Below are 121,896 nucleotides of genomic sequence, written 5' to 3'. Positions count from 1 at the left end.
AGAAATACGTTCATGCTCTGAAATGGTGTAACATCCTGAAGAGTGATGTGTTATCTGCGGCGAAACTTGTCCACAGCCATTTCTTGATTCTTCTTCAGTTTTTCTACCACTGAACTCAACACAAAGGCTAAACCATAAACGAAAGAAGAAATAAGTGAGCCACCAGTCCTTACTAAATGACATCTTATTCACCCACAAGATGTTACACTGTGGCAAAACTTCACAAAAAAGTCCTATGTCAAATTTCTCAAACAGCTGAGCTTTTTCATTTCTAGGTGAAAATGTATGTTTTTCTCCAAAATAACTCTGTCCTTCCCTGAATAAGGAGCCAAGTCCTCGAGAGTTGGAGGTGGAAACATCCCTTCAGTCCAATGTCTGACAACAGAACACAATAAATTACTAACAGTAAGCTTGTATTTAACAGAGGACTGTTAAATACAAGCTTACTGTTAGTCTCTCTCTATGTATATGTACGTACACACACACACGCAGTTTCTTTACTTTCAGCTGTTCAGAATCCAGAATCAAGTGTGCAGTGATTTTGTTTAACTGAAGTCAGGATCGGAAACTAAATCGATATTACAGCAGAGGGTTTACACGAGAAGAATCAGAGTTGGCTCCCCCTACATGCAGAGGAAATATTTTTCTTTATGTGGAGGAAAAACTGACATCAGATTAAACGTCTGATTTTTGACCCAATTTTTTGTAGGACCCCTGCAGTAATGTGTGTCACCAGGGTGACCAGCTGAGAATGGGTAAAATTCAGGACGAGGGGGGGGGGTTGCAAAACAGCAAAACAGTGACCACACTCCATACACCTAGCATATATCAATTTAATGCAATCTTTCTGTCATTGCACCCTCTTCAAGCATACAACAATGTAAAAAAGGCCTTCATATGTAGAGTAAAAACCGATCAATCTGGCAACTCATACCTGCTGCACAAACAAATAAACCTACGTCATCAAAAAGAAAAACAAAAATGAAAAACGCACATTTGACATAATTGCAGCAACCAAACGTATTGAGCGTGAACATGGAATGTTGAATTATAAACTATGATCTGAACTGATTTTAAAATTGGTAAGCCTAACTATTAGCTAGTTCATGTAGAAAGTGAACTTTTCCAACACTGGCTAACTGCACTGCAACGTCCCATCACTCCTCCTCATGGCTATCTGCGCTGTCCCTTACCTTGCAGCTGCAACTTGCGCTCTCTTCATCATCGGAGGGTGCTGGCTGCAGGATGACTCAACCACCATGATCACTTTTTAATGTTTTATCAGGAAATAATTCCAGATTCTACTCGTGTGATTTTCGTGACAATTAGGGCAGGATTCAGGACAACTGCTTTGATTCCGGGACTCTCCCAAAGCTTTTGGGATGTCCGGACCCCCTACCTGCAGCCCACTGACTCTACCTGGTGATGTTAGTTGTAAATTGCACTGGCTGCTCTTCAAAGACCCTTCAGATGAAATGTTATCTAGTTCATCATCCTCAGTCTCAGATTACAGATATTTCAATGCAAATTCCATCATCCAACATTTGTTTTAAATTACCCTCTGCAACTCTTCCACTCTCCAGTGTTTACGTGTTTTTGTAATAATTACAGGAGTGAACAGAATTGGGCTGGTTCTGTCAATGGTTACTCTCTGACCAACCTCACCTCAGAAAATGCAATGCTGAAAGAAAACTGAAACAAAAACGGCCAGGTGGCAGACTAAGAGAGGAGTCAAACTCAGTTTGTACCTGCAATAGAGATGAGCCAGGGACCATATTTTTTTCATATGAAATAAAAAAGTACAATTCCTTCACTTTAGTTCCTAATTCTCAAACTTATGACTATAAAAGCTCTTTTTTTCTATATATTTTCAGTACAATTGCATTTTTCAAACTTTCTATTGGAGTCACAGGTGGTTGTAGTGGGTGGTCATGGGAAGGTCATGATAAATAATGTAAAAAAATTTAACTCAGGATAACTTTTAAGCAGCTGTGTCACTGTTAGTAGGAGATGGCCTACACATAATTAAACATTGGATAAATGCATTGGTTTCAGTCTTTGTGGGCGGAAGCAGACAGAGGTACGGACAGATATTGCATTCCTAGACTTATTGTGAGCTACTTCAAGTGTCAAGGCTGTGGTCATCTTGATGATGATGTCAATATCTCTTGGTCTCCACTGGTCTTCGTACACAGTGGTCAGACGCTGTTCAGTCAAGTTACTTGTGAGTACTCAAACAGACATACGCAGGGGCTGTCACTCCATCAGTTCAACCTGCTTCTCAGTCAGATGTTGATGTCACAGACATCTGTGGGTGTAGCTAAGAGGTCCTGCCCTTCACAAACTGTCTTAGTTTCCATGGTAACTGAGTGTTGCTGTTCGCCCTGTCTGAGACTGGTTTCCAGCAGAGACTCAATATGTTCCTGTAACACCCTGAGACAGTCCTACGGAACAACAGAGACAATTTTGAATGGTGCAACAGAGTCAAATGACTGAGTGGCAGAGCAATGGGCAATGTACCTACCAGGTCACTTTTGATGGTCTGTGCCAACTGCTCTGTGAGCTTATGCGACATCATGGCATTACCTGCCATTTTAATTTGTAGCCCCTCCACTGCTGCCACCAGGCTGCCAGCTGCCACCATTGAGGGGGGCTAGCTATGAATTTAACATCTGTGGAGCATCACAAAAGAATCAAAACCTCAGTTAATGACAGTTAATGGGAGCCACGCGCTAACACTATATTGAGCCATGGGAGCGAGATGCGGTGAGGCAATGAAGTTATTGTGTAAATGTAGGTCTCGGGGCGATATGGAACATAATCTTATCACAATATTTCAGAAGCTATGTCAGAAGCTTCAAATGATACAGGAGAACACAAAAAAAGAAAAATCGACAACTTAATTCTTTGGTCAATTACAAAAAAATAAAATAGGTAAGACAAAATAGAAATGTCTCAATTCTGACCAATCAGAAGCTTGACAAAATTTGCAGTGCATGCTACTCTGCTTCTTGTTGGACTTTAAATAGCCAAAATGTCTCCACACTACCAAATTCCTCTGACCTTTCTTTTCAACAATGTCCTTGTCTTTTGAGCCTTGAGCTGTGTCTGTGTCTTCTTCAGGGACGCCGTAACTTGTGTGAACATTTTCTGCCATTTTCATGTATTTCACTCCCGCTCCTAACATACTGGTGGCCAAAACACAAGCATGTGTGCTTACATTAGTGATGGGTCTGACAACACCGATGCGTCGGCGCATGCATTGAGCTCATACAGCAAAACCAGCAAAAACAAAAGTGTTGTTGGGCGTATTGCTTTAAGAAAGACATGTGACCGATACAGGAACTGTTTTGAACTGACTCTGACGTACCCAACTGTGTTTATAAGGAAGCGTATCTATCAACGGGATGCATCTGCCAAAAGAATCTCTGATCTTTTGCGGTTCATCGTCAACTTCATCAAGAATTATGGAGCAGCCTCAAGCCAAAAGAAAGGTTTCCGCCGTGTGTGACCATTTTGATCTCATATCGGAAAGTGACTCTTAGTTTACTATTCATATTATTTTCTGCAGGTTAAATGCTGCATTTGTTCGACAGAACTTTCCTATTTAAACAACACCATCTCCTGAATTCTGGGGCATTATAGGGCCAGGCATGAGAATGGAGTCCAAGATACACACAGGATAAACTCAGGTATACAGCCATTCTACAACTTACTCACAGATGCTTTATTGATAATTAATTCCTATTAATTTATTCTCTACCTCATTTTTAACCATCCAGATTCCAGGAAGCAGATGCTGGATGAGGCAATGCTGAATTTTATCCTGAAGGCCTGCCAGCCCCTCAGCATTGTGGAGAGTGAAGGGTTCAGGGAACTGGTTCAGGTCCTTCAGCCCTCATATGTTTTGCCAACCAGAAAGGTTTGTGTGGAAATTATCTAAAGTAGTAGTTGATATATCCAATTTATTTCATCTTTAATTTAAATATATTGATTTACTTTTGGTTTGACGTGGTGTAATTTTCAGACCATCAAACAAATGATAGCCAAAAAGTACGAGAAGGAACGGGAACGAGTGAAAATGGAAGTACAGGCGGCTTTGGCAGTGAGTATAGCTGGCATATGGACATCTGTGAACATGGAGGCATACCTGGCTCTTACCTGTCACTACATTAATGAGAATTTGCAGTTGTGTACATCTGTGTTAGGAGCGTAATACTTTCCACAAAGTCACACTGCTGACAATTTGGCCCAAGTCAAAAGGGGCATGATGGAGGACTGGGACATAACCAATAAAGTAAAGTGTCTTGTGACCGACGCAGCACCAAACATGATTGCATCCACGAAACAGCTCCAAATTCGGCACTCAATTTGCATTGCCTGAAGGCTCAATTTATTAGTTAGAAAATCATGTGATCAGATCCCCACACTTATATCCATCAGACACAAAGCTAGGCACATTGTCACATACTTCAGATCAAGCACTACAGCCAAGGAGAAGCTTGCTCAAGTGCAGCAACAGATGGGACAACCAACCCTGAAACTTATCAATGAGGTGCCAATGCGCTGGAACAGCACATATGAAATACTGTCAAGGCTACATGATGAGAGGGAACCAGTGTGAGTACCTCTGGCCTCTCTAAAAACAGATTTGACTCACTTACAGCTGATGAGTATACCATCACAGGAGAAACACTTCTTGTGCTTGCTCCTTTCCATCAAGCTACAGTGGGGTTGTCCGAAGAGAGGCGAGTGTCAGGGTTAAAGGTCATCCCAATGATGGGATGGCTCTATCTTGCACCAGAGTGTAATGCTTCAACCTTGCACACACAGGCAGCCATAAACCTACATGAACACCTGAAGCGTCGAGCCACAGTGTGTGTTGACCCTAGCAACACTTCTAGACCCCAGATTTAAATCACTCAGGTTCCGCTGTTCCTCCAAATGCAATGAGGCCATCAGTAGACTGCGGTCAGAATGTGCGTCTGTAATCGAATGCACCAATGATCCCAGCCGGGACTTTTTTCACAACAGCTGTCTGCACCCACTTCAGGCATGTTATTCAGCATTATTTGTTTGTTGCTGTTTGGAAATCATGTACTAAATTGTCAATTTGTTGTTTTTGGATAACCTGCAACATCTCAACATCAAAGAGGGCAGGCAGACCAAAAGTGCCACAGCTGATGCCATCCAGGAGGTGCAGATACATCTGGCAGAGGGCAATATTGCCAGGTCCCAGGATTCCATAAGATACTGAGAAAACCAAAAGACAATCTTTCCTAACGTCTTCTGGCTTTCCTTACAATTTCTCTTAACTCCAGCCTCATCTGTGCTGTGTGAATGGGTGTTTTCTACAGTTGGGGAAGTTGTATCAAAAAAGCGTAACAGGCTCATCTTCAAAACATTGGAAAAACTTTTTTTTTTTAATAAAAATTTGTAAAAAAAAAAAAAAAAAAAAAAAAAATCCCAGTCCACATGCATCCTCATTCATAACACATTCACTTAAGATTGTCATGTTCTGATCCATGTTCACATTATTTATTGACTGTATCTAACAATATCAAAGATATTTAAAAATGAAATGAAGATATGAAATAATACAATGACTTTAATTATAATATTGTATATACTAGGTCATCAAATCAGTGTTATCTGTCAACTAGGTTGCCTGCAGGGATTTTTAAGGTCCAGCAGGTGTCAGTATTCAGTGACACAGTATTGACCCAGTATCAATAGTTTTGCAATGTGTCGAAACGTCTCGAGACATCATGACGCCTCATCTACCTATCACTAGCTTACGTTTAAGCCGGCTGCATCACCTACTTTCTCTATGTATGTGTCAACCTTGCCTGACATGGCTGTAACTCCATTCTAACTGTGTGATTGGCTCAGCACGGTGCTATTCTCATTGTCATTGGCTGTTCGTGTTGTTTGTCAAAACATGGATTGGATGAGTTCTATCGACCATGTTTTCTATTTCTAACAAGGAAAAGTTATTTCATAATGTTTTGCTATGTAAATGTTACAAAGTGATCTATCACAAACATGCACATTAAAGTTTCTGACTCGTCAACGCAAGAGTTGAGCCTGATTCAACTCTTCTGTATAACTAGACAGCAGTGTTGTCTAATGAAGTCTAACACAGTCTCTGTGCCACATACCTGTGGCACAGAGAGCCACAAAGGTCTGTGCATGCTTCCTGAGTATGGGCCTGCTCTCCCTTCTGATGGGCAGCTGAGACAGGAAGTTGTCGATGAATTCCAGGGGCGTAACTGAAGCCAAGTCCCACTTCAGCTTATTCAAGACCAGCAGCTCCATTTGCTGTGAGTGGACAAGGACCAGGAGACAGACAGAGAGCACTGAGTCAATGTAAGTAGACAGATGCACAGATTAACAGTAAATGCTTTTTTTTTATCTCCTTTGGAATTTAGGAATTTGAAGTGCCACAGTAAAAGTCATAGGACATCAAAACCATTAGGAATACGCCACTGGAGACAAAAAAATAAAATAAAAAAAACTCTGACTAAATTTCAAGAAAAAATTGTTTTGTAACAGAGTCTAAAAAGTGAAGAACAAGGTCAGCAGGTTACATAAACTCACAAGAGTCATCCTATAGGGATAGGGTGACTAGACGTTTGGAAACACCCCCCCCCCCCCAAAAAAAAAAAAAAGATAAAAGATAAAAAAATATATATATATCACACGAGTTATTTCCTGATAAAAAATGATTAAACTGATCATGGTGGTTAAGTCATCCTGCAGCCAGCACCCTCCGATGATGAAGAGAGCAAGAGAGCCGCAAGGGAAGGGACAGCGCAGTTAGCCATGAGAAGGAGTGATGGGACGTTCCAGTGCAGTCAGCCAATGTTGGAAAAGTTCACTTACTACATGAACCAGCTAATAGTTTAATTTACAATTTTTAAAATGGACTATTGAATTATAAGCTATGATCTGAACTAGTTCATGTTCAAGTTTTGATGATGTAGGCCTATTTGTTAGTGCAGCAGGTATGAGTTGCCAGATTGAGTGGTTTTTCCTCTACATGTTAAGGCCTGTTTACATTGTTGTATTGTTGTATGTTGTATTCATGTATGTATGTTGTATTGTTGTAAGAAGGTCCAATGACAGAAAGTTTGTATTAAATTGATATATGCACAGTCACTGTTTTGCTCTTTTTCTGACATGTCATGACAGTCAACCTGCAAACCCCCCCAGTCCCGAATTTTACCCATTCTCACCCTATCTAGGGACTATAAACCCAGACCAGCCAGACAAATGCTTAGGAGCTAAGATCAGTGTCCCCACAAAAAAAAACATCAACTGAGCTGATGTGATGGAATTGTCTGTACAAATGCAGAGTTTCTCTGCAGATAGTGGGATCATCTCCTTCAGTTTGGAGGCCAGGAACATGCAGGCAGCACCCAGTAACTGCAGGTGAGTCTTCTTTGTGGGTTCCACAGACAGGAAACGGTCCATGTAGTTCATAGCCAGAGGGAAAACCTCCTTGTGACACCTCTGTTCTTCACACACCTGGACAAAGTAACCAGACATCACACTGAAATTAGATATACCGTAATTTCTGGTCTATAGAGCGCACCTGAATATAAGACGTGCCTGCTAAATTTTAAGAGAAAAACAGTTTAGTTCATATATAGGCTGCACTTGTTTATAAGCTATAAATGGCATATGGCAGGAATTATGTTACACAGAAAGATTTCGCCTTTTCACCAGATCAATCGATTTTAACTTGAAATCTGCGTCATATGCATTGCTGTGTTTTCCATGATAAGGGTGTGTGCATGAAGTGCAACTTAAATGACTGATCTGAAGAATTTAGTGTGGTTACATTTAATTTAATTCCAACAAATTCATTGGTTCACTCTGACCTGTTTGGTAATTTCACTGTTCTGATGTGAAGCTAAATGTATTGGCGGCATGACACTTGTTACCCGTAAACATCCATAAATTAGCCACATAGTTGTTTAAACTGCAGGGTTCAAAGCTTGTGAAAAAAGTAGTGGTTTATAATCTGGAAATCACTGTACCACTTCATCAGGCTGGGCACAACTCAACCCACTGCCATGATAAATCCAGTTGACATGGAAGATTATCCTACAGAATGTAGTCGTAATAAGATGAACAGTGGCTATGAAGGGATGTATATGGCCAGTAACCAGGACTAGCTGGAATATGTCAGGAGTGCAGAGCATTGCTTTAGTTATGGGGTAGTTCCTGTGAGGGAAAAATGTATGATGTGAAAAAGAAAGGGCTCTCATGGTGTTGTTTTCCTTTATTTATACCGGATGACCTTATGATTTGTGACCTCATTTAAGATTGTCTTCCACATTGTCATACTATCAAACTTTTTACTTTTCCCCCATAGTGTGAAGTTTGTATCTTTAATACTGTGGCTCATAACGATATAATCCGGCGAACACTAACTAACCTAAAAGAACACATGATGAATACAGGGAAAATGAGAACCACGAGGAAGAGGAAAAGCTCTAGCTGGGCCTGTATAAGTGATAAACGGGCGAGAAGACGAGCCCTTTATTACAGTAGACTGAATGACGTGACGCTCAAGTGATGTTGAACTCCTTACTGTTGTCAGCTTGTGGCCAAAAGATGGTAAAGCCACACGAGCCTCCAACACAAAGGTAGCGCAGGCCTACCTTCAGCTTGCGACATTTTAAACGTTTTTTTTTCATGTTTCTGCGTCATGTAAGCATTAAGTCATATAAGTCTTTCGACTTAAACAGTAATAACATCAGTTATAGACAAAGGTGGCGACAGTCGGCCTTAATTGCGACGTTTAACGTCACTACGCATTAATAATGTTTTAAATTGTTGATTTACTTCACAAGGACCTTTAAAAGCCGACTAGCATCATGGTTATGTTTATCATGCCAAATAATCGCAATTCCAGTGCGCTGCTCCACGAAGGAAGGAATTCCTAGTTAAGAAGAAAGCTGATATATTCGAGGAAGTCGAAAAGACAGGGTTTTTTATGTGGTTCTCTTGAAGCACCGGCTTCACCTCACCTCCAACACCCAGGTTGCCACGATCCTTCGCATGTACGGAACCATTTCTCTCTGGACGCATTTGAAGTAGTTGGGAGCTGGGAGATACTTGTGATGGGATGACATGAGCGCGTGCAGGATCCGGTCAGTCAACAGGCTGGAGTCCCAGTAGGCCCCGGGAGGCCTGTCCCCCTCACAGCATAGCAATTGGGTAGAGTAGGGAGAGAATGATTGGGTAGAGTAGGGAGAGAATGAGAGCAGGAAGAGGGGATATTCAAAACAGTAGGCAGGAACATATGGTGCTGCATGAAGTTCATAGAAATGATGCTGTATGGAATTCATGAAGATATGGGAGCAGCAGGTGTTGCAGGAACATGGGGTAGTGATGATTCACCACCTGCAGGATGAGGGCAGGGAGAGAGGGGAGAGGAACTGGGAGAGACAGAGACTTTGGGAAAACATGGATAGTAAATACAGTACACATGCTTAGAACTGGGAGAAACAGGAATTTAGGAGAAGCATGGTTATTGGTATGTTGGTGCATGCATGGCAGAGAGAGAGAAAGAGAGAGAGAGGGAGAGGTAGAGAGAAAGAGAGAGAGGTGCTCAGTCCTTTCCTCAGCAGTCTAGGCCTATAGCAGCATAGCTAAAGAGTAGATGAACTTTAACATTTTAACTATAAGCTCTATCATACAGAAAGGTTTTAAGCCTGGTCTTGAAAATTGCTAAGGAGTTCGCCCCCTGGACTGATACTAGAAGTTGGTTCCATAGAAGAGGAGCCTGATAACTGAAAAATCTGCCTCCAGATTTACTCTTGGAGACTCTAGGAACCACAAGTAAATCTCCATCTAGAGAGTGGAGTGGCCTACTAGGACAGTAAGGAACTATGAGCTCTCTGAGATATGATGGAGCTTGGCCATTAAGAGCTTTATATGTAAACAGAAGGAGTTTAAATTCTATTCTGAATATTGCATATTCCGGAAGACTTGACACATGAGGCCAATAAACAATCTGGATACACTCTCTGTCTACACCTGTTTACCCTGTCAAACAATGGAGGCCTTTCTCACTCTCACCATCGCAGGGCCAACACACAAAGACAAACAGAGACGAACAACCACTCATGCTCGCATTCACACCTACGGTCAATTCAGAATTACCAGTTAACCCAGACATGTATGTCTTTGGACGGTGGAAGGAAGTACCCGAAGGAAACCCACACAGACACGGGGAGAACATGCAAACTCCGCACAGAAAGGCCCCAGGCCGGGAACCGGACCCGCAACCTTCTTATTGTGGGGCGACAGTACTAACCACTACGCCGCCGTGCTGGAAGCCTTTCTAAGAACAACTATTGTTTTAACCAGTGCATTCTGGAGTAGGCAGCAACTCATCACATGATAAAATTATTGCATGAATTGAAATTTGCAGAACTTTTTTAAGACTTGATGTGGTGATCACTGCACTGCATTCACAACGAGATGGCATCTCTTGCTGCCCAAAGAGACCAAAGCAGCTAAAAGAAGCTACTCTGCTAAACTGAAAAACCCGTTTTCAGTCAATGACTCCAAAGCACTCTGGAGAGGCTTTACTAAGAAATTACTAACTAAAAGAGGCCATCCCCCTCTGCTGAGGTTAGTAATGGCCTTGTTGACGAGCTTAACTCCTTCTTCTGTCCCTCGGTTCAGAGGGAACCACTCTCACCACTGCCCCACCCCAGACCAACTGCTGACCCCTCCCATCCCCCTCCTGTCCCTCAACCCCCACTCATCCTAAGTGAGCATGATGTCTGCTGCCTCTTTCAAAGGCAAAATGTCTGGAAAGCTCCAGGCCCTGACGGTGTAACACCTTCCTGTCTGAGGGCCTGTGGTACCTAACTGGCTGGAATGTTTACACAAATATTCAACAGGTCACTTAAGCTGTGCGAAGTCCCCTCATGCTTCAAAAGCCCCACCATCATCCCAGCCACAAGAAACCCTCTACCACTGGACTGAATGATTACAGACCAGTAGCCTTGACTTCAGTCGCAATGAAGTCATTTGAACAACTTGTGTTGACCCACCTCAAAAGCATCACTGGTCATCAGCTGGATCCACTGCAGTTTGCGTACAGGGCAAACAGGTCAATGGATGATGCAGTGAGCATTGGCCTGCACTTCATTCTGCAACACCTTGACCAGCCAGGAACCTATGCAAGGATCCTGTTTGTCGACTTCAGCTCAGCATTCAACACTATCATACCTGAAATCCTCACAGCCAAACTCTCTCAGCTCACTGTCTCTCCTGCCATCTGTCAGTGGATCTCCAGCTTTCTGACCGGAGTGAGCATGTGCGGCTGGGTAAGGCCACGTCTGGCATACGCACAACCAGCACTGGGGCACCACAGGGATGTGTCCTCTCTCCTCTACTCTTCTCCCTCTACACAAATGACTGTACCTCCAAAGGCCCAGCTGTCAAGCTTCTAAAATTTGCAGATGACACCACTGTCATTGGGCTCATCCAGCATGGTGATGAGTCTGCATATTGACAGGAGGTTGACAGGTTGGTGCAGTCAGCACAACCTAGAGCTCAACACTCTGAAGACTGTGGAGATAATTGTGGATTTTCGGAAATGCCCCACTGTGCTGCCCCCCCCCCACAATATCCAAAAGCCCTGTGTCACATGTGGACTCCTTCAAGTTCCTGGGTACCATCATCTGAAGTGGGAGTCCAACATCAACACCATCCTTAAAAAGGCACAGCAGAGGCTGTACTTTCTACGACAACTGCGGAAACATGGCCTCCCATGGGAGTTTTTGATCATCTTCTATACTGCCATCATTGAATCCATCCTCTGCTCATCCATCACAGTTTGATTTGGAGCAGCCACAAATCAAAACAAGCAGAGATTACAACACACAATGCGGTCAGCATTGGTGCCCCTCTGCCCTCTCTCCAAGGTCTCTACTCTGAGCCGACCAGGAAAAGAGCAGAGAACATCATCAAAGACCCACCCACATCCAGCACACACAACACAACCTCCTTCCATCTGGCAAGCACGACAGATCTCTGCCCACCAAGACATCCAGGCACAAAAACAGCTTCTTTCCCACTGTCATCACCCTCCTGAACTGTGATGTTACATAAGCTATGGGATGTCTGATCAGACTGTTTACCCATCATTCCTGCATACATCATGTTCCCTTTACTATGTCACTACACTGCACTATTAATAAATGAACTGATGTCAAGGTGTAGCTGTTTCTGAGAGACCCCAGGCAGAGAACCATGTAGCCATTTTTCTCTCTTTCTGTCTGTATGACCTTTAACCTCACTTTCTTAGGTCGGCCCGGTATACTCTGGATGCTGCATACAATAGCATTGTTTACAATCTATTGATTCATAAATTGATCTATTGATCCCCTTACACAGAAAGTGATCTGTGGTGATCAGTTCAGTTTACCTTTTGCAATGCTGCCTGTTAATGTTGCTGCTCAGACTTTGCCCTGCATAGCTGCAGACCAAGACTCAGAAAAGAATGCAATGGTTCCTATGATTTTCTTTGATGTTGACCGTGTTTCATCTAGTTACCACACAAGAATAAAGACCCCATTCTCTTCAGTCAAGAGTCAAGTCAAGCTGCTTCAAGCTACATGAAAATGAAGAGAAGACACACAAAGTCAGGGTGTGGACACCACGGTGGACAATGGAGACCAGAGGAGAAAACTCCTCATCAGACTTTCTGTAACCATGGAATGATTCCACACTCAACTTGCTCTTTATTGAGAGCACATGTACAATCAAATACAATCCAACACAATGTAAAACTGAGCAATAAATTTGACCTTTACAAAGTGATGCTTTCAGAAAGAAATTCCCCAAGTATATTGTTTCAGGTCAGAGCTGGATGCTCTTACTCTGGGAGCTTTCACAAACTTGACATCAAAACATTGTTCATTATAAAGCAGTTCATTTTAACACCACTGACGACAACTTGAGGTCAAAATTTGCAGACCACAGTCTTAGCCACTGAATGATCAGATGGCAATACAATCAAGCTGTAGGTGTCTCCATGGGAGTGTTTGCCATGTCTTCACTTTCACTTTCACATCACCAGTTCTGTTGAAACACATGGATTTTATCAGTCCCACTCAACCTGTTCAGTTGTCCCCTGCGCTTAAGACAGTCTGCTCACCAGTTACAGGGCTGCCATCTTGATTTTGGTTCTTATTGAGTTGGAGCAGTGGATTTTACGCAGGCCAGAAACAGCAAAAACAGCAGAAACAGCTTTCTGTATTGCATGGCAGTGTAGCAGTCATCAACTATCTACCTCAGCTCAGTCAAGATTTTGTTTCATCTGTCACCTAGTATTTTCACACATAGCTACACACATTGCAGCAGGTCAGCCTGGGTGAATGCATTCATCTCACATTGTGCCCAGATTTGGTTTCACAGATGACAGGTAGTCTGTCATCTGTGCCTGTCCACTGTCACCAAGTGCCTGCTCATTGAGGAATTTGTTGGGTCTCTTTAATAATGCTATTAGGGGTTTTGACTGAACCTGCTGATCCATTGTCTGAGGCCATTAGAATGTCATTGGAGACTTTAACCAGCGCTGTTTCTGTGCTATGATGGGCTCTAAATCCTGACTGAAACTCTTCAAACAAACTGTTCCCATCCAGATGGTTGTGTAGTTGTTTTGCTACAGCTTTCTCAATGATTTTAGAAATAAATTGAAGGTTCGATATGGGTCTATAGTTTGCCAAAACATCTGTATCAAGATTAGGCTTTTTAAGCTGGGGTTTGATGCCGCGGTCTTAAGTGCCTGAGGTACATAACCCAGAAATAAAGTCAGATTAATCAAATCTAGAATGAACGGCTCAATTAAATAAAAGATCTCTTTAAAGAGGCTAGTTGGTACTGGGTCTAATAGACAGGTTGACGGTCTGGATGATGAAACTATAGAAGCTAGCTCTGAGAGATTCAGAGGTGAGAATGATTCCAGATGTAAAAGAGGCGTCGCAGCTGATTCAGGAGTTGCTGTATTCAGTAGGAGATTTTTATCTAACGTAGGCAAGAGCTGATAAATTCTTTCTCTGATCGTGAGAATTTTATCTGTAAAAAAGTTAATAAAATCATCACTGCTTAGAGCTAAGGGGAAGACTGGTTCAACTGAGCTATGGCTCAGCAGCATAAACAAAGCAGCAAAGATCTGAGGTGCCACTTGAGAGCCGAAAGAGCTGCTTCTATTTAGTGAGCCGTGCCAAAAGAATTGGCTCACTAAAAAGAGCCGTAATTCCCATCGCTACTTTAGCAGGGTACATTTAAACTGACTGACTAACTTCAAATGAATAATACAAGTAATGCAAATGTAAATGCAAAACTGTAAGTATCATATATGAACTGGCTGAATGTCAAATGTTTATTGTGCATTCTACATAATTTTGTAAGATGTATACTACCTGAATGTCAAGGCTATGGATTGACTTGCAGTTAACATAGTCCGCCTTATTGTCACCCAGACTTGTGGAGAGAGGGATGTAGGTAAAATCAATGGCCTTGATAACTCTGGGGAACCCTGTGAAGGAAGCATTTAGTATACAACAATAAGCTCATACTGGTAGCCTATTTCATTCCTATTATATAAATTAGCCTACTCGCATTCTCATAAAATCCCTCCTTTATTAACTGTGTGGGCAGGTGGCCAGGAAACGCCACAAATACTGCTGTTCGGCCGAAAGCCAGCTTTCTGATGCAGGACCCTGCACAATATATGTACTGATGTGATTTTTATGTGGCTAGTTTTATTTTATAAATCAAATCTTTTAAACCCCCTGTCATGTTCACCCCCCGCCCCTTACTGCAATGTTCCTGGTCAAATTTGACCAGTCTGTTTTAACTGTTCTTAAATTAACATAAAAATACAAATAGGCACTGGGAATGTATTCCAAAATGAACCTGTAAAGAAGAAATGGAAAACCAGAGACAAAAGTCCTCAACATGAAGTTGTGTGTGTGTTTGTGCGTGTGCATGTGTGCATATGAATTCATGCACAAGTGGCATTTGGCACTCAGGTCAGAGCAGGCCTTGCAAACACAGGCATCACATTTGCAGCATCACTGGCTTGCTTTGTTGTTCTAGGGGCACAGAGCTCACAGCGCTTCCTTTCAGACCCATGCAGGCTTGGAGGTCCAATTCTCTCCAGTTGACTCAAAACACACTCTTTCCCTCCAGGTTTGTCTCAACATAAAAGGACTGCAAGGCAAACATCAAGCTATATTTTGGGCGTCTGTGTGAAGATATGATACATTGATTAGCCTGGAAGTTGGTGCACGTGGGAGGATCGACACGTAAGTGCAGGAAAGAGATGTGTACCCGCAAAAGACATTGTTCAGTCTGAAATGTGTGGTGTGTGTGTCAATGTTGGCGTGGTGTGTATGGGGATGTTTTCTCATCTGATGGATGAATATAATCTGGATACCCATTCATCTCCTAGGCCGGTCACTTTTGACCTGGAACACAGCAGGTGTACCACAGGTTGACTAAAACACTCAAAGTTCTGTCAGAGTGATGAGCATCACTTTTATATGCAAGTTCACACTGTGGAGGATATCATAAGGCCTTGAGGCAATCACTTGTAAAACACTATGAGTGTTTTAAGTTGTAAATCAGTCAACGCAGGAAGGTTATGGCTTAAGGATGTGGCTTAAACAAAATCTTTAAAATTTTTTTTCATCAGCAAGTTCACACATACACACACACTACTCAGGATGTTTGTTTAGGCAAAGGTGATGTCATTCAGCATCACTGGTGTCTTAGCAACACATTGAGTGCAATGACTGTATTCCACCAACAGGTGTCAGTACAGCACCATTGAACACCTCCCTAAAGTACATGTGTCAGTTTGAATACAGGACCACCGCATGATAGGCAAAGTGGCTTGTTGTTTCTAGGGGTATGATTTTCAAGAGGTCCCGTGTTCAAATCCCAGACAAGCCTAGTGAATTTCTTTTTTTGTCCTATTTGTGATGATGTGGAGATAACACCATGCAAAACCTGAGAGGATTGTGTCCTGCTGTCCTCAACTCAAGAAACAACTTTCCTTAAAATAGAACCTTTATTATATAAAAATGCTTTTGATACAAAAATTGTCACAAGTGTATATTACACAAAGCATTTTTAGCTTAGACAAAACAAACAAGGTTTTAAGGAGTTTTACTGACACAGTGGTTTAGGGGTAGGTCCTATAGGCCTTAATAAAAATGAACTGTTCACTTTTTAGATTGAGTTTATTACCTGTGAAAGAAGTAAATTTTGTTTTCTTTCTCTTAATTGCATATCTTCCACCTTTCAGCTGTTGGGTCCTGTTTTGATATTGGCAAAGTCAGCGCCCTTTGCATGCTCCAGTGTTCAGTGCACCACACATCTCAGGCTTTGGACAGAGGAAGCAAAATGCTGGTTATGATCTTCTTAGAGCCTACACTTAATGATCTTTTTTCCCTTCCCATCGCTGCCTGGCCTTCTGTAGATAAAGTTGAATGGGAGCTGGTGAAGACAGATTTGTTCTTTCGGTTGTTCATAATCCCATCACTAGAGGACCGATGACAGCTCTCAGTTCAATGTCTCCACAGTGGAAGTTGCCTAATGTCCATCAATAAGACAGCTGATCAGATGTCAGGTAGAAAGTGTTCTTGCTGACCTCTGACCTATAGCTGCTTCAAAATTACTGTCTGACATAGCCCCTCCCATTTCACACAGACTTAGGCAAAGCATGACGAAGACATTTGTCTTGTGCTTTCAACTTGAGGAATTGCAAAAGGAAAGAAGTTTAGAGTTACTGGGTCAGAGTCAGCTGATGGTCCTGCAGAAGAGATGCTCAGCTGCCACTCTTCAGAAAAAGACTCCTTCAAACCAAACATGGCAACCGACACACAAACATACATATGATCTACACACAAACACAGATAACAGAAGTTGCTATAAGAATAATTCATTTTTAAGTGTAAAATAGCTTCAAGATGTATTGTCAGTATGAGAATGGTCTTTTTGGGAGTCTATGGTCTGTATACAATAGCAGCAAATACTTTTGGTAAACAGGACAAGAAGGGTCAAATTCACAATGAGGAGCATCCACACAGTCGATGACTTCATTACACTTCTATATAAAAAAAAAAGCTTTACATGTTGGTATTCATTTGGTATATTTTTCTCATATGGTGATTTAACAAGGCCCCAATTTGGACTACAAATAATTCCCAGACTGAAATGTGAGTGACACCAATTCAAAATAAAGTACACAGGATTTCTCTGTTGACCCTGTTTCATCCATCCACTCACCCATCCCACCCCATCACATTTATCCAGGAATCCTTGATGGGTCAGTCTAACCTCCTGTACTAATGGGAAACATTCACACACAGCTGTCCAATCATCCATCCATCGCACACACATCCTCTCATCTCTCTGTCTTGTTTCCTGTGGAGCAGGGGATCAGCCAGCGAGAATAAAATAGTAAAATAATTCCTCTCATCTATTTTTGTGCATATTATTTTAACACTATATACAGTCCTGCCACAGGTCTGCCAAAAAAGACCCCATGAGGAACAAGGATAAAATGTTAGGAAGTGAGAAGGTGTTCGGGGCAGGGACAGGCATACCTTTCATGCCTTGGATTGAATGAATAAATTGAGGCATTAGACTGATGACAGACTCTCAGACAATGTGTTCAGGCTCATACTTTGGACAGATGAAGCAGAGGAAGTTTTATTTTCTCAGTCCCCCTTCAACCTGTGAGGGAACGTTGGAGTAGGACATGGATGACACAGACATCTGATGGGATGCTGGCCACCCTGAAAGCTCAAGGATGACTGGAATGATGAAATGACCAATGTGGGACGCAGGCTCTTGAGCAGAACCTGCTGACAGGAAGCAGCAAGTGTGAGCCTATCTGGGCTGGAGCTAGACTGGACCAGGCTGATTCTGGTTAAAGCAAAAGCACTTTGTCTATCCCTTCATAACAACTCTCTCAAACTAGAGGGTCATGAAGAGTCGGTGCAGGGGGAGGGGGGAGGGGGACACAGGTGGAAATAGGAGCGCTCTGTGGAGGGGGAAGGGGGGCAGCTCTCCTCAGCTGACAGGTACTGGGAGCGGGGTGTTGGAGGTGGAGGGTAGGGATCTGAGTCTGAGTTGAGGTCCATATAATACTTGTTGTGCTTGCCATGACTGCCATGGCTTGTGGCCTTCCAGCGGCCCGCTGCTGACGCCAGACCAGCCGGCAGGTGGTGGGGGGTGTAGTCACTGTCACAGACGTCGGTGCTGCAGGGTGTAGTAGGTGGGACAACACCACGGATGGAGTGGTAAGGTCTGAGGGGAGAGGACACAGGCTATTAACACACTGAGGGGAGAACAAGAAGCATGTAGAATCTTAACATAAACAAAACTTCCTGCTATTGACTGTGTTTTTGAATTAATGTTTTTAATATTTGGAGATGTTATTTTCTCTTTGTTAGCTCTTTTTCTTGTCTTTCTTGTTGTCTTTTTCTTTGACCATATTTCTCTGATTTTCAGCTGAAATAACAGTTAACACTTATGTTTTTGAGAAAGTATTGCTGGAATATGTAAAGATGACCACAAAGTTGTTTTTTTAAATTTATTTTCTTTGATTTTTTTTTTTTTGGACCAGTGGCACTGCCATTTGCCTGTAGCTAGAAACAAGATTTGCATTTCTCAAGGTAAATTCAGGTTAAATCCTGTGATTTCTGGTTTTTGGTCCTACAAAGGTGGCTAATTTGTTATCAGGATAAATTACGGCTCTAACTTACACTGAATGGCTAACCTACCCCAGAGTAGGTTATGTTGGAGATTGAAAACACTGAGTATAAAAGTCCCACCCTCTGAACAACCAAGTATCTCAGAAAATGACATCACTGTCTGAAAGCCAACCCCATGGGACTTCGAGTGGATTGGCAGGATCCTCAGAAGAGCAAAAGTTTTCAGAAATAAAATCCATTTGGTCCAACAGGGAAGTTGGTATATGAGAGATATAGATTGATCAGAATGACTGAGATCCATCTGTCAGCTTTTAGAGCTGTATGAGTATGGCTCTGATCATGGGTGGTTCATTTAAAACAGATTGGACGATGCACAATGGGATTATGAGGACTTCTTCTTTTATGATGTTCCATTGAAATTGGAGTAAGAGAAAGGACACAAAAAGGATTTTGATAGTTTACATCTTTATGGTCTTGAGAGGATACTGAGTCATATGAAGCATGAAGTATGATGAAAACTGCAGGAGGAATTTGTTAAAGTATGAGGCGTCTAAATCAACAGATCGGACAATCCTGGAGTTATAAGGACTTCCTCTTTTATGGCGACATATCAAAATTGGCGCCATTGCCACTGTTACATCTGTCCCTGTGGCTGTCGATCCGGACACACCCCCAACCCCCAATTAACCAGTGCTACTCTTCGAGGGTTTGTGCGTGTGTAGAGGAGGGAGCAAGACTGATTGCCTGAGTGGAGACTGGTGCACAGGAGCAGAGCAGAGCCATCATCCACTGCAACTCGTGCCATATTATCACCACTAAAAAGCCTAGTGCTTCCACTTCCACGCTGCCAGATTGTAGCCTCTACTCAGTCAGTTACTACGTTCAGCTCTATCATTACCAGATTGTGTCTTTGCCTAGACTTGATCGCTGTTCACTTACCGGCTCTCTTCCTCTGCCTTCCTCCTGTCCCAGTCTCCTTTTAAGCCTCCTGCTCTGGATTCTGTTCAACCTGGTCCCTGTCTTCCCCTCGGCCCCTGCGTTTCCCAGCCATTCCCTCCCTGCTCATCTCCCTGCTCCACTGTAGGAATAAAACCTTTAACCGTGACCTATGTTTGCGCCTGAGTCTTTCTGTGAGCCCATAACAGTCACAGGCAAAGTCAAAATCTCTAAATGCTACTAAGTGCATTTGAAGTCATTTGGATACAAGATAAAGGAGTTGTTCTTTTATCTATGCAGCATGCCAACTTCCTCTTTCCATTAAGAGATGTTTGACTCAGTCACAACAGATAGATGTATTCAGGGTGGGATCCTGATCACATGTGGCAAATTTGGAACAGCTTGTACCATGTATTCTCTTTTGAGGACTTCCTCTCTTATGGCGACACACTGAATTTGGTGCTGCGATGGGAAAATTCTGACATTGATTGTTCAAGGTACTTATGACTCAGGAAGACAGATTTTTGTCAAGAACACCATATAAACTGTATGCTTTGAGGGCTCGAGGCTCTCTCACTGACTGGCTTTTCATACGGTTGTATCTGTGTGAGTCCATTCACTGAATGCGATTAAACTCAAGAAAAGACAGCTGACGTGTGCAGACTCTTTTTCCAAGATCTTTGTCAGCTTTTTGCCACCACAATTTTGGCGACCACGAAGGGACCACATCTGTGAGCGGGTCCTGGGATTCTGGACGGAAGGTGTTAAAACTGTGCGCAACAAGAGCCGAGACTCTTGCGACCTCAAACTCCCAAACTATCGAAGGTTGAGAAGAGGGCCTGACATCTGGAGGACCGGAAATCCCTTCACAGTTGGGGTCCAATGAAGTCAGTGGCTTTAAACATCTTTCCTCGTGAGTTAACTGCGCAGGGGAAATTCTTCTCCACCTACTGAGATAGGTTGGCAGACGTGCCAGACACCGTTTTCAGGAAAAACTGTGTGCTGGAGAAGTGATGAATAGCTCAGGGAACTGGTCTTTCTAGGTCCCTGAACTAGAAAGCTTGACAAAAAGAGAGAGAATCAGCAAAACAAGCAGAGAAGAACTGCATCACTAATAAGATGCACCTGGCCCAACTCAAAGAACTGGAGAAGGGGCAAAGGAGGAAGCAACAGGGCAGACGCAGAGATGATGACCGCTGGGGAAAAAAAAAAACAAACAACAACAAAAGGAAAAAAAAAAGCCGTAGCAGCAGAAACATTAAGAAAAGAGATGGGGCAGAGGACTTAGTATTGATTGACTACATGGTGGTTGCACGGGGACGGATGGATCTGGTGATGACACTGGCCTGGCTAAACAAACAAACGCTTCAGACACATAAGAGCACAAACACCGACACAAACCTAAAAACACACAAAACACACACCATAACTGAAACAGACAATAGATGATATTCCTGACTAATTCCAACATCCTGAAAAACAAATCATATTCAAGTGGAAAGTAAACCTCCCTCCCTCTGTTGTGCTGCCGCTTCCTGACACACACACACACACACACACACACAATGACGTCACATGTAATTTCATATAATTTAATTTTCTATATAGTGCCAGATCACAACAGATGTCATTTAAGGTTAATTTTCCTGTAGAACATGTCTATAGCTACCTTGTGTCAGGGATTGAGTTTTGTTTGTGTTCATGTCCTGTTTTATATTTAAAATCTTGTTGTTATTACATTTCCCTCATGTTGATTACCTTTCCTGTCCTAATTTGGTTCACCTGTGTCTTGTCTAGTCACTGTTTATTTAAGTCCTGTTTTCTGTTTAGTCTGTGTCAGATCCTTGTCCCTGATCACATGTTGTCTCTCTGCCCGTGTCTCTGCCTACCCTCTTTCCACCCTCTTTCCTGACTCTAACTAACTAACTAACGTCTTGCCGGAGCGGGCAGGACTCATGGGTTATAAGGTAGTAAGATCTTGTGGAATTTTCCATTAAGCATGGTTTAGCATTAAAATGCTAAAAAGGGGGGAATGTGATGGGGAAAATTGACTGTTCAAGGTAATTACGTCTCAGCAAGACAGATTTTATGAGAATGATGCTAGCACCATATGGTTTGTCTACTGACCCTCTTTGTCAAGAGCAGTATATAAACTGCTGTTTTGAGAGCTCGGCATTCTCTCATTGACTCATTGTTCATACGGTCATATGTGTGTGTGAGTCCATTCACTGAATGCTGACGTATGCAGACTCTTTTTCCAAGATCTTTGTAATGCCATGCCAAATGGCTATAATGGTATTGAGTCTGACTTCTTGTGTCCAGTGGTTAGAGCTTTTGCTTCACAGCAAAAAGTTTGCTGGTTTGAGCCTTTCTGTTTGCATGTTCTCCCTGTGTCTGCGTGGGTTTCCTCTGACAACTTTGGTTTCCTCCCACTCTCCAAAGACATACATGTTTAGGTTAAATGCAACTCTAAATTGCTCATACGGCTGAGTGTGAGTGGTTGTTCGTTCTATCTGACTCTGTATTGGCCCTGTGATAGAATGGCAATCTGTCATGGGTGTACCCCGCGCTAGCAGTGGAAAATGAATGAATGAATGAATGGTCTGGAGTTGATACTAAGCAAAGATTAAGTAATTTGGATGAAAATTGGAGGAAGAGTTAGGAAAAGTACTAGGCATGCAAATTGGCAAAACTTGCCAAAAATCTAAATTTCAAGTCAAATGGTTCCTGTTTGACTTCCTGTTGGAGTGAGGGAAAGATATTATGGATATCAACTTAAATGAAAGCCATCCTAAAATCACCAGCGTGGAAATATTTAACTTTCTCCCTGGTTTATGTTAACAACTTTTGCGTCAAAAAAAAAAAAAAAAACAAACAAAAAACTACAAACTACAATTTGTAATTTTTGTGACACACATCTAGCAAACTCCTTAGGCAACACGACAAATATGGCAGGACAATTTCCATAGGTATTATAAAGAATTAGACTCATGAATACAATAATGTTAAGACAGTCAACTCTTCTATCTTCATTTAGAGCCACAAAATTAATTTCATGCTAAAGCAATAACATGCTATGGGGAGATTTGTAGCATCGTACAAACAACCTTATTCAGTGTTGGAAGGTTTTAAGCATTTAATTAGTGCCAATTAGTCACATCTTATCACAACTGTGCTTCCCTCCATGTACACGAGTGAAACCAGTTATCGTTAGATTACACTGTTAATACAGTATTTAAACTAGACAAAAAGGCCTATCACTCACAACATAATGCAGACCATCTTATGAAATAACAATTAGAAAATTACAGAAAATGACACTAGATTAAACTAGACTAGTCTAAAATCAGTTATCTGTGCTTCAAGAACCAAAAAAAGATCACTGGATCAATTAGATCGAATCATGACTTCAAGATGAATCTGAAGTGAGGATTTGGATACTACTAACACCAGAGACACGCGCATTATCACTAACATCAGAGCAGCTGGGACAAAGCCTGATCCAGATCAGGTTGTGCCTCTAGGCACTAACGGTTATACTGACTAAATCACAATGAACAGATGGAGCTTTGATTTTGCTTTGATGGTCTTTCACATGAGAGCGTGCCAGTGAACCAGCATTTTCTAATAAAAAAAAACTCAACAGATTTCTGCAGATTTAGGCACATTTTCACGAAATTCAGGCTGACATTTTGGGTTCTTTGTAAAGGTAGAACAATATAATAGATTTGGATTGAACAGCATGATCTGGCAGTAAGCCAGAGGTGAGTAAGTAAGAGGTGTGTGATGGTTACCTGTATGACCTGGTGGTGGATGGGCTGTTGGAGGAGTAGAAAATCTCAGTGTTGTAGAGAGAACGGTCGGTAGCTGGGGATGGAGGAGGGTTCAGCATCTACAACACAGCATCCAGCTGTTATTTTACTGGGTACAGAGACAACATCACAGAGGTGTGTGTGTGTGTGTGTGTGTGTGTGTACCTGAGGGTAGAAGGCTCCTTTAGTGGATGAGGAGCTGCTGGATGAGGCTCCAGTCACATGGTTTCTGTCGTACAGAGGGGCTCCACTGCTGCTGCTGCCCATCAGGCTGACTGAGCTCATGATGGATTTCCCGCATGTGATACCTGCACATATTAATTCACCTTTCAATGATCCAGAGAACAGCTGCATGGCAGAATGCACTTCTGTGGCATTGGGTCTGCTCTTACCTTGGAAAGTGCCGTGCTGTGAACTGCTTGGGGCGATGAAGTTGAGGGGCACATGGGGAGCACCGCTGATGTACTCGTGAGGGAAAGCCCCGGTGGGGCCTTTGTAACATCGACACACCACACGCTGACACACAAAATAGGCTCCTCCTATCACAAAGACGAGCAGGATGATGGCGATGACCGGACCTATGGTGTTGGACCCAGTGTCAGGGACCCCGCTGGACGGGGGAGACATATACTCTACATATGGAACAAAGACGAACATAGGGTCCAGTGTAGGAAAGGTAAAAGAAGGAAACATTCTGTACTTGTGGTTTTGTCAACATTTTTACCACAGGCAAGCTCGTCTGAGCCATCAGGACAGTCAGAGTAGTTGTCACACTGTTGTTTTTTAGTGATGCACTGGTTATCACCACATCGGAACTGGTTCGGAGGACAGATTGCTGTGGGAGAGGATGAAACAGATCCAGTTGTACTCAACAACATGTAGAAGCAGGTCAGATTTCAAATCAACTGAGCAGTAAAGCCTCTTAGTCTTATATTATTATGCTACTGGTGGTTAAACATGCTGCATTTTATATGATAAATCAAGAGGAGAGGACACAATGTGATTTGAACCTGTGCTGTAATGTTTTGACATGATGGCATGTCTAAGCTGAAGGCTACTGTGGTCATTTTAACATGTTAAGCCCTGACCATATTTTCAGGAAGAAATTCCTAAAAAGACATACCCAAAGGAAATTAAGTATTGCTCCACAATAAGGTTCATATGCATGCTCTTGGTGTCTAAAGACATCTAGGGACCTCAGAGAATGTATTCACAGTCTCAAAAATATTGTGCCTTTTACTGTACCTGAGAAAATTGGAATAAACCAAAGGGTAATGTGAAAATTTTATGTTTGCTTGCCCCCCCCCCCCCCCCCCCCCCCCCCCCATTTGACAGAGGAGAAAACTACAAAAATTCCAATGCATTGTTCCCATTCAATCACTCATTCACTGCACATTCACCAAATATGATAAAATTTGATCCTCCCCTACCCAAAGGTTTTAGTAAGCACCCACCACCAGGTGGGCACAGTTTTTTTTTTTTTTGGTGCAGTTTTCAATGTGTGCCAGATAGGGTATTTTCTACTTCCAACGGAAACAACTACTTTAATACTTTAACACTGTCACTATAGCTATAACTACATCTGCAACTATAACAACTCCCTTAAACTGCCGAACTCACATACCATATGGACACCCTATGCATGCACCATGCACATGGTACGTGCACTGTCACCTTACTTCCACTGCATGTAATAGCCTCTGGCAGTAAGGGTCTTTATGTAGGGAAATGACTGCAACTGGGTGTTGTAATTTTTAGATTGTTTGGTATCATTCGATTCTGTAGCCTTTCCCTGTTAATAAGGCTGCAACCATGGCTGTACTGGAGCTGGACTTGGATCATACAAAGCATTTCTTTTTTCTCCACTCTGCATTTTCAATATTATGTTTCATCTATAAACAACTTAAATGCACTTTTGGTCTTGTTTTGTGGACACTAGGATCTAAACCTTGAGCAAAACTTGAAAATAGACACAATTTTCCTGTTTTTCTACATTTTATAGTGGATGATTGTTTCGTTCATTTTTTTGGCCCACTTAACAGGTTTGACCATGCTCAACCTGTGGCCAGGCATAGACTTACTCTCACAGTCTTGCTCATCGGAGTTATCAGCACAGTCGGGTTCTCCATTGCAGCGCCTCTGAGCATCAATGCAGCCTCCTTTATCACACTGGAACTGGAAGGCTGAGCAGACAGGACAGTTTTCCTCGTCACTGCCATCCTCACACTCAGAGAAGCCATCACAGCGCCACGCCATGGGAATACAATCGATCTCCCCTGTGGAGCAGGTGAACTGTTCTGTGGAGCAGGTGGGAGGCTCTGAAAGACAAGAAAGACGCAACAAGTTCACAGTAAGACTAGTAGCTGGACTAAAGAGGATTGGAGTACTTGCAGTGAGACCCAAATCCACATGAACCCAAGTGAAGGAGGCGGGTTAGTTTGACACATTTCTTCCCCATCTGCAGAGATATAATCCTGATCATAAAGGAGTTGATGGTTCACCTCCACAGCGCAAAAGGTCCTGCAGTAACACCAGATGCATGGGACAGGAGCAGCGCGGTGTACCGTCACCCTTAGCAATGCAGATATGTGAACACCCTCCGTTGTCATGGGAACAAGGGTGGGATGCTAAAGAGAGGAAACAGTCATTACTAAAGAGACAGAAACTTCCCTGAAGATCATCTAGAGATGGCTTTTGAATGCAGGTGTTGTTCAGTTTCTTCAGGCTATAAATGACCAATAGGCACAAACATCTGTGTATTCAGTTAGAGAAAGAGGAAGATTAGTTTACCGTGCAGCCAGGACTTATGTGCTAAACTGGTCATACTCAGTACTTGAAGGCCTCTCTTAGAGACTGGTGCACAGAGCCTCTCATTGCATGAGTTTGATAGACTGAGGCCCATACCAAACTCCTGGGGGTCCATCTCTTCCACAGCGTGGACAGAGGTCAGGTACGATATTCGTCCCTGGATGCGTGTGCGTCCATCTCCAGTCAGTTTGTCCACCTTCTCTATCATCTGCAGCTGCCGGTCGATCCAGTACAGGTGGTCTCCCAGGACTGTCAGCCCCATTGGCTGGAGGATGTTGGAATCCTGGAGAACGATGCGATTGGCTCCTGGAGTAATGATGTAATTATAAGAATGATGTCAGTACATTGTGAGTAACTCTGGATTTTTAAGTGCACTTTAATGTTTGCAAGTATCCAAAAGTCCAGAAATCCAGTAAATTTTTTAAGAATAGTTGAACGTTGTGAATATACAATCATCAATGATTTAACATCTACCTTTAGACAAAGGACCTCAAACTCAAATGAGCTGGGGGTCACTACTGCCACCCTCATTGGAGGGAGTGTTTAAGTAATACAAAATAAACTCCCAGATGTTTCCAAAAATTTTGTGATTTATTTTTTTTATTCAAATACATTGCTTACTATCTGTGCACAATATACACTTTCCTAAAATTTGAAAGTAACATACTTCCTACTGTTCTTCTGCTACGACAGCAACTTTTTCTTGTTCTTCATCTCCCTTATTCTTTGTGTTGTCTGTTCTGGAGTGCTACACTGTATGGCTCCAGACCTGCACTCTTCCTGTTCACTTTAAAAATTTTACTTCTGTTGAAATTATTTTGCATTTACAAAATAAATGTGTTTTTCATTATTTAAATTTCACAAGTGGTTTTATCAATTACTGTGGGGGCAAAACAAGATACAAAAAATAACCTCAAAGGCAGATTTACAGTACTATTTTATTGGGCGGTCAAACAATGTTATTAATCGCAGGCTAGCTGTGATTGGGGGGCCAGAAGTGGGGGATGGGGTTGCAAGTGACATTCAGGCTGGGTGTTTGAGACCCCTGCTTTCGACTATATGGCTGTATTGACCTTTGAGAATTAACCTGGACACTCTGAGCTGATTCCACCCCTCTGAACAAAAATATCAAGATTGTGAGGAGTGGCCCTAGTAAAGGTCTATGTTTGGTCATGTGCTCAGTGTGGCCATAAATAATGACACTGCCCTATAAAATCACAAACTGTCTAACATTAATTTTCAGTCATTCCTCATGGAGCAACCCCCATATATTGACCTCAACAAAATCAACATGACATCACACATCTTTTTTTTTTTTTTTTTAAGCCCAATCACTCACACTCATACCTACATGCAATTTAGAGTCACCAACTAACCGAAACATGCATGTCTTTGGACAGCGGGAGGAAACCGGAGTACCTCGGGAAAGCCCATGCGAGTACAGCAAGAACATGCAAACACAGCAGAGAAAGGTCCCAGGCACTGAACCAACAACCTTCTTGTTGTGAGGCAACAGTGCTAACCCCTATGTCGCTGTGCTCCTCAAGCTCAAACATGTTACTCAAAATAATCAGCCAATCAGCATCTTCATTAGATCTCGATCAAATGATGTTGCATTCTGATTGGCCCACTTTAACAATATATTCTGCACACTCACCTGTTAAGTCGCTGCTTTCAATGCGTTTGAGGTCGGCATCAACCCAAAACAGTTTCCCCAGTTTATTATCCAGAGCCAGAGCAACAGGTCGGATCAAACCAGTGGTGAACAGAGATTCCCTCTCTGTCCCGTCCAGACTGGCTCCCTCAATCTTCGCTGAGCGCTCTTGAACCGTGGTGAAATACATATACCTGATGAGGAACACACACTCACATTGTGTCACTGTGTCACCATGGACATGTCTATCAGGAGCAACATTACTTAACCCAACAGCTTTTATTTTGGGAGCAAAATAATGGTGAGCTCACCCTTTCTCTGCATTGACCACAATGACTCTGGGCTTATCGATGTCGTCCTTCAGCACCACGCCTACTGTTTGCCCATCCATCCTCTGTATATTGATGGTGCTGGTGGTCTCGCAAGTCCAGTAAATGTGGCGGCTGTAGGGGTCAAGGCTCAAGTCGTGAAGTTGGTTGTCGACTGGCTGAGCAGTGCTGCTCACGATCATGGACTGAAACACACAGGTACAACATAAACTTCTCTGATACTAGACCCATCTGATCTATAAGATCCTTCTTGCCAATCAAAAGCACCAGATCCTTCTAACCTATCGGAGCCATTACTTTGAATCTTGCTACAATCTTAACCTTTGGATCAATCTGTGACTTATTGCAACTGAGAAGGCTTAATTTCTAAAACAACAGGAGCTTTTGAAAAAGAAGAGGTAACTGACTGAATGAACCACTAGGCACTTCTTATCTGTACTCCTGTCTTTTTCTTCTATTCATCAATGCTAACCTATTTTAACTGCCTTGTTGTTAACAGTTTAGAGTAAGGAGTGTGGCTTTTTAGCTATGAGAAACCCAGAAACCTCATGGAGGTGTAGATTATGGTTGCTGTACACTCGGCTTATTGTTTTATTGATGCTGCTGACAAATGTGGTCACAAAGCCAGATGAGGGTGGCAAACATGAAATTAGAAAGACCAATCTTACCATTGAGCCATCATCTCTGGCTCGGCGTATGTTCTGCCGCCCATCCAGCCAGTAGACCAGCCGGTCCAACGGGTCATAGCTGACAGCTCGGACATTCCTCAGAACATGGATGGGCAGGATGATGTCAGGACTCTGCTCCCCTAAGACCATCCTGCTGATACTGGCCTTTTGACTGAAGAGCAGGAAGCTGGAGGGAGCTGTAGAGGGGGATAGGGATGGAAGAAGGTCGTGAACGGGTGGGGGGAGAGAGAGTATACGACAGGAGGGTGAGGAGTGAGGGCGAGGGAGTACAGTGACAGCTGACAGAAAGTTTTGAGTTTTTCTCAGTATATTTTGAAATATAAAGATAAACAGAAAACCAACACCACTGAACACACACACAATCCTGTGAGAACACCTGAAGCATACATTTCAACCAGCTGGGCCTTCAGAGAACTTATTTGACCTCATTAACATGAACCAGTTCAGTGTTTTTAAGGTTCTTTCTAGAACTTTGGCTGAAGCTGTTGTTCCTTCCACCAACCAGTCAAACCAAAGCAAACTTTGTCACACTCTACTTCCTAAGTCATGGATAGATAGATTTTGGGTAGTTAGAGGAGTTCATTTGAGCTTCAAGGACGCCATATGTCAGGGGCTGGGTTTTAGTCTGTGTTTTGGGCTTTTTTTTCTTTTCCATTCCCTCTCCCACTTGTGTTGTCATCAGCTTTGGTGCAGGAGGCGTGGCTGAACTACTCTCCACCTTCCCTGGTCTGCAGTGGAGGCACAGCTGGTTCTTGTTTGCCACTAATCAATCACTCCATAAAGCCCTGGCCACCTCTACATCGCCTTGCCAGATAATTCCGACTTGCTTGGTAGTGCTATATCCGAAACCCTTGTGGTTCTTGCCCTCGAGCCTTTTTGTTGCGGTTGCCTGTTTGCTAACTTGTCTCCTGTCCTTTTCCAGTGTGTGCCTCCCTGTGTTTTCCGTGTTCCCTGTCACCGGCAGTTATATTCAACAGGACAAATAAAGCACTCAACCCTGCAACTCCACCTCAAACCTCTGAATGTGAAACACCTGCATTGTGCTGTTTAAAACACAGCAGCAGCTTTATGCTGCGGTAGTTGGTTCAGTTTAAAAATGTTTAATCATCTGTACAATAAATCAACTCTGATCCTGATCCACTTTTTAGTTATTTGTAAGTCTCTTATTTTTTTAGCAGACAGTTTAGTTATTTAGAGAAACACAAAAGATATCTACTGAAAAATGTCAAAATCTAACAGGGTTTTATATGTTCCTCAATTATCTAGACAACCTTGTGAATCACTTGTGCTTTCTTTGTTACAGAGCTAAAATATGGACATTAGGGGGGTTGTTGTTTTTTTATGGATTGGAGCATTTGTTAACTGGTACAATAAAAATTGCCAGCCTGAATTATTGTCCTATTGTCCTATTGTCCTATTGTCCTATTGTCCTGTGAGCCTATATCACAACCAGACTGGATATTGCTTAAAATATGAATATAATAATATCTGATATGAATAATTAGCCTGAAGCCTATAAAGTAAGGTTGTGATTTTCCTTGCTCGCAGCAGCCACGGCTAAGTGGAGACAATTATGCACAGTCTACAGAAGTTTCAAAGTCTATACAAGCATATTTGTTGGCAAGAAATTATTCTAATCAGTATGTATAATGTATAAAGATTAGTTTTCACAACTTTATAAACCAATTCTGTGAACTGAAAAGGAATGATAAAGCTGCTTGCATGCACGTGTGTATGTGAGAGAGAGTGCCTCATTTGGAACTGGTTTTCCTGTTCCCACTGACAGAGAACTGAATCCAAGCTGAACTGCTTTGAAAGAAGGAAGCAGGGCTTGCCTTTTGTCTGTATGTACGGAAGGCTACTGCACTTAAGTATCTAAATACATATGCACAAGCACACCTGTTTGGTCAGATATAAATGGAGGTGCTAATGTGTCTATTAAGCTCATTACTTTCAATACAGCGGAGGACAGAGTAAACAACCATTAGCCTAGAGGCTGATTATTTCATGGTGGTTGCAAATAAACTCTGCAGCTTAAATATGGACATTAGGGTTTTTTGTTTGTTTGTTTGTTTGTTTTTTATGGTTTTTTTTAACATTTGTGAACTGGTAAAATTAAAATTCCCGACCTAAATTACACCCTGGACATGTCACCAGTCCATCACAGGGCCAACACACAAAGACAAACAGAGACGAACAACCACTCATGCTCGCATTCAACCTACGGACAATTTAGAATCGACATGCATGTCTTTGGATGGAGGGAGGAAACGCACGCAGACACGGGGAGAACATACAAACTCACACGGCCGGGAACTGAACCTGTCACCTTATTATTGTGGAGTGACAGCGCTAACCACTATGCTGCCGTGCTGCCGTAGTTTTTGTTTGTAAAATGAAAATTAAGAAAACAGTACAATCGCCTACTATATAATAAAGTACATATCTTTTTCTACATTGTGTTCCTTCAAATTACTAAACTGTCTTTGCTTATCAATAAAAGACTTGACTTCATGATAACTTAGGAGTGGATCAAGATCAGAGTTGATTTATTGAACAGATGGAAACATTGCTCATACCTTTGTTTTTTAAACTGAACTGACCAAACTAGCATAATGTTGCTGCAGTGCGCTGTTAACCCTGTAAAAGCACAACAAAGTTGAGTGGAAGTGTGTGGGCAAGTCTATTTGTGCTGTTGAACAAAACCGCTTTGAAACAATCAGAAAATAAGGTTTTTATTGATCTGATTCACTGCTTCCTCTCTCTATTCACTCTCTAGCTCACATCACAGCGTCAGTCGATCTGGTGTTTCAGTTTAACCGGTGACTGTGCTAAGTAGTGACTATCTCACATTACAATATACGTTACGAGAGGTGAATGAGTCTCCTGAACACCTGGGCCTGGGCCTGGACGGCTACTGCCCTGCATGTTTTTGATGTTACCCTGCTCGAACACACCTGATTCAAATGATCAGCTCATCATCAAGCTCTGCTGAGGTCTGATAAGGAGCCACTCATTTGAACTGTAGCTCTTCAGGACCGGAGTTGGTGAGTCCTGAGTTAGATAGTAATCACAGATGAGAATGTATCTAAAAAGGATAAAACAGGCCTAATAAAGACTTTCAAGAGAGTTTGTGTGAAAGTCACCTTTTAACACGGTCACCAATGAAACTGAAACACTGGCTTTGTAACTCCTTTGCTGCTTACTTCCGGAGCAACTCTGGCCCACCCGTTCATGTTCATTGCTCCCTGCTGCTGTCTTATGATGGCGTTCCCCCTGCTCACAGATGTCGGGTGGATGTTTGGGTACATTGCGGCTTCAGATGAAAAATACAATTACTCCTCCACTAAAAAGATGCGTAACTCACATGAGAATCATGTGTGAATCCGACCAAATTAAACTAGTACCCACAGTAGATGAGGTCATGGGTAGTTAATGGGGGTCATGGGTAATTAGAGGAGAGCATGCATACTTAATCAGAAAGATGGTTTAACAGACATGATCACGTCAACTTAAGTTTTCACAGTAAGTCACAATAAGTCCTGACCTCAAACCTGTGGCCTTTCACTCCCCATCTTATGTGTGCCCCCTCTCTGTACTCACAGCTACAGTTTCGTCCATCAGGGTTAAGGGTGTAGTGAGAGGCGCAGCGGCACTCGGCTCCAGCAGGTGTGGCTAAGCAGAGGTGGGCGCAGTTTCCGTTGTTGTAGGAGCACTCGTTGGTGCCATCCTGACGGGATGAGTGGAAGACTAGGATGTCCAGCATCAACTCCAGCTGGCCCTGACAACCCAATAATGATACAGCAATAACTCCATATTTTCATAGAAGAAGAAACAATGGTACAAACCAAAGACTGAGAAACAAATCAAACTGGTTCCACACCTGCAGCACCACTGTGCGGTTGAGTCCGCTGCGCTTGTCAGCTCGTTCAATGCTGCGCAGGTTAAAGTCTGTCCAATAGATAAAGTCCCTGTATTGGGTCAGACCAAAGGGGTGGGGAAGGTCATCCACAATGATCTCACGCTGAAGACCTGAGGAAGACAAGATACCATATATTAGCCTGCTCCAAGCATGATGTCTGCACCAGTGTGATTGATCAGTTGGAGTAAACTTGTTCTTAAAATAATCATATTTCCCCCCATCCATTTTTTGGTGCAGTTAAATACTCTGGATTTGGGTTTCAACTGAAGAACATTGACATGCTTGGATTTCTCAAATAAATTATTACACAGTTTAAGTTTAAGAATCCATTCAGGCATGTCTGAAGCGGGGAAGTGTGGTGCATCACCCATCACCCAGGTCTTGAGTGGCACAGGACGCGGGCTAGAGAGAGAGAGTCAGGAAGCAAGAAGCCCCCCCTTTCCAACCCCTTTGGCTTTACAAAATAACTGGTTTGGGACAGGTGCAGTGGTCGCTTTGAGAACTCAAATGAGTAAGTGAATAGCTTCCTCAAAGACACCTTCAGTGATCCAGTGAGGGGGCAAGACTTTGGTGCCAATCCTTGGATTCCCCGGCGGTTTGGAACACAACGGTGCACTAACGCAGCTCATTACACAAGATCATGAGAACAGAGGTGATCTGTGTTGTGGTTGGACCTGGCCAACGCTTATGGATATCACACAAGCTGGTTGAACTTGAACTGCACCGCCGCCATGTTCCGAGTAAGATAAAGGATCTGATCCTGGATTATTACAATAATTTAAAGTTGAAGATCACTTCTGTCAGGCTCTGGACTTGTTGGGCCTAACTTTTAAGGCCCGATTACAGCTCGACGACAGACACCAATAAGAGCCAAGTCACCATCACTACAACTTCAGTCCAAGGGTGCAGATGGATCTTACAATGTCTTGAGAAACTCATCACCTGGGCCAGGATGAGTTTTAAACCCACCCTAAAAGTCGCTGAGGCTTATTAGAACATCTCCCCAGCAGCAGCCCAAAGGCTCTGGCAAATGACCATTATTGGTGGCGACATGACCAGGTGCTAAAGGCATTTGCTGAGAGTTTAGCATAAGCCAATAACACCGACAAACAACACCATGCATCAAAGCAGTCACCTAAATCAATGCTAGAGAAAAACCCCAGACTCAGGCAAAACCAATGAAAACCCTACTCCACACAGCCTGGGAGCTGCAGGCTGTCCTAGGAAAACAGCTGACATTCCTACAGCACATTGTGACAACTTCACTCCATCCAGATATGATCATCACCTCAGAGGCCCAAACACATCTGATCATACTGGAAATGACAGTGCCTTGGGAAGAGCACTTTGAGGAAGCTAGTGGAGGAGTACAGGGGCAGAGGCTGGAAAACATTCTACAAACCCATAGAAGTTGGCTGTAGAGGATTTGTAGGACATTCTTTCTGCAAGGTCCTCACTCAGTGGGAGTCACAGGAGCAGCCAAGAAGAGGGCCGTTCAATCTGCCAGTGAAGCTGCAGAAAAAGCCACTAAGTGGCTTTGGTTGAAGAGGGTTGTTATGTGGGTAGCTGCTGGGATGCAAGTTGGGGCCTGACTGACCCTAGCTGGGTTGCCTGGGGTAGGGTGTATGTTCTGAGACCTGAAACACCTTATGGTCTTCAGTCACAAAATCAATGATACTTTCCCAGTGCACCCTGGACACGTTTTCTTGAACACAAGTAAGTAGTCATCTAATCAATACTCAAGTTAATATGAAAAGTATATCAATGACACAGTGAAATAATAACACCAGATTCTGATCCTCTGTCACGTACAGACAGGTCAGAATAAGATACTGTGGAGGACATGAGCCCACACAGACTATAGGCAGCTGTTGGCAAATCAAATCAAATCAGATTTATTTATATAGTGCCAAATCATAACAAATTTACATCAGGGCACTTTACATATAGAGCAGGTCTAGACCGAACTCTTTATAAAATTATTTAAAGAGACACAACAGATCCCCTGATGAGCAAGCACTTGGCGACAGTGGCAAGGAAAAACTTCCTTTAAGAGGCAGAAAGGCACGGGGGGCAGCCATCTGCCTCGACCGATTGGGTAGAGAGAGAGAGAGAAAGAGACACAGGGGGCAGGGGCGGGGGGGGTAGAGTAGGGAGAGAATGAGAGCAGAAGTAGGGGATATAGTTGTTAAAGATAGTCATTTGGGTGCAAAGAGAGGAGATTAGCATTGATGCACAGAGAGTATAATGATGGTGGGACAATGCTTTGTGACAAGATATTGGTGGGTGTTTCCAAACCTTGCATGTTGGTGCTTTCAATCATGCACGTGTCCAAGTCAGTCCAGTAAAGGCGATGGTCTAAGTAGTCAATGGTCAATCCGTTGGCTCGACCCACTTTATCCACTAGGGTCACGATGGTACTGCCATCCATGTATGCTCTGGCTATACGAGGTCGACCTCCCCACTCTGTCCAGTACATGTAGCTGCAGGGACAAGACACTGTTTTAAACAGGACTCGTCTTAATGTGCAGCCTTGGTTTTCCTTGATCTGTTTGACTGGATGATCTCAAGATAGAACCTGTTTCCACTTAAATTTGTTTTGTTAAGAAAACAACCTTGTTTTTCTGTGTGAGCGTCAGTGTGTGATTGTGACATGACATCAGACCCCCCAGGCAGCTGTACTGAGAGCTCGGGGCCATGACATCACCATCTGTGTTTACCACATTGGCACAGGTACACAACATTCATAAAACAGGCAGACACACACAGGCAGTTCAGGTGGTTTAATTGATGATGAAAAGTGATGATGCTAGCCATGTTTAACAGTATCATCACTCTCAGCTGGAGGTCATGGTGAAGAGAAGCAGGCCGTTGCATACCAATACAGTGACATGATAAACAAGCACCGAACTGCATGTGTCTGATTGTGAATCACTCGTCAGACTGCTGCTTTTTGCTGATGCACCTGTTACACATTTGTCCATGTGTCCTGACAACAGAACTCTCAATCTTACCCATTGGCTGGGTCCAGTGCCAGTGAGCGTGGATTGTCCAGAGAACGTGGGTTGTCAAGGTCCTTGCAGACCAGAACCTGCCGGTACTGGCCGTCCAGCCGAGCCACCTCAATGCGGTTTGTACCTGTGTCGGCCCAGTAGATGTTTCGACCCATCCAGTCAACTGCCATACCTTCTGGGTAGTCCAGTCCGAACTCTATGACATGTTCTAAGGAGCTGCCATTCATATATGCTCTGCTGATCGTCTGGGAAGCAGGAAGACAGAAATTGAGCAAAAAGCAGGCAGCAACACTAGCATTCAAATTGCATGCACTGACTCAGCCATGTAACCCAGCTCCTCCCATATATAGTGTCATGTTTCTGTTTTTCACTTTTCTGGCCCCGCCCACCTTGGCCTGGATGTCTGTCCAATAAATTCTCCTTTCAGAGATGTCAAAATCCAGAGCAGAGGCCTCCTTTACCCCCGTCAGAGGGATGGCTACATCGATGCTGTTGGTGCCCAAAGAGATACTCCTGATGTTATCCCTGAGGAGATGACATAGCTGCTGTTAATCTGTTCATCATCAAAGCCAGGACTATGGTTAATGTCCTGGCAGCAGATGACAGCAGTGGAGTCTACCTGTTGGTGAAGAGCAGAAAAGCCTCAGGGACCACACAGGTCTGCAGGTCTGACAGAAGCTCCATCCCAATGGGACAGGCACAGCTGACAGCCTGCCGCCGCCAGAAACACAGATGGCTACATCCACCATTCTCCACTGCACAACCATTCGTACCTGGACACATGTTCAAGACGAGAAAGTTCCAGCAATCAATCAACAGTGACCTCTTGCAGCATTTCACACCTTTGCCCATATCGACCCTGCTTACCGTATGTCTCTGTCACTTTGGTGGCTTTCAGTCCCATTAGGTCTGGCAGCTGGTCGATGATTATCTCCCGCACAGCTGTAGCTTTGTGGACCCTCTCGATACTGCGTCTCTGCCAGTCAGTCCAGTAGATATAATCACCCAGCAGAGTGAAGCCAAAGATATGGGGCAGCTTGTCCTCCAGCAGAGTCTGCCTGTTGCTGCCGTCCACATTGATCACCTAATCGAGAAACAGAAAATACATGGTTAGTGCCCTTGTGGTCAGAGTGGCAGTTGTGGAATATAACCATTCAGCTGGCACGCCCAGAGGTCAAAAACGTCCTGTAATGTAAACAAGTGACAAGATTAAATCTGTCCAAAAAATAACAAATCATCAAATGTTCTTCTATAGACCACTAGAGTCCAGCAGTGAGTCAGCCTCACAGACTTCCATGTTAAGCTATGCAACAGCAGAAATTAACGTTTTCAGTCTGGAACAAAAACTGTTCTGGCCTCTGGAGCTAATTTCCTCCTACGTGATGACTGAGGGGAGAATTTATAAAACATCAATTTTCTGTTTATTAAGGTTAAAGTGATGGAGAATGGAGGGTGTGGTCTCTTTGAGTGACAGATAGGTGAGTGCATAACTGACTCAAAATTTTTTTACCTGCCATTTCTGGACAAGATGGGAGTTGGCAGGGTATCAGGAACCAGCCAAGATGGCGATGACTGAGCAACTCACTCTGAGATTCCCAAAGCTGTAGTAATTTCTGGTGCTTTATTTCTAGAGATACTGGTTGCTCAAAAAGGTTATCTTTTAAAGTGTTGAACACGTCACCATTTTTCTCAGTAAATATGTTTCTAAAGATGCTACTGACATGAAATTTTTATCAGATGTCAGTAACAACCCATGCAACCCACACATGCAAAGAAATCAAACCTTAGATGTCCAGAAATTAAGTTATGTGTAATAAAATTGAATGACACAGGGAAAAAGTATTGAATACACTTAAATTTATTCAATACTTCGTACAAAAGCCTTTGCTTAACAGCTTCAAGATGCCGCCTGTATGTAGAAAGTAGTTTGCATGCATTGCTCTGGTGTGATTTCGGCCCATTCTTCCACACAAACAATCTTCAAATCTTAAAGGTTCCATGGGCCTCATCTATGAACTCTAATCTTTAGTTCTTTCCATAGATTTTCTATTTCTTTATTTTATTATTTTCTTTCTCTGTAACCAAGTGAAAGTTCCCTTGGCTGTGTGTTTGGGATCATTGTCTTGCTGAAATGTCCACCCTCGTTTCATCTTCATCATCTTGGTAGATGGCATTCGATTTTTATCAAGAATGTCTTGATACATTTTTCCATTCATCCTTCTTTCAAATACATGACATTTGCCAGTGCTGTATGCTGAAAAACAGCCCTACACCATGATGTCCATCTCCAGACTTCACTGTTGGGGTTATGTGTTGTGCCATTTGACCTCCAAACATGGTGTGTATTATGGCATCCAAAGAGTTCAATTTTTGTCTCATCTGACCAGAGTATATTCTCCCAGTATTTCACAGGCTTGTCTAAATGTTGCGCAGCAAATTTTAAACGAGCTTCAATGTGATTTTTCTTCATCAATAGAGTCTTGCATGGTAACCGTGCATACAGGCCTTGTTCAGGCCTTGACATGTTCAATACTTATTTTACCCACTGTGTACTATGTCAAACTACATTTACACAACTCGGTCTGATAATTACAGTTTAATGTGTTAAACCCAAAGAATCTGAACAGAGCTGACTACCAAGACACTGACATCAAGATTTTAACATCTTCAGAACCATGCAGCAGGCTGACATTTCCAGACTCAATGAGCTTATTAAGAAAACTGTCTTTGGACAGTGAGAAGAAATTCATGTACGTACACCACATAACATCACAATATACATTACACATCACAATACACACCTGCCTAGTTCAAGCCCAGCTACATATCAACATCTTGTATGACTTGGTACTGGTTGAAAAACGATTGTTATGGTATCAAATGCCCCTAGAAAGGGACAGAAATACACACACACACACACACACACACACACACATAAGGTCAGTGCTCTAATACAAAACTTACTTTACTGTTTGAATGCAATAAACCACACTGACTGTGGATTTCAAACTATTACAGTGATAGGAAAAAACTGCTCCAAGTCAGTGTGTTCCCTGTGATAAGTGAGCATTCATTTGAATATCCATTTGGGGGAGTCACCCATTTATTTTGAAGGGCCTCTGATCCCAGGGAGGTTTCTAACCCCACCACAAAAAACCCTTTTATTTATCACTGACACAATTAGATATGGCTGTCCCAGTGAAAGGTTGCCCTTTGCTCCTTGCTCGCTCCATCTCCCTCTCTTTTCAGGAACAACTGTGCACTGGGAGCATGGTTTTCTTACCCATTTTTTCATTTTGGGTGTGAGAAATCTCATTTCTGGATGGACACAGGAGGAAAGGGTACAAAAAGGCAAGAAAGGGAGCAAAGAAAAAAGTAACAAAGGTCTGATCAGACACGCAGGGAGAAGTCAGGCTGTCACAGGACAGTTCACATATGCAAACAAACACACACACACACACACACACAAAGTGAGAGAGGCATACAGGTATAAAACAGGAAAAGATCACCTTCATCACCACCTTCAGGCCTTAAAACCAACCAGGAACCTACCGAATCCCCTGACTGGAGTCCATCTGCTTCCACTCAGTCCCTGTCAACTCCAGACATCACCCAACCTCCAGCACCCATACTGTGACTGCAGGCTCCGAGAGGCTTTATTTATTCCATTTTACATGAGCTCAGTAATTAAGTCTTCAATTTATAAAGCCCTTGTTTCTGGCCCAGGAACCAAACCCACAACCTTCTTATTGTGGGGCTAAAGCGCCATCCACTATGCCGCTGTGCTGACCTTAACAACAGTAGTAAAATTCTGTAAACACTTAAATCATTATCAATTAAAACAATTACCTGCAGCACATGCACCACAGCAAAAGGCTTTAAATGAACATCAAGAAAAGAAGATGACCCAAGTACAAGTACTTGTAATTGAGTACTCACCGATTCATACTGAGTGCTTACGCTATTATACATAAAGTTACTTAGATTTTTTTTTATTTCTATTGTGCTAGTATTGGCTAAAAACCAATCAAGCCTTGCATATGTTTCAGCTACAAATGAAAAGAAGCTGCTCAATCCTTGCTGCCACATGAAAACTCCACACTGACACCTCTCTGTCTGCAAATCTTCCATCAAATTCATCATTATTATCATTATTTAATACAACCCAATTTAATCGTGTTCAGTATTAGGTAGGAAAAATATGATAGCATTGGTAAAACAGATTCAGCTTTAGAAAAGCCTTAGAAATAATAATGTTGGAACCAGGTCTGAGTTGGCTATCTAAATAATAATAATAATAATAATAATGATGATAATAATCTGAAGGCCAAATATTCTTCCTACCTTTATATTTTAGTTACATTTATTATGTTATCATATTGTTTTTCTAATATCATAATATTATTGCTTGTTGTTTCATTCACCATTTATCCGTTTCTGGGGCGTTCGGGGTGCTGGAGCCAATCCCAGCTCATGTTGGGTAAGGGCAGGGCACACCCTGGACAGTTTGCCATTCCATTGCAGGGTCATCATACAGAGACAGAAATGAACAAACACTCACGCTCACACCTACGGGAAATTTAGAGTCACCAATCAACCTCAACATGCATGTCTTGGATCAGTGGGAGGAAACTGGAGTACCCAGAGGAAGCCCACGCAAACAAGGGGAGAACATGCAAACTCGGCACAGAAAGGCCCCTGGTCCAGAAATCGAACCCCCAGCCTCCTTCATGTTGTTTCAATCCAATACAAAGTATTATACAGCAATGCTGTATTACAAAAAACACTGCCTGTGTGAAAATGCATGCTGATGTTTGATATTAGTGAATATCAGAACAAACATTTTTCAGGTTCAAGAAGGAGTTCAACCTCAAAATGAATATTGGTATGGTCTGTGTCTAAAAGCTGCTGTCCAATAAATAAATTCTGTGTTCTATATCATTTCAACTGGTAGCAGCATTATAAATTCAAACATCTCTACTCAGTGAGCCCATTGAACAGACAACTTACTTTGCTTTCTGCCTGTCAATGAAAGCTTCTATGTGGGCATTGGCCTGTCTTTGGCTGTGTGCTCTATTACTACCACTGCCCTTGTTAAAAGAGAGGCTCCACCATTTCAAAAAGCTGCCTCAAATTGTCTTTCATGGCCCTCACAGGGGATAAAATATCAGCGCAGCGTGCAGCCACTCACAGGCAAACATCCACACACAACCTCATTTCAGTCTGTTAGGTGACTGATCCATTCATCTACACAGCATCTGCCAGGTCACTCAGAGGCAGAGCAGACCTGTGCCTCAACACTGACTATCAGGGTTGTTTCAGGGAAAGCTTTTACAGAACTTACAGAAGTTTTTACATGTTGCAGATACAAAACTCAAACGATTCATTAACTGTGATTCAACCAACATTCTGGTCACTGATCAAACTGGTGTCTGTTTTATTTTAACTATATACGATTAATCAGTGTCTGTATCATGCTAACTCATGAGACACAACTATGAAGACAACCTTCTTTTACAGCTCTCATTCCATTTACCAACATTTCTATAATAATTCCAGCCTTTATTTTCAACTTCATTTATTGTGTTTGAATGTTTTAATCCTTGAATAAATCTGAACTGATTATGTTTGTGGTATGTGAGGTTGAACCTGCATATGCTTCTTCTGATGCTGCATTGCTAACCGCAGTTACATGCTATCAACAAGCTCATGTCTGCTGCTACTGATGATTCTGTCCTGGGGGATGGGGCACAGACAGAACGAGTGGACCGAAGGATTTGCACCCCCCCCACCACCACTAACACCACCACCACCACACTAAGCGCTGTTGCCAACAATATCTACAAAATTCTGCAACCATTTTATAAACATGTTTACACGTGAGACCTGTTGCCTTTAGCAAGAACAGAAATACAAAAGTGAAGCTCAGGTGCCTCAGATCTTTTCACCACAGGATCTTATTAAATGTCCTTTATCTGTGTCAGCTGGTATCAAGAACCAGGCAGCTACTAATACAGGGCCCAGAGCAGGGGGAATTCCACCATATACACTTCCCTCCTCCACACATATGCACGCAAGCGCACGCACCCACAAACAGACACACCAGTCACCATATGGCTCCAAAGTGTGATCGAATAGTACAACATACAGTCAATCTGCATAATCACAACAAAGCAGCCTCTTTGTGTACAAGTGTGTATGTGTGTATATGCATGTGCGCACACATGCGGAAACCCATATACACTCCTTTTCATAAGGAAAGGGCCTGTGGTAACTTCAGTGGGATTTTTCTCCACAGATGAGGGGATTGGGTGGGTGGTTACAGAGGGGGAGTCAGATTTCTTTCAAAAGACGTGAAAACAAAAAGGAGAAGAGAAGGAGAGAGAAAAAGTCTTCAGTCTACACCTGTTTGACAGGCATTCTACACACAAATACTCAGGTTGTATAACATTTAACATTAATGCACTGAGTAGAATGAGGAATTATAACTTACTGACACCCATGATAAAAATTATAGCAGACTGCACTGACAACATCATCATCTGAATCGATGATTTCAGACCAGTGGAAGATGAGGCATCAATGATGAGGATAATCTCCTGTCTAAATTTTCTCAATCTGGCCATGAGGCCTTCTTTGACCTTTAAAGGTCCTCTTCTTTTCTCTTTCTTTATTGTCATTGCACACAGATACAGATACAGTGATATTAGTTCAACTTCCATATAATGTGACCTCATCCAACAAGACATAAAAAAGAGCACAGTTACGAATGCTATTGCAGATGGTACAGTCTTACAAAGAGTACAAATAAATACGCACAGTAAAAAAATTAATAAATAAACAATAATAATTAGATATGCACAGTCGGGGGATAGCAAGGCGCTGGCCAGGGAAGATGGATATATTGTGTCGGGGAGATTAGTGCATGTTTGAGTTCAGAGTGGGTCCGCTTTTGTTTTGTGTTACAGTTTCTGTTACCATTTATCGCTTGGTGAACCTGACATATTGACTGATATTGAGTAGTTCTGCAGAGTCTGGTCTTTTTTCTGCTCCTTTACAAAAGATGATGAATTAGAAACTACAGTTGTTGGTGAATATGTGATTTATGACTACAGAGGACAAATCATGAAAAGTTGAAAAAAATTAAATAAATTGGTTTCATTAGATCTTCTATTAACTACCAAAATGTTTTACATCTCAGCTTCATCAGTTATCAGAACAATAAATAACTAATCAAATAAATTATTTTCCTTCAACCTACCTTAATAAATAACCACTAAATCATTACAGTGTAAATTCAAAGTAAACATTTCATTAATCAATCATTATGCCGAGCTCTGTTTTGTCCATGATCTCCGATCCAGACTGTTTACTTAATAGGGCCATACAATTAGTTAGAGGTAGATGTTAAAGGTCCATACAGTCTTAAGGTAGACTTCGATATGCAATTTGATTCCAATTCAGATCTAGGTTCTATATTAATACAGCCATATACAGCATAATACAGCATAATACAGCATAAAAGGTCTGCAGAAATGTTAACAGTCTGTAGTCAGAAACTGAGCTTTAAAGCCATCCACCAGGACAAGATTTTTGTAATGTCACAACAAAGTAGACACTGCCCTCAGCCACACCCTAAGATCAGACAAGAGACATAAATCTACTCTGGCAGAGCTGCTGCGGTAAGCGTGTTACATAATTTCCTGCCGCAGGTGGTTGTATGTTACCTTGTGTTGACTCTGCTATTCTTTTGCTATTCAACTGATTAATCAACAGTAAACTGTTATCAAACTAATGCTAGCCAAGAACTCCATCTCTTCCCCCTTCCTAAGCTTTAAAGACAATTCTGTAGCTCAGCTAATCGAACTAAGCAGTTAGAAATGGTCTGTAGTGCTCTCTCTCCACTCTCTCTTCCTCCTTCAACCCCTCCTCTCCTCTCCTGTACTGTCTGCCTCATGTCTAGCTATTCTTCTGCCTCCTTTTATGATAGCACCTGTTGTCGTGGATGCAGGAAGATGGTAGAAATGAAGGTGAAAATTAGCACGTTAGGGTTGCAGGTCGCAAGGTCGCACCTTAGCTAGCCCAGCCTATGCCAGTGTAGCTAGCTGCCCCCCTGTAGCCAGTGCAGGCTGACCTAGACCAGCTCCTACATCAGCCCCCCCGGCTCCTCTGTACCTCAGTCAGAGAGGTCACTTGCCGAGAATAGAAAAGAGTCTCTGTCTATGTTTAGGTCGATAGAATATGTGTCTGTCCCCCGACCAACTACATTTAGAAAAGTTACTAAACCCAAATTAAACAGAAGAGGAGCCAAAAACAAAAACTTAACTGAAATCAAAACAGCCACAAATTTGATTTCAAATAACACTGCAATTGAATGTGGACTGTTGAATAATCAATCACTATCAACAAAATCCCTCCTAGTCAATGATCTCATAAATGATCATTGGATTGATTTATTTTGTAGAACTGAAACTTGGCTGCAGCAGGATGAGTATGTTTGTCTTAATGAAGCTACACCCCCACTTATGCTAATTTTCATATCCCTTGTACCACAGGTCGAGGAGGGGGGGTGCCTGCAATATTTCAATCAAGCCTATTAATCAACCCAAGACCAAAATCTGGCTGTAGGTCTTTTGAAAGCCTCGCTCTTAGTCTTTCTCACTCAAATTGGAAAGGTGAAAGGTGAAATTAGTTACAAAATACCATCCACCTGGTCCATACTCAAAATTAGTACTCAGTAGTAGTACTTAATCGACAAGTTAACAATCTTCCCTCAAAACTCTCTTTTGACCAACCATTACCCCATTATATTTCAGTTTACTTTAATCGGCTGCACAGCATCGAGGAATAAATTCAGCGATAGATCTTAAGATACTGTGGGTGAATTTGAAGAGAACATTCGGTCATGGTTTCCAACAATGCCATATCTAAATTCAAATAAGGACTTCTCCCATACACAGGTTGATGACCTTGTGCACTATGGCCACACTGTGTTCAAATGATGATTGTGTTTGATGATGCCGCCCCTCTCAAAAAGAAAGTAATGAAACAGAGGAGGCTGGCTCCCTGGAATAATTCCCTAATTTGTGCCTTAAAACAGACATCAAGAACATTAGAAAGATGCTGGTGTTCCAGTAACCCAGAAGAGTCTCACAGAGCCTGGAAAGATAGCTTAAAAACGTATAAAAGAGCTCTCCATAGTGCTAGAAGTTCATATTACTCAGCACTAACAGAAGAAAATAAGAACAACCCCAGGTTTCTCTTCAGCACTGTAGCCAGGCTGACAGAGAGTCATAGCTCAGTTGAATCCCCTTAGCTCTCAGCAGTGATGATTTTATGGACTTTTTTAAAGATAAAATTCTCCCAATCAGAGAAAGAATTCATCAGCTCTTACCTACATTAGACAATAATCTTCTCCTGAATGCAGCAACTCTTGAATCAACTGCAACGCCTATTGTACATCTGGAATCAGTCTCTCCTCTGAATCAGTCAGAGCTAGCTCCTATAGTCTCATCATCCAGATCATCAGCCTGTCTATTACACCCAGAACCAATTAGCCTCTTTAAAGAGATTTTATACTTAATTCAGCCATTCATTCTAGATCTGATTAATTTGACCTTATTTTTGGGTTATGTACCTCAGACTCTTAAGATTGCATTCATTAAACCAAACCCCACCTTAAAAAGCTGAATCTTGATCGAGATGTTTTGGACAACTGTAGGGCCATATCAAACCTTCGATTCATTTCTAAAATCATTGAGAAAGCAGTAGCAAACCAATTACATGACCATCTGGATGGGAACGGTTTGCTTAAAGAGTTTCAGTCAGGATTTAGAGTGGGGATTTAGAGGTGGTTCCAATCCTATTTATCAGCTAGACATCAGTTTGTTCATGTTAACAATAGCATCTAGGCAACATTATGAGGAAACACTGCATCAACTTTTACTGTTATGCAGATGACACTCAGCTGTACTTATCAATTAAGCCAAATGAAGTCAGTCAGATAGTCAAACTACAGACTTGTCTTGAAGACACGAAAGTGTGGATAACCCATAATTTTTTACTCCTTAACTCTGACAAAACTGAAGCTATTGTAATTGGCCCTAAGCACCTCAGAGAAATGCTATCTATAATCAGTCTGGACAGCATTAGTTTGACTTCCAGCTCCACTGTAAGAAACCTTGGAGTAACTTTTGACCAGGACATTACCTTTGTCCCTCACATAAAGGTAGTCAGTAGGGCAGCTTTCTTCCACCTGAGAAACGTTAGGAAAATCAGAAACATTCTCTCTCAAGGTGGAGAAAAACTAGTCCATGCATTTGTAACTTCTAGGCTGGACCACTGTAACTCATTACTGTCTGGATGTCCAAACAAATCTCTGAAAGGTCTTCTGTTGATTCAGAACGCTGCTGCACGAATATTAACAGAAGCCAGGAAAAGAGATCACATTTCTCCATTGATAGCTGCTCTTCATTGGCTGCAGATAAAACACAGAGTAGAATTTAAAATCCTTCTGTTACTATGTAAAGCTCTTAATGGCCAAGCTCCATCATATCTCAGAGAGCTCATGGTTCCTTACTGTCCTAGTAGGCCACTCCGCTCTCTAGATGGAGGTTTACTTGTGGTTCCTAGAGTCTCCAAGAGTAAATCTGGAGGCAGATTTTTCAGTTATCAGGCTCCTCTTCTATGGAACCAACTTCTAGTATCGGTCTAGGGGGCGAACTCCTTAGCAATTTTCAAGACCAGGCTTTAATCTTTTATGTACGACAGAGCTTCTAGTTAAAAATTTAAAGTCCATCTACTCTTTAGTTATGCTGTTATAGGCCTAGGCTGTTGGTGGAAGGACTGACTTTCTCACACTCTCCCTCCTCCCCCATTGCATGCGCTGACAATAACCATGCTTCTTAGAAATCCCCATTTCTCCCAGTTCGAAGCATGTGTACTGCATTTACTAACCATGTTTTCCAGAAGTCTCTGTCTCTCCCAGTTCCTCTCCTCTCTCTCTCCTTGTCCTCATCCTGCAGGTGGTGACTCAGTGCCACCCCAAGTTCCTGCAATGGCTTCTACTCCCTTACCCTCATGAATTCTATACTACAGCATAATCTCCATTAACTCCATGCAGCATCATGTTGCTGCTTACAACTGTTTTGAATATCTCCCTCTCTTGCTCTCGCTCTCTCTCTCTCTCTCCCACTCTTCCCCATTCTCAAACCAACCGGTTGAGGCAGATGACTGCCCCCCTGAGCGGCAAAGGAAATAACAACCAACCCTGTTCTTGCCACCCTGTTCTCATAGACTGAGCTGAGGAGACCTCCAGCTCCTTTGCCGCCATTCTTAAATTAGACTGGGCTACAGCTCTGGACCAGACTTGTCTGCTGTGTGAAACCAGATCTTGCTGATTCATGAAAACCTCTTGGACCCATTACAACATTTTCTGAAGTACTTCTTCTGCAAACAAGTATGTGAGTGTTTTGCACTATGTTCTATCCTTAAACCAAACAAAAGTGTGTGGTTGTACCTCTATCTTGTCTGTTTTAGCATCTCCCCAGTAGAGTTTACCAGCTGTATAATCTATTGCCAGTCCATTGGGCCAGCCCAGAGAGTTGTTGAGCAGAACCATCCGTTCCGTCCCATCCAGATTAGCCCGTTCAATTTTCGGCAGCTGCCCCCAGTCAGTCCAGTACATGTAGCTAAGAGACAGGCAGAGACAAAGCTTACTCCCAGCTTCAGTGACAAAAAGCATCAATCATATGTAGTGCCTGATTGTTTGAGCTTCGCAAGCTGCATGGTTGGAAACAGTGTTCAAACAGCCCGTAGGCATCCCATTGCTCTATTTCAGGGTTTAAACCCCTCATACCATAGCGCTTACCCGTTAACAGGGTCCAAGACAATAGCTCTGGGTTCATCCAGGTTCTCAGAGATCAGAATTTTGCGAGAGGTTCCATTTAGCCTGGTGACCTGAAAAGCAAAGTACAGGATTCAGCATCAAAACAGCACAGCAGTTTCACTCACAGTTTCCTGTCACAAACAAATCCCTGGGGCCATTAATCAAACAATACAATGTCAGACAGGAATGGAGGCTCTTGGTCAAGCCGATACTGTTAATATTAGGTAAACTACCTCAATCCGATCAGTGCCAGTGTCAGTCCAGTATAGGTTTCTGGCCACCCAATCCACTGCAATACCATCTGGGTGGTTAATTTCTGTGGTAGCAATTATCATGGCATTGCTGCCATCAATGTGGGACCGCCGGATGGCTCGGACCTCATCATCTGTCCAATAAACATAACCCTCAACAGGATCATAGTCTATAGCAATGGCATGGCGAATATCATCCACCTGCACAAGCCAAGGAACATTGGTGAGAACACTAGGGAGGAACAACATGGTAGGGCCGACGAGGCTTGGTATTTGCATCTTTACCTGCAGGACAATGTCTGTGAAGTCTGGCAGGTCGAGGGAGATTCTTCGAAGGTCAGTCCGTCGAGCCAGCAGCAGAACCTGCTCTGCTCCTAATGCAACAGAAAAGTTTGGATAGAGAATGTTGATTCTGAAGTTCAGTTGGTCTCACTTTAACTTGTTTCATATTCTACTGTTTTAGCTTTAAATTTGTCTCTCTGTCTACTGTTTTAGTCTGAAACCCATCTATTCTATAGTTCTGGTTTCAAACTCATCGCTTCTTCTATTGTTTTAGGTTTAATCTCATCTCTGCTGCTATTTAAGTTTAAACTTGCAGGTTCTTTTAATCTTTTAGTTTTAAACTAATCACTTCTACTGTTTTAGTTTGAACGTGTCTTCTACTGTTTTAGTTTTAAATTGAGGACAAATGCAGACAAAAAAAGAGAGAGACAGGTTTAACATCTCAAGGTGTGTCAACTTCTTATGAGATTGATGCCTTTTTAGTCTCGCAGCTCAACATTTTATTATTTCAGTGCATATATGTGATCACCAGCCCTGCCTCCTAGTATGTTGATCTTTATTGAGTGAAATTACCTTTTGTGAGGCAGGGACGGCAATTCTAAACTGCACTGACTCTAGTGGAAAACAAAGGATAAACAAGATGTAGCATGATGGACAGGATAAGGGAAGCAGGTAGTGTTGGTAAGATAGATCATGTAGGTGTGACAGTGTGGCAGTAGTGCCACACTGTCAAAATACATGTTTTGATACATGTTTTGAAGAAGATCTGAAGTGGGAGCCCAGCTTCATTCTCTTATCCCTCTCACCCTTGCCTCCTTGCTCCTAACAGTCTGCAAACAAAGGGCTCTGCTGTCTTCAGGGAACCGCCACTGTGCTTGATTGGTGATTCAGATTTAACTGGAGCCAAATGTATCTCATGGGAGACAGTTAACAGTTTTTGTTCTTTTTTATACATATTTGAGAAAAAGAGATTACTCTGCCGTTTCTTATCCTGACTCAATAAGAATCTCCTTCCTCACTAACATTCAGGAGACAATACAGAACAAGCAACCATTACTCTTACTCTCCACTTGAAATGAAATGAATATCTTATTGCTTCCTCTGAGTCTGCCAGATAAAGATCCATTCATATTTTTCAGTCCTATAACAGAGTTGGTTTACCTCTCTGCTCTGCATTCATAGTTATGCCTGCTTAACTGAACCTCCTGCTTGCCTTTGTCTGCTCAACAAAAGTCAGTGAAATGTATTACTTCTGAGCAGAAGGACAGACATCTATAGATCTGTAGTCTCTCTCTTTTTCAATATCCCACAGATATTTGAACATTGATCCAGCCTGCAGGGGTCATCTCCCACCCACTTAAAATCGGATCACTTGCACCGATGTTAATGTTAATTTCAGGTGCTGAAAAGTCCACAATGTCTCTGATTTAGGCCAAGGGTGGCAGACTCAAATACACCGTGGGGCAAAATCAAAAACTGGGTCCAAGTCAAGGGCTGAACTGGTTCAGTATTTAGTAATTTAATGTGTATTTATTCATATGGCAACACAGGTAAAAAATTGGTTAAAAACAGTGTCATTAGCTTGTGTTTTAGCTGCAGGCCAGCAGCTAATGGTAAGATAGTTGAGTGACTTTTTTTTTTTTTTTTATGCTAGCGGAGTGAGTGAGTGGGCGTCCAAGAGTGAGGGAGTTCAGTCAGGGCTTGGTCAGGACAGACTGCGCTGCTCACTCAGAGCTGAGTCAGCATTTGAAAAGGAATATAGCATTGTGTGTAAGTATAGAGCCACATTTTGTGATAAAATATACGATGCAGTGCCTCTGAGGAAAGCAGAGTTTGAGAAATACGTCAGATGTGGCTGTATGTTGTGATAGAAAAATTAATTTTGGACCGTTTTTTACCCCTAGCCTGAACAATAGCAAAATACAAAGGACATTTTAAACTAGCATGGTTAGTTTTCCACCACTACGTAACTGTTGCTGCGTGCTTCAGAATTAGGGCAGACACCATAAAGGTCTACTGATTACCATTCTGCTTCTTCAGCCTTATGTTCTCACTACAGCTGTTTTGGTACTACTGAACTACATAACTGTTAAATGATTGGCTGTCTGTCTGTCTCTTATAGCGTACAGGGATATGGTAGGCTGTTTGAATGAGCCAGGCAGGGATCCCTGCACACGTGGGACTGTCAGATGATTGTACTGCAGGAGTTTTGAAAACATTACTTAATATATTATTATATTATATATTATTATTTCTGCATATATATGTTTATGAATACAAAAGGTTATTCTGTATCATTAATAATACATAACTAAATGTGGATGATGGTGCAAAATGCATGAAAATAATAATATTACTAATGAATAACCAATTTTATATAAAACAAATAATGCTTTCTTTACCACACCCAGAGTTGGTTATGTGTTGAATGATGATCACTTTCAGGTTTCAGTGCTATTCCAACTGTAAAACTGAACATGTGCTTGCTCTCAATATGTTATAATAGTTTGCTTATCACAAGTGTAACTGATATTTAATAGACTGTACTTGTATTTTACAGGTCTTCATTTCTGAGCTTGAGGACTGGACAGTCTGGATTTGTTTGTGGCTCTTCAGTAGTGGTAAGTACAGTTACGAAGTAATACATCCAAACTTACCCTTTAAGTATCCACAGATGTTCAAATCGAATACTCTATATGGGATGGTAATTTTTTTTTTTTGGTTGTGTTTCATTTCCAGTATTATGAATGTGGAAGTGTAAAGAGTGTGCTGCAGAGGAAACGACAAGGTATCAGTTATTGAAGCACTCTAGGTTAAAACATGGCCACTTTGGCCGCAAACACCCTTATCCATGCACATATTCAAATTACCCGTGCACATTTAAAACGTGGAACGCACTGCGAAGTCACCTGTGTAGATCACATTTTGATCAGACCTCTCAAAAATCAGTAGATTGCACAACATTCAACTGCCACCATTGTTCAAATAGCCACATTGCTTCGTTGAAAGAATTTTTAACTCATGTTAATAGCCATCTAAAATAACACGAAACTATATGTTGCATTTTTGAGAATTGTTCCTTTCAAACAAATATTTACGGAACATATCAAACTCACAAGAACAGAAAACATAGGACATATACACTGAATGATTTAAAAGCTGGAATTGTGAAAAATGCCACAGCAGATTCATTAAATTGTTCTTTTGGAGGAGCATGTCTGACAGATAGTAATGAGTCACTTGACAATGCTGAACTTGAAGATGATGCACTGATCCCAGAACCTGAGGATGTGCCCAAAGTTATAGAACAGAAATTGGCATCTTTCTTATTAAAGTTGGAGAATTGTTTCCATGTACCAGCCTCGGCTGTTGATGAGCTGTTAAATGAGTTGCATTATTTAGTTAATTCTGCCCTGGTGCCTGTAGCTAACAACATTCTTGCTGACTTCTTTAGGAACCGTAATTTGCAGGTTGACCAATTACTCATCAAAGAGTTAAAGTGCACACTTTCTTCATCTAACCCTTTGTCAAAAGCTTTGGGAAAGGAGGGGCCATTAGCCACTGCATTTAAGCGGAAGCAATATTATAGAAATCATTTTAATATTGTTGATCCAGTTGAGTTTATACTTGATGCAAAAGCTAATAGAGGTTTTCAGTATGTCCCTTTGCTAAAGGTTTTACAGCAGCTACTTAATCAAAAGGATGTACTTAGCAAAGTTATTGAAAAGAGAAGACTCCAACAGAGAGTGAGTGACCAGCAGCATTACAGATTCTTTGAAGATGGCCAGCACTTTAAGAATAATGTATTTCTGTCAGGAGAGGAACTAAGAATCTCTCTCTGTTTATACATAGATGATTTCGAAGTTTGTAACCCCCTCGGTACATCACGGAAAACACACAAACTGTGTGCTGTCTATTGGGTTTTGGGAAATTTGCCCCCTGGCAGCCATTCCTCTTTGGCCTCAATATACCTGGCTCTCCTATGTAAATCTGATGATGTAAAGATCTTTGGCTATCACTGAATATTTGAGCCACTACTCCAAGATCTTGTTACCCTAGAGCAACAGGGTGTTTTTGTCTCACAGTTGGGTACATTTGTGAAGGGGACACTTCAGAGTGTGGTAGCAGACAACCTTGCAGCACATGGAATAGCTGGGTTTGTGGAAAGTTTCTCTGGCCAGTATTTTTGTAGATTTTGCACGGCTCAGCAGGAAGAAACTCAAGTCAAATAAGTAAAATCAGGTGCATTTACCCTCAGAAACAAAGAACTTCAACACTTACATGTTAATACTGCACAGGCAAAAGGAGGTACTTTTTTTGGTGTGAAGAAAGCTTGTATTTTCACAGAGAGACTTGCCCACTTCTGTGTCACATCAGGGTATCCCCCTGATGTTGTCCATGATCTTTTTGAGGGCATAGTCCCTGTTGAGCTTGCACAGTGCTTGGGACTTCTCATTTCCAAGAAGTTGTTTTCACTTGTTGACCTTAATAATCACATTAAAAATTTTCAATACAGGTGGGGTGACAAAAAAAATCGCCCTCACTTGGTGCCACATACTTTTGCATGTCGCAAAACAATTGGTGGTAACGCACACGAGAATTGGTGTTTGTTAAGATTGTTACCATTTATGATTGGTCATTTGATCCCTGAAGATGTGCCAGCCTGGAAAGTGATTCTAGACTTAAAAGATATTGTTGAGCTGGTGGTTGCTCCTGTCAACTGTGATGAGTCTGTGGCATATTTAGAGTATAAAATCTCAGAGCACAGACAGCGATACCAGGAGGTATTTCCAGGTCACAGACTCCTACCAAAACATCACTTTCTGGAGCATTGCCCAGAAATGATAAAGCTGTTTGGCCCCATAGTAATGTTTTGGACAATGTGTTTTGAGGCCAAACACAGTTTTTTCAAACAGGTTGTCAGACACACAGAGTGTTTCAAGAACATCACACTGTCTTTGGCAAATAAGCACCAGCTGATGATTGGCCATCACATCTATACAGGGAGTTATGCAAGATCAGCCTTTGATGTGACACATGTCTCGTCAATTCCTGTAGATGTCATGAAAGAGGATGTGGCGCTTCATCTATGTCAAAAATACCCTGATCTCACAACAGTTACTCTAGCACAGAGTGTCTCTACCAATGGCATACAATATAGAAATGGAATGATTATTGTGCATGGATCAGTTGGTGGATTGCCTGAATTTGTGGAGATACTTCAAATGTGTATATTGGAAAACACATTGATCTTCATATGCAGAAAATTGGCATCATGGTACAGAGAGCACTACAGGGCTTTTGAGATACAAGCATCCTCAGCAACAGAGATTGTGTTGGCTGAATTAAGTGAACTAATTGACGACTATCCCCTGGTTGACTACAAGTGTGGAACCCGCCGAATGGTAACCCTTAAAAGATACATACACGTGTCTGGTAATTATTCTTGATTATTTTTGATGTTGACCGTGTTTATGGGAATACAGTTAAAATGATACACAAGATAACTCTTCAAAGACAGCTATTTTTACACAGGAACATGAGTGCCTTTTAATGTGTCAGAAGTAGAACAAGTATTTTTGTGGCTTCAGGAGGAGGTTATTTGAGCCAGAATAAACACTACAATGACACTACACTGCATCATAAAATAATGTTGATGACGACTTTGTAAATTTATATAAAATCAAGATTCATAATAAACAGTAAGCTAATTTAGAAGCAAGTGTCTGACTTTTGTGCGTCATTCTGAGGGATGCTTTCTTTACACTATCCCTATGCTTTTAATCTCCATGATAGTCATACTGATGATGAATGAATGCTGTCTGCTCAAACTTCTGTTACATATGGTTTTAATAATTTTTTTCTGCTTTTCTTCAGAATAACCTGTCAAGCAATATGGCTACATCGGCAGTGCTTCGCATCATCCTTGGACAAAATTACTCTTCCAAAATAAGCCTGCCTTCAGGAATACCTGATTCTGTTGAGGAAATAAAAAGTGAGATAAAGAGACAATGTGAGGTGTCAGGAGACTTCAAACTGCAATACAAGGACAGTGACTTTGATGAGTTCATAAACCTTAAGTCCACCTCAGACATTCAAAACAAAGCTACTCTCAAAGTGATTTACCTCCCAAGTGCTTCGTCTCTTACTAGCCCTTGCCTGTCTTCAGTGGAACCCAGTTGGGATGACACTGCTTCCACTTCATCTGTGGACACTGACATTCTCTCATCTTCTAGCTCATCATCATCGTCCCTCAGATGTGAGCCATGGCCAGACGTCTTCCCTGTGCCTGAGTTCGGCTCTGATGTCGAGCTCCAACTCCAGCGTGCTAATACTGACTTTCAAAATAATGGTATCCTCTTCAGTCCAAGTCCAAGAATGAAGTCAGACATTCTTGAAAGTTTGGCATCCCAGATAATCAAATATAAAGCTTATCCGTACAATGCTGAATTTGATGCAGTAGCTGAAGCACTCGTGAAGAAACACCCATGTTTAAAGGAGCAAGGTTCTGTTTCTGGCTTTTATGGGTGGAAAATAAGCTTGGAATATAAAATGGCAAACTACCGCACAAAACTGCGCAATATTGGATGTTCTGAGCTGAATGTGAATTCCTTCAAGCGTAAACAAGGTGATCCACGCACATCTCCAAATCAAGTGAAGAAAGCTAGAAGAGCAGAGGTGAACTATTGTCCAGATTATCCAACAGGACAATCCCAAGAGAGCTTTGAGGAAGAGAGACTGGCATTATTGTCCGAAGTGAGAAAGAGCAACAACCAACAGGTGGTTAAGGAGAAAATGGAAAAAACATTTGCTTATAGGCGGCATGAAGTGATTGAAGAAAAGCCTTTCATTGCTGAATTCAAAAGAAGGTGGCCAGCTCTTTTCTCTGAACATGAGGTCAGTCATAACTAAGTTTTTTACATTATAGGGGGTGAAGGGATGACATTAAAAGGAATCTTCACTAGGGCTGCAACAACAGATTATTTTCATCAATTTGATTATAAAAAATTATGTCTTCAAATGTCTGTGTATTCGCAACACAGACACTCAGAGTAAGAGGGAAACTGGACAATTTTGGCATTTTTTTGTCTGCAAAAAAATCTCAAGATTATTTGCTGCTCTAATCTTCACCCAAAGATGAAAATTAGAATTATGAATTTAAAAGAAAATCATTGTGTCAAATTTGTTGTACTGCAAGCATGTGGTGGTCATTGGAACTGGGCAACAGAATCATATCTGTGAAAATTATAACTTTTGAGATATTTTGAGAAATAACTAAGGGATATCCTTGTTGTAGTTCTATATTGCATTATTAAAATGATTCACACAGTACCTGATCATGTGACAACATTTTAATCTTAGGAAGTCACAACAACATTTTGTTGGTCCGGTAATTTGATTGTTTTCTTTGACCTGTATTGTGTTGATGTTTTTATACTTTCTTAAATGTCTGTAGGTAGAAGCAGAGTTTACTCGCATCACCACTGTACCACTGAGATCGAAATTCATGCAACAGCTGGATCATCATTCTACACGGCTGATGACAATCTTCAAAAGTAAAGTGTAAAGAGTAAAGTAAAGAGTAGCAGGGTGGAAAGTAAGGACTATCATGACAGACTTGGATAAGGTACTTTTTATTTTATATATTTTTTATGATGAAGATTAACCAGCTGGCTACTGTAGGGCTGAAAATTAGTAGTCTGACCAGTTTGGCTGAACAGTGATGATCTGTAGTGGTAATTGCTGCACAATGCAATGCCAATATAACCTCTCTTACACACTTCCCTTGTTCTCTGCTGCAGAATGATGCTGTTGAAACAAGAAGAGCCTGTGTACTGAAAGCACTAATGGTTTACCTCAATGAAGACCCTGACAATCTCATAAGAGAGTACATGGTGAGTATTTTGGCCTTTGATTTCTACTGTACTTTCTCTCTAGAAACTGAAAATGTGATTGTTATTTTAGTAGTTTTTGACAAGGCTATCACACAGAAGAATAAGATACCATGCAGGCTTAGGGTACACATACAAAACTTCTTAGTTGGCAGTTCCTTAGTGCCTTGGATCCAAACATGATATATATGGACAACAAGAAAAAGCATCAGATTGCCTGAAGGCTGGATAGATAATAAATGGTGTGTATGTTGTAACTGAAGGTGTATTTGTTTTGTGTTTGAGGATGTTGAAGACAACCAGGAGGCTATGGACCAGACAGTCCTGGGAATCTTTGCCATAAAGATGGAAGATGCAGAGTCTACAGATGGCCTGGCAGATGTTAGGATGATCATTGAAGGTGTGGAAGTGCTCCATGACCTTGATAACATTGCAAATGCAGTCGCCATTTTGTTTGGCCTCATGTACTCACTGGACCTGAGCTATCCAAAAAACCTGAAGTACACATTTGAGGTTCTGCAAAAACTTGTGATGGAACTAGATGGCAAGAAACTCTCAACAAAGGCCCAAGTGCTAAAAAACAAACTACTTGAAGGAACATTTTAGACAAGTGTAGTGCTCCTAAGCAGCACAGATGAAGCTTGGAGGACAAACTCCATCTCAGACCATCTGACATAAAACTGATTTTTGGATCTGCATGTTGAACTGTGACCAGTGAAGAGTGGATCAGATGCACTGAATGTTAAGTTGTTAAGTTAAGAAAATGTTTACAAATAGAAGAGACAGTAACAAAATTGAAAAACACAAACAAGAAGTTTGAATTCATGTCAGTTGCAGAAGTGGACATCAACAATGTGAAATGGAGAGTGATAGGTGAATATTGTAGCAAGGAGGATGAGAGAAACAAATGGAAATCGTGTTTATGGTGCTGTGATCAAATGTTGACCAAGTTCGCGTTCATAGGATTTGGTACTGTCTGTTGAAAATGTATGTTGGACTACTTTTTTTTTCCTTTTTTTCCCTTTGTGGTTTAATTTTAGAAAACACTGCACTGATTTGTTTTTTTTAACCCCTACAATGCTGAAGTGGCAGGGAGGAAAAAAATATTTTTGAAGTATTTTTACTTGACATTTGTTCACCCTATTCATGTAGATGGTTCATCTTTAAAAAATCAGTATCTAATGTTTCATCGTACAGTGTTCAGTAATTGTGAGGGGAAAAAAGCCATGTTTATTCACCCTGCTTCTTAAAGAATATAGCTTTAAGGTTTGGTTTGGTTTTGTAGGTCCTGGAAGAGATTTTTGTTTTCATTGGGCATTTTATACAAATTTAACTGTAAACAAAACAGAGTACTTTATAGCATAAAAAACATTTTAATATAAACATTTTTATTTAGAAATGGGGAAATAAAAATAAGCTATACATGTTGAAAAATGGTTTGTTTGATATGCAGGAGCATTTTTAAGGTATAACTCTCGCAAATTCAAAGTTTGTGGTTTTAAATTTGTTTGTTTGTGCTTGTTGGCAATAAATACAATTTTTCTACAGAACTAATGTATTGTAATTTGAATTTACTTAACTACATTGTGTGGAAATTGTTGACATAACTAGGTTTAGTAAGTCCAACGCTATTCACTAACTTGATAACAATGAAAACTGTTTAAGTACGGATTATTCAAGTTAGTTAAATTGGAACTACCAGGGGTTGTTCAATTAGTGTTACTCAATGCAGCTGAGTTACATTTACATTAGTGAGTTAGGTCAGTGTTATGAATACCTGTTTAGTTAGCTGAACATTGCCTGATCAATTAAGGCTAACTTGACCAGAGAATATTGAAATTACTTAATAGAGTCTTGTTTGTTTCACATAAGGTTATTATTTTCTCTGTAATAGTAGTATTAAATTAGTTTGAACACAACGCAGTTTTGTGGAAATTGTTGACATAACTATATTAAGTACATTGAACAAATACTTTTTTTGAGTGTAGCTGCAGGCCTAGACCAGACTCTCTACATTGGCATACATCATCCACCTGTACTGAGTACAGTAACTGGATTAAATTGACGGCATCCTGCAGATTACAATTCTTTTTTACTGGAGAGACCTCATAATCTGAGGATGCATTTAAATTTGCTTTTACTGATAATAACCATGCCCAAATGGCACAGTGCAATATAACCAGGAAAATCATATTGCGAGGGAATGCAAAGATCAATCCAAAAAAATGTTCTCCACTTGACCCCTAAGGGTATCTGCACCTTTTGCTTGGCCATTTTTGCTGAGAGGGTGAAACTTTTGCCTCAGGTGTGACAGCAGACAGCTCGTTGAGCAGGATGAGAGCTCACACTTGAGGGCCTCGATTGTCGTTGCAGCGCATTTGCATTGCATAATGGGATATGGGATTTGCAGTTTCAGTTGTGAGATGCATGCACACACACACAGCGACCAGCACAATAACAAATGCCTTTAATTTAACAAGCCAGACAAAACAAATTAGAAGCATGGGCACAAAGACATACATGCACACACAAACACATAAACTAAGCACACACACACATAGCAGGCTGACACAACAGAGCATTGTTTTTTTGTCAATAGTGAGAGGCTAATTGATTGGTTGGCATGTTTCATTCAAATTTAAAACATTCACATACACAGACAGACAGATACTAAGACCTTGTGTTTTAGAAGAATAAGGTTCTGTTGTTTAAGGGTTGTGGGAATCAGCATGGCAGCTGGTCAGTATGTATCCTACTCTCCCAGCACCTGGCAAGGTTACTTTGTCATCAGGAAAACACTCTGAACTACATCACCAATCACACCCAAAGACAATATGATGGAGCTCAGTGACAGGAACACTTTGTCCACTACTTTGTTCTGTGCTAGTTCCGATGAAATGTGTTAGTGTGAGTGGACAGTGCAACAGCCAACAATTACTCTGCGCTCAATCTGACTGAGTGTAGATTGGACTATGCCTGTAGTCAGTCGGATTGTAGTCCATGTGACTGTGGTCCCTAGAGCACTAAAGAGAAGCCTCAGGGCAGTGATGTAAAAGTACACGGTTTTTGGTTCTTAAAACCACAAATGTCTTCTTATAGATATAAATCCTTCAGGCACTGGAAAAGTAAAAAATATGGACCTTTAATATAAATTCTGATGTAATTAAATCCCTCTTAGCGCTGACTGTTTGCCTCACTTATTAAAAGCTGCCATTTTCTTTGTGTTCACCCAGTGGTAAATTGTATCCATACCTGGCTTGCATGTCTTTCCATCTGATTTAAGCTGGACACCAGTGGGGCAGGCACAGCTGAAGAAAGGCTGCACTGGAGAGAGGAGGCACAGATGACTGCAGCCACCATTATCTTCACTGCATGGAGTTTGGACTGCAGGCCCATAAATGCACACGCCAAGGACAAAGACAGAAGAATCGAATATGTGATTAGCTTCAAATAGATATTCTCTATTTGCTCCTGAGAATGTGAAAATTGTAAGTTTGTAATGCATTAAATATACTAATGAATGAAACACTGAGCTTACTATAAGGCTGTCGATAGGGCTCCAGGACCTGGATGTCCATGGGAGAGTAAATCCCACCGAGGATCTCTCTGGTTTTGTCACCGCTGTGTTTGTTGCAGGCGTGGATGGAGCGGGTCTGCCAGTCAGTCCAGTACAATGTTTCCTCAGATAGCGTCAGGGCAAAAGGATGAGTGAGGGTGCCCTCCACCACTGTCTCACTGCAGGGAAAAATAAAAGCTTCTTTAGAAAGAGGAGGGTCTGTATTTTGTCTGTCGGCCATGAAAGTGAACCTGAAAACAGTTCTAAAAAGGATTTGAACATAATTATTTTTCTAATGGATCCAAACAGACAAACGTACATGAAAGTGAGACACAGTTCACTGTCATGTTACATTTGAGGTCATGGCAGGTAGGAAAAAAAAAAAAAAAAACACATGTTATACTATCATGTTATAATATTCATTGCCATCTTGCTAGTGCCGACTCCAAGTATTGCATTTGCATTTGAAAGCTGTTGCTGTGAACCCACAACATGCAGTCAAAGGAGCTCTCAATGGAACTGAAACAGACCATCCTTGGGCTGAAAAAAAAAAGAAGAAATCCATCAGAGAGAATGTGGCCAAATTAAGAGTTTGGTACATTCTGAGAAAAAAAGAGCGCACTAGTGAGCTTGGGAACTCAAAAAGGCCTGGACGTCCACGGAAGACAACAGTCGTGGATGATCACAGGGTCCTTTCCATGGTGAAGACAAACCCCTTCACAACATCCACACAACTTAAGAACACTTTCCAGGAAATAGGTGTATCAGTATCTAAGTCTAACCATAAAGAAAACACTTGATGAGAGCAAATGAAGAGAGTTCACCACAAGGTGCAAACCATTTATCAGCATCAAAAATAGAAAGGCCAGATTAGACTTCGCCAAAAACATCTAAAGAAGACAGCCCAGTTCTGGAACAATCATCTTTGGAAAGATTAAACTAAGAACAACCTGTACCAGGGAGTCTCAACATGGCGGCTAGCTGAACACACATATCGACAGCTGCTCCGTGAAGCTAACGGCTCATCCTGCAATCTCTTTCCTGAATTCTTATAAAAATCCTTAAAGTGTCCTGCTGAATCTTTGTTTGGAGCCTATGTGCCTCTGATGGAGACCAGATCCCAGAAAAAGGAGTCAAACCAGCTTGTATACCCGACCAAAGTGGATCCTCGTTCCTTTGCCCACTCATCTATGCCAACACCGAGTGCAGCTAACATGGAAACTGATGGGGAAAAGGCGATCATGAGAGCTATAACCGGCATGAAAGAAGAGTTTAAGACAAACTTTACAGGTATTCTAACTGCCATACAAGACCTCAAAAGTAACTTCAACGAGTTCACCAGCAGACTAACAGAGGCTGAAAAACGTATTGGAGACACGGAGGACAACGTTTTCACTTTACAAAAACAAGTTGCTGAACTCCAGAAGCATGACCAGGAGAAGTGCAGCGTAACAACCTGCGCCTTGTCAACCTGCCGGAGGGAAGAGAGGGACGAGACGCGATGACTTTTTTGGAGAGATGGCTTCCTGAGACATTTGGATCTGGCTGCTTCCCTCGCCCACTCTTCATTGAGCGTGCTCATCGCCAAGGTCAACAACTCAACAGGGGCGCCAAGGTCGCAACACCCCCAGAGCACTAATAATGCTTGTCAACTAAAAATAAGGAGAGAGTGATCCGCGCAGCCAGGGCTAAAGGAAAAGTGATGTATAAAGATCAGGAGGTGAAATTCTTCCAAGATGTTGCCAGGAAGACACATATCAAAAGAAAACGCTTCGATGCAGTGAAGCAGCAACTTAAGGCTCGGAACATCCAGTACGGAATCCTGCACCCTGCCCGGCTCCGAGTGACACACACAGGTCAGTCCCAGATTTTCGACTCTCCTGAGGAAGCTGTGGCGTTTCTCCGAAGCCTCTCCAATGACTGACATGCTGTGTAACTTTGACCGATACAGTCCCCGAGTGACACCTACACCTAATGGAGACAATTTTTTCAACTAAAGGAAGAATATTGGCTACTTTTTATGTCTTTTTTTCCCTCTTCTTCTCCCTTATTTGAGACTGTATTTCCTGCATTTTTTTTTTTTTTCATGCCGTTAGCGGAATGGGTAAAGATGATACAGTGTTTAAGTATCGTTATTCTGCTCCTCTTTGTAGGATCAGTCCAGCGTTATGTTGTTTTCGTATTGTTCGGGTATTGGGGAATGCTGTCATGTTCTGAAAGGAAGCAGGGGAGGGATTTCTCATCTTTCAGTGGAATTCAATTTAATACTATCGAGCTACTAAAACTTTTATTGTCCTTACTTAAAATGCTCGTGGTTAGTTGACACTCAGCGCAAAACTGAATATCTCACAGATGAATTATGAATGGTGACTCAAATATAAAGATAACTATGTGGAACGTAAGAGGCTTAGAGAAATTATCTAAATTAAAACAAATCATGACGAGGCTTAAACATCTTAAATCAGCATTGATATTTTTACAAGAGTCTCGTTTAATGAATGCCTGGTGATTTGTTAAAGGTAAAGCGGCGCTGGCCCAAGTCTACTTTGCTTCATTTTCCACTAATCCAAGGGGAGTTATCACATTAATTCAGAAGTCTCTCCCTTTTCAAGTTACAAAAACACTATCAGACCCTGCTGGAAGATATCTGATCCTGCAGGGCTCACTTTTCAATGAAAATATTACACTGGTAAACCTATATGGACCTAATGATGATTGCCCTACATTTTTTGAACATTTTTTCCTATTAATAGGGGAATTACTTGTTGGTGGTGACTTTACCTGCACAATATCACCACACCTTGATCGCTCTTCTGGCACTGACTCAGCTCATATACAAACCAGGAAAACGCTGCAGTGTCTCATGAAGGAGTTAAATGTTTGTGACCCCCCCTGGAGGAGATTATTTCCTGATAAAAGAGAATACTCATGTTGTGCAAATGTATCCAAAGGCCACTCACGGATTGACTACTTCTTGGTGTCCAACAAACTTTCCAAGAATAACAGACTGTTCTTATGACTCCATTGTTATTTCAGACCACGGTCCAGCATCTCTTATTTATAGTGACCCAAAACTTGTACGGGGGGCTCAACTATGGCGACTCCATTCTAAATGGCGAAATGGGAACACAAATAGACTTCTATTTTTATAATAATAGAGGCTAGACCTCACCGTCCACGAGATGGGAGGCATTTAAAGCTTATATTCATAGTCAAATAATTAGCTACACTAGCTCAATCACCAATAAAACAAATTTAGAAATGCTTAATTTAGAGAAGTCAATCAAACAATTGGAAAGGGAGATAGACAAGACAGACCTTCACACACAAGAATTAGTTACTCTCAGGGCCAGATATAATGCACTTTCTGCCTCTAAAGCAGAAAATAGCTTAATTAGGGCTAAAATTTTACAAACAAGGGGAGAAAAGTGGAAGACTTTTAGCTTGGCAACTAAAAAAGCTGGATACAGAAAGCGCCATTAATACTATCCAATCACCAAAGGGTGATATAATTGTTGATCTTGTGATGATAAATTATACTTCTGCTGCATATTATAAGACCTTATGCCAATCAGAGCGAAAGGAAACTCTCAAGCAACAACTGCAGAAAGCTGCAGTAATGGCCTGGCAAAGCACAAATGAGGAAACCCAGCGTTTAGTGATATCCATGGGTTCCAGACTCCAGGTAGTCATTGCCTGCCAAGGATTCTCAACAAAGTATTAAAAATGAACATTTTATTTATGGTAGACTAATGTTAATTTATCCACTTACTTTTGAGCCCCTGAAATGAGGAGGATATTTTAGCCCTTGAATTAAACCTGAAAGTCTGCACTTCATTTGCATCTGAGTTGTGAAAACTTGTGGCTATACAAGTTGGGCCTTCAAAAAAACAAGAACATGCTCCAAAAAAGAATATCAACACAGAGGGTGTTGAGGAAGGAAACAACTAACGCAAAAACATAGTGATTCCGTATGTGTCTGAGAAACTCAAACATCAAATCCATGTATGTTTCAAACCAGGCAATACTCTTCGACAAAAACTGGTACACTCCAACGACAGGGTACCACACACTCACAAAAGCAACCTGGTATATGCAGTCCAGTGCAGTGAGGAATGCAAGAACCTATACATTTGTGAAAATTAACAACCCTGAAACAAACACATGGCTCAACACAGAAGGCCTACCTCCTCAGGTCCAGTTTCAGCTGTCTACTTAAACTTAAAGGGAAAGGCACACGCCTTATAGGACAGCAATGTTAAAATCCCGGACAGGGAGGACAGATGGTTTGAAAGAGGTTTGAAAGAATGTCTAAACAGGGGAGGGGGTCTACAACACCTGTCAACCATACCCAGGAGAATTAACAACTCAGCCTCAAAGAATGGCTGCCCAAAACTGACCTCATGTGACTCCAACGACCATAACGACTGTTGTCCACCAGTGGGCTCATATGACTCCTAACGACAGCCATTCACTGGAGGCCTCACATGACTAACAATGGTCAGTGAAACTCCACTAACGGGCTATTGTCACAAGGAGCTGTGTGAATACTCCCACAGAGGTTAAATACCTGGGTCCAGCTCCACTGTTATTCAGACTACCGAGGACTAGTCAGACTGATGCGTTCCAATCTGATGAAGCCTTGGGATAAGGAGGTTAAACATCTTTGACAAACCTAAGTCCAGTTGCGTTAGCAGAATGAATATGTCAGTATAAATAAATCTACAACCCCTACACATCTCAGCTTTCATCTTCCTCGTAGCATAGATAGGGTGGCTGTGATATTTCATTCCAGAAAAGAACCATAAACCATCTAAACCATCAACTTGTCTTTTAGACCTGATACCTACCAAACTATTTAAAGATGGTTTCACAAATTAACATGTAGTGTTAATAATCATGAGTTTATTTCTTGGCTATGTACCATAGCCTTTCAAAAATGCTGTTATTAAAATGGCCATGAAAAGACTTTACCTTGATCCAGATGTTTTGGCTAAGTACAGACCGATATGTAACCTGCCTTTCATTTCCAAAATTATTTAAAAAGCAGTTGCAAGACAATTATGTGAATATCTGCATAGGAATGAGTTGCTTGAAGAAGCAGAGAAACTGCATTGTTAGAAGTTACTAACAGCATTCTAATGTCTTCAGACAACTTCAACTTCCATAAGATAAAAAGACAAGCTAAGAATACTTTGTCACCATTAAAATATTGTGAAACAACTTTAAACAGTGAAAGGCAGTTAAACAGCTCTTTCCTATGGCAGGATAAAAATTGTCACAATACAATAAGGCATAGGGTTATTATGGCTTGCACCTTAGTCTTTGTGGGATGGGGGGTGTTGTGTCAGTCCTGTGTGGAATGGGGTGGGAGAGGGGTAATGCTTTATTTGAGTCAGTTTGTTCTTGTTTTGATTGTCCAATGTCTTTCTTTTTTTTCCAAAGGGAGGGGGCAGAACAGGAGATATCCAGGGTGAGTGGGGTCTTTGGTGATGTTTCTGGCTCTCTTTTGGAGTTGGCCAGATTAGATATCTCTGAAGGGGAGAAAGTGTGGTACCAATGACCTTTTCCGCCACCCTCAGCACCAACTGCAGGTCCTCCCTGTCCTCCATTGTACAGCTGGTGTACCGCACTGTGCAGCAGGTCAGGAAGCTCTCGATGGCTTCCATGTAGAAGTTGGTAAGCAGGCCAGAGGATTCTCCTGTGCGTATGGCTCAGTGAACGTCAGACCTGTGTGTGATTCAACATGGCAGCACACACCTGGATGCAACCAATCAAGCTCACCTTTAAACACCAATCTACATAGTCAAAATCCTCAAATCCTTAGTACTAAGGGGGAAAACATTTACTTCCTTCTTCCACCAACAATCCTCCACTGGCCGCTGAAAACCAAGCCCTTAAAACCTCCATTACATTGCTTACCGAGGGGATGACGAAAATCACAGTAGAGAATAAACAAATGAAAGAGGCTATCCTTGACATCCAGGCTTGGATCATGCGGGACAACCTGGTACTTTCCGGCATACGAGACCAGTCAGCGGAAGACCCTGAGATGTCCATCAAAGACATACTCAAGAAACAGCTGAATCTTCCGACTGAGAACGTGAAGAACATTGCCTTCCACCGGGTGCATCGCCTTGGAGGGCAGAGGCCGGACATGAATGACATTTCTTGATTCCTTGAAAGCTTAGTAAAATCTGGGATCAAAATGGTTCCCCTCACTCCAGACATGGCAAGTTCAAGGATTTGACCCTCAAAAAAAGAATCTGCTCCTCTCCCTCCTCAACTTTCTCAATCAGTCATGGCCCTCCCAGCTCAGCCCACACCACAGATGCCCATAGCTGTTATCTCTGACAGCGTCATTGCTGTTGTCTAGGACGCCAAGGGCCTCTGCGTTGCTAAGCCCCATATCAAGCAGGGGTCCAGGGATGGAGAGTTCTCCTCTAAAACAATAATTACTGTCAAACCACAGAGATTAGTTAAGTGGGGACTATTTAGACTGTCCAATCAGAAAAAAATCGAATCCATATTCCCTGCAAGAACGCACCATTCAGTTCTACTCCAGCTAATCTTAAACACGCAGTACTCAATGTCAGATCTTTAAATAACAAATCCTTCTTAATTAATAGTTTTATTTCTTCTTCCAATCTTGATTTTATGTTTTTAACCAAGACATGGCTCGACAAAAACACAGCTAATACAGTCCTAATTGAGTCTCGTCCACCTCACTTCAATTTTGTGTCTGAAACATGACAAAACAGAGGGGTGGGGGTGTTTGTGCCATATTCAACAGAGACAACATACTTAGCCACAAATTATCAGTTGGGCTTTTTCATCATTTGATTATTTGTCATGGAGCTAAAACAATCATCCATACTTTATATCACCCTCTACAAACCACCACAGAATTGTTTTATTGACGATTTTCCTGAACTACTCTCAGTCGTGTGCACAGATTTTGACTTTTTGGTCATTATGGGCGACTTGAATATGAATGTTGATGTAATGACTAAAGAACGGTCCTTGAAATGTTTAACTCAGCATGTGAATGAGCCCACCCACAGCAGAGGGCACACTGGATTTGCTCATTACCAAGGGTGTTTCTATCTCACATGTGAACGTCACCGATATTGCTTTATCTGATCATTTTTGTGTTTTCTTCGACTTATCTGTTACACCTAAACAGGGAGCTGGGTCTGCAGTTGTTCAAGACTCATAAATGACAGCACAGGGACACAGTTTATGGAAATGTTTAGGTCTGAAAATACCCCGCATTCTCATGTCGATGACCTGTTGAACTCTTTTACAAGTGTTTTAAATGTGTTTGATATCATTACTCCTGTCAAGTTTAAAATCGTTAAAAGTAGGCAAAAGGCACAATGGCGTAAAGAGGACTCTGTCAAGGCACAGAAAAAGGAATGCGGAGAGCTGAACGGAAATGGCGTAAGTCAAAGCACAATTTATAACTGTCACTGACAAAACAGTCATAGAGATCATCTGTAGTCTGAGTCCATCAACGTGCTGTCTTGATGAGTTACCCACTAGATTTCTATAGTCGGTGCTGACTTACCACAAATTGCTCAACTAGTCAACATCTCACTTAAGACTGGAACATTTCCAAAGACCTTAAAAACTGCTGTCATTAAGCCTCTTCTAAAGAAGAGCAGCCTTGGCGCCAAAGTACTGAACAACTATCATCCCATATTAAACCTACAATTCTTAGGCAAAGTCCTGGAAAAAGTTGTACATCAACAACTTACTGACTTTCTCCTGTTTAATAGTGTTTTTGATACTGTCCAATCAGGCTTTAGGCCCCACCACAGCACTGAGACAGCACTGATCAAGGTGTGATATCTGCCTGAACACAGACACAGGCAAAGTCTCAGTCTTAGTTCTGCTGGACCTGAGTGTTGCCTTTGACACAGTTTGACACAGAGGTTAGAAAATTCGGTGGGAATCTCTGGTACTGCTCTAAACTGGTTTAAGTCCCATCTCGAGGACAGGACGTACTTTGTTGAAATTGGCAACTGTCTCAGACGAAATGGCTATAACCTGTGGGGCTCCTCAGGGGTCAATTCTTTGACCCCTATTGTTTAATCTGTGCATTCTTCCATTAGGCCAGCTAATATGAAGTTATAATGTGTATTACCACAACTATGCAGATGAAACTCAGCTCTACATGTCACTGACAGCAGGTGAACATGGGCCTATAGATCCACTCTGCCATTGAATTGAACAGATCACTGTGTGGATGCAAAATAAATTTTCTCCAGTCAAACTCAGACAAAACGGAAGTCATTATTATCTGTAGCCCACAGAAACAAAGAAAAAGAGTTATCAGTCACCTCAAGACTCTCTCTCTAAAACCGAGCAATCAGGTTTGAAATCTAGGGGTAATTTTAGTCTCAGACCTGAATAACAGCCACATTAAATCAATTACACCAGCAGCTTTTACCATCTAAAAACATTGCCAGAATAATAGGAATAGTGTCTAAACCAGACTTGCAGATACTAGTCCATGTGTTTGTCCCCAGCAGGTTAGACCACATTATTCCAGTGCTCAGGTCTCTGAACTGGCTTCCTGTCGCTCAGAGAACAGACTTTAAAACAGCTCTGCTTGTCTACAAGTCTCTTCGTGGTCTTGCACCAAAGTACATCTCCGACATGCTAGAGCCATATGAACCATCTCAGGTTCTGAGAACCTCTGGGAGTGGTCTCTTGGTGGTACCCAGAGTCAGAACTAAACATGATGAGGCTGCATTCTAGTTTTATCCTGCTAAAGTATGGAACAGTCTTTCAAAAGATGTGAGACAGGCCTCAACTGACAATGTTAAAATCCAGGCTGAAAACTGTTTCTTTTGGTGTGCATATGACAGCTGAAAGTATCATTATTTTATCAATGATTATTTTATGTTTAATGTCATGATTTTGTCTGGCTTCTTGTATTATTTTTATTTTTTCTTTTTGTATATGTAAAGCACTTTGAATTACACATTGAATTGGGTACAAATTGTGCTCTATAAATAAACTTGCCTTGAACACTTCAAGCAAAAGGAGCTAAGAGGAACGGACTTCAGTGTGAACGATCAATTTCCTCAATTCCTGTCAGGAGAAAATTCATCGATGGAGGATTCCGCGCTGTCATCACTGTGGACAAACTATATGTCACCGGCCAGCTGTTCCAGGATTCGGAGATCACCCCTTGGCTCTATTAAAGCGCGTCTCTTCTCTCCATGTTTATATGTTTATATGATTCACAGCGCAACCAGTTACATTGGCCACGCACATGCACTCTCTCTCTTTATGCATTCACCCACTTATGACAATTCACACAGTAACAAATTACGGTTTGTCACTTGGAATGCGCACAGAATCGGCTCACGTGACAAATGGCAAAAGATTTTAACACACCTACACAGCTAGTTATAACACGAAACAAAGAGGTGTAATCATTCTAATAAACAAAAACATTAGGTTTACTTGTAAGAACACCAGAAGGTAGGTTTATAATAGTTAGCATATCCACACACAACACTGAGGTATGTATTGCCAAAATATATGGCCCCATTGTTGATGACCCCTCCTTCTTCCACTGGTTCTTCAAAGCACTTTCGGCCCACTCAGACACAGCCCTTATTGGAGGGGACTTCAACCTGGTATTAAACCCACAAGTGGACAGGATCAGTAGGGCAGTTTGTCACAGCAATTGCCAATCATCTGATATAATACAGCAGTATATGAATGATTATGGTCTTTGCAACGCTTGGCGGTCACGTCACCCCACGCTGAAGGAATCCACCTACTACTCACCAGTCCACCACTCTTACTCCCATTTAGACCATTTAAATTGTGAAGGATGCCTTTGACACCAAGATCCACCACATTGCGATCAGCGACCACGCACCAGTCACTCTGACACTCACACAAAAAAAAAAAAAAAAAACTAAAACACCACCTTCTAAAAAAATTGAGATTTAATACATCATTGCTTAAGGACTCCAACTTTATTAAATTCTTTAAGGAGGAATGGACAATATTTTGATAAATAAATGAGCAGCCTGATGTCTTAGCCAGTGTGCTATGGCAGACAGCCAAAGCAGTTATGCAAGGAAAAATTATATCCTTCATATCAGAAAAATCAGGAGAAAGTTCTTGAAACAGAATTAAACAAAAAAAATGAAAGCTTTGGAGATGGCTCACGCCACCTCCCAAGAGGAATATCTCTTAAAGGACAGTCATGAAAATTGGTGGAGACTCCTGCAAGCGTTTGCTTTGCAGAGAAGAAATCACACACTTTGCATTCTTGCTCCACCTGAACAGTAAGATGTATCCAAAGGAAAGTTAGTTTTCTCAACCATGTGTTCTGTGTTTGTGCATCTGCCTGCTTCAGTGTAGTGTCACAAAATCATCTACCTCTTGCACTCTTGATATCTGTCAAAACACAAGCAGCAACAGAAAAAGAACTTCAAACTGATGTAAAACCCTGTGTTAGAGGTTTACAAAACACACAGTGCAAACAAATTAATTTTTGTGTTTGTGCTGCAACCAATAAGAGCAAAGAGTTGCTGTTATGCAGCCACAGATGTCATCACAGACTATGAATGTCTGGACTACATTCCACTCGAATGTGATCAGTTTCATCCCAACAGCAGATTCAAGTTTTCTTCAGACTTTTTATTAAAAGAACACATTTAAGGGCCCATTCTTCACTGAATGTTTGCTCTGTCCTCATGGCCAAGCAATTAGTGTGTATATGTGTGTGTGTGAGAGAGAGAGACAGTGAGAGATCAGGAGAGCGTAGTTCTTTTCTGAAACACACTTTAGAATCACTTACAGGAATTTGTAGTTACATGAATGCATATTGACACAAGATCAAAATAGGTTCATATTTAGAAAATCAACACACTAGAAAATGTCTTTCATCAATCACCATTTTAGTCTTGCGTGTGTGTGTATGCTGTAAGAACAGGACTTCCTGCCAGGAGTGGTTAAGAAGAAAAACCAAACAGCAAATTTAACCAACTCCAGATTTCAAAGTTTGATTCAACTTTAATGTGTGTGTGTGTGCGCGCGCGCGTCAGGTACAATCAGTCTCTCATGTGATTTTACGTCCATCAGTGTCATGTCTGCATGTGTGCAGAGAATTTCCACTAAATGTTGACAAGTACTCAGTCCAACCATCTACCATCCTGACAAAGTGCTACAGGTAAGTTCATCCTGATTGTGACAGCTAATTGACGGTAGCTTGCAGTAGGTGTACTGACAAGGGGCAGTCTTACTCCTTCACTCAAGATTCATTTATTTCTGTGTTTATCAGTTGATTCTCATCCTCCATTTTAGATAGTGACACTTAGAATCACGTCTCTACACTCCTATACAAGTGTCTCATTCAGCGGCCTAGATGTCAGCTATTTGAATAGCCAAAGAAGCTGGGATTGATCCTGTATTTTTCAGATCTCAGAGTGAGCAGAAGTTGGTCAGAGGTGATTATAGTGACAAAATAAAGACATAGGGACATGGAAAATAATATATTTAGAACCTTTAATGCTTTGGTGAGCAAAACTCCTGATCAGATAAACTTTAAATCAGTTCTGGAATAAGACAAACACAATCATTCATCTTCACATTCATCTTCTCCCCTAACCAATGAGTAAAAAATTTTGTGTTGAGCTTTTCTTTTGTCGTGTTTAAAGTGTTTGGTGTTTGGGTTTTGTTTTATTTTATTGCATGTTCTCCCCATGTCTGTGTGGGTTTCCTTCAGATACTCCGATTTCCTCCCACTGTCCAAAGACATGCATGTCTAGGTTAATTGGTGACTCTAAATTGGCCATAGGTGTGAATGCGAGCAAGAGTGATTGTTTGTCTCTCTTTGTCTTTGTGTGATGGACTGATGACCTCTCCAAGGTGTACCCCGCCCCTTGCACAATGTTAGCTGGGATTGGCTCTAGCAGCCCTGCGACCCAGAAATGGAAAAAGTGGTAGAAGATGGATGGATGGATGATCTGGACTGAAGCTGATCAAAAAAGTAAAAAAAAAAAAAAAATGTAAAATAAATAAATCTGTAATATCCGCTTAACAGTTTTTATAAGGACACTTTGTCCATTAATGACTGGTAATAAATCTGTATAGTGTAATTTTGACCAACTGAAAATATTGAAAATAATTTATTCATTTATGTTTTACCGCACACCCATTTCTGGATTGGGGGGGGGGGGGGGGGGGGGGGGTGTGGTTAAATATGGCAACTTGTTGTCAGAAAATAATAGTTATGTCAGAGTTTTGAGAGCTGGGGGCAGTACGAGATCCTGGATATATGTAATGAGCTGAGATTGTGCTGAATCTTAATATATGGAGACATTGTGACAAACTGAAAACGACTAAAATTAACAATAGAGTAAGAAATGCCCTATCGTGGGTCTGAGAAAACATCTTTGAATCAACTCTGGCCACTGAGATTTGGACAAAGCTTTCATGCTATGTTGCAGTTGAACCAAGTGGGAAAAATCACCACAGAGACCTGAAGAGACAGGCTCCATGTCCTAAATATTAAATAATGTGCTGTGTGCAGATTTTTTCTTTTACGATGATCCACAGGGCAGATGCGATCTACTTCCTCATCTTTGTTTTCCAGGTTCATCTTTAGTGGAATTTCCACTATGCAGAGATGGCCTGCAAGCTATTGTGATATTATTTGGGTAATGATGGCAGTCTACTGCGACCCGTTTACTTCTCATCAGGTTACTGCTGTAGAAATGAAGCTTTGTGTGTTCTTCCTTAGCAGAAATGGAGAAGAAAACATAGAGGGAAGCTGGTTAGATGCAGAGAGAAAGATAAGATGGAAGAAAGAACAGAAGGAGCTGTAAGAGAGATGAACCAGGAATGTGTGTGTGAAGCTGTGTGTGTTTTGACTGGGGCCTCCATACCACAGTTGTGTTTGTGTTGGACAATGCTCCCTTGCTTCCCCTAACCCTCCTATTCTTACTTTCTGTCTCTGCAGACATTTCCGTCCTCCTCTCCTCCTTCTCTCTGTTCAAAAAAAGCGGATGGAAAACTAAGAGACTTCGCCTGTGATTTGGTTTTGTGTTGCAACAGAATGTAACTTCACCCATGAAAACAACTGATATGACACCCTGCTGATATTGAAATACTTGAGAAGTACTAACTAAAGGTGAGACACGCAGGTTATTTTGTGAAATGCGACTGTGTGAACTGCAGGTGAGTGGTGTATACCTAACAGGCATACAAAGGGAGGATTCTCTCTTTCCCATTTCCTGTCTGATAAACCGAAGCTTCACTGATGTAACTTTTAAATAAAACCACCTGCCATATGTGTGAAAAAAATTCACTGTGATGAACTGAAATTTGTGTCAGAAAGGCAAAGTGTCTCAACAAATGAAATGCATTTACCGTAATTTCTGGATTATACAGCGCACCTGAATATAAGCCGCACCCGCTAAATTTAAAGAGAAACAGCAAATTGAACAACAATAGTTGTTAAGAGTACATATATAGGCCGCAGGTGTTGGAAATATGGAAGGAAAGGGCATATGACAGGAAATATGTTACACAAAAAGATTTTGCCTTTTTGCCAGATCGATCGACTTTAACTTGAAAGCTGCATCATATGCATTGCTTCATGTGCTTTCCATGATAAGGGTGTGTGCATGAAGCACATAATAAATGATAAGCACAAAATAAATAAATGATTGATCTGAAGAATTCAGTGCGGGTGCGTTTAACTTAATTCGAACAGTTCCATTGGTCCACTGTTACCTGTTCAGTAATTTCATTGGTCTGATGTGACACTAAATGTACAGGCAGCATGAAGCCCGTTACCCATAAAAATCTATAAATTAGCCGCATCGTTGTTTAAGCCGCAGGGTTCAAAGCGTGTGAAAAAAGTAGTGGCTTATAGTCCAGATATTACAGTCTGACTGAGGCCTTCTGTGTGGACATGCATGTTGCATGTCCCCCCCGGGCTTGTGTGGGTTTTCTATGGGTGCTTCAGTTTCCTCCCACAGTCCAAAAACATGCATGTCTAAGTTGATTGGTGACTCTAAATTGCCTGTTGGTCTAAATGTGAGTGTTTGTGTCTGCCTGCTTCTATGTGTGGGCCCTGCGATGGACTGGTAACCTGTCCAGGGTGTGAGCTGGAATTGGCTGCAGCACCCCCCATGACCAGGAAATGGATAAGCGATAGAAGACGAATGAATGAATGCTTTGACAAACGAAAACAACATTAAAGGAAATAGCCTGGAGGACAACTCAAAAAAATTTAAGGTTCATACACTGGCTGACTTCTAACCTGTCAGTCAAGGCTCAATATGAGAGGAGGAGAAGGAGCCAGTATCACCACTTGCTTAAGATCTACTTGATTCATTTACACTAAAACACTTTTTTCTTAGCCTCTGCATCAGTCAGAGGAATAAAAAAAAAAACATCTGAAACTTAAAACCTTTGACTTTCATCAATTATAAACACACCCGAATTTGCTTGTTTTTAGTTTATTTTTTTATGCATGCAGGACTTACAGTGCTCCAGGAGCTCACCTGGTGGTTCAGATACCAAGAAAGTTTTGTCCTAGCTGCAGGGGTTTTGAATTTGACCAGTGACCCTTTGCTGCAGGTCATCTCCTTGCCTTTCCTGTCTCCCCTCTCACTGTAGCTGTCCAAATGAAATGAAAAAAAAAATCTGTTCCAATAGGGTGTGAGTTCCTGCCTCAATTGGGAGAGGTGGACAAAATCTATGTAAAGAGGATAAAGTTGAATTTGAGCCCAACTGGATTATTAGTGCAGTGTCAGCAATAAGGCAGTGGATAAACGTGACTGTTCTGGTGTCAGATCAGGTGTCAGAGCTCAGACATGAGTGCAAAGTTCAGAGTACTAGACTCACGATTGGCTTTTCTCAGCATGTGGATAAGTCCACTCACCGCTACAATCATATCCTTGACCTTGTTCTAACATATGGCGTTGAAATCGACAAGTTAACAATCTTGCCTCAACACTCTCTTTTGACCATTACCTCATTATATTTGAGTTTACTTTAATTGGCTGCACAGCATCGAGGAATAAATTCAGCTATAGAAGATGTTTATCTTAAGATGCTGTGGCTAAATTTAAGGAGAAAATTTGGCCATAATTTCAAAAATGCCATATCTAAATTCAAATGAGGATTTCTCCCATGCACAGGTTGATGTGTGTTCAAATCTTGATGATGCCGCCCCTCTCAAAAAGAAAGTAATCAAACAGAGGATGCTGGCTCCCTGGTATAATTCCCAAATTCGTGCCTTAAAGCAAATTAGAAAGATGCTGGTGTTCCAGTAACTCAGAAGAGTCTCACGGAGCCTGGAATGATAGCTTAAAGACATTTAAAAGAGCGCTCCGCAGTGCTGGAAGTTCATATTACTCAGCACTAATAGAAGAAAACAAGAACAACCCCAGGTTTCTCTTCTCTTCAGCACTGTAACCAGGCTGACAGAAATTCCAGTGATCCCCTTAACTCTCAGCTGTGCTGATTTCATGGACTTTTTTGAAGATAAAATTCTCACAATCAGAGAAAGAATTCATCAGCTCTTACATAAGACAATAATCTTCTACTGAATACCGCAACTCTTCAATTGACTGCAACGCCTATTGTACATCTGGAATCATTCTCTCCTCTGAATCTCTCAGAGCTAGCTTCTATCAAAATTCCAATTTCCAGTAGTCCACCATACAGGTTCATGAAATGAAACTGGTAGCAATGTATACCTCCATGTTAATGAGACTTAAATTTTGTATGGGACCTTAAATTGACTATAATCACCCACTACAATGGCTCTCGCGCACACACACACACACACACACAAACAAACATGCACGCACTCTCTCACTCTCTCTCACACACACACACACACACACAAGGTAATACCGTGCTGAGCCATCGAGGTTAGCTCTGTGAATGAAGCTGAGTTTAGCATCAGCCCAGTATAGCTTCTGTTCCACCAGGTCTATGGTCAGGCCATTAGGCCAGTAGATGTCTGCATTTACTATCACCTTCCTGTTGGAGATACACAGAGCAAAAAATGGTTGGAATTTTAATTCAATTTAATCCTATAACAACAGCTTTTAAAAATTTTACTGTAAACCTAGATACCAAGTTAAAAACCGTTGACAAAATACCTGTTGCTGCCATCCATGCCAGCTCGCTCTATTCTGGGCTCCTCTCCCCAGTCAGTCCAGTACATGTATCTGGATGGAAAAAATAAATAAATAAATAAATAAATTAGGCTGATCCATATGATCATTGACCTTTAATCAAAGATAATTTAAACAGATATGCAGATTTTCACTGGCGGTGAGTTTCACTGATTAATGTTAAACTTTGTGTTTGCATTTTGCATTTGCCTTGAATAAATACTAAATTGTTAAATTTAACTTTAAGTTTTTGGCAACTGCTAAAACAAAATAAATAATGCAACATGATGTAGCACTACATACATACTGTGTTGAGGGGTTGGACTGTGCAAAATATACTTCAAACCCCTTCCCCAAGTCACTACAACTTCCCACCCTCTTTGAAGAAAAGCACAAAGTATTTTGTTTATGATATTATGCAATTTATATGCACACTCATTTGTTGACAGAAGAGTGCAAGGATCTTTTATGTGTAATTCTGTATGTCTACTCTGCTCTCCTGCTCTTGTTGCATGCATGGCTTACACGTTTCAAGTCAAGTGCCAGCCCACAATAAACCTTCAAAGTCTGAATATCACCAAAAACATAATTGACAAACGCTAAATTAAGTCTCATCTTGGCAGCTTAGAAACTGATGTAACTTGTTAAGAATATAGTCATCTACTACAGGATTTCTCCATCCCTGGTCACAGACCGGTTCCAGGTGGCAAAAACATGTAGGAAACATTTAGGAAAATTCTCCTATACATTGCACTGCATTGTGTGTTCTAAATTACTTTCCTGGAAATGCTAAACTACAGTGAATCAAAATCAAATCTACTTATAATTATATCGCAATAAAATTATAAGAGAGTTATATTAAGGCACTTTACATGTTGAGCAAACTCTTTACATATCACAAGAAAAATTGTATAATTTAGAAGCATGTCTTACAGACATAAAGACCTGGATGACTTGCAATTTTTTACCTCTGAACTCACAAAAAACTGAAGTGATTGTACTTGGCCCCACACACTTTAGGAAATTATTATTTGATCACCTAACCACTCTGGGTGGCCTTACTCTGGCCTCCAGGAATTTTGGAGTCACTTTTGATTAGGACATTCTTCGTTCTTTGTCCTTCATATAAAACAAGTCTCTTGACCAGCCTGCTTTCACTGACACAATATTGCAAAGATCAGAAACGTGCTGTCTCAAGAGGATATATGAAAACTAGTATATGCACTACTTACCTCTACATTAGACTATTGTAATTCATTACTATCAGGTTGTCTCAACAATTCTATGCAAAGTCTTCAGCTGATTCAGAACGCTGCTGCACAAACATTAACTAGAAAAAGAAATTACATTTCTCCTTTGCTGGCTTCTCTTCATTGGCTCCCAGTAAAATTCTGAATAGAATTCAAAATCCTACTCCTAACATACACAGCTCTTAATTACCAACCTCCATCTTATGTATTATCTTATGTATTATGTATGAAAAAAATGTTTCCCTGATGGAGGGAGAAAAGACCAAGGGGAAGGGCGATTTCTTCCCCTTCTGAGTCTTTTATGATGTTAGTGGCTTTGTGGGCGCAGTGTTGGTTGTATATTTCCAGGAAGGATTGAATAGGGGCGCCTAGAATCATGCAGGCTACTTTCAGAATCCTGTTCAGCTGGCATTTTTCATATACTTCACAGCTGCCGAAGCAGGAAGTGATGCCGCACTTTAAGATGGATTCAGCTGTACCTCTGTTGAATATAATGAGATGATAGGTAGGAAGGCCAGTCTTTTTCAAATGCCGCAGGGGGTGAAGTCGCTTGTGGGCCTTCTTGACAGTGGCCATGGTGTTGGTGTTAAAGGTGGAACTCCAGAAATACAGCTGTGCCACCACTGGTAAGCAAGCTGTGATTTTCCTTGCCGGCTTTGTGAAATAAATCACCAACTCTTTTGTTTTGGTCACAAATTTGGTTAGCTACACCTTGATGTTATTTCCTCCTCATTCCTGTAAGCAAACTTATCATTATTGCTGATTAACCCCATCACTTCAGCAAACTTAATGACATGATTGTTTGTAAATCTGGCTGTGCAGTTGATAGTGAGCAGGCTGAACACCAGGGGGTTCAAGACACACCATTGAGGAGACCCTGTACTCACAGAGATGTCATCTGAGGTGAGCTTCTCCACTTTGACAAGAAGTTGCGGATCCAGCTGCAGGTGCAAGAATCCACCCCTAGGAGCTCTAGATTTTCCACCAGATGCTGTGAGATGATCATATTAAATGCTGAGGAAAAGTCAATGAATCGGAGCCTGGCCGAGGTGTTTTTCTCCTCTCAGTGGGACAAAGTTAGGCGGAGTCTTCTGTTGAACGGTTGGGTGTACATGCAAACTGCAGAAGATCCAAGTCTGTTGGGAGGCAGTCCTTGATGTGCTGTTGGATCAGCTTCTCAAAACATTTCATTATTATGGGTGTGAGAACCACAGGGTGGTGTGGGTTTAGTTTTTTGGGCACAGATATGATAACAGCACTCTTCAGGCAGGCGGATACAAGCCTTTGAGAAAGCAAGATGCTAAAGATGTCTGCAAATGATTGATGCTATCTGGAAGTGTGGGGTCACTTGTCTTTGGGGGACAGGTTAAAGTCCTGCCACAGATGCCGAAGTCTTTATTGTTTGTGAAGTGGCTATTGAGCTTTTGTCTATACAGTCTTTTGGCCTCCTTGATTTCCAAAGACACATTTTTTTTTCCCCACCAGGCTATATACTGCCTCATCACCAAACTTAAAAGTAGCATTGTGGTCCCTCAGCAGTGAATGGACCTCTCCAGTCATTTAGGGTTTCTGGTTAGCATGCTTTCTGATGACTTTTACAGCAGTCATGTCATGAATACATTTATACATGTAGCCAGTGACAGACTGCGTATTCCTGAAGATCAATGTAGCCCTCCTTGGTCGCTGCCTCTCTGAAAATGTCCCACTGTGTGTCCTCAAAACAATCTTGCAGTGCACGAATAGCCTCCTGTGGCCACATTCTTATTTCACAGGGTGCTGGTTTGTTTTGTTTCACATGAACAGCAACAATTACGACCGCTGACAGCTCACCCAGCAGGGAGAATGGCCAACAGTTCACTGTGGAACTAGATCACAAATTCCACACAAAAACAGCTAGCTCCGCTCCTCTCCACTTACCAGATGATGCAGCTCTGTCCGCTCTATGGAGAGCTGAACCCTCCAGCTGAGCTGCAGTGTCCGGGACACTTTGGCTTAACCAGGTTTTGGTAAAAACTATGGCACAGCAATCTCTCACGCTATGCTGGTAAACTGTCTAGAGTGTATGGTCCAGCTTCTTGTCAAGGGATCGGACATTTGCTGAGATGATTGTAGGAACTGCCATTTTGTGTGGGTTGGTGGTTAGCCTAGCATGCAGTCCTCCAAGCTTGCCTCACTTCCATGTCTTCCAGCCCTGCTTCAGTGGTCTCCTGGCCGATTCAGCCCTGAGCAGAGTCCTGGGCTGTTGCCCTCCGCCGCATAACAGCCCTAGTTGGCTCGGCACATTCAGCCCCTGTTCGTCCCAGGAAATCTCTTGGAATATTGTGTTTTCCAAAGAAACTGACGGTCGTACACCTATCTCTCCAACACAGGCATAGACTCAGACATACACAAGACACAAACACACTGTATAGTCACTTGGAGAGGCCACTACTGGCACCAGCTACACCATCATATTCCTAGCCAAAGCGAGTCATGACAAGCCCACTTCAAATGGAGACAGCAACATTAACACTGTAACAACTATAACTATAGTTATAACTGTAACAACTCACCCCAAAATCACTCAATATGCCCACACTACGCTCACCGTCACTTTACTTCCACCACTCGTAATAGCCTCTGGCAGTAAAGATCTTTACACAGACATTTGACCACATCTGTGTATTGTAGTTTTTCGATTATTTGTTATCTTTCAATTTATTAGCTCTTCCCCTTTCAAAGCTACAAACATAGCCATGCCACTGCTGGATTTCTATTAATTTTAAGGGTTTTTTTTTCTCCTCGGCTGCCCATTTTCAATGTTTATATCATTTTTAAACATAGATGTTCACACTAAAATACACTTCTAGTCTTGTTTTGTGGACATTAAGACCTAAACTTAACTAAACACCATTGTCGTGTTTAAATGCATTTTATTGTGGATGATTGTTTCGTAGATTTTTTTTTTTTTTTTGACCCATCCGCAGGCTCAACAGCCTAACATATTAGCACCAAAATAGATATGAAAGTTGTTGGAGTTTGGTCTTTCAGGTTTAATTCAAGCAATAACCATTCAGGAATAGCTACTACTTCTGTATAGCAGGTTTATCACCAGGGTTGTCCTGGTCCAACTTTACAATTTCTGACAAATGTTGAATTTGGTGATAGGTTCATTGAATTCCCAGCATGTAGTCTAAAAAAAATAATTAGGGAAATTCAAAGTGTCTTGAGCTGTGTAATTGTAATTTCAGTTCCTTACATTTGATCTCTTTGAGATGCCCCACTTCCCTTTTCCTCACAAGGATGTCAGATCATTTTGGGGTATTTTTAATTGTGATGTCTCTAACGTTTAACACCAACATACGAAACCCTGCAGGATACCTCCAGTGTGGACCACATCCCAGGGAGTCGGCATCGACACCTATAGCAGACGAAAGGGTGTGAACACACCTTTGGGTTGGGGGTCATTCCTCAAGTATACATGTTTGGCTTTCCCAATGCTTGGGGTCGTTCTTCATTTTTAACACTCATGTGATGATCAACCTTTTCTTTGCCAAGAAAATAAAAACTTGTTGGCTGGCAGAAATCTCTATTTCATTCTTCACCAGCATTTCCACAACAGCTGTTATCTCCTTCTTCAACTAGAGAATCAGCTCATGTCACCCACTTCAATGGATAAACAGAACAATGTTAGTTCTGATTTGGTGTATATCATGTGACTATCCCACTTCTCTAGACTCTCTGCTCTAACAGGTGTGAGGCACCTTATGACCCCAGGTCACAACACTAATGATGCATCCCACTGCATCTGGTAGAAGTCTCTTGAATATCCACGTTCCCCGGCTCCACCACCACACATGCTGCACTTATGCCACTCATGTAGTTTCCAGCTTTCATCACTGACTTACTGACAGGCACTCTAACTGTTTTGCCTTGCTCATTTAATACATAAGTTGTTCTTTTATCTTTTGTCATGGCTTTGAAGCAGTTGTGATGAGGTGGGGGCCTCTTCTAATTTTTATTTGTGGGTGTTTTATTGGTTTTGCACTTTTTTTTTTATTTTGCAGGTATTCCCAGTCCCATTCTTGGGTCCCAGCCCCATGGTTACTATCCTGTCCTCCTCCATTAGGTCTTACCAGTATCAATGGCCCACTGCTATGTAATGTTTTTAATCAAGTGATCCTTTTCAAAAGAAAAAAGGAAGCAAGAAAATGCTCCATATATGTGTGGTTGTGTCCACGTTTATACATTCCATGCATGTGAAAAGTCTCCTGACTCCAACTGACTTTTCCCACCTACACCAGCTACCTATATCTTGCCTACCCTGTGGCCACCAAGGTTAAGTTACAATGAGACCAATGGTCCTGCCAGCAAGTCCAAACACAGATACACCCTGTGGGTAATGCAATCTATATAAATGTTAGTTTAGTTCCTGGAGCTGTGTTCAATGTCAATACAGGAAATAGGTCACATTTGACTCAGTGAACCTGTTATAAGAAATGTGTCTCAATACTCAGAGGTCATGACGGGAGAGAGGTGTGCCCTAAACAAACACGGAAACAGATTCCGGCACAACCAGAGTTCATTGAGTGAACAGCATTTAAGGTAATTTAAGGTAGCTGGTAAACTCTGTATTCTGAATCTACCCAACTAATCTAATCTGTTCTCATCTTATTGTCAATGCACCCTGAACCCTGAAGGTTTTTATCTGAGGTCTACATATCCAGGATACAGGTCTTTGATTCTAAATCAGGTGTAAGTCTATATTAATTCAGTGCAAGTTTCAGAGGTTTCAGGTGAGCAATGCCCACCTGGACCCTCCCCTATCCTTAGAGGATTTAGTTTACCTGAAATCTGCCACATATGTATCCTCTCTGTTTCCTGGATAATGTTACCTCTCACAAGGGGGTTTACCTTGAGAGCATATGGACCGTTAAACCCTTAGGTCGTATAGACCATTAGCATCCACCTTTGGACCACATGGATTTTTAACCTTTTAGATTGTATGGACATTTAATATCTACCATTAAATTCTTACTGAACAATATAAAGACCCCTTTAGGCATCTCTCACATACAGTTTTGGTTTTAAAATATTTTTGCATCAGTTATACAATGTCCACCAGAAAAATATCTGATTGTTTTCTAAACACACATTCAAAACTACTGCAACTGGTGCAGCTGATAGTTAAACTTAAAAAAAAAAAAAAGTATCTGCTCTCACAGCGTGTCTGCATATTTGGTTACCGTTGAGCAGGGTTGAGAGCCACAGCTCTTGGCTGGTCAAGGTCCATCCAAAACAGGACCTTCCTGGAGGTTCCATCTAGGTTAGCCACCTCAATCCGATTGGTCTCAGAGTCTGTCCAGTATAGCTTCCTACCTAGCCAGTCGCAAGCCAGCCCATCAGGACTGTCCAGTCCTGATACCACCACTATCTGTCCAGTTCCCAGTGCCTCCTTGAGGGCTGCAATGACAGTACATGCACGGTGTGAAATGACAAGAAGAGGGTGATGGTATTCATACAGCTTCCAAAGCAACTTCACTCAGCAGGGGTGTAAACATATCTTACAGTTGGAGGACTGATTCCAGTGCGTCTGTTTGATGGCCTCTTCACTGACATCTGTCCAAAATATAAGGCCCTCCGCATAGAGAAAGTCCACTGCTGCTGCATCCTCTAGGTCACTGACAACGATGGCTGACTCACCCCGCAAGCCCTCTGCATCTACCAATCGTACATCACGCCGGTTGGCGAAAAGGAGGAGAGGCGAGCCTGAGAAAGAGGGGAAAGAAAGAAAGAAAGAAAACATGGGCAATGCAGCATTCTCACTGATCACTTCGTCAGTGTGATAAGTGTCAACAGTATGACGACTTAAGACTCCAGTCAGTTCAACGCCTGTGCATCCAGCAAGGTCTGATTTTGTATTTTTACCATTATTATTACCACAGCGTGACATCAATCTGTATTTGACATGTGAACACTGAAATAAAAAAAAAGACTTTCAACCACCACGCAAACAATGAATTACACTCAAATTCAGCATGAGGACATCCAGCTGAGACATGGACCTGGCACATGAACCATAGCATTAATGTGATAGTGACTGAGAGGTCAGCTGGCACTTTGGTCAGTATTTGGTGACATGAATCAAATTATATCAATAGAGTTCAAAGTTTGAAACAGTCAGTTGATTCCAACCTCAGTCTAAGAGCAGTTTCATGAGGATTAATTCGGCCCAATCAGTATCTCTATGCCCCTGCAGAGCCAGGCTCTTAGTACCACAAAAATTCTAGCAAAAGGAAAACCTGTTTCCACCAGACAGGAATGGAACCGGATATCCAACCACAAGTGGACTAAATTTAAAACTTAAAATATTATTGTCATCCCTGCAATAATCTACACAGAAGGGCTAAACGACTTTGCAGAATGTCTAAAAAGTGCATACTATTAAACAGTACCTTTTTTTCTTTCCAATACATAGAGGCAAAGCCAAAGATTTGTTGCTCTTGTGTTTCTGTAATAAGCAGTTAAATAAACATGTTATTTATTTCAACTCTTGCATCTTATTGTGACCTTTGACCTGTGATCTTTTAATTCTAAGACACCCAGCCTTTGGGAAAGGCTAAATGTAACGAATATGTTGTTGGCCATATTAAAATAATTCATGGCGTTTAGTTGAGAAAAAAAAAAAAAAAATCACATTTAGATTTTTTTTTTTTTTTTTTTTTTTTTAATCGTGCAGCCCTACTACACAGGCTACTGAAAGAAGACACTTTCATAAATAGAGTAGCATTCTGTGTGCGCAACGTGTTTCTGGTTGTACATGAATACATGAAAAAGATCAGCCTTTTTTTTTTTTTACTTGTACAGACTATGTGTGTGTGTGTTGGAAGCAGAAGCTGTGACAGCGGCAGCCTCTGGGGAAACTCTGTGGTTTGGGGCTGGCAGGGTGGCTGACCTGTTCTGCTGTGGTTTAGCACAGTGCTGCCTGCTGTAATGCCACAGCAGTCGTACTGCCCCCATCTGTGCCCACAGTGGTCTCACACATTACTTGCATTGGCTAATCGTTAATTTACCAACAAAAATAATTTTGTGACTGACGCCAGTGTGACTTTGACCTTTGAACATTTCTGTTTACAGTCTGAACAAATAGGCATTAATGACTGTAACTGAGTTTCTAAGGCAGCTGAACAGCTCTGCTTCATGACGCAATGAGGCTCAGAGTAACAGCTTTTTCCTGCCTGTCACGCATTAATCACCTTTTTCAAGGGATTACAATAATTTAAAACCCAATTGATACATGATGACTGTCACTGTTAGAAGGATGGAAATGTCTAAGTTTTGACTGACACAAACTGCTAAGTACGGAACCAAACCCAAGTTAATTCTTTTTGAACAATATTAAGATTTTTCATAAGTCTTTAGAAATGATGAATTTAGAAGCAAAAATATGAAGTGATTAAAGTCTCCACAACACCAGAATCAGCACAATCTTATGAAATTTTATATTTCACTCACAAAAACAAATAAATTATTTGCATGCTTGTTTAACTTCAGAAAAGCATATGGGTTTTTTTGTGCAGTGTGCTTTAAACTCTCTGTCTCTGTCCTGCTCTCCTGCCCCTGTCACAGGTATGCCTTACACATGTTTCAAGTCAAGTGACAACAACCCACAATAAACCTTCAAAGTCACCAAAAACAGCATGGAGGAATGTCAAACCCAAAATGACCAGATATCTGTAGCCCCACCTGTCACCAATGGTGACCAACTGTTTAGACGAGAAACAGCTCAAATAATTACACACCACAAACTACAAATGAAATCACTGCACCTGGTGTGTGTGTGTGTGCGCACGCATGCTTGTGTGCAATACATTACAAAAAAAAAAAAAACAACCTTCCCAGAGGAAACTGAGGAGGGAGACCTGGGCGGAGTAAGAGAAAGTGTGTGTACCGCAAAAGTTTCCGAAGTGCAGATCATGTACCACTGGACCCCTTTCTCTTTCTCTCTCTCTCACAAACACACACACACACTAAACGTCTCAGTTCATGTTTTATTTTCTGCGGAGAAGAAACCAACAGGCTTTAAATCTTATCGGAACAATGTGTGTGTGTGTGTGTGTGTGTGTGTCTGTGTGTGTGAGAGACAGTGAATGAGTGTGTGGTGCAAGGAAGATTTGCAAGGAGATTTTCCTCACACCTCCCTAGTTGGGACAAGAAAAATGTGTGAAGAGTGTGGGTTGCATAGCTGTGTAGCCTGTGTGTGTGTATGTCTTTCTATGCTTACGAAGACTTTTTGTCCAGTAGTCATGACTGCATGCAGCTTTTTGAGGACTGAGACTTGGCCTCAGGTTCACGCGAGACTTGAGACATGAGGCTTTGCCTTTCACTGCTGTGTCTTTCTGTTGCATTTGTTTTGGGATTTTTTTTTTATATTGCATCCTTTTGCATTTCTACATTTACATTACTTTTTTTTTTTTTTTAAATCACAGTGTGTTTGCAGTTGTGTCCGTTCCTGTATTTTCAGGCGTTTTTGAGCCTTTAATGTTTCTCAACCATAGCTGGTGATTTCGTATCAAAATGTGCAGGGCTGTTGCAGTCCAGAACTGAAGGAAAAGTCCATTTTGTGTGTCTCTTGTCCACCTCTCCTCCCTTCATCTTTTGTCTCCTTCTTTTCTTTTCTTTTCACTGAAAGTCTTTTTCAGTGTTCCATTCAGACTTGTCTGAAATCTAAACAACAGACCTCCTCCAGTTTCACACCAGAGCAACACAAACAGGAAAAGATATCAATCTCTTCCTTGCATTCCTCCCCAGCTCCATCTCCAAATCATTTCTCCTTTCCTTTAACCCCTCGATCTTCCCCTCTCTGTTCTGCACCATTCATTCATTGGCTCAAACCGACTGAGAAATTAGATTGTATTTCTACAGAAAACCTCCTGTTAGTAGCTGAACACACAAATGAAAGCTATGTTAAGTTCTTCAGCTTGTCAAACAAGAGAGCAGAGAGACTAGGGGTACATCCACAGGGCTGGAAATAGGTTAATAACAATAAAACATTCCCACTAATGATATCTTATACTCTCACCACATGTTCTACAAGATGGTGCTCTTTGTCCATCACTGTTCATGACACCTCACAAAGTTAAACACAGTTATGGTGATCAACATTCCACCACCTTGTCTTGGTTCTCTTGTACTTTTATACCCTTGATTATTAGATGTGTCCCTGAATAAAATCTTTTACAAATGAGTAAACACCATCTGCTGAAAGTGATGTTTTGGGCCATATCCTTGGTAGATGTGAAAGGTCCATAAAGTCTAAATGTTTAAAACTCCAGACATGATAAAGAGGGGCTGGATAGTAATGAATAAAGACAATAAAATAAAAGCAATAAATATCGTATTGTGAAATTATTCAAATCAGTGATATGGTTTTCAAACACATGATATTTCGATATAGATTAATTGCGACGGCAGGGTACACCCTGGACAGGTTGCCAGGCCATCACAGGGCCAACACAAACCAACCACTCACACCTGCGGACAATTGAGAGTCACCAGTTAACCTAAACATGCATGTCTTTGGACGGTGGGAGGAAACCCATGCAGACACAAGAAGAACATGCAAACTCTGCACAGAAAGGTCCCAGGCCAGGAACTAAACCCATGACCTTCTTATTGTGGGGCAACAGTGTTAACCACTACGCCACCGTGCTGCCCTGTTTTTTCATATCAAATATTATATTGTCGATAGGTACAGAATTCTATTGTAGGCATTCTTTGCAGTTTGTCTGCAACTTTTATAATGTTAATATTGATATTAAAACTATATTGCATCAACCAAAATTAATAAATATATAATGTCATACATTGTGGCCAAATTGTCCAACACAATGCTTAAGGTTTAAACATCCCTACAGTGTACATAAGAATTAGCAATTCACAGGCATTTGGTGTCTGAGAAATCAATTTTTGATGGAAATTGCAAAGTTTTTAGTTGGTTTTATTACCACAGTATAAAACGATGTATATTCATGACCGAAACAACATAAACACACAAAAGCAAAAACATATCTATGCCTTTTCTACATCTAGAATCTCTAGAATCATGAAGACAAAAGTTTGGTTGATTTTGATTTGTTCACATCATTCACTGAAAAACTTCAGACATTGCATTTGGGAAATAGCAAAAGGCTGCGATGTAGAAAATACGTCACGCATTGAGTCCGCCCTTGAGTAAAAGTACGAGTTTCCTCCTTGTAAGCCTGTCATACTAAATGATGGAGTAGGCTCCTCCATGCTCCCCAATCAGTGACCTCATTTAACCTCAGTCAACTGTATCCCAGCTGGGAGGTCATAAAAGTGTCACCCAACATGAACAAAGATTGTTCTGGAGATCCAGAAAGCTCAGCATTCAAGCTGTAATTCCTACAGTTTACTTATTATTCAGCCCTGGAGAGTAGACAAGTATCACAATGGCTCGGCCAAACTCCTGTAGGAGATAGAAGTCCACCAGTGTCCACCAGTGTTTTATGTCACAGCCCACAGTCTATCATGCATACCTTTTTGTGCACTTCGAATTGAATTGTCCATGTAGTTTCTGACAGGAGTCCACCAGTAATGGATTCGTGAGATGTCATTCGGTCTGCTCTTACAACCGTATGGAGATGCTCATTAGGACTCGTTAGGACTGCTGATATGAAATCAGTCAATCAGTCTATCAGAAAAATCAGTCTAAACCACAGCTTATCAGCTCAGAGAAGAACAAAGACACAGAACTGCACACACTGCTGGTCTGATTTTTAACTAAGACTCTTCATCAGTCTCTGAGCAATCATTGAAAGTGTTATCAGTCAGTATTACAACGGAATGGCTCAAAATCAAACGAAACCATATTTGAACAAAATACAAAGTTATTTCTGCTCATGACCTATCAGATTTTTTTTTTTTTTTTTTTTGGGGGGGGGACTGGGCAATATTGCTCAAAAATAAAATCTCAGACTTTTCACACCAAACTCTACTCACAATCTCAATACATTTATTTTAAAAATGAAAAAGAAATTACCCCACACAAGCTTTTATTTTGCATCGATTTTCCTTTTGTAATTTGAATAACAATTCTCCTTGGGCTTGACGTTCCAAAGTTCTTATTTTGCATTTGCTCATAAATCTTCATTAAGTTGCCATGGTGGAGTTGCCATACATAGCTGTTCAAAATGAAGAAACCAACTGCGCATAACTGCATGTGTGACTCACATTCGGTAATGACAAGCCACACCCAGCACCACCTATTCCTTTATCCTTTTTCCACTCCATTTCTTGCCTAGGCGTCAAAAATTTAAGAAAAAATATTGAAGGAATTTTTGTCCAATCTATATTAGGGGTGGGAATAGTTGACTATCTCACAATTCAATTTGATTAAATTTTTTAGGATTATGATTCGATTCAAAACAATTTTATTCATAATGATTTCTGCTTCAATCTATAGGTGTGCAAAGGATCCTCATGATCTACTCCAGTCTGCTTTGCAAGATAGAATGACAAATGCAGACATTAAAGTCTTTTTCACATTTATTAAGTTTTAAACATTAATCAATGCTGAGAAGGAATTATTGCAACTGTTGCATAAAAGCAATACCACATATTGCTTAACAAAACAAAAAAAATAAATAAATAAAAGTGTCTCTGTATAAAAAAAAATTGTGCAGTTAGCCTCTTGATGCAGAGGCCCTTTTTGGCAATTTCCGCCTGTTTTTGTATCACTGCAAATGAAGCTTTATAACTACAGAAATACTAATCCCAGAACTACGGCTGATGGCTTAAATGAAAGAAGACATCTGTACCTTTACATGTATTGACATCTATTCAAATATTTAATTGAGTCATTCCATAAAAAAATAGGGCAATTGAAAAAATTGAAAAAAAAAAAAAAAAAAAAAAACCAGTTTGAAATTTTGTGTGAAAACAGTGATATCTCAAAATCTTCATTATGAAATAGGTTGAATTTTACATATATGGTTAAGACACTCCCTGTCCACGTGTACCAAATCCATATCTTGCTAAACATTTACCTGTACTGAATTAAAAAGTAGTTTTTAAGAAGTGAAATGTAGGCTATTTTCACTTTGGACATTAAACTAACATTAATTTCTACTTCTTCAAGCTAAATTTGGTGCAACTCCTGCCTGCTAGCAAGCACTGATGAGTGCACTCAGTTAGGATCAAACCATTTCATGCAGATACATGGGGGTAGTCAATATGGGTGTTTACTTTTTGGTCAATGTAAATATTTAACACTCAAACACCAAAGATTCCTACTGTCCATCTGGCCATTTTGCTTATTTTAAGTTTTAAGTTTATTTCATTTATATAGCACCTTAAAAGCAAACAGTATTTTCACCAAATTGCAGATAAACATATTGTATATTCATGCAGTATGAGCATAAAGACATGCAACGTGCAAGCCAAAATAATTTTCGTAAAATAAAAATAAAAGTTATTAAAACCCAGATCAGAATCAGATGGAAAATAAAAGATCAAACTCAATAAAAAGCCAGAGAGTACAAATGGGTCTGAAGGTACTTCTGAAAAACCTCTACGAGTCAGCCTTTTCTAACAACTTCTGGCAGCATATTCCAGAGCCGAGGGGCTGCTACAGAAAAGGCCTGTCCCCTGTCCTTTTCTTCCATGAACGTGGCACAGCTAACATGCCATATTCTGAGGATCTGAGGGGTCTGGTGGTGTTGTAAGGGGGTGAGAAATTCTGAGATACACAATATACAATAAACAATAAGGACTTTGAAATATAACCTGAAGTGAACTGGGAGCCAGTGTAGTGATACAAGGATAGAAGTGTAGTTGTTTGGACTAGTTGGAGATGGGAGGTGGTAGTCTGAGAAATGCCCGAGTAAAGGGAGTTGCAGTAGTCCAGTCTGGAATAACTTTTTGTGCCAGAAAGTGTCTTGTGAGTAAGTGATTTTGCCAATTTTTCCAGAGCACATACAACCTTCAACATCTGGCAGTTTACAGTATGTGAAAAGAATGTAGTAATGATTAACAACCAAGTAGTGGATTCGCCTACTTCTGGCAGCAATGCAAGTGGAATTACCATAGTGACCCGATGATGGCTGTCAAGCGCAACTTCTCAGCTTTTAGAAACTGCTGGAATTTCTCAGATAGAGTAAATATTTGCAAACTTACGGTAATTCAAAGTGCCACTATGCAACTGTGTTGCCAGCGGCATGTTCGGTTTAATAGGGTTAGAGAGTTCGTTAATTATATTTGAATAAACACTGTGTCAATGGTGATGGCTTAGTAATTTAATATTAACCCTCTGGAGTCTGAGGGTATTTTGGTCATTTTTGAGTACTCTTGATTTTACATTTTACATTAGATTATTCACCTTTTAAAAACTGTTTACCTTAACTTGCACACAAATAATTGTGCCATTCCCGCCAAAAAATGTTACTGCCCACAAGGCAGAGGAGCGGGCAGTGCAGCTCACTCTCACGCCACATGTATGTATAGTATCATTGTTTAGACACACAAAATAAAAAGACAACTATATTGCACACATGCTATCAACTCCAAACACGCTAAATATCACAAATCTGTCCAATTTCAAAACTAAACAGCCACTTTCGCTAGCTCTTTTTTCTATACCCTGACTCCCTCAATCCTCCCCTCTCCCTTAGCAATCAAATATGCTATAGAATTCCGTGATTGGTTGATACAGTGCATTTTTCCATCAATAGGAAAGCTGGTGTCATGTTTCTTTTCTTGCTAGCACTTTCTGCTTTCCTCATATCCTGTTTTTATTTCTTTCTGCATTAAACACATCCCAATTGTGACAGCAAATATTCAGGAAAAGGCATGGTAAATTCTTTAAGTCTGGTTTTACCTGGGCTATCGACACAATTTAAACTGGTATATAGTTTGAAGTCTGCAGTTCCACAAACTGGAACGGAGTCTCTGTGATGCTCAGTCTTGCTGCTACATTGTCATGTGATTTGGACGTGGCATCGCATCCAATTGTGCTAACTTTTCCTCTCCATATGTCACTGCAAACGTGCTAAGGAACGGATGCAAAACAGCTGACGCGTTGCCAGGTCCGGCCCTACCCTGCTTCTGATTGGCTAATAAAAATTGAAAAGTTAGTTAGGTTGAGAGCGAGAGAAACATTACTTTAATTCCATTGGTAGTTGAATTGAACTCAAGGATGTATCTCACAAAAAAGTCCAAATACCTGTATCACAGGTTCCCAAGTGTATGTGAACTTTTTTTCCCCCTCACAGCCATATGATACACCCTGGAAATTTGGTCATAATTCCACAGAGAATAATTTATCAATTATCATCTACATTATTTCCTTTTTTTCTATTATTATTTTTGGGCTGGAAATGGTCAGGCTTATCTGGCAACGCTGGGCATGGTGCTGGAGTACTTTAAGCCCTGAAATAAACATAAGCAAAGCTAAATAGTTGTGCTACTGGCATTTAAAGTCCTCTGTGAACATGGGGGTCCAACAGGAGTGATGGCAGTGGCACTTAAAGAGAAAACAAATTTTCCTGTAAACTAATTAATCCTAAACCACAAATTGAATTAATCAATAAAAATTACGATGACAATGAAGTGTTGAAGTCATCCAATTCCTCTTTAGTTTACAAGTATACTTCAAATAATCTAACCAGGCCTGTTGTAAAGAACATATAAATGGTCAGATGAACAGACATTGCTTTTTGCCATTTATTTTTAGCAGCTCCTTTGAGTTGATTTTGTTCTTATCTTATATTTCTGATTAAGCATGCCACTCTGGTGTAGAAACAGTGGGGTGATACAGTAGTCCATCAACACACACACACACAACTCTGATGTTTGTCTGGCAATTTACTGCCACTACTGTGGTCTTTTTGGTCCAAATGTGTAAAGTGTGCTGTACATGCTGTCACATCAGAGCCAAAAGCAGGGTTGAGACAACATCTACCTTTACGCGGTATAGACACTTAAGTGCTCAATATTTTCTTTTTAAAATATGAATCTGTCATCCTGGTATACAAATGTTACTACATGTCTGTCAGGAAACTATGTACTGATTCTGCATGTGAGTGCAGTGATGAGTGCACTCACGTGGGTTTGTGTGGATCAAAGCCTCTCTGTTTTTTAAGGTTATGATTTACACCTGAGAGAATACCCTCCCCCTTAAAGGTCAAGTCAACAACGTCTTATTTTGCTTTTTACTTTGGTTGCATCAGTCCCTCTTCAGCAGTCCAGCCTGCTATAAATCTTCATTGTTTTACACCATAATTTCTACAAGTTAATCATTCAATGATTCCAGTTGTGGCGTTCTGGAGTATGATCTTGATTCTGACCTTTGAAGTAAGTTGTCAAGTTTAACTGCTTCACTGAGGACGTATCAGGAAACAAACTCAGAGAATGGTGCAGATAAAATGTATGTTAAGGGGTCACTGACCTTTCAGTCAGTTTCAGACAGCATTAACTTCACTCAGCATGCAGTGGCTAACTCACTATAATCACAATGTTCCTCAGAAAAGTGGTAGTGCACACCAACTTTTGCTATTGCTACTATAGTTATTGTCAGTTAATTAGGTAGCTGTTAAAGGGCCAAGTAAAGGTTGTGTCTTGGTGAAAATGTGATTGTAATTTCTCACTCATCCAGATCACAGCAGTCTGAAGTGCTTGAATTGACGGCACCTGGATTCCTTTTTCATTCATTTCTGAAGAAACCTTTAATATGGATTTAAATATTTTCCATTACCTAAAACAAGCCCACTTGCTTTTGACTGGAGTAATTGCCTCTCTAGGAAAAATTTTAGTGAACCAGAGCTTCAGCAGAAAACCTGCAGAGTCCAGAGGTCCAAAGGAAATGGCCGTTGCCTCACATTGACTCCCACTGCTTTAGATTCAAATGAAGGCAGACTAATGGGAGCTGGTATTCAAGCACAACCGAGTGATTCGGCTGAGAAGAAGCCAAGCTCCGCCTTTGATTAGGAACTTCAGCCGATTAAAGAAAACCGCAAACCAGGCAGTGGAGAAAATGAGTCTCCTGAAAACAATGATCCCCGGCGGGACCTCGGTGACGGACAACCCCGCCCTCCCCGTAAACATTCCGGCTTCTTTTTCTAGGAGAAGCGGTCTGCTTGATACCCGACACCGAACAGAAATGGCTGGAGCTGCCGAGGCCCGAAAAAAAGCCAATGCTGACTTCAAACTTCTTTTCTGCCCCAGCACCACTAAAAACTCCGCCGGCTACACATTGCAGCGGCCGGTCGTCCAAGCGGGGTCCTCCCCATGAGGTCCCTCACACCGGAGCTAAGTTTCCATACTTTGTCTGCAACTACTTGACTATTGTACACTCTAGACACGAAAAAGTTCAACTTTCAGACACGGAATCAGAGCTATTGTTGCAGACATTCCGACCGAGGGGACCAGCAGAGGGAGCGAACCCCTCTACACACACACACACACACACACACACACACACACACACACACACACACACTACCGGAGCGGTAACTACGGGATTATAGTCGGTTTTCCTCAGCGTGGCTCCGCGGTCGTTGATTCTCTATGATCCTTGTTGTGAACAAAAAGTCAACGTACCGTGAACCGCCGACAGCAGGCAATACCTCAGCAGCAGCACCGCCAGCAGACCGCCCATTTCAAGTCCTCTGCGCTTTAAACCCATAATTCCCGCTCCATGTCGGCTCCTAAATCCTGACTGAAGTCTTTCAGAGGTCCACTGCGTCTTCTCGGTGTCTCTGTGTCCCACCGTCCGCACAGATGTTGGCAGCACTCTGTATCCTTCTCCAACGAATACTTTTCAATGTTGGAGCGCTCACGCTACTTTATACTTCTGACTGTCGAGCTCGCGCACTAAAAGAAATGGCAGGAGGACGTGGTGTGACGTCACCCAACACGAGGCAGCAAGATTTTTTATCGTTTCGCCGAAACCAATACCAAGGGGGACATATAAACATTTCCAGACCTGTATGTCTCCTTAAGTTTAGATACTCAAAACAAACAAACAAGTGATGGATTTTTTACATACATTCAATTATTTTTTGGCTCACTTCATAACCTTTAATTCTGTAAAAGCATAATTTTCAGCATCAGAATCAGAAATACTTGATTAACTTCTGGAGGGACATTCTGCTGTTTGGTAACTAATGTTCTAATAGTTAAGGAATTTCAAAATCTGATAGCAGTGGGATTATATCTTTTTTTTTCTTCTCTTTTTTCCTGCATCATTGAATGATTAACCATCCACTGCTGTGGTTACTCTGAACCACTAGGATGTTATGAAATTGACGGTCCAAGTATTGTCAAATGGTTTCTGCCTTTCTCTGTGTGCATGAAATCCCCCAGTGATTCTTATATTTTCATATCATACGTACGCCACTTTCAATTTAACCAGATTTTAAAGCAACCTCAGACAGTATTTGAAACTATAAGAAGACTCTTGATTGTATGTATAAGAAAAGAATAAAACTGTCAAGCTGTAGGCTGAACTTTTTAAATAGGAAAAAATCTGACAATTTATTATATGTTTATTAATGAAATTATATAATAATTGGTCAATTTCAAGTTCAAATTCAAATAAATGAAAGAAATGAAAAATGAAAATGTAATAATAATCAATTTTATTTAATAATTAATCTATATACATGTAAGAATTAATACATAACAAATGACAAATACTATCATACAAAATGTGTGAGTGCAATAGTGCTTTAACGTTCACAGGGTAACTAAGTACAGAATGAATCAACTACAGTGAACTGGAGCATTACTTGCTCACTGGTCACTGTCAACACCAACAAAGAATTACATTTTAAACTCACATAATGCATTTTTTACAGTAAACCATGCATTTATTTAGGATAAAAAAAATTAAATAAAAAATTACATTTACATAAATACCATATTTTTCGCACTATAAGGCGCACTTAAAATCCTCAGCAGTGCGCTTTATGTAGGAATTTTTGTTGTGCTTACTGACTACTGATTATAGGCACATCAAAAGGCAACAGGACCTGGGTCAATGGCCCCATGATTGGCTATTCTCCCCTCAGTGAGACTGCTCGGGTGACAGTAGTGCCCTAAAGAAAGTTTTACACAGTTCAATAACCACACACTTCAATGTGATGTGTGAAGTAAACAGGACAACATATCTTATTAAAACCTAAGGAGAAAAAGTACTTACACGAGAGAAAGCATTTTTCTTCTGCCCATGTTGCAGGTAATTATGTCCTGACAACACAGCTGGCCAGTCAAAATGTTCCACCTGGCTACACAAATGATCAGTTCATATCATACAAGGTCTCCATCCATCTTCAACCACTTATCCAAAGTCAGGTATCAGGGATAATAGCTTTAGCAAGGAGCCCCAGACTTTGTTTTCCCGGCAACCTCAGTTAACTCTGACTGGATGGTCCCTAGGTGCTCCCAGGTCAGGGAGGATATATAATCTCTCCATCTGGTCCTGGGTCTGCCCCAAAGTCTCCTCCCAGTTGAATATGCCAAGAGCACCTCCCTAAGGAGGTGCCCTGGTGGCACCCTTATCAGATGCTCAAACCAGCTCACCTGGCTCCTTTCCACATAAAGGTACAGCAGCTATCCTGAGTGACTAAGCTTCTCACCCTATCTCTAAGGGAGACCCCAGCCACCCTGTGGAGAAAACCCATTTTGGCCACTTGTATCCATGATCTTGTTGACCAGTAGATGGAGAGCTTTGCCTCCTGGCTTAGCTCTCTTTTTGTGACAACGGTGTGGTACAGCAAATGCAGCACCGTACCAGCTACCCCGACTTTCCAGTCAGTCTCACACTCCAGAGTTCCCTCACTTATAAACAAGACCCTGAGATTCTTGAACTCCTTCATTTTGGGCAAGGACTCATTCCCCACCTGAAATAGGCAATCCACCGGTTTCCTACTGAGGACCATGGCCTGAGATTAAAAGTTGCTGATCCTCATCTCTGCTGTTTCATACTCAGCTGCAATCCAATCCAGTTAGTACTAACTTAGTAGATCTAAGGCCATTGGTGCCAAAAGGACCACATCATCCACAAAAAGCAATGATGCCATCCTCCAGCTACCAACCTACAATCCCTCCACACTACAGCTGTTCCCTGAAATCCTGTCCATGAATATTATTAAAAGTATTGGAGACAAGGCACAGCCGTGGCAAGGACAACACCCACCAGAAATGAGTCTGACCTACTGCTGACTATCCGTACACACCTCTTGCTTTGGGCATATAGGGATCAGATAGCTCACAAAAGTGACCCCCTCACCCCATACTCCTGCAGCACGTGCCGAAGAACATTTCTAGGAATTCAGTCACATGCCTTCTCCAGATCCACAAAACACATGTGGACTGGAAGCCTGTATTCCCAGGCCCTCTCAAGGATCCCTGCGAGAGTAAAGAGCTGGTCTGTTCTTCTATGACTAGGACAGAACCCACATTGTTCCTCTTCAATCTGGGGTTCGACAATCTGACCCTCCTTTCCAGTACTTTAGAGTAGACTTTTCCTCTGGTCCCCCTTCTTGAAGAGAGGTACCACCACCCTGGTCTGCCACTCCTTTGGCACCGACCCCGACTTCAGAGATGGGGACTTCAGTCGCACTTAAAGCACACACTTCAGAGACTTCAGACTTGACTTGTACTCGCACTGAAAAGACTTCAGACTCGACTCTGACTCATGTTTTGGGACTCGTGAACAATCATTATGCTTTCTTTTTCTGGCATATTAACACTGAGGAAACTTTCAAACATCTGACAAGCTTAATGTCACTACCTCCTTTTTGTCACGGTAATAACCATATTAGGCATCGGGTGTGCGCTTCATGTATCTCAGAAAACAGTAACTATGGCGACTGGTACACCTGCAGCTACTTCTGTAACGTTCCCTTTGTAACTACGTTTGTCATAAAAACTTTAAAAAAGATGGCATCAACAAAAGAAGCGCAGACTGCGCTTTCGTGAGTGTTAGTTTGCTTGTCACATTTGTTTGCATTGAGTGGTGTTGACATTACGTAAAAAATTGGACGGGTAACGTTACGTTCGGCTGCCACCAGCTACTGGCTAACATTAAACAGAGAAAAATAAATAGTTATACTGTCGGTTTACAGGCAGGTTACAGTTTTATTGTTGACCATGTAACGTTGATGTTACAGGTTTATCAGGCTACCATTACACTGAATGATAGAACACTCATTACAACCAGAAGAGGCATGAGACTTTTATTTTTTAGAGACTTGAGATTTGACCAAGTCTCACCCCACAAAGACTTGAGACACGACTTGGCTCATGAGCAAAGACTTGACTCTTGACTTGGACCAAACACAGACTTGTGAACATCTCTGTCCAATTTCCACGCAATGTTGAAAAGGTGTGTCAACCAAGACAGCCCCTCAACATCCAGAGCCTTTGCCTTGGGGCTTTGCAACTGTGGAGTTGTTTAACTACCTCAACAACTTCACCGATTCCCCATCATCCTTCAGCTGTGTCTCCGTTAGAGATGCAGGTAACTTTCCTCCCTCATCTATTTTTCATGGGGTTTTTTGACCCCGAAGTCTTTTAATTAAAAAAATAATAACCATACAAACAAGAATGATCAAAAAAGACCTTTGGAAAACCTCTATAGCAGACGTAATATTTCAATAGTAAGTACATATGGCTTGCCCTTATATTTTTAGTAATTCAGTTCATTGCCATACTTAATTTTAGGAAGTATCAACAAAAAAATCAACTGATCCTCTGAAGTCTTTGTGGGGAAACAGAGATTTTGAACATCTATAATTAGGATGGTACTGACAGAACTGAGTTATTTGAGCCCAGTATGGAAAATCAAGGAACATTTCATTCTAACATGCAGATATTTTGGTGATTAGGTGGTGGAATCTTCTATAAGAGAATTCTGCAACAAGGCTGTTGGAGAGGTGAATAGAAGATTCATAGAATATTTTACCATCTTAGTGAAATTGCAATTGAAATTGCAATTTTAATACCGTATAATTTTGTTGATGTTGTGAAATCCTGCTGATGCTTTCTGTTGCATACGTAAAATAGTTCAGTTATCACTTATTTTTCATATAATGAAAAAAATTATATCTGCAGTGGAAAGTGGCATGTGGTCTGAAGGGTTTAGGAACTTCTGATGTAGCACACTTCAAACAGAGGCAATTATATAGAGCAAACAATTTTGTTTGTTGCCTGTTTTTGTTTTACTTTGAGAATTGGTAGTCCAAACCGAGGTTAAAGTGGTAACCTCTTATGGCTATTTCGGTCCAAAAAACAAAGTTCTTATTGGCTGCTCATTTACTTTAATATGCTTGGTCACAATGCATGTAGATGTAATTTCCCCTGTTATGTTTTTAATAATGATAACATTTGATATTTGAACACTACTCTGAAGATGTCCCCGATTTTCATTACAGAAATCTGGTCACATTATACTTCTCTCTCTTTCCTTCTCCATGCATCATAGCTCGTCCAACTTATGCTAGTGTAGTTAGCCGGCCCGTTGTAGTTGGTGCGGGACAGCCTAGAAGAGCTCCAAGAACCCCTAAGCAGCTCCCAAGCAGCCGGGATCTAGAAATCAGGGCTGCTGGTTAGCTCTCAAAGGCAAGAGGCATAACTGTAAGTCATTAAATAGTAAATCATTGAGAAAGCAATAGCAAACCAATTACATGACCAGCTGGATGGGAATGGGTTGCTTTAAGAGTTTCAGTCAGGATTTAGAGCCCATCACAGCATAGAAACACTGCTGGTTAAAGTCTCCAATGATATTCTGCATTCAGACAATGGATCCCCCTCCATACTTCTCCTCTTAGATCTCAGTGCTGCATTTGACACCATAGATCATCACATTTTACTACAGAGACTGGAACATGAAATTGGCATTGAAGGAACTGCACTAAGATGGTTCAAATCCTATTTATCAGATAGACATCAGTTTGTTCATGTTAACAATAGCTCCTCCTCATGCACTGTAGTCAGTTATGGAGTCCCACAGGGTTCGGTGCTTGGACCAATCCTCTTTACTCTTTATCTGCTTCATCTAGACAACATTATGAGGAAACAGCATCAACTTTCACTGTTATGCAGATGACACTCAGCTGTAATGAAGCCCCTTAGAGGAATGCTATCTAATCATCTAATCAGTCTATACGGCATTACTTTGGCTTCCAGCTCCACTGTAAGAAACCTTGGAGTAATCAACAGGCCTTCAGTTGATTCAGAACACTGCTGCACGAATATTAACAGGAACTAGGAAATGAGATCACATCTCTCCTGTGTTAGCTGCTCTTCATTGGCTGCCGGTAAAATACAGAGTAGAATTTAAAATCCTTCTGTTAACATGTAACGCTCTTAATGGCCAAGCTCCATCATATCTCAGAGAGCGCATAGTTCCTTACTGTCCTAGTCGGCCACTCTGCTCTCTAGATAGAGGTTTACTTGTGGATCCTAGAGTCTCCAAGAGTAAATCTGGAGGCAGATTGTTCAGTTATCAGGCTCTTCTTCTATGGAACCAACTTCCAGTATCGGTCTAGGGGACGGAATCTTTAGCAGTTTTCTAGACCAGGCTTAAAACTTTTTTGTATGACAGAGCTTATATCTAAAAAGTTAAAGTTCATCTACTCTTTAGCCATACTGCTGTAGGCCTAGAATAAACTAGTAAACTAAAGGCTACTGGGGGAAGGACTGAGCACCCCCACCCCCACCCGCCCCTGCATGTGCTGACAATAACTATGCTTCTTAGAAATCCCCATTTCTCCCAGCATGTGTACTGCATTCACTAACCATGTTTTCCTGAAGTCTCTGCCTCACCTAGTCCTTCTCCTCTCTCTCCCTGTCCTCATCCTGCAGATGGTGACTCATCACCATCCCACATTCCTGCAACTCCCTTATCTTCATGAATTCCATACTACAGCAATCATCTCAATGAAATCCATCCAGCATAATTTTTCCTGCCTACACCTGTTTTGAATATCCCCCTCTACTGCTCTCATTCTTACCCTACACTACGCTACCACCCCGTCCCGTGCCTCTCTCTCTCTTGCTCTGTCCCTCTCTGTCTCCCACTCTCACCCCAAGGCAGATGGCTGCCCCCCCAAGCCTGGTTCTGCCCAAAGTTTCTGCCTCTTAAAGGAAGTTTTTCCTTGCCACTGTTGCAAGTGCTTGCTCATTGGGGGATCTGTTGGGGAGCTTTAAATAATTTTATAAAGAGCTTAGTCTAGACCTGCTCTATATGTAAAGTGCCTTGATGTGACTTAGTTATGATTTGGTGCTATACAAATAATTCTGATTTGATTTGATGCCTGAAGGCTGATTAGCTGATTACTTTCATTCGGCTTCATTGACAAGTATAACTGAGTATTACGTGCATAACAGTGAGAATCGATGCTGTGCTTCTGATAATATTGCCTCAGGGAAGCATATATAGGATGAAAAGTATTGGTCCAAGGACCGGACCTTGTGGAGATCTGTCGGGTCTCTTTAAATAATTTTATAAAAAGTTTGGTCTAGACCTGCTCTATATGTAAGTGCCTTGATGTATCTTTGTTATGATTTGGCGCTGTACAAATAATTGATAACTGATTTCATTTCATTTGAACCGTAGGCAGCAGCCCCCTGTTCAACACCAACCAGTTTCCAACATGTTCTCCCCACTCAGCGACACACCTGCTGAGAAAGCAACTTTACTTATTGGTGATTCTATTCTGAGGAACATGAAGTTAGCATCACAAGTAATCATAGTTAAGTGCATTTTTGGGGCCAGAGCGAGCAACATCCATTCTTACTTTAAGTTGTTGGCTAAGAATCAGCGTAAATATGGTATTGATATTAGTTGATATTAGTTACATTAGATTTATGTGGAAGCGGTATTTGCTGCAAAAATTACGTTGGCCAGCAAGGTAGTGTCCAGAAAACAATGTGGTGTGGCAGGATGAGGAAAAACACAGGCGACAAAGGAGAGTTTAAACTTTATTCCTCAGCTCCAAAACCAAACTACAACAGGAACAACTTTACACCAGAGAGCCCAGGAATGTAAACTACGCCCCCCCGCTCACAGTCCTACTGGGTTAGAGGCATAGCCCCTAGTGTCCCCCACACAGCGCTCTGAGCCCAGAGCTCTGAGATGAACAAGGGATCCCTATCTGATAGCTGATGGAGTGCCGAAACAGGTGACCCATGAAGAAAGAAATGTGCATGCAGTGTCCGAGGATGTTATGGAGGACAGAGGGACACCATCTGGCCACCTGGTGGTCTGGTGTACCATTGTGACAAGGTGTGCAAAATCCTGTGAAGAAGGTAGAGGGCCCACTAGGTCTACATGCACGTGATCAAAACGTTTTGCCAGGATCAGAAACAATTCAAGGAGCAACTTAGTGTGCAAGAGGGAGTGAATCAATTCAAAAACTCGATGGCACCAGGCCACTGGAACAACAGGATGGGCCAGTGGAGACATCGTAGAGGAGGACAGGCTGCTTCCTGCATCACAGCATCCTCTGGCTTGAGGCTAGCATTGATCTAAGGGTGAGAACATCCAGGCCGGGCTGGTTGGCAGCCCTAATGGAAAAATCAACTCCAAGGTGCACAGGACATATAAGCAAATGCAACAGGGTTGGACTTCGTGGCCACATGCTGAATGTCCATTGTGAACTCAGAGATGGCCGCCGGTTGGTGCTGCTGACAAGAGGACCACAGCTCATTCACCTTGGACATGGTGAAAGTTTACAGACTATGATCCACGTAAGCCGTGTAGGACCCGTTCTGGAGTCCAATTGAAAGGGTCATTTGCCTTCTGAGGCCGCAGGGCTCTGTATAGTGGCTGAAGGAGGTGGGCAGCATGAGGATGGAAGTGGTTATAAAAATTCTGAATTGCACCTTGCGGCAAAATGCGGTGACCCAAGAAGTCAATCACCGGCAGTCCAAACTGACACTTGGCCGGGTTGTTCCAGGTGCAACAGGTGCTCTTCAGCTGATGGACTGGCCACCAATATGTTGTCGAGATAAACAAGCATGAAAGTTAGAGAAAATGTGTGTGGTACCTGCAAGGTGTATGGAGAAGTCCTGTATGTGTGTGGGATGGGATAGTGATAATTTTCAGTTGCTGCAATTGCTCAATTGCTCAAGCGGCAAAAGTCGCCGCAAGGCCACCACAACCCATCTGCCTTGGGACCATGTGAATCAGAGAGGCCCACACGCTGTTTGAGTTAATTGGTGACTAAAATGTCTGCAGGTCTGAATGTGAGTGTGAGTGGTTGTTTGTGTTCGTCTGTCTCTGTGTGTGGGCCCTGCAATGGACTGGCAACCTGTCCAGGGTGTACTCCACCCTTCCCCTTTGTCGGCTCCAGCACCCCTGTGACCTGGAAACAAATTAAGCAGTTGCAGATGAATTATTGAATTTTGGATATTAGATCACTATTTTACAAATCCCTGTGAATTTTATCTGATGTCTGACCATCTTATTGATTTATATTTTGTATCACGGAAACCTGGCCATGGTACAACTCTCAAATGCATGCCGTAAAGTAGATCACGGAAATGGAATCCTACCAAGCCTCGAAAGTGTGCTTCAGAACAGATCCCGAGTCAACAAAATCGATGAACTGAGGCTACAGGTGGTAACTAACAACATTGTCAAGAAGCTCCACTTGTAGATTCCGGACTCCGCTATCTAGCTAACAGGCTACACAGTACAGTGCCATGACAGGACCAACGACTCCAGGAAAAGCAGAGGTGGGGGACTGTGTTTGTACGTAAACAACAGCTGGTGTGCAAACACAGCGACTGTGGACAGTCACTGCTCCCCTGACCTGGAGTATGTGACTGCAAAATGCAGACCCATATATCTCCCCAGAGAGTTTACTGCGGTCTTGATCACTGTTGTTTACATACCACCAGATGCCAGCACAGCCACCGGACTGCTACACCGCTGCATTAGCATTAGGCAGACCAGACACCCTGACACCATGCACATCGTCGCAGGGGACTTCAATCATGTGGATCTAAAACCCATCCTCCCCAAATTCCGCTAGCACGTGAAGCGTACCACCACATTAAGCAGGGCTACAGGGCCAAGGCATGGCCATATATCAGTCTTTCTCATCTCAGCATACACCCCACTCAGGAAAACTGCTCCCACCACCACAAAGACAGTAAAAACCTGGCCAGAGGGAGCTTCCCAACAGCTACGAGGACCGACTGGGGTATTTTTGAACACCCAGACCAGGAGGTATTCAGTGACAGTGTGCTAAGCTACATTAAACACTTCAAAGACTGTTACAGTTAAGAAACACAACCGGGTCTGCCCCAGTCACAAATCCTGGATGACCAGTGAGGTCCAGAAGCTGCTGAAGGAGAGAAACACAGCCTTAAGGTCTGGTGACACAGCCCTCTACAGCACAGCCCATGCATACCTGAAGAGGGGCATCCGAGAGGCCAAGTTGGACTACAAGAGGAAGATTAAGGACCACCTGGTGAGCAACAACAATAGGCAGGTGTGGTTGGGTGTCCAGCACATCACTAACTACAGGACTAACCTGGGTCCTGTAGTTGATGTTTCACTGGCAGATGAGCTTAACCATTACTTTGCCCAGTTTGGGACAGTGGGACTGCTGCAACCCCTCCCCATCCCTTCCAGATGGGCAGGGGTCGGATATCTCTATGGACTTCGTCACAGGGCTCCCGGTCTCACGAGGTAACACCACTGTCCTCACGATGGTGGATAGATTTTCCAAAATGACCAGATTCATTGCTTTGCCGAAGCTGCCTTCAGCCAAGGACACGGCTGAAATAATGATTAACCAAGTGTTCAAGATTCATGGTTTTCCCAAGGACATTGTTTCAGACCGGGGGCCCCAGTTTTTTGTCGGGGTTCTGGAAAGAATTCTGACGACTCATCGGAGCCAAAGCCAGCCTGACCTCAGGCTATCATCCGGAGGCCAATGGCCAGACCGAACGCCTCAACCAGCAGCTGGAAACCGGCCTCCGTTGCCTAGTGTCCCAGAACCCCTTGACATGGAGCAACCACCTGGTCTGGGTCGAGTACGCCCGCAACTCCCTACCCACCTCTGCCACAGGATTCTCCCCCTTTAAGTGTGTTTATGGGTATGACTCACCTGTTTTTTCTGCCCAGGAACCTGAAGTAACGGTCCCCTCTGCCCACGCCCTGATCCGCCGCTGCCGACGCATCTGGGCAGCGGCTCGCCAGGTGTTGATTCGCCAAGGGGATCGCACCAAGAAAGCGGCAGATCGCAAATGACGACCCGCACCCACTTACCAGTCAGGTCAGAGAGTATGGCTATCTGCCAAGAACTTACACCTTCGGGTTCCCTCCAAAAACTGGCTCCACGTTTTGTGGGCCCCTTCCCCGTCACCAAGGTCATCAGTCCTGCCGCAGTCCGTCTGCGCTTACCGCGCTCCCTCCGGATCCACCCCACATTCCATGTCAGCCAGGTCAAACCTGCCAAGGAGAGTTCCCTGGTCCCGCCCCTCCCACCCCCTCCTCCTTCTGAGGTGATTGATGGGGGCCTGGTCTACAAGGTCAAGCGGCTGTTGGCTGTCCGCAAGAGGGGCAGAAGACAGTATCTAGTGGACTGGCAGGGGTACGGCCCTGAGGAAAGACAATGGGTTCCTTCACGGTTTATTACAGATCAAAACCTAATCACTGATTTTCACCGTGACCACCCTGAACAGCCTGGACCGTCTGGTAGCCGGTCCTAGAGAGGGGGGTTCTGTCACACCATGGTGCGGTTGTCTTGTCTGGGCTTACTGTGTCTCGTCATTTCCTGTTTTATTTTGAAATGCCTAAGTCTCCTCTCGTTTCAGAACACTTGCCCTTCCTCATGTCTCCTGTGTGTCGTCATGATTACCAATTGTCTCCACCTGTTCCCCATTTTCCCCACAGTTCAAATAGTCTGTCTTCGCCTTGTCTTGTGCCAGTGTGTCGTTGATTCATGTCTCACACCAGCGTTACGTCCATGCCACAGTCCTCGTTTCTTTGTGTAAGCTTTTGGTCCTCGACTGAGTGAATTTTTGTTTGTAATTTCTATACCAGAGTTAGCCCTTTTTCCCCATAGCCTTTTGTTCCTTCCTCTGCATGAGTGACTTTTTGTTTGTAAACTCTTTTGGATAGATTACTGTTCATAGCTTTTGTGTTTTCCTCGTTAAGAGTGATTTTGAGTTTTAATAACGTTTTCATAGAATTACCTTGATCCTCCGCTTAGTAGCGTGAGTGAGTTTCTCTTGTTTTATTAGTCAGGTTTTTCCTCCCTACGGAGTGTTTTTTGTTTTCCCCCTTTTTTCCCTTGTGACATCCCTTTTAGTTAATGTTTCATAGCCCTGTTTCCTTTTTCTCACTTGGTTCTGAGATCATTGCTGCCAAGAATAAAGTCTGTGTCTTCCAAAGCCTCTGCATCTGAGTCCTATCTGAGTCCTGGCCTGACACCCTTCACTTTTAGCAGATGCCCGCCATAACCAAACAGCTTGCGTTTGGCAGTCAATAATGGTGTGCTAGGCATGAGTGTGGTAAAGTCTGTGACAGGTATCACACCTTTTTGTGCTCCTGTATCCAGTTTGAATGTCAGTTCATTATCCTGTGATCCCAGTCTACTGTCTGCATAGGCACTCTCATCATTATCACTCTATTGTAACAGCATCCATGAACAGCTCTGATTCCGAATCCTCACTATATCTCTCAACTGTGTGTACATCTCTGTGTCTGTTTAGCTGCGTAGGACTTTGATCTGTGTGTGCTTCTGGTGTTTACATTTTCAGCACTTTAAGCACTGTTTTCCCTTTGCTGGGCATTCTGTTCGCCCCCACATGCATTGCAGATTTTGTTTGTAGTCTCAATTGGCTTGCATAGCTTTGAGCTATGGCTAACTACAGCTCGTAGGACTGGGCTATATTGATCGTTTTCTCAAGTTTTAGCTCCGGTCCCTGACTGAGTAAAATTTCTCTTACTCTGGGTGAGTTGGTCGCAAATACTACATAGGTCCCTAACCATTTCCTCACCACTTGTATAGTCACAATCTTTGACGAACAATTTGAGATCGGCTACAAAGTGTTCAAATGACTCACTGCTCCCTTACCTTTTCTCATGGAACTTGCACCTGGCGAATATCGGGTTAGCCTTCGGTGTGAGGTATGCTGAAAATCCATTCTAGTATGTATCTAACAGCTTAGCATTGGCCTAGGTTAGTGTTACTGATATCTCTTCCTTTGTCCCCGATCCATAGAAGTGGAAACTGCATTTTTTTTCCTCCGTCTTCGTCTTGAGCGGGCCGGTGAACATGAGTTCAGCATGTTGCATCAGGTAAGTTGGATGAATCCCAGTCCATCTTCTGGGTAGGGACACCAAAAGCCTCAATTTTTTCTTATTTTTTCTTTCTTTCTTTTTTTTTTTTTTTGTGGTGGGTTCACCAAACTACTTACTCTGACACCATGTTGTAACTGTCTAAATGAATAAATTCGGTACTCCACGTTGGTTTGCTGACTATTTTATTACTTTCCATTTCTCTCATTCCCGATTCAGCTACCTGCGCTTAGTTCTTTGTGTTTTGTTTTGTTTTGTTTTTTATTTCCTGTTCATGTGCACTTAAAAATACATGTATGGCTGTAGTACTAATAATATTGAACATTACAATAGTCATTGGGGATGTTGTATGAGAATATTTCTAAAATAAATACATTTATTTTAAATACAATTCTCTGCAGATGCTTTCTTTTTTTTTCTTCTTCTTTCTTTGGATGGAAGGCAAGCTCTTCTGACTGCAAACGGCGTAAGATAAGAAAACTTGTCCATTACATAACATGAAATGGAAATTTGTCTTTGGCACTGGGCAATAAAATATATGACAACAAAACAATCTTAACACAAAATGCATACGTAAGATAAAATACAGTAACAGTGTTCTGGGCTGTCTGTATGTAGGATGGGGGAGAAAAAGGTTATTTAATTATGTTTCTGTTAAGAATAAGAATCATTACAGAGGACACAAATGAGTTTTTGTACCCATTTTTCCTGGCAAATGGGACCTTGAGTCTCCTGCCAGATGGGAGCAGCTGGAATGATGTGTGCAGCGGGTGGAAAAAGTGGAGGCACTGAGGAGAGCCTCCTGAGCCCATACCACCTCATAAAACTATCACTTGGACCTAAAACAGAAACTAAAGGAATGTCCAACACCAACAAATTCCTTAGTATTGAGCCTTGAAGCTGTAAAGGTGCCAAAGTAATTTACAGTTGGCTCAGGAAACCTGCATATGAACCTACTCTTCCACAGGAAACAATATGCACGAAACCCCACAAAGTGACACTGGATTAACGTGTCAACAACAACTATCACCTGGGATTGATAGTTGGTTGTCACCTGTCAACAAACAGTGTAATAAGGTATCTTGAGTTCCATCAGGAAAGCATTCTACTCAGATCATCAAGAACATTGTCTTCAACTGCAACACTCTCTTATCCTCGCATACCAAAAGGGGGGGCCTCGAGATAAAACACAGGCCCCTGCCATAAATCACCTCACACACCAACCTACCAACCAACTAAAAAATTATTCAACCACACTCATTAAAGCATGTTTAAAATATCACGGAATGAAATATATAATCACTATGTAACCAGTGTGTCAACACTCTGTGTATGTTTTCAAGAATTTGCAGCTGAGATGTATTTTTCCAGTTCTGATGTGACTATCCCATGTGGCAATACTACTCTTTCCAGGACCTTTCCAGACCTGAATCCTCTAAGGATTAAAACTACCTCATAACCTCTGATATACCATGCTATTGATTTTATCTCATATTATCCAATTTTTATGTGTGTTTAGAATAAGTGTTTTCTCTATCAATTGAAACATATTATGTAAACCATTAGTTTGATGCTACTGTATTAACTACTTTCATTGACAACTACATAGGTTGTGTATGTTGTGTAGGCCACGGTGGGAGAAGGTAAGATACATGTGTGAAAGTCGAATTCACTTTAGAAAGTTCTAGAGTCAGCTCCTTTCCGTCAAGCAAATAACCCTTTGGAACTGAAACTGAGCTCCATGGGGTGGCGACCACCACAAAGCCCACCTATATACGACCGAGGATAGAAACAGCTGTTTCCTCTAGTGCGCCCTCTCTCTCGTTTTACTTTTTGAAACTTTTACTCTTACTCTTTTGAAGCTTCTTCTTTTTCTTTAGTTTTTGGGTTTTTTCCTTTACTTTACATTTTTCCTTTTTGCGCACCTCTATTTTATCTCTTGGCTTCCTACAATTGTTCATACATGAATGAGTGTTTTATTTCTCTTTCGCAAGTTTTACTTTGTTATGGTAACAATACAGATCATTTCAAATTAAATCTCACAAGTGAGTCTTTAAGAATTTTGTTCCCTTTTTGTTCTTGAAATTCAGAAGGTTTTGCGTCGTTTGGCCAGCGCCAATACCTTCCCAAGTTTTTGATTATATAATTTGGGCCTGACAGCTTATTCCAACGTCAACCTCTGGCCAGGCTATCCGTCTGTCCAGACCAGACAGAAGAGTACTTACAGAAGGAAGTCTGCTGGCAGACTACATCGACCCTGATCCACCGAGATCCCGGCAAAGGATCCTCTCCGAGAGAAACCACTCGGAGCGTGATGCCCGGTTTCCTGGCAATCTCAACTCCTTGGGCTGCAGCCAAGGCTACTCCACCATCTGCTCTAACTGGGTTGATGTCAAAATAACCTTTCAACAAGAGCAAATTCTAAATTGTTCACGCTACACATACCAGGAGATGATGTTATGTGTGAGAACACGCTCCGTAAGTGACCTGTAAACAATAGACAGGAGAGAGCGAGTTGCTGTCTTGCCTTTTTGTAGATGGTTTCTGCGTTTGACTCAAAGGTGAGTTTATCGTCAATTGTTGTTCACAGATATTTAAAATAAGTGACCTGCTCCATTTTCTTTGCCTTTGTGAGAAGACAGGCTGTGTGCTGCCTCCCAGACACAGCTCCTTGGTTTTGCTGACATTGAGGTCAAGGAAGCAACTGTCAAACCAGGTGGAAAGGTGATTGATTTGCTGGGAATAAGAAGGACAGTTGACATTCTGCAAGCGTGCAACTAAGGCCATGTCATCAGCATATTTCATCAGCCCGAAGTCTTTGCTGTTATATTGTAACTCATTTGTGCATATGCAGAACAAGAGAAGAGACAAAACACACCCCTGTGGAATGCCGGTATTGAGGACAAGGCAGTAAGAGAAGATGTTATTGAAACAGACTCGCTGAGGCCTCTCTCTTATGAACTCCCTGATAAACAGGATTTGATTGTGACTGACATATAGGTCGCCCAGGTGTCTCAAAAGAAGATGGGGCTGAACCATATTGATTGCGGACAAGAAGTCAATAAAAAGTATATGTGTGTTGGTTTTGTACAGATGAGAATGTCTGTCTATCCAAAAGAACACGTGATGCATCCTCCACACCACAGTTGGCATGATAAGCAAACTGCAAGGTGCAGTTGATTGCTGATCACTGTTGCTGATCACAGTTGATCACTGCAATGATTTATTGTCGCCATCTGCTGGTTTTGGGGCCAAACTTCTGTTGGTTCTGTCCACCGATGGTGGCTTCTAAAAACTGTCTTCCCCATGAGTAGTTTGGTGATGATTTCTGACAGTCGTGGGCCCTCTACATTTTCCAGTATCCCCTCAATGCGTATATTCTGTCGTCTAGTGTAATTTTCTAAGTACACTACATTCTCCTTCAAGGCATCATTTTCTTTTGCTAGTAAAGTTTGGGAAATTTGAATGTCTCTGTCCATGTGCAATGAATGTCTGGGCGTGTCTGTAGTAGGGGTAGCTGGAGGTCTGGTTGGCTGGCTGGGTTCCCGATGATGGTGGAATGGAGCACCCCTGTTGAATGGTTGTTGGCCCTTCATTCTCAGGAGGCGTCGTCTGGGCAACCGCAACCACTTCACCTTCCATGGCCACCAGGTCACTCAACTTATCATCAAGGTGGAGGAGCTGGTTCATGCCTCCATCCTCCATGGCTCCCAACTTCTCATTCTTAATATAGTCAACAATCAGATCATACAGTTCTGGTTCATTTCGTTCATCAACACGATCAGTCATGCTGCCATCATCAATTGAACCTACAACTTGCAGCAGCTGACTTGCACTCAAATCAGTCTCTTCTGGATCTTGTAGACTAGCGTCCGCCGTGGGTTGACAGCGGCCATGATGACGTTGTACAGGTGACCCTACTCTCTGGATGACCCACAGGATTGCAGCCTTCCCTGAAGCTTCGGGACACAAGTTCACGTTGTCACAGCACCCCAATTGTTACCGGTGCCAGACCTAGGGGAAATCTGGACCAGCAACAAAGGTTACACAGGCAAGTGTGCACTGTGTAGCCGATTAAAAACATGGTCTGTGGATTACTGTGGATTAATAAGGGAGAGAGCCAAAGTTAGCGTCATGCTCTAGCCGATGCTCATTTAACCCTCCGGTCGTGTTTACCTCCCGCCCCTTACTTTAGTGTTCCTGGTCAAAATTGACCGGTCTGTTTTAACAGCTCTTAAATTAGCACAAAAACCATTTTTCACCACCACATTTTTATTCAACATTCTTTAGCTGTGAACAATGTCTCAAAGTAGTGTTTAACATGAATTTATGGAATTGGACATAAAATAACTGCAGTGAAAAGACAAATAGGCACTGAAAATGTATTACAAAATGAAAATGTAATGTAAAAACTAAATGGAAAACCAAAGACCCAACTTCATGCACATGAGTGGCATGTGACACTCAGGTCAGAGTGGGCTTGCAAACATAGGCATCACATTTGCAGCATCTCAGGCTTGTTTTGTTGTGTCTAGGGGCACAAAGCTCACAGCGCTTCCTTTTCTGCCCATGTCCTCGTTGGGGGAGAGCAGCCAGGGCAGTGGCTGTGGCTGGGTCTTGCACACTCCTAACCAGACTGGCAGAGGCTGGTGTGCTGGGAATGTGCTGGTGCCTTTGAATAAGAGGAGTCACCAATGCTGCCCAGATCTTTATTCCATATTTCCCTGGTTTGCTTGGAATGTACACCTTGAAGGAACAGCGACCTCTGAAAGGAACCAGGCACTCATCAACTGTCATGTCAGGGCCTGGATTGTACATAAGTGGTAGGCGCTCCACCCACCTGTCCCAAATGTTCCTGATGGCAGCCAGTTTGTCATTTTGCCAGCAGACAGGTAGTGTATCTCTGTTATCAAATCGAATAATTCTTGAAAGGACATGAGACTGTTGTAAAGACATAGTTGCCCGGAATATAGGCCTCTGAGACTTTGCATCCCACAGACTTTTTGTAGCCTCATTGTTTGAGCAATATACTCCAGCTCAAATCAACAGACATATGTAGGCTTGGAGGTCTACCAGATCAATTTCTCTCCAGGTGTTCCCAAACACACGCTTAGCCTCCAGGTTTGTCATCTCGAGTATAATTCCCTCAATGGACTCTGGTAAAAAGAGTTGGAAGCTGGACTTGATGTCATCCACACGAGATGTCTTTATGATGTTTTCCACTCTTGCTCTACTTCCTCTGTCCTGGGAGGATGAAGACCACAGCAAGTGTCCACTCTTGGACTGGAATGTCTCCTCAGGTAGCTGTTCTTCAGGTGCCTCTCCCTCTCCATCTGTTGACTGGTCAGTCGCCTCAAAGTCTGGATAAAAATCTAGGTTGTCTTCCACTTCCGAGACATCCTCTATCTCTGGTTCAATTTCAGTGCCCTGTTCATCGTGTCCAAAAAGCTGGACCAGAACCTCTTCGACAGAGAACTGCTTGGTCAGTGGCCTACTCATTGTGCTCAGAGTAAAAGGAGTACAAGGCAAATATCATGCTATATATATGGGGTCTGTGTGAAGATTATACATTGATTAGTCTGGAAGGTGTGGTTCACGTGGGGGATAGGCACAAAAGCGTGGGAAAGAAAAGGGGTCACATAACAGACACCCGTCTAGTCTGTGTGAAGATATGATACATTGTTTCATCGGGAATTTGGTTCACATTTATTTAGAAAAAACACAAGAAACTTGTGCGACAAAAAATGGACCAGACTCAGTGATCACCTTCCTAGCAACAAACTTTCACCCTGCTCTATGTTCCCTACAGATAATATCCAACTAGGCCAGTGAGCGGTGATAGCTATCATGTCTTTGGGGTCATCAGGTGGGAACCTCCTTTCACCGGTGTTTCGTCTAGTTAGGCCCACAACACCTCCAGAAGGCTAGACCGTGAACACTGGCGTCCCAGAGTCACCCCCTAATGCCAGCCATCACCACTCCTCACACAAAGACAACTATCTCAAACAGCACGACTATCAACTACTCTGACCACTCACCAACTGCACCAGTGAAAGCTGGGTGGGGATACAGACCCTGGTTCAGGTGGGGGGGAGAAATAGAAGAGGTGGAGAGAAAAGTAGGGATGGGATACAGACCCTGGTTTTGGTAGGGGGCATGAAAGTATAGAGGGTGCAGGAGGTGGAGGCAATACAAGCTGCATTAGTAGATTTAGCAACTAAACTCAACTAAACAGTCCTATACTCAAACAAAACCAACACTCCAACACAGGCCAACTCACCTGTACTAACCGCATGGTATCAAAGAGGCACAAACACAAAAGGAACTATCTCAAGCAGCACCACTGTCAACTACTCTAACCTCTCACCAATTGCACCAGTGAAAGCGGGGTGGGGATACAGACCCTGGTTCGGGTAGGGGGGAGAAATAGAGGAGAGAGAAAAGTAGGGATGGGATACAGAACCTGGTTCGGGTAGGGGGCATGAAAGTATAGAGCGTGCAGGAGGTGGAGGCAATACAAGCTACACTAGCAGATTTAGCAACTAAACTCACCTGAACAGCCAAAGCCAACACTCCAACACAGGCCAATTCTCCTAGGCTAACCGCATTGTGTCAAAGAGGCACAAACACAAAGAACTATTTCAAGCAGCACCACTGTCAACTACTCTAACCTCTCACCAATTGCACCAGTGAAAGCGGGGTGGGGATACAGACCCTGGTTCGGGTAGGGGGCATGAAAGTATAAAGGGTGCAGGAGGTGGAGGCAATACAAGCTACACTAGCAGATTCAGCAACTAAACTCACCTAAACAATCCTATATTCAAATAAAATCAACACACCAACACAGGCCAACTCACCTGGACTAACCACATGGTGGCAAAGAGGCTCAAACAGGCCACACGCTCCACTTAAATGCACTTCCCCTTCCATTTTCTCTGCAGCCGATATTGGAATCTCATATACTGACAGTGGCCACATCAACCTAGGAAATAATCCAAACTGCAAACACCACAACTTCAACTTTCCTGGAAGTCCCGATTTATCTATTCTATCCAGTCCCTCAGCAACATCCTTCCTAAACTGCACTACCTGTCCTCCGTCATGCAAATCTGCCTTGTACCACCTACCTAAGCTCTTTACTGGTTTTTCCCTTTTTTTTCCTTATTGGAATTGCCTCTTCATCTATTACAAACTTTCGATCACTTAATCTTCCTCTACTTATTGAGATACTTCTAGACTTACTAGGCTTGATTCTCATACTAGCCCACTTTAAGTTTTTATTTGTCAGACAGATGTCTGACAAAGTCTCTCAAGTATTCTTTTCATACATGGCACCGTTGTAGTTATCAACGTCATGTCATCCATATATGCCCTAATTGGTGTAAGGCGCATCCCATCCTGCCGCCTCTCTCCACCTACAACCCACCTAGAAGCTCTAATAATTACCTCCATTGCCATTGTGAATGCTAATGCTAATCTGATTTGATTTGATTTGATTTAATGGAGAAATCGTACACCCTGCCATAATACCTACTTCTAACTTCTGCCAACCTGTTGTAATTCTTCTTATTAATTCTAAATTGCCTCCACAAAAACTTTAGGATATCAGGTGCGCTTTTATAGACCCGGTAGGGGACTCCATTTGGCCCTGGGGCTGAAGAAGCCTTCGCATGCCTGAGTACCTCAGCTACATCCGTCCACCTAGGTGGTCTAATATCGATTTCTTGATCTATCTCCCCTCATGGTGGCATGTCAGGTGGAAGTCCTACTACTCTACTCTGCTCAGTATCTGAATATGTATTTCTCAGGTACTCTTCTACTGCTATCTTTGTTGCTTTAAGCTGCCCTCCCTTTTCCTGGTTAAACAATCCTTTAACAAACTTGAATGGGTCCCTGTAAAATGCTGTTCTTACACATTCTTTCTTTTTTCTCTTTTTCCTAAGATTTTTGGCCCTTCTGAGCACAGCTAGCCTATTTCTCAACCCCTCTTGCAACACATTAATTCCCTCTCTCTCTTCCTCTGTAACTCTTTTCCACTGCTTTCTTAATTGTCTTCTTTCTTTAACTAATTTCTCAATTTCTCTTTGCCATCTAGACTTAGCTGCCTGTACTCTTTCAACCCTCTTTCTATCTTGCACCCCGAATCTTTCGACACCAAAAGAGTAAATTATGTCTCCAATTTTCTCTAATCTATCACTTGCGTCTCCTCCTAGTCTACTCAGAATTATTGACAAGTCCCTGTTGACTGTCTCCCATTCTTTGCTACTATTTGCCCTCGGCCATCTAACTCTAGCTTTCTGCTCCATATTTCTCTCTCTAACTGGCCTGTTCACCTCAATATCAGCTGCATCCCTTCTTATAACCTCCTCCTCCACCTCTGTGGCTGTGTTGTTGATATCCTTCAAACTGTGGTTTTCTACCTGTCGCTTACTCAATTGATTTCTTAAAAAGTTCTGATCGATGCGGCCACACTGCCCTTCCTTTCCCACACATCTCATTCTTCCTTGATGCACTCAAATAACTGATGTTATTTTCTGCCAACCACAAGGTCAAACCTGGAGCATCTTTCCCTCTAATCTACCATCTTTATTTTCTCCAGCCACACTTGTTATGCCCTTCAAACTATTCTGCCCACTTCTAGTCCTAGAGAATAGGTCCGTGCCCCTATCCTTCACTGAGTCACATATCCAACTCGTAGTCTTATCCGTTCCAGTATCTGTTACCATGTAGTTTGCCTGTGAGTCATCTTCCATCCCTGCTCTCGCTGACCCTTGGGGTATTTTCCTTGTCTGACTTGTGCTGGTTGTGACAAGGCTGTTACGCCTTGAGAGGATTGGCACATAAGTGTGGGAAAGAGATGTGTACCCGCAAAAGACATTGTGTGTGTGAGTGAGTGAGTGACAACTTACAATGCATTTTCATTAGCTAATAAACAAAGGTACTCATAGAAAAGCACGTATTTACATACCTGAGGATTAATAAGGGAGAGAGCCAAAGTTAGCATCTTGCTCGAGCCAATGCTCATTTAATATTGAGCTGTGCATGAGCAGAGCAGGTACGAGTGACCTCCCTCAGGTATCCACAGTGGCATTATGAGCGCCATCTACTGACCTGATGTCTAACTGTATAAACAAGTTAGATTGGTTCAAACAATTAACAAAAATTTAGGGGGTGTCTGTTTACATAAAAAAAAAACTTAACATATGACCTTTCCAACCCATTACAAGGAAATTAGAAAGAAATTGGTGTTCCAGTAAGTCAGAAGAGTTTCACAGAGCCTGCAAAATAGCCTAAAAACATATAAAAAAGCTCTCCGCAGTGCTAGAAGTTCATACCACTCAGCATTCATAGAAGAAAACAAGAACAACCCCAGGTTTCTCTTCAGCACTGTAGCCAGGCTGACAGAGAGCCATAGCTCAGTTGAACCAGTGATCCCCTTAGCTCTAAGCAGTGATGATTTTATTAACTTTTTTACAGATAAAATTCTCATGATCAGGGAAAGAATTTATCAGCTCTTGCCTAAGTTAGATAAAAATCTCCTACTGAATACAGCAACTCCTGAATCAGCTGCAACGCCTCTTTTACATCTGGAATCATTCTCACCTCTGAATCTCTCAGAGCTAGCTTATATAGTTTCATCATCCAAACCATCACCCTGTCTATTGGACCCAGTACCAACTAGCTTCTTTAAAGAGATCTTTTATTTGATTAAGCCATTCTTTCTAGATTTGATTAATCTGACTTTATTTCTGGGTTATGTACCTCAGGCACTTAAGACCGCGGTCATCAAACCCCAGGTTAAAAAGACTAATCTTGATCCATTGTTCTGTAATCTTGATGTTTTGGCAAACTATAGACCCATATTGAACCTTCAATTTATTTCTAAAATCATTGAGAAAGCTGTAGCAAAACAACTACACGACCATCTGGATTGGAACAGTTTGTTTGAAGAGTTTCAGTCAGGATTTAGAGCCCATCATAGTACAGAAACAGCACTGGTTAAAGTCTCCAATGACATTCTAATGGCTTCAGACAATGGATCAGCCTCCATACTTCTCCTTCTAGATCTCAGTGCTGCATTCGACACCATAGATCATAATATTTTACTACAGAGACTGGAACATGAAATTGGAATTAAAGGAACTGCACTCCAAGGTGGTTCAAATCCTACTTATCAGCTAGACATCAGTTTGTTCATGTTAACAACAACTTCTCCTCATGCACTGCAGCCAGTTATGGAGTCCCACAGGGTTCGGTACTTGGACCAATCCTCTTTACGCTTTATCTGCTTCCTCTAGGCAACATTATCAGGAAACACAGCATCAACTTCCACTGTTATGCAGACGATACTCAGCTGTACCTATCAATGAAGCCAAATGAAGTCACTCAGCTAGTCAGACTGCAGGCATGTCTTGAAGACATAAAAGTCTAGATGACTGGAAATTTTTTACTTGTCAACTCTGACAAAACAGAAGTTATTGTACTCGGCCCTTAGCACCTCAGAAAAATACTAACAAATCATCTCATCAGTCTGGATGACATCACTTTTTCTTCCAGCTCCACTGTAAGAAACCTTGGAGTAATTTTTGGCCAGGACATGTCCTTTGTCCCTCACATAAAACAAGTTAGTCGGGCAGCTTTCTTCCACCTGAGAAACATTAGGAAAATCAGAAACATCCTTTCTCAGGATGATGCAGAAAAAGTAGTCCATGCATTTGTAACTTCTAGGCTGGACTACTGTAACTCATTACTGTCTGGATTTCCAAACAAATCTCTAAAAGGCCTTCAGTTGATTCAGAACGCTGCTGCACAAATATTAACAGGAACTAGGAAAAGAGATCACATCTCTCCTGTGTTAGCTGCTCTTCATTGGCTGCCGGTAAAATACAGAGTAGAATTCAAAATCCTTCTTTTAACATATAAAGCTCTTAATGGCCAAGCTCCATCATATCTCAGAGAGCTCATAGTTCCTTACTGTCCTAGTAGGCCACTCCGCTCTCTAGATGGAGGTTTACTTGAGTCTCCAAGAGTAAATCTGGAGGCAGATCGTTCAGTTATCAGGCTCCTCTTCTATGGAACCAACTTCCAGTATCGGTCCAGGGGGCAGACTCTTTAGTAATTTTCAAGACCAGGCTTAAACCCTTCCTGTATGACAGAGCTTATAGTTAAAATGTTAAAGTCTCGCTCGCTCTCCTTTCCTCCCCCTTGCATGTCCTGATAAGAACCATCCTTCTTAATAAACACAGTTTCATCCAGTTCTAAGCATTTTTACTGCATTTATTAACCATGTTCTGCCAAAGTCTCTGTCTCTCGCAGTTCCTCTCCTCTCTCTCCCTGTCCTCATCCTGCAGGTGGTGACTCATTGCCATCCCATGTTCCTCCAAAACCTGCTGGTCCCATATTTCATGAATTCTGTACTACAGCACAACTCCATGAACTTCATGCAGCAACATGTTCCTGCCTACACCCCCCCCCAATGTCTATCTCACTCGCTCTCTCTCTCTCTCTCTCCCACTCTCAAGACAACTGGTCGAGGCAGATGGCCGCCCCTCCAAGCCTGGTTCTGCTCGAGGTTTCTGCCTCTTAAAGGAAGTTTTTCCTTGCCACTGTCGCCAAGTGCATCGAGGGATCTGTTGGGTCTCTTTAAATAAATTTATAAAGAGTTTGGTCTAGACCTGCTCTATATGTAAAGTGTCTTGCTGTAACTTTGTTATGATTTGGCGCTATACAAATAAATCTGATACTGGTACACTAGCGCTAGTCAGGGAGTCCAGATTGCTGCTTCCATTCTGTTGTTTGGCCTGTTTGGGAGGCATTTGTCCACTTATAATGTGATAACGTTGCTAAGGAAATATTTTCAACAAAATTTGATCGGTTACAAGGTCCAAAATATATAAATTTGTTAGATTTCTGCGGGAGCTGTGGAACACATTGGCTCACTACTAATGCTCTGTCTTCCCCCTGACATTTTTTTGTTTTAATGATATTATCAACACAGGATTTCAGATAATTGGTGACAGTACAATTTAACAGTTCAAGGTCATTACAGGAAACCTGGCCACTGAGGAATATTCAGTGGCTTCAAAACAGCCCCTCAGCTCTTCAACTGAGAGACAGTCATGATTTCATAATGAGTAGAACAGTCATTTTGAAGTTGGTTGCCGAGCTGGTGTTTATAAACATGCATAATCCACCTCCAATGCATTTTGCTGTTCGTCTGGTGTCTCGTCTGGCGTCTTGAACGAGTGAATATCCCTCTATATCAATGTTATTTTCATCCCCAGAAAGCCAGGTTTCTGTGAGACAGATAAGATTGGCTTTGCTAAAATCTGTGGTGGTTCTGGACTCATAGCTTTATTCTGAAAAACTGTCACTGGAGTTCCTTTTCCTGTCTGTGCTGTGTGTGGGTGGCTTAACTTTTCCCAGAGGTTGCTCCCATCCCCCGCCCATGGCTCTGAGGCTGATTGTACTCACCTGTTGCCAATCAACATCTCCAGGCCTATAAGACAGCTGCGGAGTTCAGCCTCAGTGCCAGAGTATTATCACCTGTATGCAGTGGTACACAGCCCCTCCTCGCTTCATTCGAGTATTTTGGAAAGACTTACCTTGACACTAATCTTCCTATTCTCTGTTTTCTCCAGTGTCTCCCTCCGTGCCTCAGACCAGCACTCTCTCTCACCTTTTTGTTCCACCCTGGACTCCGGACTACCTTTGTTCCAGCACTTTGTGTCACAGTAAAATCTATTTTACCGTTCCACCTGTCTGGCCGCTTTTGGGTTCTTAATCTCCATCTCATCACAAAATTCCTGTCATACTTGACAAGTGCAGAGAGTTTAGGCATCTTATTTTGTAGTGAGTGCACATTGGATAGAGTTATATTAGGGATAAGGAAGCGGCTGCCTCTCTTTTTAAGCCGGTTTCGTATTCCCTCTTTAGAGCAACACTTTTTTTCTCCTTGTTTTGAGATGGGCTCCGCCATATATGTTGCAGATGATTTTTGGGAAAGCTGGAGAGACGTTTTGTCAAAGACTTGTTAAGTCTTACAAGTACAAGTTTACAAGTAGTGTTAGTAGACAGGTAGTGCACGTAGTCCAATCATTCCATGGACTCCAAGCTCATTTATAGCATCCCAAAAGATAATCAGAGCCCAGATCACCACTGCAAGCTTGACAAACATGTTCCCTAATATGATTGCCAGGTACAAACTTTGTTTCAGTAAAAAAACAACAAAAGTAAGGCAGTAAGTTTGTCCTGTATAACTCCCTTTACATTTAGTGTAATTAGCTGATTTTTGTTGGACTGAACAAACCAGGTTTTGGGCTCTCTTTCCATGGGCTCTGAAAAGAATAATGGCAAAGCCTACATATCCCTCCAAAAGCCAGAGGGCCAGAGTAGGCTGACTGCTTGAAAACGGTACCACCACCCCCAAGATTCACACCTAGATGTGAATCTGAGTTTGAACAAAAACTCAATGTGGAAATTGGCTGAAACCAGGCACACTCAGCATGGGTGCCCTGTGATGTCACTCAGGTAATAAAGACACCGCCCCAACTCTCCTCCATGCTTTTTCCCAGTGCACCGGTTACAGTAGAGAGCTAATCCAAGCTTTCTCCATGACCTGGCCACCAAATGGAGCAACACCTCAAATTTGACTCCCACCACCTTAAAGATTAGGTCACAGTCTTCAACTGGTTGGAGGAGTACACAGACTATTTTATTCACTGTAAAACACAAATAAATGGTTATTAGTTAATCATAACATCACAGAGCACACAAACAAATGAACCAAGAAAAGAACATTTTCATGCATTTCTTAACTGGATGTGGAAAAACTGAATTGCCTGACTATGCACTCTGTGTTTTACAGGTAGTTGTAAGCAACAACCAAGCAAACAGATTACGGTGCTCAGGCAATATACCATCGGTTCCAGTGGTTCGTCATTTAGGTGGAGCTGTTGTTACATAGTTGGAATAGTTCATCCTAGTTCGGTGTAAATTCTATCTTTGCCAAATTATCTTGTAGAAAAATGGTTCAAACAGCTGTGAAGTCCCCTTCTCGCGGGGGAATCAGTTTGGCATGTTAGCAGTCTCTTATTTGATCGGAATATCCAGTTTCTTATTATATCAATGCTTGTGTCCTTGTTGGCCTGGATGCATTCCAGAGCAGCAGTTTACAGCCACCCTCTGATAGTGTTATCGGGCCAACCCAAGTGAAGGGTCAGAGAAGGGATACCTCTCTGGGGGGGTAAGGCAGGTTTTGCTGATTTGTGACATGAATTGCAAATTTATTGTTTAGGAAAGCAGGGTCTTTCGATGCCGGAGTCAGAAAAGAGTCCGGGATGGCACTTAGACGAGATCTGGGAATCTGGGAATATCTGTTGGAGGCAACAGTCTCTTTGAAATCTGAGGGGTGTGGGAGATGAGAATCTCCAACCCCCCCTTTCCGGAGGTACAGACCGTTTGACTCCTGCGGAGACCCGAAGCAGATCTCTTTCCCTTTCTCCCTTAAACTCTAAAGGCTTGGAGCAATGAGAAGAGGCTTATGTCTGGGCAGAGGCAATCAGTATAGAGTTAAGTTGTATTTGTATTTGAAAGTCGACCTGTAAGTGCTGGATTTGCTTTCTTTGTTGTCGGTCGTTCACTGATAAGCCAATCATCACTAGTTAAAGGACCAATACCCGACCCGGTAGACTTTGGTTTACCGACTCTGCTATTGCATAATGATATTGTAATTATCAGCTTTGGTGACAATCTTTTGTGGACTCTCTCTCTCTCCCAATCACGCACACACAGCTCACAGACATTAAAGTTGCCATCGGGTGTGGTCGTGTGATATTGAGTCTGTTACACGGAGGTCACCGTGCATAAAGCTCAAGCTCAAGCTCAAAATTTTTCCCTTTGTTCAAGCTAACCACATCTCACGACAAGTCGCCATTTTGGCTCCAGCAAGAGCATAACCTATATCACTCCACTGCCCTCTCTCTCTTTTCCTCTAACTCCCCCATTGTACACACACACACGCACACACACACGCATGCCACACACATCACCATTGTGACTGCTGTTGCTGTTCTAATTGGCATTGCTATCGCTAGTGCTGGAGTACCAAATTGAGATGCAGTATGTGAGCACACTCTCACCCACACTCTCTGTAGAATGTTGTGAGGATGCTAGTGAGGAGTGATGCTTGATTTAGTTTCCACAGGAAGCGCAGCCTCTGCTGGTGCCATTTTGGACCCTTGGACCAAATAAATGACCTTGAGAACTGGTAATTGTCTGTCTGCCTGCATTTGTGTCCACCAGTCTGACAGTGATAGAGATCAGCGTGATGGAGTTGGAGTTGTTTTTG

General features: G+C 41.9%; 1 protein-coding gene and 1 pseudogene across 3 annotated transcripts; both read right to left on the bottom strand.

The window, feature by feature from the left end:
* Window positions 1-2,285: 2,285 nt before the first annotated feature.
* LOC115056674 (G1/S-specific cyclin-D1-like) lies at window positions 2,286-9,224 on the bottom strand (annotated as a pseudogene).
* A 6,877-nt stretch (window positions 9,225-16,101) lies between these two features.
* Window positions 16,102-94,084, bottom strand: lrp5 (low density lipoprotein receptor-related protein 5). 3 transcript variants are annotated; one of them, XM_029523288.1, is made up of 30 exons: window positions 93,821-94,084; window positions 82,772-82,972; window positions 82,450-82,666; window positions 75,960-76,028; window positions 75,709-75,837; window positions 59,782-59,978; window positions 59,496-59,627; window positions 48,355-48,443; window positions 48,052-48,270; window positions 47,801-47,889; window positions 47,450-47,621; window positions 36,799-37,015; window positions 36,551-36,704; window positions 36,321-36,456; window positions 35,932-36,176; window positions 35,216-35,400; window positions 32,879-33,027; window positions 32,599-32,776; window positions 28,975-29,171; window positions 28,289-28,491; window positions 27,981-28,171; window positions 26,420-26,629; window positions 26,017-26,142; window positions 25,597-25,833; window positions 24,240-24,350; window positions 23,908-24,147; window positions 23,681-23,823; window positions 23,498-23,595; window positions 18,696-18,701; window positions 16,102-18,360 (listed from the first exon to the last, which is right to left on the bottom strand). In XM_029523288.1, the coding sequence occupies exons 1-30, from the start codon at window positions 93,903-93,905 to the stop codon at window positions 18,036-18,038; spliced, it is 4,950 nt and encodes a 1,649-aa protein (XP_029379148.1). In that variant the 5' UTR covers window positions 93,906-94,084; the 3' UTR covers window positions 16,102-18,035. The 3 variants fall into 3 exon arrangements, with proteins under 3 accessions (XP_029379148.1, XP_029379146.1, XP_029379149.1); XM_029523286.1 differs by lacking the exon at window positions 18,696-18,701; XM_029523289.1 differs by lacking the exon at window positions 18,696-18,701 and having other exon boundaries at window positions 82,772-82,918.
* Between the last annotated feature and the right edge of the window lie 27,812 nt (window positions 94,085-121,896).

Source organism: Echeneis naucrates, chromosome 16 (genome assembly GCF_900963305.1).
Source record: "Echeneis naucrates chromosome 16, fEcheNa1.1, whole genome shotgun sequence".
NCBI lineage: Eukaryota > Metazoa > Chordata > Actinopteri > Carangiformes > Echeneidae > Echeneis > Echeneis naucrates.
The sequence above is the reverse complement of the archived record's forward strand: the minus strand, read 5'-3'. Positions and strand labels throughout refer to the sequence as shown.

What these genes read in the sequence shown, in the direction of transcription:
- lrp5 (XM_029523288.1), bottom strand. Translation starts at nt 93,905, where the DNA reads ATGGGTTTAAAGCGCAGAGGACTTGAAATGGGCGGTCTGCTGGCGGTG. An exon ending in CTGGCACTGATCGGATTGAG is followed by an intron (nt 47,890 to 48,051) that starts GTAGTTTACCTA and finishes TTTGCTTTTCAG; the next exon opens with GTCACCAGGCTAAATGGAAC. An exon ending in GATGGACCCCCAGGAGTTTG is followed by an intron (nt 26,143 to 26,419) that starts GTATGGGCCTCA and finishes TCCTCTCTTTAG; the next exon opens with CATCCCACCCTTGTTCCCAT.